Here is a 121,896-nt window from a genome sequence, read left to right as displayed (position 1 = left end):
CTTGTCAAGTGCTTCCTCTCTTGAAGACACCTTGACTGTCCTTGCCCAGCACTCAAGGGATATAAATGGGTTTCTGCATTAACCAAATGAAGTTAAGTATATAGAAGTGTGGACTGAGTAAATATATAGAAGTGTTAAATACACAGTCATTTCAAATGTGCTTTAAGATGAAGGAATATATGAACAGAAATCAATAACAATATATAAAATGATGATGGAGCAGAGCACTACATGTAATTAGTATACACATATTTGTTGATTGAGTGAATTGAATTGACTAATAACCAAATATTGACTAAGAAACCTTGGGGAAAAATAAAGAAAATTTAAGGCAAAATAATTTTGAATAAGTTTCTTGGCTTATCAATTATACAGTATCAGATTGGTACATAGGTTGTTCCATAAGGGTATTCTTTAATAATTAAAATTTTGTCATTAGGTTTAATATGCTTTAGAAAAAAAACATAATGAGGAATGAGAAATGATTTCTATTTGGCTCTCATAGCAACTTCTGTAATGCCTTGCAAGCACTAGAAAAATTTTAATAAATAATTTTATTTATTAAGAATAACAATTAATTATCACCAGTAATTTCATAAATAATGTTGGCAATCACACAGGCTCTTTAATATATCTGGAAGTCAGTTGTGACTGCTTTTTTAAAAAAAATAATTAAAGATCAAGAAAAAGTTTTTCTTAAAATAACTGTTTCTTCCTCTTAACGGCTCAATTCACAGTCCCCTCTCCTCCCTGTTTTCATTGCAATCAAGGAAAGTTTACTGCATTCATACTTTTTAAAGGTATTTTTTTTATCTTTGCAATTGTATTATCCAGTGTTTTATCAGTGGCTATGTGACTTGCTTAGAAAACATGACTGGTAACTTCTAGAAGAACTTTCATTTGCAAAGTATTTCTTATTAGAAAATACATGTCATTATGTAGAGTTTAAATTTTCCTATTTTTTAAGAGAGAAAAGCGTGTTTATTGTATATTTTCATGAGCATACTACTGCCAGTAGAAGGAGAAAATGTTTTAATGGAAATGTTGAGATTAGTTTTTGCTACTACTATTTTCCTTAAGCCAGAAGTCTAAAAATTTTCAACAATTATTACATTTGTTAATATCAAGATATCATATGCATGGTCTCTTGTTACATGGAACAATGAAAATATTTTGTATTTAGAATGATGCTTTAATAAAGGTGAAAAATTGACTGAATTTTAATTTTTAATTGAAAATTTTAAATTAAAATTTTAATTTAAATTAAATTTTAATTTTTAAATTTAACATTTTATTGTTTAGTTTTCAATTAAAATGTTTGTTTAATTTTTAATTTAAAATGCTTTATTTTTAATAAAGGTGAAAATTTTGACTTCCCTGGTGGCTCAGATGGTAAAGTGTCTGCCTACGGTGTAGGAGACCTGGGTTCGATCCCTGGGTCGGAAAGAACCTCTGCAGAAGAAAATGGCACCCCACTCCAGTACTCTTGCCTGGAAAATCCCATGGATGGAGGGGCCTGGTAGGCTGCAGTCCTTGGGATTGCAAAGAGTCGGACACCACTAAGTGACTTCACTTTCACTTTCATTGACTGTGAATAAAATAAAATATGCATTCATTTGGTCTATTGTTTTTTATAAGAAATGAGGCTTTTTTTCTTATACTCATTACTGTTTTTGCAACTGAAATAGTAAAATTGAGAATTTTTCATTTCATAATTTTATAGGCATGTAAAATATGACAAAATTAATACATTTAATATGTGAAACCTTATCAATTCATCAGAAAAACAAACAGGCCAAATAAAAAGTAATAAGGATCCAAGCAATGATTTTGAAAATATAATTGTCAGTAAACACAATAAGATGCTCAACTTTATTAGAAATTAAAAGCAAATTAAAACATGCTTTTCCTTCAGCTTAAAAGTAATAAGAACTATGCTGGTTATTTTTGCCATAAATATAGTAGAATAAGTGTAGTAGGTATGTAAGTGGATATTTTTAAGTGGGAAATCAGCAATATGTACAAAAATTTAGTAACAGCGAGCATACTTCCTTGTCCCAAATAACCTACTTCTTATAAAATCACTTAAAGGGAAAAATTAGATTTTGCAAAGAGGAATGTAAAAAGTAGTTCATTTCAATATTATGTAGGGAATACTTGGGGGGAAGGAGTAAATATTCACTATAAGGGATTTATTAAATATTGCATACTGCATTCATTTAAGGGAATACTATTTAGGTATTAAATATGCTTATATTATTAAAACCAAACCAAACAGTTTACAGAGCAGCGTGTATGCTATGTTTCAACTATTAACTCAAAATATACATTTTTACTGATAAATACTTTCTAAAATTTGTGTAATATAAATAAAAAGTTTCTGTTACCTATGTATATTCTGAGAACACATGCACAGCATTTCTCTTCAGGAAACATCTACAGATGATTTAAACATTGCTAAGTAAGCCTAAATCCAGTTAAAGAAGCCTGCACAATTTCATGTCACTAATACATTTTAGTGATCAGGCTAACAGTAAGGATTCTGCTAGAGTCTTCATGAGGCTACCAGATAAGAGTGTGGTGACAGTGAAGCACCATTTCATTTCATCAATCTGGCCTGTGTTGGTCTTGTTGTCGAACTGAACATTTCACAAGTCATTCCCACACTTACTTTATGTAATGTCCTGCAGGAGTATATTAAAACTGTGGTTGGGATTATTTTAAGTGAGTTTAGTTTGTTTAAAAAAAAAAAAAGGCAAGCTTGGTTCTCAAGCCTCTGAAGAGGAACATATAGGCTAACAACCATAGGTGAATATGGGAAGTAGGAAATAATTGGGATCATATTAATAATGAGGTAAAAATGTGTGTATCAGTTTTGGGAAAAGCTTTGTAGTGTTCGTCCCTCTAAATCCTGCGGGAAAAATCACTCTAACCATGACTCCCTACTATTTTCAGAGAAAGGTACTTTCATGCCATTATAAATTCCTACGGAGCTAGAAAGTTTGACACAGAATTATATGGAAAGGGCATTACGTGAAAACATACCATGGAAAGCCAGGATCCTAGTGGAGAATCAAAACAAGTAAAGTTCTTTTAAATTCTGTCATTTCTGGAATAAATTAAACCTGGTACTATGTGAGAATGTCTTAAATTTCCTTACAGGATTTTAATTCTAGAAGGATGTTGAGTTATTGTCTGGCAAACAGGTGCCTCTTTTAAGATAATACAAAAATATCCTAAAAAGACTGTGTTTTCCTAATTAAAATTAATCTAGCTTGCGTGCTTACCTATCAGTGTGTCGTTATTTTGCTAAAGTGTTCGAGCATCTTATATGGTGGACTGTGGATAAAAATGATGCCCCCTTTTGGTCAGCCAGCGGCCTATCCTGCCTGGTGATTCTTAATGTTCTCGGTAGCCAAATTTCATTACATCATTTTAGAACAGCTCACAACTCTCTAATAAAGGCATGGTCCACAATACAAATGCTTCACATTTCCTAAATGTCATATCAGTGCAGAATTACTTTTTCCTACTTCATTTATCATGCTAAATTGTCATTTCTATTTGGCCATAGTCCTTAACTCTCCTTTTAGCTACTCCTATGCTGTACTTTCCTCTTATTTCTGGAAATTATTTTCCTGCTGAAATGAATTATTCTCCACTTTGTCCCTATAAAACTCAATTTAATTTTTATCTTTCCAGTTCTCCAATTTGTCGAGATGCTTTGAATTTAAATCCTACAAAAAGAAAGTCAGTCCCCCCAAGTAGATGTCATCGGTACAAATGTAATGTGTACTCATAAGTAATTGATAGAAGAGTGTCTGTTTTCTGCCTGGAAGATATTAATCTGAGCCCTGCCCTCTCCAGTTAATTTAGAAATATTGTTAACTGCTATGATAAAATTTATTATGCAAAGGGAAAAATGTGATATAAACAATCAAGTCATTTTATTTCTTGAATGCTCTGTATATATCATACTAGACTAAGCAAATTAAAATCAACCAAATCTATTTTTTATCAGTCTCACATTTCTAAAGCAAATGAAATCAAATAATAAGGTTTTGGGAAATTTCTACAGATTAGTGTTCTTTATTTTTATTTCTAATTGATCAAGGGGTAGGAGGAACTGCTGGATATTTCCATATATTTGTGGTTAAAATATGGGACACATGAAGAACAGTGCCATAAAGTTATTAAGTAGAATGTATGTATCCAATGTATGCACAATCTGCATGATACCAAGCACATTAAGTCAGTATAGTCTTGGTCTTCTTATACCGGTAATTTCCTCTAGGGCTGAGAATTCGGATTAGCTTATGGAGTTTATTTTCACATGAAAAACTCTGGATATGTTTGTGTAAAAACAATCATTGGATGAAACATGACTATTATACATAAGCTTAAAAATGTATGACTGGTTTCTCTCATTGTGGTGAATAATATTACTTTTCTCCTTTTATTTCATAAAACACAATGAAATCTATTTCACATATTCTTCAATTCAGGGAAATGGTTTACCATATGCCTATTCTCAGATGCTTTTTTATTACACAATGATTTTTTTCATAATAAAAAATTTCAGAAATAAAAATGTAGATGATTCACTAATTATGATCATCTGCTTTTACACAAGTACACACGAATTGGGGAGTTTCTTAAGTATTTACATTAAAGCTTGTAAACATATAGGAAATCACAGTAGGAAGACCAAAATTATTTACAAAGGATCATTTATTTAACACTTTTTTTACAAAATACAAAAATTTTTGTTCTGCATGAATACATCATATATGAAAAAAATGTGTTTTCACTGAACTTAATTTGAAGACATTCAGAATTTTACCTTCTACCAACTTGAGGAATCAATTTTGTTTTGCAAGTTGTCTATTACCATCACCAATCGGGGGGAAACACTTTTTCTTGTTAATTAAATCATATTCACAACAGCTAACATTTTATAGAAATAAAATCAGACAGTGTTTGTCATACAAAAAGCCCTTTTTTGCAAGTAACTGATTTGCCTATGATCCTAAATTTTTTTTCCAAGCTATAGATAGGAAGCATTGAGGAGCTAGGTAAGTTTTATAATAATGTATTAGCAGCAGTTGATAGAAAATGCAACATAAGATTTGTTTTGTCTGTGGTACAAGAATATTCCCTATCAGACTCTAATGTATTTTTCTCTACTTGAACACAAGTAAGCACGTGCTGATTGTTTCTGGGATGACAAAATATATAAAAATACAAGAAGCTGGTTCTGTTTGTCATCGTGAGTGGCTATTTTCATCAGCTAATATGAATGCATTGCTAAACGTAGTGAAGACAGGAAAATGACTTAAGGGTAATATATACAGAGTTAAAATACATTTTTTTTTAACCCACTTAAGAATGATTTCAGGCACTGTGGCTGTTCGGGATAAAAACGTTTCATGGTTTATTCTTGAATAGTAATGTAATTGTCAGTGCAAGCGAGAGCAAATACCTGCCCACTGTCACACACATGACCTCGGACATCTGCAATGTTCAAAGCCAATTCATCTTCTGCATCTTCACTCTGGAGGCACCTTCAATACAAATGCTTCATAGTTTGCTCTTGATAGCAATTTAATTTTCAGTGCAAGCAAAAGCAAACACAAAGGCTGCTCACTGTCATACACACGACCAACACCTCTGGAATATTCAAAGCAAGTTCACCTCCATCTTCTCTGTGGAAGCATCTTTCATAAGTGGCACTTAGTGTAAACCCTCTATAAATCATGAAAAACAGACTCGGGATGCCTGAAGTTAATAATATTAAAAATCAAGGTCATAGTCCTCTCTCTGTGTAAACGATGGTTGAGTAAGGCTTGCCATCACATCTCTTTCCTGAGAATATAGCTGATCCCCTCTGTCTCTATCATAAGTGTGCGTGCTCAGAGCTGTGGTCACTGTCGTGGCTGTCTTCGTTTGCTAGCGAGTCCCCTGTTTGCTGGAGGGTGGCTGCACCGATTCCGGAGAGCTCGGAAGGGAGGAGTGTTCCCTTTTTCACATTCACCAGTTCCTTTTCTCGAGCGGCAGCGCCTTGCTGCCCTCCTTTTACCCTCTTCCACTTCATTCGCCTGTTCTGGAACCACACTTTCACCTTCAACAAAGAAAGGGAACAAGTGAAAGAAAGAAAGAAAGTGAAATGGACAAATTTTTTTTCTTTCATTCTGGTCATCAATGGAAAAAATGGCTTTTCAAAAGCTTTTACAAATACACTGTGAATGAATGATTATGAAAATAAGTCACCATTGAATTTAATCAGGACCCATGTTCATAATAATTTTAAAATATTCAGAAGGTACCAAGTCCTGTATTTTGTATTTTATGACATGTGCTAAGTCGCTTCAAAAGACCCTGATGCTGGGAAAGACTGAAGGCAGAAGGAGAAGGGGACAACAGAGGACCAGATGGTTGGATGGCATCACTGATTCAATTGACATGAGTTTCAGCAAGCTCCGGGAGATGGTGAAGGACAGGGAAGCCTGGCGTGCTGCAGTCTACGGGGTAGCAAAGAGTCAGACACGACTGGGCGACTGAACAATAACAAAGCTGCTTCAGTCGTGTCCCACTCTGTGTGACCCAAGGGACCGTAGCCTTGCAGGCTCCTCTGTCCATGGGATCCTCCAGGCAAGAATACTGGAGGGTGTTGCCATTTCCTCCTCCAGGAGATCTTCCCGACTCAGGGAGCAAAGCCCCGTCATTTACATCTCCTGCACTGGCAGGCAGGTTCTTTACCACCAGCCCACCTGGGAAGCCCATTTTAGGACACACCATGTAAAAAAATAGGTGGGAAAGTACTGTATCATTTTAGGTTGTTCAAAGGTATTTAGTTTATAAAGAGTTTCTGTGAATTAGAACGACCATTCAGTAACTGTCTTGGTCAAACAACACCCACTTTGCCCCCTTCCCCTGCAATCAATTTCTGGACCAACCTAAAATATACTCGGAGCTACTGATGAAGCTCCGTCTGGAAGGTCATTCTGTGCCCCCACAGTCCACTGCTGCACTCACAGAGCTTTATTTGGCCATTTTACCCCAGAGTGAGTCCATCTTCTTTTGAACTATGCTTTTTCTCTGCCCTTAATACTTTGATTTTACATTACAAATATGTGATTCCGATTTTCTCAAAACAAGATCAAAAATTTTCCCTGGTATTGTTGTTCAGTTGCTCAGTCCTGTTTGACTCTGAGTTTGCTCAAACTCATGTCCATTGAGTCAATGATGCCACCCAACCATCTCATCCTCTGTTGCCCCCTTCTCCTCCTGCCCTCAATCGTGCCCAGCATCAGGGTCTTTTTCCAATGAGTCAATTCTTTGCATGAGGTGGCCAAAGTATTAGAGTTTCAGCTTCAGCATCCGTCCTGCCAATGAATATTCAGGGTTGAATTCCTTTAGGATTGACTGGTTTGATCTCCTTGCCGTCCAAAATTTTCACTAACACTTGTTAAATGCTAATACTGAGTTTGTATATTATGTTAATCACATCAGCTTTGTAGAAATATATTTTCCTTCTAAAATCTTAATTGAAGTTACCTAATATATGACAGAAGTGATTTAGCATGCATGCACATAATAAAACAAAAATTGTACGTATGCATTAAATGACCATCCATGGCCACAACCATAATAATGGCATCATTTCATTTTCTTGTTTAGGAGGAAATTAGTTCCTTTCCTATTGCACTTCTCATCTTCGTATATTCTTATCAAGCTAAGTAAGCTAAGTGTTCCTTTTACATTGCATTTCTCTGCCTACTCCACTCAAAGTTACCACAAGCCTGAATTTTGTGTTGATCAGCCCTAAGCCTTTACTTGGGCTTCCTTGATGGCTCAGTGGGTATAGAATCTGCCTGCAATGCAGGAGATACAGAAATGTGGGTTTGATCCCTGGGTCAGCAAGATCCCCTGGAGGAGGAAATGGCAACCCACTCCAGGATCCCTGACTGGGAAATCCCAGGAACAGAGGAACCTGGCGGGCTACAGTGAAAAGGGCTGTAAACAGTCTGACACAACTGAGCACGCTGACCACAAGCCTGTATTTGAAACAAATAAACAGAGACAACAGCTTTTTTCACCACGTGGCCCTAAAAAGTACTGTTTAATTCTTCTTGTCTTTTAGGTTTATCAAAACAGAATGCTTTTAACTATAAGACATGTTTTTATCTTTTTTTTAATATTGTCCCATTTTATTTGGTTTCTCTTTCTTTATTGAAGTACAGCTGTTTTACAATGTTGTGTTTTTACTGCTATATAGCAAAGTGACTCACACATTCTTTTTCATATTCTTTTCCATTATAGTTTACCACATGATGTTGAATGTAGTTCCCTGTGCTATACAGTAGGACCTCCTGGTTTATCTATTCTACACATACCATTAAATCTAGGTTTCTAATCCATGTTGATTCAAGTCATGGCATTCTCTTTTTATGACTGTACGATTCCACTCTGTGAATATATCACTGTGTACCCACCCATTCCCCTGTTCAGACTCTTGAATGATTTTGTTTTTTCTTTTATAATTGATGCTGTTATAAATATTCTTGCAGTTGTGCTGTGATAAACGTGTGATAGAACTTCTCTGAGTATACATCCAGGAGTTGCCTTCAGTGGCCCACAGGGTGTATGAACGTTGAATTTAATGTGATAATACAGAAAAATTACTTTCTAAAGTTTCAGCAATTTTCACAGTCCAGAGGGTAAGAGTTCTTATTGATCCACATCTTAGTGTCATTATTTGGATTTATAAGTAATTTTTTTCCAATATAATGACCATAAATGTTATCTCACCATGTTCTAATTTTCCATTTCCTGATTACTAATAAGGTAAAGCATCTTTAAGTGTTTATGATCCATTTGTATCTCTTCTTTTGTGAAATGCCTCCACATCTTTGGGTTGCAGTGAATGTTTTTTGATTTAATTTCATTCCTTATTTTGTTGTTCAGTTGCATTCCTTATGGACTCATAAAATATGTTCCAGATGCTAATTTAATGCTTTGGGGTTATATGGCTGTTATTACAATCTATCAGTTTATTGTGTGTCCTTTTCCTTTCCTTGGGTATCTTTTGATATCTTTTGGGTATCTTTTGATGATCAGAAATTCTAAAACTTATTATATTCAAATTTATCAGTATTTCTGTTATGACTATCTTTTTCGTGTCTTCATTAAAAACTTTTCTTCTGTGACCATTAAGATACTCTTCTATGTCTTCTTTTAAAAAGGTTTAAGGTTTGTATTTCAAATCGAAGTAAGTGCTTAACTCAGACTACAGATTTTAGTATATACTGCAAAGAAAATTTCTAAATTTACTTTATTCCAGTTGTGTAATAAGTTGTTCCAAGAGCATTTAACAAATAGTCCACCCTTTTCCCAGAAATTATTGTTTTCAACTCTGTCGTATGTCGTTTCCATGCATGCATAGCTTTACTGATGCACTCAGTTGTTCTCTCCTTTTGACAAAAACATCATCTTAATTATTATAATTTCATAGGAAGTCTTCATATTTGACACAGATAGCTATGTTTTATTCTACTTCAGGAATATTTTGAATATTTTCCATTTTCATTTTATAAACAATCTCAATTTCTGTAAATTCAAAATACTAAAAGAAGCTAAAGAGAAAGATACTATATTTCTAAAGATGTATTTATTTCAGTGGTCTTCAAATCACAATAAATCACAATACTCCATCAAAATCAGTACAGTTTTCTCAGTTGCTGGCACAAAAAAAATCTTTAAACTATGTCATTTCTCAGCTCTGCATTTTCATTGTTCTATCAGACTATAATTGAAATCTTGTATTATACATTCAGTTCAGTTCAGTTCAGTCGCTCAGTTGTGTCCGACTCTTTGCGACCCCATGAATTGCAGCACGCCAGGCCTCTCTGTCCATCACCAACTCCCAGAGTTCACCCAAACTCATGTCCATCGAGTCGGTGATGCCATCCAGCCATCTCATCCTCTGTCATCCCCTTCTCCTCCTGCTCCCAATCCCTCCCAGCATCAGGGTCTTTTCCAATGAGTCAACTCTTCGCATGAGGTGGCCAAAGTACTGGAGTTTCAGCTTCAGCATCAGTCCTTCCAATGAACAACCAGGACGGATCTCCTTTAGGATGGACTAGATGGATCTCCTTGCAGTCCAAGGGACTCTCAAGAGTCTTCTCCAACAACACAGTTCAAAAGCATCAATTCTTCAGCATTCAACTTTCCTCACAGTCCAACTCTCACATCCATATATGACCACTGGAAAAACCATAGCCTTGACTAGACAGACCTTTGTTGGCAAAGTAATGTCTCTGCTTTTTAATATGCTATCTATCAATCCACTTAATTATAAAAAAAATAAGAAAATGTAGAAAGTCACAATTTGTACTAAAATAGATTGATTAAAAACTAGTGGCTTGGTATTCTTGTATTATTGTTACTTAATAACCAAATGATAAATTGTGATTTTTAGTCACATATTTACTTAAGGCTAAGCAACTACACCGATAGGTGCTACGTATGCATTTTCCACACACGAATTTTTATAGATGAGGACGCTGAGACTTAAAGGTTAAATGACTTGCCTAAGAACACAAAGATAGGTAAATGTGGTGCCAGAATTTAAACCTGGGGTTGGTTTGGCTTCAAATTGATTTTATTTTGTTTTGTTCCTGTTATGTTTCAAATTCATACATTTTAAGCCTTCAGGTTACAAAAGTAAAGCATATAAAGTATGTGAATGCCATCCATATGATTAGTATCATCCAGGTAATTCTCCTACTCAATATAAGTAGGTTTGTAAATATGACACTATCTTCCTGTACTGTAATTTAGGTAATTATACTACTCAATTTAATTACCACTGTAAGCTTGACATTGCATGTTTCATTAGATCTTTTCCACATGAATTGGGCGCTACTTCTGGCTTCACTTCTGCGTGAATTTGAGAAAATTATACTTCTCTCTGCCTCAATTTTCGTATTTGTACTGTTGGAATAATGAGCCTTTCAAGATTCTCCATAGAGACATTTTCTCCATGGACAAATCCAGATGGAAGAAACACATCATCATCATTGTCACTGAAGAGTGAAACATCCAGCCAAAATAATCTTGGCAGAAAATGGGAGGAATAGACTTTGTTAAATCTACACTTATTTCCTTTTTTAGAAGGGATGCAGTAATTCTGTAATACCAGTATAAAGCCTGTTATGTGCAATTCTACATGAGAAAAATGAAAGAAGATGGTATGGATTTTAGAAACAGTATAGGCTATTTTGTGTTGTTTCCTGTTCTCTACAATGTGAAATTTTGCCATTTCGTTTTCTTAAACAGACTAACAAAAGACTTCATTAGTAGCTTCAATAGTAGTCATGTAACCAATCATAAAGGGCTTCGAAGTGGCTCAGTGGTAAAGAATTCTGCCAGTGTGAGAGATGCAAGAATCATGGGCTCAATCTCTGGATTGGAAGATCCCCTGGAGGAGGAAATGGCTATCCACTCCAGTACTTTTGCCTGGAGAGTCCCATGTATAGAGGAGTCTGGTGGGCTACAATCCATGGGGTCACAAAAGAGTTGAACAAGACTAACTGAGCACATACACACATCCATACATATATGTGGTTTATAGATATATACATATAGGTGAAAGCATTTGAGGATATATAATAAATCTAATAATTCTGACACCTATACATATTTTCTCAAGGGATCAGGCTACATATTTCATATGGGAACTCCATGAATTTAGTAATGGAACAAAACAGCAATACATGCAATGATGAGTACACCTTATAAATTGTGAAGAAAAAGTACAGAAATTCAATAGTCAGTGTGTCCAGATGTATTTTCAAATATACTATGAAATATTGGGACAAACTAAAATAAGGAGAGGAAGATCTGGGGGGAAAGCATACATTTTTCCACAACCATCACAGTATTAAAAACAAATCTATAAAAGTAATTTCAAATTATGTCATTATTGCCATTAGAATAATAACACCATGGTTTTATAAATAAAGAAGCTTTATAGTTTAATTTATTATCACGTAAGAATCCAGCTTTGTTGGCTGGATTGAAAAAATACTTTTGTAAGACTGCTAAAGAATAATCATTCAACTGCTTTGACAATTTTTAAAGTAAGAAAATTATTTTGATTAAAGTTTACAAGTTTGTTTCATATAAAAATCTGTATTTATAAACTAAGTACAGTTAAACTAATCTCATTCTTTCTTTGTGACTTGGAATCTCTATTCACTCATTCATACACTCAGTATTACTGCATGCTTAGTAATAGGTAAGAGGGGTTAGACCAAGGAATGCATACAAATAAATAAGAAATAATTCCAGCCCTCAAGGGCAGTTTACTGACTGCATGTGAGGCCTTTGGCATATACTGAGATGCACAGAGATTAGTTTCATCTTTTACAGAATATCCTTAAATTGCTTGCAGTTGTAGTTAGCGTCATTGCTAACTCCCTAATAAGAGATTCCCCGAATGGTCCATAAGATGGCATGAACTCTACCCCTACATTCAATTCACACACTGCTTTGTTGCCACACAATTATAGAAAATGATTTCCTTCCTCTGGGAATCTCATGATGTTATTGCTACTGGCATCCTGTGTGCCTCTGCTTTTTCCATCCTAGTAACCTAAGTGGTACCTTAGGAGCTGGGACACTGTATCATCAAATATTTTGCATACAGATAAAACAAATCTGCCCATCTTGGAGGATGATATATAAATTTTGCAAACTTTTATTGCTTTATTTGGGCTTAAAGTCAATTTATCCCATATCTGCAATTTCTCTGGAAATGCTGGTTAATTAATTATTATTTCCTTTTTTAAAGTTTGGCTCTAAGGCAAGATTCCATATAAAGTATATTTTGTTACATAATATGTGGACTGATGCTGAAGCTGAAACTCCAGAACTTTGGCCACCTCATACGAAGAGTTGACTCATTGGAGAAGACCCTGATGCTGGGAGGGATTGAGGACAGGAGGAAAAGGGGATGACAGAGGATGAAACGGTTGGATGGCATCACCAACTCGATGGACATGGGTTTGAGTAAACTCCAGGAGTTGGCGATGGACAGAGAGGCCTGGTGTGCTGTGATTCATGGGGTCGCAAAGAGTCGGACACGACTGAGCGACTGAACTGAACTGATGATGAACAACCCAGATAAAAATTTCTCCCACAAGAATCTGAGTAATGAAAAAATACTATTTTTCATGAAATCAAAGCAATATGAACTAGACTTGTAGACTCTTAATGACTGCATGAAGATTATATTTTTTCAACAAAATCTTCATAATAAAAAATAACAAATGAAATAATAGCCTATAATATTAGTTGTAAACATTTAAGGTGTTCAGTTATAAACCTTACTTTTCAGAATATCTGATTATTATGAAATCTCACTTTTTATCCCTTAGTTAACAAAGTATTTTGCATTCACATTGCCTGCATGATCAAACTACTATATAAATAAATAAATATAAAAACATTTATTCACATATTAGTAAAGAAAGCAGCTCAGAGAATCTTAATTATTGTCACTAATTTGCTTAAATGATGTATTTCAGAATCTAGAAATCTAATTTTTCTCTTTAATAAAAATAATGTAAGTGAGAATCATTCTTGGTTTTGTTAAACATTCATTTTATCTCTTTAATTTATTTAGTCATTCACATATGGCCTTCTATGTATAAGTTCATTTGAGGGTTCACAATACATCAGGAGAACACACATGAAATATGTATCTGGACTGTCATACAATTTCCTAAAATGGCCTGAGGCAAAATGTTGATAGAAAGTAGAATCTACGTGATGCTATAACCCATATTTATAGAATACCATAAATGTCTGTCTTTTGAAGAAACAATCATAACACATAACATCTGGATGAAAATAAATATTTCAGTGACATATCTAGATGTCTCTAAACATCTGGAATTTGTAGATTTAATATTCCAACTGTTTCTATTTGTATATGAACACTTGAAATACTGTAGACACTGTCTAACAAATATTTATTCACATCTTTAACATGTGAAAGCATGCAAAGGAGTAATTGTATAAATACAATTTGGAAATTTCATCACACCTGTGTGATTAAATTGCTCATGGCAGCTGATCTAGTAAACCTAATGTAAACAGACTCTAGTAAGATATATCCAAGTAATTCAGTGGCAAAGTCAGTAGATGAACTGAAGAATTGGAGCTCAGATTGCTCTCTAAGGTAGGGATGAAAAATGGGGGGAAAGAAAGCTTCCTTACTCTTCCTGCCTGAATGGATTTATATCTGATTAAGAGAAGGAATCCCTTGGCTGTTTCCAAGAAGTTCATGGGGGCCGCCAGTTGACTCTGCTGTCTCTACAGCGGTGCAACATGGGGTTGGGAGGTAGCATGCAAGCATGTCTGTGTGTGTTTTGGGCAGGGGGTGGGATTGGAGGGTAGAGGGGGTTAGGACATATTCCATGACTTGAGACTGAATTCCTGCACAGAGGACTGCCTCTCACCTTTCTCCTCTATTTTAGAACAATGTTTATGACCAGGAAATCACTTCCTGGCCTCTATAATTTTCAGTTTCATAGCCTCTTTTTTTTTTTTTTGTCCTTAGAATGCCTGAGAACCAGGCTCACTAATGTAGTCATAAAACATTTACTATTTCACGTGTCTTTGGACAAACTGAATGAATACACATTAGCCATTGGTAGCCATGGGCAAATAACATGTTGAACAAGAAATAAACTCTTTTTTAGGAAACAAATTAAATTCTCCATAATAAACAGTAATGCAATGGGTACTATTACAAGCCAATCGTATGTATTACATTCTCCTTTCCCAAAATGCAGCCAGAGTAATAATTCACATGATGAGCAAAATTCTTAGAGGACTGATTACTTTTATTTTGACCCTTTAGAAATGCCGCAGCAGTGCTAAATGCTAACGATTATGACTCTTTCTGTCAAACATGATGGAATTCAACTCAAATGACCTATTTATGAATAATAATTTACAGTGAAATTTCACTACTCCTAATCCTATTTCTACACAAGATTAAAAAAATGGATATATCTTTTAGTTATTTTAAGTGAAATCCTGTCACCTCAGTAGATCATGAACAAAAGACTTCAGCAAATCTGACTGGAAATATCAAAACTAAGTTAGGCACTCTACTCCATTTCTGTGTTAAAAATTTCCTAAACAGCAGTTCTTGAATACATGGAATTTGTGTATTCCAAATTCCACTGCTGGTATTTACCTTGTTTAAACTACGAAGATCAACTAGAATGATGGCCTTTGTTCTCAACATCTTGTCTAATCTCTGGCTTAAGATTTAACAGTAGCAACATATCACAACCAGTGCATACTATTTTAAGAAATGACCTCTTCCCTAGCCACGGTCTAATTTTATGAAATTTATCAAATATAAATATTTGATTGAAACACAGAAACTCATCATTCTCATAAAAACAGTAGAACACTAGCAATTATTAAGATTCAATCTAATTAAATATCCTGATTATTTCTTGACTAGCAAGTTTAATATCAGAATATATGTGAGCCCTCACTGCACTTTTATTAAATTTAGGGGCTGTCTCTAAAATTATTCTAAGAACTTGTAATGTCAATTGCTACTGTCATAAGAATATATACTGACACAAAAGTATTCAGTAATTTCAATAACTGGAAAATGTTTAAAAATTGAAAAAACTGTCTTGCATAAAAATGATAAGTGCTAGAGAGAAATGAAGTTAAAATCCATCCTAAATTGACTATATTTCTGAGGTTTTCATGAAGAGTCAAAGAAATAGGGAGACTGACTTGTAGAAAGTCTCCTATAGCCAAATTCCCTAGAAATTGTCCTTTATTAGACTTGTGTTTATTCTTTTATAGATGTCATGGAACATATGTAATGCTGTATATACATATTGAGATAACAGAACATCTCTTTAAAGTTGAACATACCAACACAAAATTTCAATCAGCTCCTCAAAATTTTCAGGAACTTCTTAGTAAGACTTTACCATACACTATATGAAAAAAAAAAATTATATGACTGCAAGGATAATGTGAAAAAGGAGTAATCTTTCACAGCAGAAGATGTTTTTCTTTAACATTACACTTTAAATGATGATCTGTGTTGCAACACATGATATGTTTCAAAATACTGTTGATTTGCTGATTAAATATAAATTAATTGTTTCCTTATTGAGGAAATTCCCAAACTTGAAGCTTATTTTATATTCCACCATCAACTCATTCACCTTATTCTCTACCCCCATTTTTCTGGTCAGAGCCCAATCATACTTAATCTCTCAAAATAGCAGTCATACCATGGTGTAAGCAAAAGAAACATCTAACTGTTACTCTAGATGACTGCTAAAAATTAAGGTATGAGGAAATATTTAAAATCACTGACTACACAAGGTTACCTTGAATAGACAATATGTCCGATCTTGCAGACATAACTTAATTAGCTAAGTAACTAAAAGTACTCATATAAATGTATAGAAATTAACCTACAAAGGAGAAGGGTTGTGTAAAATGCTGAGTAAAAGACAAAACCACTATTTACTTGGCCCAGGAAAAATTCTTTTTCATAGTCATCCAAAAAATTGATGTCTATTTGGAAAACACTTGGCAATGAGCCATTTAATGATTTGTGAGTAACAAACAAAACATAATCCCTCTCATTTCCACTAACGGAATGTGATCCAGCTAGGTGGGATTTTTCCATTTATCTTGGCAGTGGAATCATGAATTCAGTCTGTTTATTCCAATCAGTTAGCTTACAAATCTGCAACATCGCACCTTTGATTAGCTTTGTAAAATGATTTTGTGACATGGAAGGCGCTCTCATTCTTTCTATATCTGGCAGTCTTGACTCTATAAATATGTCCATTTTTTGACATTCCTATAGTTTTATGCAATAGCCTTTCCTCTTCATCCCACTGTGAGATATTAAAACTTTGGCATGAGTTTTTTCCAAGTGCGTCTGGATGGATGAAAAAGCCAGAATAAGCTTGTCAAACTTAAAAATACCTTGGGACAGGAGGGTCTTTAGACTGACTGGCTCTTCAAAGTATTCCAAGTGACTCTGCCAATTAAGGATTATTAGCTGTTGATTGAGAACAGTATGGAAGAATATGTTGTACACGTGAAGGTGTAAATTAGAAGCTGGATGGTTACTACAGTAGTAACTGTTACACAAAGCAGCACTGGCCTTTCCTGGTGGCTCAGACATTAAAAGAATCCACCTGCAATGCAGGAGACCTGGGTTCAATCCCTGGATTGGGAAGATCCTCTGGAGGAGGGCATGGAAACCCACTCCAGTATTCTTGCCTGGAGAATCCCCATGGACAGTGGAGTCTGGCAGGCTACAATCCATAGGGTCGCAAAGAGTCAGATACGACTGAGTGACTAAGTACATAATTAAAATATTTAAAGCTTAACTTTGTCCCAGTGTCTCCACTTTTATTGAACATAAAACAATTTTCTTTAATACCTACGTGCTAATACGGAATTACTTTGCAGGATAAGCCTCTTTTCTCTTTACCCTTCTTCTTCCTCTTTGGCCAGATGGAATTCACAGGGATAATAGATGTCCCCTACTGTACAAGCAATGCCATGTGGGAGATACAAACATAAAAGTCCAATTTCTTTGGAGATTTCAGAGCTGTTCCTCCAGATTTGAAAATTTGAGTTCTGAGTGATATTTAAGGATTTAGCATATCTTTTTTTTTTTTCTAAAAGGAAATCTAATCATTATTTCAAATATTTACAATCACATGTATAGCCCATTATAGAATATGTGGCAGGTATATTGATTGGGACATGAGTTTGAGCAAGCTCCGGGAGTTGGTGATGGACAGGGAAGCCTGGCAAGCTGTAGTCCATGGGGTTGCAAAGAGTCAGACACCACTGAATGACTGAACTGATACTGATTGGGTGATATAAACAAAGGAGCAGTATTTACAAATAACATATCAGCTCAGTTCAGTTCAGTCGCTCAGTCATGTCCAACTCTTTGTGACCCCATGAATCGCAGCACGCCAGGCCTCCCTGTCCATCACAAACTCCCGGAGATTACTCAAACCCATGTCCATTGAGTCGGTGATGCCATCCAGCCATCTCATCCTCTGTCATCCCCTTCTCCTCCTGCCCCCAGTCCCTCCCAGCATCAGGGTCTTTTCCAATGAGTCAACTCTTTGCATGAGGTGACCAAAGTATTGGAGTTTCAGCTTCAACATCAGTCCTTCCAATGAACACCCAGGACTGATCTCCTTTAGGAGGGACTGGTTGGATCTCCTTGCAGTCCAAGGGACTCTCAAGAGTCTTCTCCAACACCACAGTTCAAAAGCATCAATTCTTCGGTGTTCAGCTTTCCTCACAGTCCAACTCTCACATCCATATATGACCACTGGAAAAACCATAGCCTTGACTAGACAGACCGGCAAAGTATACATATTCATATTTTATAGGCAACTATGTAAGTTTTCTAAATAAAAGTACATTTAAACCTGCTTCTGTTTATAAATTAAGTTTCATTTAGGAGAAAGTTATTTCTGTGAAATAGTTTTGCTACTAGTGGAAATGATTCAATATTTGTTGCTTTTCCCCTTTACATTATATAGAACATATCTGTTCTTTCTCTGTATTTGAACCTTGAAAGGCTTTAAAAAAACCGAGAAAAAATATTTTAGGAGATTAAACATCCTATTAAAGTTTAGAATAACACTGAACAACATGGGAGGAGATATAATATTCTTTGGTGTATACATTTAAGTTACTTTAATAAATCCCATGCTATTTTAAAGTATGGAAAAAATAAATCTTTCAGTAAAATGGAATTTAAAAATTGCAAATCTATAATTAGAATATTCTATAGGTAGAAACCCTATAAAAGGGATGCTATTTAATATTTTAAATCAAGGCATAGATTACATAGATAAGTATGAATGGCATTAATGCAAAATCAAAGAAATGGAATAGCTGTATCTCAATTAAAAGAAGATGAATGAAAAAGCTTTGACTGATTAGTCTATGTTTATAATTTTAAAAGCCCCACCATGAGAAAATTAACTGAAAATACCTCTCTGGGAAAAGAAGTATTTGTATTACAAAAGAATTAACTCACTATGCCTTTTTAGCAAAGAAGTTTTCCCCCTCTGAGTAATAGATTTGTTTTATAGTTTATGCTAAAAGTTCTTTCACATTCATTATGACATTTAAACCTGAGTAAAAGAAAGAGAAGGTAGTTTTAATTTCCATTTTATGCCTTGGGGAGATTGTTACTTGCCTAAGAATACACAATTCCATCTGGCAAATCCAGGGTTTTTGTTCAGAATTTTTCTCATAACAATTCAATTTTTCTTAGTAACAAAAACTAAAGACATAATTTTGATTTGGAATTTAGATTCCACATATATCCATTATATCTTTTATTAACTTGACAAACTATTAATAGAGATTTATTTATAGGATAAAAAACTTCTGAACAATACCAAATTTGCAATTATCTGAAAACCTAATTATCTCAGGATTTACTTTTGCTGTTGTTGTTTTTCCCTTTATGAGGCTATTGTTGGATTGTTTCCCTAATGACCTCCAAAAATGTTTGCCTTCTTTCCGTGTATCCACTCACGTAGGTGGCGCTCTCGTAAGGAGCTTGGTCATATGATTTGCTTTAGACAATGCGACATTAGGAAACATGATGCGAGCAGAGGCTTTGAACACCCACGCACACTGAGGTTTTTTTCTCTAAAAACTCCTGGGCATACTTCTACCACTATTTGAAGAATGTCAGGGAGCCTAATAGAAGATGAAATCACACACGCAACAGAGACAGAGACAAGCTGTCTAGAGCAAGTTCTTAGTCACCCACCAGCTGACTAGAGTTGCACAAGGGCTCTAGGTAAGGTCAGAAGTAGAACTGTCCAATTGAGCTCCGATAAAAATTTTTGATCCTCAAAACTTTGAGCAAATTAAGTGCTGGTTATTATTTAAAGTCATGAAGACTTTCAAGAGGTTTGTTAAACAGCAAAGTCTAAGTGATACAGAATTTTAAAGGCACTCTTAAAAAATACAAAGATTAAAATTGGGCATGTGTGTGTGCATAGTATGAAAAGTGAAGTGAAAGTTTTAGTCATTCAGTCACGTTCGCCTCTCTGAGACTCCCATGAACTGTAGCCCACCAGGCTCCTCTGCTGATGGAATTCTCCAGGCAAGAATGCTGGAATGGGCAGCCATTCCTATATTCAGGGGATATTCCCCACCCAGGGATCGAACCTGGGTTTCCTGCATTGCAGGCTGATTCTTTAGCATCTGAGTCACCATGGAAGTCCTGTGTATATAGTGTGTTTGTACATATACATATCATATAATTTTTCATATAATTGCTTGTAATTCTTTCCTAAGAATGGCAAGTCAGGAAGAAAGAAGAAATACTCAAAATGCCTTCAAAATTTCCAAACAGAATTTACAGAATTGCTCCTAAAAAGAAATTATTCTTGGCCAAAAGTGAAACCTCTACTCTATGATCAGATAATGACAGAGAACCATAGGACATCTCCAGCAAAGAAAGCACAGATTTTGACTTTTCTCTTGATTAAGAGCATAGTTATACATCCCACATTTCTGTACACTACAAGCAAACTCTAGTTTCTTATTTCCTTTATGTATCATTTTAAATACAGTTACATTTCCTAGAATTCACATTCTCTTTACAAAAACATTAATGTGTAATTCCATCCATCCATCGTATTTTTTCTGTTCCCAGTTGTTTTTTTTTTAAAAAAAAAAGAGCAAAAAAACAGATGTCTGATGATGTAGAGTTTGGATCCTGCTTTCCATCATGCCAAATGTTGTACACTTATGGAGAGAACTCTGTATGTGAAGTTCAAGGGAAGGAAAATGTTGTGCTCCATAACTTAGGTACTAGTCATAATATTTAATAAAATATAAACTGCCAATAAATAGAACCACATAAAAGTGTTCCTCTGTATATTTTCACTACCCAGAATGATCCTACTAAAAGCTGAAATATAGAAATTAACAGAAGGAAAGCAAATGATTTAAGAAGTTGGATAAAATAACTCGCTCTCCTAAGATAGTATTCATTTGTCCACACCCTGTTGATATTTCTTTGGTTCCAATGGGATCCCTGGAGGAGGTGCACACAGGGAAAGAGGAAATGAGACTCTGCTCCTAAGAGTGCCAATCATAACTGCACTGTCCATAAAGATGTTTGCGTTTGCCTTTCAGGAATGTTTTTCTAAAGATTAGCAACCATTAACCATCAGTAGGCTAGATTCTTCTAGGGAAAATCAGAACCCATATATAAAAGAGTGCTCAGGGAACGCTATTCGAGCAAATCATTTGCCATTCAAATAACATCCAAGAAAGGATCTAAAATGTAATTAATTAAAATATTATTTATGTCTTATTAACTGGTATTCACAGATTGCTAATCATTTCAAAGTTTCTCTAAATGAGGGGGTACCTGAATTTTTAATTTCTGAGACAAATACAATTTCAAAAATATTCTGAGCTGTTGGGTAGATATTTACCAATGATCTATGTGCCCTTGCGCCTCCCATGTCTCAGCCCCCTTAAAGTTAAGTGGTACCATTGAATATTTTCAGACATTAGAGTGTAAATGGAAGTGACATGGGTCATTTCCAGGTGAAAACATTTAAAGGTCAATGCATGAACCTTCAGCTTCTTCTTACCTCTTGCCAAGGACACCACATGTCAGGATGCCAGAAGGTCAGACTGGGTCCTGACTAATTATTTGGAATATTGGACTTGCAAAGTTAGTATGGAGAGTGAACAAATAATGAACTTTATTCTTATGTCATTCAGATATGAGGGTTAGTGTATTACTGTGACATAAACCCTATCCTGAGCAATAGAGGAAACTAACATGGGGTTCCCAAATTTCTATTACGTAAAATAACGAGATTTTAAAAATAAACAAACAAGATGAATGGAGCGAGTAAAATGGAAGCATATACACTGACATATGTAAATAAATAGCCAATGGGAATTTGCTGTAGGATGCAGGGAACACAAACTGGGGCACTGTAACAATCCAGACTGTGGGATGGGGTGGGAGGTGGAAGGGAGGTTAAAAAGGGAGGGGACATATCTACACCTATGGTTAATTTATGTTGATGTATAACAGAAATCAAATCAATATTGTTTAGCAATTATCAATCAATTAAAAATAAATGAGTATAAAAAACAAAAGTCCTCTCCATATGCAATCATTATATAAAAGAAATAATACTTTAAAAACAAAAAAAATAAGAAAGATACAATCACAGAACAAATGATGATTCCATAAACTGAATAAACAGTTTTCTTTAAAATATGACTATTTTTATTCTTCAGAGAGTCCTTGGTGGGGCTGCCTGCAGTGCGGGAGACCTGGGTACGATCTCTGTGTTGAGAAGATCCTCTGGAGAAGGAAATGGCAATCCACTCAAATATTCTTGCCTGGAGAATCCCATGGACATGGGATCACAAAGAGTCAGACACAACTGAGCGACTTCACTTCAATTTATTTTATTCTTCCTTAATTCTATCATTATGCTGGGCAAAAGCTTCATCATGAAAGAGAAAATTGATCTTCCCAATGATATTTGAGAATCACAGATCTAGATATCTAGAATTACAGATCATGATATCTACGCCATGGTGTGGTCACTCTTCTAGAGCCCAACATCCTAAAATGGAAGTGAAGTGAGCCTTAGGAAGCATCACTATGAACAAAGCTAGTTGAGGTGATGGAATTTCAGCTGAGCTATTTCACATCCTAAAAGATGATGCTCTTAAAGTGCTATACTCAATATGCCAGCAAGTTTGGAAAACTCAGCAGTGAGTTTTCACTGGACTGGGAAAGATCAATTTTCATTCCAATCCCAAAGAAAGGCAATGCCAAAGAATGTTCAAACTACTACACAACTGCATTCATCTCACACGCTAGCAAGCTAATGCTCAAAATTCTCCAAGCTAGGCTTCAACAGTACATGAACCAAGAACTTCCAGATGTTCAAGATGGATTTAGAAAAGGCAGAGGAACCAGAGATCAAATTGCCAACACCTATTAGATCAAATTCCATGAAAACATCCACTTCTGCTTTATTGACTAAACCAAAGCCTTTGTCTGTGTGGATCACAACAACCGGGAAAATTCTTCAAGAGATGGGACTACCAGACCCTGCCTCCTGAGAAATTTGTATGCAGGTCAAGAAGCAACAGTAAGAACTGGGCATGGAACAACAGACTGCCTCCAAGACGGGAAAGGAGTACATCAAGACTGTATATCCTCACCTTGCTTATTTAATTTCTATGCAGGGTACATCACGAGAAATGCTGGGCTGGATGAAGCACAAGCTGGAATCAAGATGGCCAGGAGAAATATCAAAACCTCAGATATACAGATGACACCACCCTTATGGCAGAAAACGAAAAGGAACTAAAGGACCTCTTGATGGACAGCAAAAAAGCTGACTTAAAACTCAACATTCAAAAATCAAAGATCATGGTATCTGGTCCCATCGCTTCATGGCAAATGGATGGGGAAACAATGGAAACAGTGAGAGACTTTGTCTTCTTGGGCTCCAAAATCACTGCAGATGGTGATTGCAGCCATAGAATTAAAAGATGCTTGCTCCTTGGAAGAAAAGCTATGACCAACCTAGATAGCATATTAAAAAGCAGAGACATTACTTTGCCAACAAAGGTCTGCATAGTCAAAGGTATGGTTTTTCCAGTACTCATGTACGGATGTTAGAGTTGGACCATAAAGAAAGCTGAGTAAGGAAGAACTGCTGCTTTTGAACTGTGGTGTTGGAGAAGACCGGAGAAGGCAATTGCACCCCACTCCAGTAGTCTTGCCTGGAAAATCCCATGGATGGAGGAGCCTGGTGGGCTGCAGTCCATGGGGTCACTAAGAGTCAGACACGACTGAGCGACTTCACTTTCATGCATTTGAGAAGGAAATGGCAACCCACTCCAGTATTCTTGCCTGGAGAATCCCAGGGACCAGGGAGCCTGGTGGGCTGCTGTCTGTGGGGTCGCACAGAGTCAGATACAACTGAAGCAACTTAGCAGCAGCAGCAGTTGGAGAAGACTCTTGAGAGTCCCTTGAACTGCAAGGAGATCAAACTATTCAATCCTAAAGGAAAACAGTCCTGAATATTCATTGGAAGGACTGAGGCTGAAGCTGACATTCCAATACTTTGGCCACCTGATGCGAAGAACTGACCCTTTTGAAAAGACCCTGAAGTTGGGAAAGACTGAAGGCAGGAGCAGGAGGTGGTGACAGAGGATGGGATGGTTGAATGGCATCACTGACTGGATGGACATGAGTTTGAGTAAACTCCAGGAGTTGGTGATGGACAGGGAGGCCTCGCATGCTGCAGTCCATGGGGTCCCGAAGAGTCTTGCATGACTCAGCGACTGAACTGAACTGATCTAGATATTTTTAAATTGGTGAGAGAAGATTGTTGACCCAAAGCAATTAAAAATACATAATGACAATGTCCAACATTACCTGTCGTTCAGTGAGATCCAGATTCACTGCTATCTCATATCGCCTCAGTCTGGTCAGATAATTATGATGGGCAAATTCTGCTTCAAGTTCTCTGATTTGCTCTTTGGTAAAAGCTGTCCTTTCCTTTCTCGGTTTGCTGTTGACTTCTGACTTGTAATTTCCTTCCTGGGAGTCTGGGGGAAAGAAAAGTAAGAGAATTAGATTTAGTTCATTCATTCAAACACATTCAATCATTTCATTTGTAACAGAAACATTTACTGAGTAACTACTTTTCCAGGTACTCTATTAGACACAGTAAAAATAGAAAGAAACCAAAGACAGTAAGATTTATCTCGACAGGGTGAGATAAATTGCATTTTTTTCCAATGTGCCCTGAGGTGACTCACAGCCTAATTGGGGCTGTGTCTAGTTTTCTTCTTTCGGAATATCAATATAAACAAAAATGCTTAACTGTTCTTAATATGCTTCCCTGGTGGCATAGATGGTAAAGAATCTGCCTTCAATGCAGAAAACACTGGTTCAGTCCCGAGGTTGGGAAGATCCACTGGAGAAAGGAATGGCAAACCACTCCAATACTTGCCTAGAGAATTCCAAGGACAGAGGAGCCTGGCAGGCCCCAGTCAATGGAGTCACAAAGAGTCAGACATGACTGAGTGACTAACACTTTCACTTAATATGCTATTATAATATTAATAACAAGAAAAAACAAAGACTTTCTAGTAAACAAGTTTTTATCTAAAACTATTCACATACAAGATTTCTTCTAAGAAGTTTTTCAACATAAATTCTTGAGTTCTAAGTTTAATTGAATAGAGGGATCCTAAAAATAGTGGTGACTCAGTATGTGATTATTTGAGAAATTCAAATATTTGGCAACTAGACCCCAAAGTTAGTTCAAGCTTGGACTAAACATACATAAGTGTGTATACTTAAGTGTGTGTGTGTGTGTGAATTTATTGCCTTTTTAATTTTTATTTAAGTGCAGTCTCCTTAAAGGCAATAACAATGCTCTATTTATTCTTGTATAATTCTTAGGGCAGCGTGGAATCTATAAATAAAATTTTGCTCATTTAACTCAAAATATGAACAGAATTTTAAATGACTTTTCACTATACATGAGATAAACATAGGACGCATAACATCTAACATAGCTAGCCAAACACAACATTTTATAATGTCCTATACAGTATATCATGGCATTTTTTCTTCTAAGAGTTCAAAACATAATTAACATAGACTATTTTTTAAATCAGTCTCCCCCTGTGGCTCAGCAGTAAAGAATCTTCCTGCAGTGCAGAAGATGGTGGTTCAATCCCTGGGTCAGAAAGATCCCCTGGAGAAGGAGCAACCCACTGCGGTATTCTTGCATGGGAAACCCCATGGTCAGAAAAGCCTGGCAGGCTTCAATTCATGGGGTTATAAAAGAGCTGAACATGACCAAGTGACTAAACAACAAAAGCTAATCTTACTTGTCCATATAATATCCCTGAGATGTAGGTTAGAAGACATTCTTAATATTCATGCATATCTATAGTGAAAAAAATTCTACATATACAAGTAATATATAATCATACCAGCTCTAATAATTCATGTCAAATTTATCCTCAGTGAAATATAAACATAATCAAGATAAACTAGCATGTCTGTATACTCTCGAAAATTCAGTTTTCTAGTTGTTTTTGAGCATCTACATATAAATAGTAATGCCATAATCACATAGGGATACAATGAACTCTTCTATGAAGCCAAATGAGATAAATGATATAGAAAAAATAATGGATCAATCAGATTACCATCAGATTACCTAAAGAGGGACATTTTTTTTTAAACTGACAAATGTAGTAAGGTAGTAATGTAGTAAGTAAATGTAGTAAATGTAGTAAGGATTTCCTAAAGGAAATCAGTCCTGAATATTCATTGGAAGGACTGATGCTGAAGCTGAAACTACAATACTTTGGCCACCTAATGCGAAGGACTGACTCACTGGAAAAAACCCTGATGCCGGGAAAGATTGAAAGCAAGAGAAGGGGATGACAGAGGATGAGATGGTTGGATGGCATCACCTACTCAATGGATATGAGTTTGAAACTCATGTCTCCGGGAGCTGGTGATGGACAGGGAGGCCTCGCATGCTGCAGTCCATGGGGTTGCAAAGAGTGGGACAGGACTGAGTGACTGAAATGAACTGAACTGAACAGCTTTATGAAGGGTCTTTTAAAGCAATATTTGTTTCTTCATCTAATGATATTTAAATATGCTATGTGCAAAGATGTTGGGTCTTTTTAGAGCTCTTTTTCTGTCTGGCTGAGGGAAGTCTAACTGAAGTTAAGAGGGGCCTGCATAATGGAAATCCACTAGACAAGGTGCCCTAAGCTAAACAGTTTCGATTTGATTCTTACCAGAATCAAAGCAGGCCAAATGCAAAATTTTCTAGGTCTAAGTAGCAGCCCTGGGTGGGAAAGATCCCCTGGAGAAGGAAATGGCAACCTACTCCAGTATTCTTGCCTGGAAAATTCCATGGACAGAGGAGCCTGGCAGGCTACAGTCCATGGGGTCGCAAAGAGTCTGATATGACTGACCAACTAACACACACACACACACACACACAACAAGTAAGCAGCAGTGGCAATAGGTTCACATCAAAATTTTGGCACGCAGGGCCGTTACTTTTTCTCTGAGGGATCATGGGCGTGTTTCACTGAACGGTACGGTGGCGCTGTCGGAAATTCTTTAGACTCATTGATCGCATTTCCGGGCTTGTCACATAACCCCGTGTTGACTGGCTCCCTACCTTAGCAGGGCAGGCAGGCTTTATCCGGTGTGAAAAGTGGTTTGCGATATGTCAGACACAGTCTGACTGTATTTTACTGTAAGCCACTGGGACCGGATGAGTTACTTATTACATGATGTGCGAACTCTCAGTTCGGCTGTGTTTACACGATGCCAATTTACCTGGCTCTAAGTGGAACCTGCTGACCATTATCCACTCTTTTAGCTACAGATTTGCAAACTTCCACATCTTCGGTGCATTTTGCTATTCTGGTAACGTGTGAACAAAACTTTTCGATGATTGCTTTCTTTTTTTTCCCCTTAACTTTTCCATGGGCTGTTCTGGCAGAGGCAAACTCAGTCACAGCCCAGAATCTTCAGATAGGTCCCTCTCACAAGGATGCATGTTCTCACGTGAATCAAAAGTATTTTTGCTAATTTGGAGCCACATTCAGTTTGAAATCTGTGGCTAATTATTCTTTATGAGGGGACAATGCTTTACTCCCTTCAGTAATATTAAGTCAAAACTGACAGCAAAGCCAGAGCATTTTTTCTCATGAGCAATTCAATTTGAATGATTCATGGTTAACACATTCCCTTACATAAGCATGAATGAACAAACTCACATTGAGGAAAGCCTATTAAGTGGTGTTTATTTTTGAAACCAATTTCTTTTAACTTCCTCAGTATCCAACAGTACTTCAAAAATACCACAGACACACACAAACATACAAAACTTGGGCCAGTGCTTGGAAGAAGGATTACATGCAGTGTATCTATCTATATGCATGCTCTCTGAAACTAGAAATATACAAGAAGATGGTTTATACATCCAATGATTGAATTTGAACAAAAGTCTGGCTATAATTCAACATTTATATCCAAAAGCAACTTAACCAACCGCCTGAATTCCAAACCTAAGTAGCTCACAAAGTGAAATCCAATGACTAAAACCATGTGAATTGTGCACAGTTACATTTACAATGATCACCCAGGAATAATTATATTGTGATTAACATGACAAAGAGTGGGTATGTGCATCTTGACTTCATTACCTAAAAGAGACTGTCAGTGCAATTGAAGTAGAATAGCACCAATGTCAATTAATTCTGTGGGCACTTACACCCTTGGATCTATGATTCTGTTGTGGTTTCCACCCATGATGCTCCCACTTTTTCCTTCCTATTAAAAACATGCTCCTTGGGATTGCATTTCTGGACTTCTATAATCTTGGATTTCAAACATGTTTTTGGACTTTTCTTGCCTGCACTTTCCAAAGTCCATCATTTGCTGACCCTTAAGCTCCTTCTACCTTCACCTGACTAACTCTTCTTTGGTGGAAAATGGGTGGGAGCCTTGGACGAGGCTTTTGGCAAATGGCACATTAGCTTCCATCTGTTTCCCAGCTGTTTCAACCGAGGCAAAACTCCCTCCGTTTTCTTCAGCCTCCCATATCCTATGCCAAATGGTAGGTGTTGAGGGAGGGGAGTCTGGAAACTGCCTTCCTTTCTTCCCTACAGCCACAAACAAAATGTCACCATCTGTACAGTACGTTGCAATGTAAAATATTACAATTGTTATTTCTCGTCTCAGATACTTTAATGCACACGTGGGTGCACTCTCACACTCCCTCGTCGCTTGGAGGAAATGTTGACTTATGTGTTCAGGTAGAGCTGGCAGTCCCAGTTCCCTAACCTTTTGCTCCCTGGGACTATGCTAATGGAAGAAGTCTGCAATACTTCCGTGGAGGATAAAAATTGCCCTCCAAGGATCATTTCTGTCTAGCATTTAGAACTTCTCCACATGTGACTTTTTATTTCCCCTAGTGCAAGAGGATGCCAAAAGATAATAATGTTTTATGGAAGACAAGTAATGTAAGGGCTTGGTCCGTTCACTAGTGGCACAGGATACCTCTTAGCAAAAGAGAAATAATAAAGTCTGATTGAGTATATTTTTGGCTACCCTGAATAAACTTATTAACTCGTTTAAATGAAGAACATAATTTACCAATGTCTGTAAAAATATCAAAATGTAAAGCAATGCTCTTATAACTCAGACTAAAATGAATACTTATTTCATATTCTGAAGAAAGAATGAATGCTAAGCCACAGTCTATTTTAGTTCATTGCAACTTTTTGTATTAATGTTTTGTAGGCTATTAAAAATGAGAGATGCTCTGCTATTAACAAAGAGCCACAAATAGCAGATATTGGAAGCTAATGATTATATTTACAGAGGCATAGGAATTGTGGATACAGGTAGGGAACTTTATAGAATAATCCTATTGTTGCTAGTAATTTTCACATTTAAACGGGAAATCGCCTGTCTTATGAGAAACTTATCCAACTTGCTATTCAAGATTTTTAATGAGTGGGCATTTCAAACTTTCCTGAGTTTTTTTCAGAGTAAACAATCTTCCCCAGGGGTTTTTTAATCCTCTAGCTGATCCACTCTCCAGATCTGAGAACCACAGCCATACTAAGCTTCTATTACTAATGAATGTGTCTCTTATACATTGAGGTGTGTAAGTGAAAAAAAGAAAAGGGGGGGGTGTTGAAAATTACTGTGCCAAATCTAGAATAGAAATTAGCATTGAAACTCTCCACTATTTCTGACAGCATTGATATGAAAAATCTGTAGCCATTATAACAGTTTCTCTTTACTTATAAAGAAGTGAAAGTGAAAGTCACTCAGTCATGTCAGACTCTTTATAACCCCATGAGTCCAAGGAATTCTCCTGGCCAGAATATTGGAGTGGGTAGAGCTTCCCTTCTCCAGGGGATCTTCCCAACCCAGGGATCAAACCCAAGTCTTCTACATTGTAGGTGGCTCTTTACCAAGCCTAATTATCAAAGATTAAAAAAAAAGAAAGAAATTTATATTTTTAATAAGAGTTTAGTATTGATAATAGTAATAGTTGTATTTAACATGCAAAAGTCATCCTATGGGCTGGACCAGTGATTATCAACTGGTGGATGTACTCTTTCATCATCCAATCTCCCTGCTCATTGCTTCCTTGATTATTCATGGGATTGTCTAGTTATGTTTTCAGGAATGAAATAAGTCAGATAAATCTCACATTATGAGACAGAAGATAAATTTATTTTTATAATATTTGTGTTGCCAATTGTATGTTTTGAACAGATAATTTATAAAGAACATCTTATTTATTTCTCTTAAAGGCATTTAGGCTCTTACTTGCTGGGAGATATTGAAAGATTAACCATGTATAGCTGAAAGTTTTATGAAATAGACTAGTTACTATTATATTAGAGTAAATTTTAGTTTACAGATTTGACTTTTTTCCAATACATTTGGGCATGTTTTTTGCAACTAATTCTGAAAGTGAGAATAATCAAAATTCAGTATATATGACCATGTCAATATTTAGCAGTAGCTACCCACATAAGCAAGTATTACTATTAGTAACATTACACAATCATGCAAAATCACATGACGTAATTACTTAAGGGGAAAGAATATGAAGACCTGAGATACTTTATAAAATCTATACACTTTTTGATTACACTTTAGAATGAGAGAAAAAGAGAGACTGGTAATACCACAGAATAATTCTTAAATTGTTACCTATTTAATAACTTGCTGTGAATATGGATATAAATAATATGAAAACAAATATCTCAGAGTTTCCTTAAAAATAGGTTATTTGGGTCTCTAACGTCATCCATACCTTATAGGTAGATGGTTTCTCATAGTAGGTAATAATCTTACCTTGGCATTGCATTGCACTCCTAGGATAAACTGGCAGATACTACAACTAAGTCCTTCTCTTTGCTTCCTTCTTCCTATAATTTTAAGATGACAGCAGCTAAAGGAATTCTAGTCAATTTAAATCAGATATGGGCATTTGAACAGTCTTACTTCTTCTAATCCATGAATACAGAATGCCTTTTCATTTATTTGTGCCTTCTTCAATTTCTCTCATCAATATCTTAAAAATTTTTCACGTACAGGTCTTTCACCTCTTTGACTAAATTTATTCTTAAATATTTTATTCTTTTCGATATGACTGTAAATTAGACTGTTTTCTGGAGTTCTCTGTCTGATAGCGTGTTACTAGTGTGTATCACCGCTCTGTGGGAGCCTAAATGAGCGACATGCTGTGCTAAGTCGCTTCGGTCGTGTCTGACTCTGCGACCTCAGGGACTGTAGCCTATCAGGCTTCCCTGTCCATGGGATTCTCCAGGCAAGACTACTGGAGCAGGTTGTTGCACTCTTCTCCAGGGGACATTCGACCCAGGGACCTAACCCATGCCTCCTGTGGCTTCCGCACTGTAGGCGGATTCTTCATTGCTGAGCCGCTGGGGAAGCCCAACCCAAAGGAGAAGGAAATCTAAAAAAGAGGCGATATATGTATAACTGACTCACACTGCCATAGAGCAGGAACTAACACAACCTTGTAAAGTAACTAGACTCCAACAAAAATTAACTTAGAAATGCAACATTTGCTTTGTATATGAACTTTGTGTCCTGCAACTTCACTGAATTTATTTGCTAGTTCCAACAGTACTTTGGTAGAGTCCTTAGGGGTTTTCAGGTCGTCTGAAATAGTGACAGTTTTTACTTCTTTTGGTCCCATGCAATACTTGGGGTATACTTAAACTAAAATGCTATTCATTGTTTATCTGGATTTTAAATTGAACTGGGAGTCCTGTGCAGTATCTGACAACACTAAAGTGGAGCTGGGGCTTGCTATAGCATCTAGTGAGCAGAAGCCAGGGATGCTGCTAAACATCTTACAATGCCCAGGACAGTCATCACCACCCATTTATCTTGAATGGGTTCATATTTCCCTGTATATAAATGTAGTAAGAATTATCCAGTCCAAAATGTCAGTGGTGCTGAGAGTGGGAATTATGAACTATATGCAATCTGTTCCTTCACTTGGTATACAATTTAACCTCTTGGGTTTTAAATTTTAAAATCCTAACACTGATTTGGTACTTTTTTATCTGAATGTGCATAACCATGACATTATAGAAATAAATTAGTTAATATTACTTCTCTTCATCAATTATGTCAATTACGTAATACATCAATTACGTCAATTACGTGATAGACATATGCTTTGAAAAATTAGTTAATATAAAGCAATATTTAGTGGCACTTTCTCTTTTTTTTAAGCTGAAAGTCATTCAAATTTTTATAACAGATGAAGTCCCCTTAGGGTTATCATGGAAATCACAATCCATGATTTCAGCATGAAAATCAAAGATCCAGAAGAGATTCAAAATTAGGTACTTAGCATTGGGAATATGAAGATGAGTTAAGGCAAATATCTTACTGTTAAATTACCTAGAGTCTAGAATCCAGAGGTGCAAAGCAGACATGAAGATAAATAAAAAGCTCAATAATTTATGAGTTATTGCTATAAAAATATATTAAAGTCACTTGCCAAAAAATATACAGTGAATTGCCAAAAACGGGCTCAGAACAACAGCATAAGTGCAAGCCCTTACACTCTTAGAAGACATAGACTTGTCTTCCATGATGTAAAATAAACTTTATGGAAGTTCTGTTGCTGTGTATGTCCAAGGGATTTATCAAGCTGCTAGCAGAATTGGTACTGAATTTTCTAGGCCCTCATTGCAAAAATTGTATGGTGCTGTCTGATATAGAAAGGGATCTCAGGGCTTTTTCCCCATTGACAGATGTAAATTAGAGACGTCACAATTCTTCTGGCCACTGTCAAGTTACCTAGATTCTCGATTTCTGAAAAGCGTTTCTTTCCTTTCTCAGCCTCTCAGGGGCACAGTAACACCATGTAACTCTAAGTCATTTGTGGACATAAGAGCTGAAGAGGAGGTGAATGGGGAGTGGATCTGGAGATTTGCATCTGCTTCATGCCCTTGACTATTGCTTCCATGTGTATTAAAATGTAAATGTGAATGCCATTTTAATTGCTCACCACCAATTACTAAATAAATGAGAATAATAGTTGACATCAAACATTTATATTCTAGTAGGGGAAATAAGGGTTTCCCTGTTAACTCAGACAGTAAAGAATCAGCCTGCAATGTGGGAAACTTGGGTTCCATCCCTGGGTTGGGAAGATCCCCTGGAGAAGGGAACGGCTACCCACTCCAGTATTCTTGCCTGTAGAAAAGTCCATGGACAGAGGAGTCTGTCAGGCTACAACTGAGCGACTTTCACTTTCCCTTTCAGGGGGAAATAAATAGTGGCAGAATGTGGTAAGCATTGTAAGCAAGAAACAAGACCATTTCATGGGATCCCAGAGGAGCGGTGCACTTTTAAACTAATAAGAGGGGGGAAAAGATAATGGAAAGCTGTATGCCAAAAACTCTTCCCTAAGCCTTCCTACTCCCATTGGAGGTGCAATGTTGACTCTTGTGAAAGCCATTGCTCTCAAGTACAATCCAAGTAGGTGCAAGAGCCAGATTCTGTTGCATTCCCTTGTTCTGGGATGTAGCTAGAGGCACAAAATCAATTCTGGGTTTCTGTAATGAGTTCCTAAGCCTAGAAGTGTACAGCAAAATTGGAGATAGTTACGTTTACCCTCAAGACATGTGCTGATTTTGTTTTTGTGTTAAATACCTGAATTTGGTACATGCTAGGTCACTTCAGTTGTGTCTGACTCTTTGCGACCTCACGGACTGTAGCCTGCCAGGCTCCTCTATCCTTGGAATTCTCCAGACAAGAATACTGGAGTGGGTTGCCATGCCCTCTTCCAGTAGGTATTGAACTGGTGTCTCTTGCATTTTTGCATTTGCAAGTGGGCTCTTTACCACTAGCACCACCTGGAAAGCTCCTGAATTTGGTGTGAGAACTAAATTTATGCTAAATTTGACTCAAGATAAGATGCATTATATTTCCATTTAGTGTGTCTGGATTCTTTTTAAATTTTTAGCAAAAATAGTGTCTTTATTAAATATATTTGGAATTGTACAACATCAATCATGATATTAATTTCATCAGAATTTATTAGTTCTTTGATATTTCACTCTGTATTTATGTCATGAAGGAAGAACCATTTGATTGGCACCTTACTATCAGAAAGGGCTACACAGTAAATAAATAATTTAAAAAGGCAAGGTAGTGAATTTAAAATAAAATCAACTGTTCACATCTCATTACTTAAAAACAAAAGGACTCCATTTAGAAGAAGCTGTAAGGTAAAACTGGATTCATATATTGACAGGCACAAAAAGTAGGGAATTGAAATGAGTTATTGCTGAGATATCTATTTTATTTTTATTACATTTATTTTTACTGAGGAAAATAGATATAATATTATAGCAGTTTCAGATATACAACATAGTGATTCAACATTTACATATATATATATATATATATATATATATATATACTGTGGAATGATTCCTACAATAATTCTGGTTATTTTCTGTAACCACACAATTTTAATACAATATTATTGACTTTATTCCCATGCTATAATTTATATCCCCAGGACTTATTTACTGTATAACCAGAAGTTTGTACTTGTTGACCTCCTTCACCCATTCCATGGCCCCCAGGCCTATAACTTCCCTCTGGCAAACACCAATATGTTCTCTGTATCTGTGAGACAACACATTAATAAATGCAAGTTATGCAACTCTCTCTAAGAATGACCAACTTGAATCAGAACATACTGTAAATGCCTTATGTATAAACAACACCACCTTTATACCACAGCCAAGCCTTATCTCCTCCCAGCCAATGACTAGACTGCTCATTAAGTGTTTTTCTCAATGCCATGTTTCAATGATACATTAAAGCACATAAGAGCTATGATAAATTCATTATTTTAGTAAATATATATCATTAAATTAATGAAGTTGGCTTAATTAATAAACTTTGATTTAAAACACATGAATTTTAGAACTTAGATTCCCACAAATCATCTAGTTCCACTTGCTGTAGTTATGGAGGAGAAATAAAGAGACTCAGAAAGACTAAACATGCTCTTTAGAGATCACATGCTATTATGTGATGTTTTCAGGGCTCAAGTGTCATTCAGCTATAGAAAGATACCTGAAAGCATTCTTTCAGATCCCTAAATATCCTTAGCTATTGCATGGCCTCTTCACAAGAACAAAGATTCAAGAAACATCATTATTTAATTGTGGTATTAAATATAGCTACCCCTTCCCAGGTGGCACTAGTGGTAAAGACTCTGCCTGCCAGTGTAGGAGATGTGAGAGACACGGGTTCGATCCCTGGGTCAGGAAGATCCCCTGGAGGAGGACAAGGCACTCCAGTATTCTTGCTGGGAGGATCCCATGGACAGAGATGCCTGGTGGGCTACAGTCTATAGAGTCACAAAGAGTCAGACACGACTGAACCACTGAGTCCACCCAGCACAAATATGGGTGTGAAAACTACACAGAATATTTATGACCCAAGATGCCAAATGAGCAGATGTTAAGAGCACAGTTTCTGCCATTTGTCTGCTTATTCAACCATGAACTTGCCTTTTCCTCATATTTAACACAGAATTAAAGTGAACAGGATTAAATTAAGTAAATCATTTAGCACGGTAACTGCATACTCTGGGCACTCAGTAATCAACTGCAAGCTCTAGCGATTATTAGTGGGGACTGGGCTCTAAGGACCTCAGCAACTGAAAATGATAGATTCAATAGAATTAGCAGTTAGACATTTTTTTTCAGGCATATGAAAATTTAGTTCTAGAAACAAAAGTCTACCTAAAACCTAGAAGTTTAGATTTTACACAGTAACTAGCAGTGTTTTATTTTACATTGCAAAATGGACAAATCTTTTAAGGGATCTGTGTATTATTTTCGGCTAGTCTACAAATTAAGCTGCAGGTTTAACTGTGATATTTCCAATGAAACTGTTGAGGTGACACTTCACAAGCCCCAGTGGGATCACTGTATGAATTTTTGTCTCCTCTGAAGGTTAAAAACTGGAGTCAAATTGTGTGTGTGTGTCTGTGTATATATAACTGTGTGTGCTTCTTCTCCTGCAAAGAATCCTAGTAGCCAGGTACATAGTTTTAGGTAAAGAAGAGTCATATTCTGCCTTGATATCTGAGTACATAAAATGTTTAACTAATATTCTTTTTTCCCCCCAATTATTTTTATTAGTTGGAGGCTAATTACTTTGCAATATTGTAGTGGTTTTTGCCATACATTGACATGATTCAGCCATGTGTTCCCCATCCTGATCCCCCCTCCCACCTCCCTCCCCATCCCATCCCTCTGGGTCATCCCAGTGCACCAGCCCTGAGCACTTGTCTCATGCATCCAACCTGGACTGGCGATCTGTTTCACACTTGATAATATACATGTTTCGATGCTGTTCTCTCAGATCATCCCACCCTCGCCTTCTCCCATAGAGTCCAAAAGTCTGTTCTATACATCTCTGTCTCTTTTTCTGTCTTGCATATAGGGTTATCGTTACCATCTTTCTAAATTCCATATATATGCATTAGTATACTGTATTGGTGTTTTTCTTTCTGGCTTACTTCGCTCTGTATAATGGGCTCTAGTTTCATCCATCTCATTAGAACTGATTCAAATGAATTTTTTAATGGCTGAGTAATATTCCATGATGTATATGTACCACAGCTTTCTTATCCCTTTGTCTGCTAATGGGCAGCTAGGTTGCTTCCATGTCCTGGCTATTATAAACAGTGCTGTGATGAACATTGGGGTACATGTGTCTCTTTCAGATCTGGTTTCCTTGGTGTGTATGCCCAGGAGTGGGTTTGCTGGGTCATATGGCAGTTCTATTTCCAGGTTTTTAAGAAATCTCCACACTGTTCTCCATAGCGGCTGTACTAGTTTGCATTCCCACCAACAGTGTAAGAGGGTTCCCTTAACTAACATTCTTAAATGGGTTAAAAAATAAGATCATAAGTGTTTACTGAACAACATTATGAACTCATTATATTGTCTACTCACAACTTTCTTCATATAGAGAGTTTGAGAAGTAAATCACATAGGTATTTTTTAACCACAATAGTAATTGTAGAAATAATTATATGGGAATATTAATAGCAAGTGACTTATAAATTGATTTTGATTTAATTTCCAAGTATAAAAAATACATATAAAATATTAAGTAATAGACAACAGTAATCAAATAACAAAGACTGGAAAATCCCAATCTACTCAGGATTCTAGCCCAGGCCCCAGGCAGCAGTTGGTTTCCTTTTGATTACGGCTTGTAGAGTTCAGTGCTTTCAATTTCTCTACTGCAGCTGTCTTGGCGAGAAGGAAAACCATCTCAGGGTGGCCAATCTGTATTAAGTCAATTTGTGACTGCTTTCATAAAGGAATTTTCACAATTGGGAGAAGGCTAAGAATTCAGGACTTACATTCAAGGAACATTACTTATATATTCTCAACAGGCAGAATTCTGTTTACACTAGAGTAGTTCTTGCTTTCTAAAAAAATAAAAATAAAATCAGTGCTCTATGATTAAATCAACTTATGATTTAATAATTTTCCAAAATATAATGAAAAATTCTGATGCAAGTATGTTTGAGCATAATAATATTAAAAAGACAAAGAAGTGCTGCTGATGGTTCCCAATGTATACAAGTCATATATCATCATCTTTCTCCCCATAACTCTTCCTATCATTGTGAAGCAGAATTCACCAAGCGTTGGATTGTTCACCCACTAATAGGGAACGTGAGCTCTAATAGGGAATAGCTAATAGAAATTATTACTAGTATTTACTACCTAATATGTATTTTGAGCTGGGAAAACCTGCAGTGAAATTTACTTTGAAAAAAATCTGAAACATGAGCTCTAACCAAAAAGATGAAATAATTTAAAAGAATGTCTGATGGTAACATGTTAAGAACTACTGGGTTATGCAATAAAGAATATGTACACAAAGCTGGTTGCTGACAGAGACCAGTGAAACCAGAATAGCTGCAATGAATAAGAAAAAAAGATGAGAGTCCATTTACTATATAAATGTTATTCTGAGAGATGAAGGAAGAGATTGACATCAGAGACACTGACTATAGAGTTACACTTTTTGGACAAAAGAAGGTAGGAATGATGGTCAGCTCTGGGATCTGCTGGTTTCTGGAGAAAGGAGTATTAGAAATTAACAATCTAAAAAAGTTTAGAATTAGAAGTCATGACTGCAGTGGCACTTTTTAAAGCATTTTGTTTCATAGTTTATTAATGGTTACTATATTATGCATAGACTGTATGTTATGTGTTTCAAAATGATGGATTCTTTATCAAAAATATAATTCATATCCTTAAATTAGTAAATGCTAAACTTAAAATCAGGGAAAACATATACTTTTAATTCATATGTTTTAGAATAGTTTCAGGTTTACCCCAAGTTGAACAGAAAGTCCAGGAAGTAAAAAAAGAAAGAAAAGAAAGAAAGAAATTAATAATCTTGTTGAACTCTGAGGCTCAATAATAAAGTGCCATTTGCATACCAATTTATGCTATAATCCGTCTCTGAATCAGGCATCCATAGCCAAATACTATATGCTGAGAGTGTGGTTTGTTAGACACAAACATGAATAGTTCACTATGTAATGTGCTAGGACACAGAACAATATGACACAGTGCTTATCCTAAGGCAGATTACAATCAAGTTGGGGATGAAAGCTGCTTAAGATAAGTCCACAGGTAATTAAAAGTAATCATTTGGGTATACCATCATGGCGGTTTGATGTTTGCTGTCAAAAGTTGATATTTTGGGAGGCATAACCTGTGCTTTTGTTTAGAGCAACTTATAAGAAATACCTGGATAATATTATTATTTGTCCATTTCAAGGGGGGGGAGCAATTTTAGAAAAACACATATGTATATTTGTATATTAACTTGTGATAAACATCTACCCATGAAGCCTTCCTTTATTCCCACATGTGGCATAAAACATTTTGTCAAGCCTCAAGAACTGCTAACTATATAAGGAGCTTCTAAAATTTTACTTTGTGTATGTGCGTGTGAGCTTAGTCTCACCTGATTCTTAGTGACCCTTTGGATCGTAGCCTGCTAGGATCCTCTATCCATGGGATTCTTCCAGCAAGAAATACTGGAGTGGGTTGCCATTTCCCCATCCAGGGGATCTTCCTGACACAGGGATCGAACTTGCATCTCCTGTGTCTCCTACATTACAGGCAGATATTTTACCAGTTGAGCCATTGGAGAAGCCCCAAAATACTTTTTAGAAGTCTTAAATGAAATTACATTTATATAGAAACTTAAGAACTTAAATGCAATTATTGTCTATGCATTCAGAATATTTTCAAGACTAACTTGAAGGTAACACAGTTATGAATTTCACTAAGAAATTCACGCTTCACTGGTCTGAAAAATAAAAATGATCATAATTACTTTTTATATTAAATTTGAAAAACCTTCTACACTTATTTTGAATGTCTACCAAGATAGCATATAAATGATATAAAGTCTGTGACAAAGTAAAGCTTTCATCTGGGTCCTGCAGACAATTCATGGATTGTAATTTTACATAGAGTTAAGGCATTCTGTCAAAACTCAGAATTTAATAATTTTTTCACATGTCACAGAGCAGAGCTCATAATTTTTTAAATGATAGTTAGGTATTAAATAGCATTCAGTATTCTCCTACTATGTGGAGGGAAAGGGGCTTGAAGTATAAACATGTTTATTGTACTTAACACTTGTGGGTCAACACCTGTGTTGTACAAGAGGAGTATAAAATTTACTCCTAAAATGTAATTTTCCAACACCCACACACATGTAAAGTGTATCCTCTGCTTTCTTGCAATAATTTTCAATCAGTGGAAAAAAGTCTTAATAGTATACATTTAAAAAATTTTTGCATTGATTAAACAGAACTGTGGTTATAATTAAAGCTACATGCATTTTACGGCTTTACATATTATTTACAAATTTTATATATTTAGAAAGGAAGAATGACCGAGAGAAAGTAGCAGGAGCTTTGAAGCCAAGAAATCCACTATAGCTACTTACAACCTGTGTGGTCTTAAGTCTTTTGAAATTCAGAGTCCCCATTTACAGAATTCACATATGATTGCTGTTTAGAGGAAAATGAGCAAATTTACAGTGTGTATATCTGAGATGTATTATGAATCCAATAATATACGCCTATTATTAATAACATTATTGAACTTAAAATGTATCATGAGTAAGATTTAACTAACTGAAATTTTTACTAAATCACATTTATTAGTCTTCTACTTTTATTTGAATCACTTAGCTGTCACTTCCCACCTAGCTTTTAGTTAAATGCATCTTGATTTGTTTTTAAAAATGATATTGATTTCAAAAGGAGGTAATTATATTTTTTAACTCTTTCAACCAGCACACATTTTAAAAGACCCAGCTGTGCTCATAATTTCTTTGGCCAATCAACAAGGTTTAATTATGTTTCCTTTTTAAAAATAAATGAGTTTTGCAAGTCTGTATGATTTTATTTCTTTCATACTTTTTTTTTTTACAGTTTTGCTACTAAAAACTGTAGTCAAAATTAAAGCATACATTTTTCCTGAGTGTAATTAAATGCCATTGTCTTTTATTTTCAAAGTAAGCCCCCCCAAAATTGTATATATGTTTGTGTGTGTGTGCATGCATATATATTTATACTCTAGATACTTAAATTATTTTGTTTTATTTAGTTATCATTTGCCACATATGCAAATTTTGGCAGATATATAAAGCATGTCTAGATTTTTAAATTTTCAATTACTTATGCAATATTCAAATCCTCTTTTTGAATAACTGCAAATGAATTTTATCCAATTTTCCACTTTCATGTTGTAAATATTCTCACCATAGGGTGATGTCAACTAGCTTTCAAACTTCCTGAAAACTTAACATTACCTTTCTAGAGCTACTACTAACTGGCTCTCTAGCACACTATTGTCACGCCTTAATATTCCATAAAGCTAGATTCTGGTATTTAGAAACTATCATAAGAACATGGATAACTATCTATAGTTAGAAACTTCTAGAAAAGAAAGATTAGGCTAATCTATTCTTAGAATGAGAATAGGCTAAGAATAGATTAGCCTAATCTAACATAATCCTTCTGGCTATGTTGATCTGACATTTCATCAAACCAGGTATATCACAAAGGCTATGCTCATGTCACTGTGACAGAGAAAGAACTAGAAGTTGCTACAAATTTTTCATCCTGTGCAACACACAGTGACCTGTTGCTAATCATAGATTATTGAGGTATGCAGCGATGACCACCACATCTGGTGTTTTGTTGTTTAAATGAAATAATAGCTGTGCCAAATCTAAAGCATAGAATGAAAGATGTCAAGAAGAAAAAGACCACCTTCAACATCTGAGTAATGGAAACTAAAAGCACAGACAACTAAAGTGCTGGAAACTAAAAAACCTCCAAATTTCCCACCATTGCAATAATAGTTTCATTTTAAGATGGATATTGGTATTTTCTCTTGAAGATATTTCCACATTGAAATTACTTAAGCAACTTGTGACTTAAAACAAAGAAAAATATAAACACTTGTATGGAAGACAACAGAGTACCTAAATTGTCAGGACTGTCAAGAAAGAAAAAAAATTTTTTTCTTAACTACTTTCTTGGTTATCATGCTATTTTTAAGTAGCAGAAAATGTAAGTAAACCATACAGTGTACTTAGTTTCTAGAAAGAATTGTCTTACAAATAGCAAACAGAAGGAAAATATATAAGCTTTGCAGTATTCTGAGAAATAGGTATGTGTATTTTTGTGTCATGTGCATTTTGTTTCACATATATTAAGTGTGTGTGCTTATGCGTATGTACTTGCGGCAGTGCTAAGGGAAAATTTTCCTATTTTTCAGTTTATATTTAATTACAACATCAAATTACACTCATTCCATCATGACTGCTTTTTAACAAAATACTGGAAATTAAAAAGAATGTGCTTATAATTAAGCTCCATGTAAGTAGCCACACAATAAATGTCAATTAATCTACACTGAAACACCAAGTTTTCTGGCAATAGCTTTGGAAATGGAAATGGCAGTACATTTGATGTGAAAACCTCAGTGGTGTGAAAGAAACCCTGTTCAGTTACTTAATAGTTGTAATCCTTTTATTTTCAATTTACTGCCAGCCTCATAGATTTATTAAATGAACATATGAGATAATATACATGAAAGTACTTTATAAACATCCCCATAAATAAATAGAATGTTCTACCTGGGAGAAAATTTCTATAGCACTTTGAAAATATATTTTTACAATATAATTGTATTTTTCCCTCCCTGGACACTAAAAGTGATAGTGGTTTTCTATTATTGTCTCATTCAAATACCTATACATTTCCTTCCATCAACTCTGGAATACACTATTTCTCAACTGAAGAAGAGACTATCTTTGCAACACAGAAAAGTTTTCCACTTGAGTTTGAAGTATGTCAAGTAAAACCCATGATACGAAAGATCTAGGCTGTTAGAAATACTGTACTAAAGTGATTATAATTTAATTGCTCATTATATTACAAACAGAGCTCCTAGTGTGCTTAATTAGCTATAAAGCAATGACTTATTAAAAGAAAATACTCCATGGAACCTAAGTTTTTTCTAATGAAAAGAGAATGCTCCATAATTCATAATTACATTTAAACACCAATTAGAGAAAATTAGCATTTTTCACTTAAATAAATCACACTGACCTAAAATTAACAACCAGATTGTCTGTCTGTCTGCTCAGTCATGTTCGACTCTTTGAGACCCCCCTGGACTATAGCTGGCCAGGCTCCTCCGTCCATGGAATTTTCCAGGCAAGAATACTGAGTTGGTTGCTGTTTCCTCTTCCGGGGAACTTCCCCACCCAGGGATCCTCCCCACCCAGGGATCCAACCCACATCTCTTGTGTCTCCTGCACTGGCAGATTCTTTACCACTGTGCCACCTGGGAAGCCCTAATATTCATATTAGTGGCTTTTAGTAAAACATTAGTAAATGTTTTATTGACTCTGTATTGTTCTTCCTTTCTAGGATAATAATTGATTTTAATAAATGTTTTCTCTTTATTAATAGCTCATTATCTTCAAGGAACTGTACTGAATATGATGTGTATATCTCAAAATGTATTTGCCACACTAAATACAACTTACATGCAGTATTAACTACACATTCTCTGTATTTATATAGACAGGTATACACAACCAAGAAACAAATGTAACAAATATATTTATTATGTGAAACAAACACTGCTACTGCTACTGCCAAGTCACTTCAGTCGTGTCCGACTCTGTGCGCCCCCATCCCTGGGATTCTCCAGGCAAGAACACTGGAGTGGGTTGCCATTTCCTTCTCCAATGCATACAAGTGAAAAGTGAAAGTGAAGTCGCTCAGTCATGTCTGACTCTTCGAGATCCCATGGACTGCAGCCTACCAGGCTCCTCCGTCCATGGGATTTTCCAGGCAAGAGTACTAGAGTGGGCTACCATTGCCTTCTCCAGAAACAAACACTAGCTAAAGCTAAAATTGTCTAATTTTCATAAATAAGACTAATCGAAAAAGTTCTTATTTTAGGTATTACAATAGTTCAACAAAGAAGAAAGTTTTTATTAGCTTAAGTAAGGTCTTTTCTGATGGTGTTTATGCTCCAAAAATGTGAATTAAGGTTTCTGTTGAGAAAAAAATAAATCATCATACAATTTCCTCAAACCTATAACTTGAATATACATGAAATGAGTTTTGAAGAATAGTTTCATTGCTCATTTTTACCAATAATTCAGATTTGCCTCATGAATTCATCATAACAGTATCTTGCTGAGGTCTCTGTGCTTTCCACATTAAAGTGGTAAGACATTTCCAGACATATGGCTCAAAGATATGTTTTAGTAAATGCTATCACTAAGTTCAACAAGCACCAAGATTCTGCTTATTATGGAAAAGTCTACTTTGATGGTTCAATTTCTTTGTCTTCTCATGTTACACTATTTCCTTTCCTCAGCAATTGTATGCATTAACATAGCAAAAGCTCAAGGATCATGATCTAGCTTCTAAAATGTAAAGACAGGAAGCTCAATTTTATGGAACATGAAACTAAAGCTGCTGTGAACAGTCATTATATTCTAGTGGCAACTCTACAAGATTTAAACATTATAATTGCTTTTAATAGCTAATAAGAACTACAAACCATGGAAAGTTTATTATTGCTATTTTCCTGAAATGGCTAGAACGTAATTTCTCATTTTAAAAGATGACCATTAACAAAACAAGAAGACTTTTAAATTTTAGTTAACTGAAAAGAACAATCACTTTTTCGAGGATTAGTATGCCTGCATTAGCTCATCTTCTTTCAAAGGCTTGACTTCAGAACTTTCTTTTAGTTTTAAATTCCTCAATTTACAAATCATGTTTTGGAGGGTTCACAAGACAAACTCAAATAATGGAAACATAATAATCTCAGAAGAATTTCCTTTATCCATTCATTGAAGTGGGAAAATATGGCCTTGGAAATGTTGAATGTTAACATGTTGATCCTATCATGCTAGAGATATTCCCAAAGGATTCAAATCCATCCCTATGACATGTGTTTTTTAATTAAGTTAATACATATTTGGAAAAAATATCAAGACTAGGCAAAGCTTTGTCTTTCATATCTAGAAAGCCTTCAAGACTTAATGTAATATTTTTTTCTCTGAATTATCATTAGCAGCATGAATAATAAATGTTTACAAAGTACAGCTTCTTTAAAAGTTGACTTAAATAGCATTATTTAATTAAATAACAAGACAATTATGAACCATACAATGTAGTAGGGGATTTCTTTCTTTTCTTTAAAAATGTAACCAACTACACATTAAAAAAAATAATTTAATGCTTCTGTAAGTGAGGAAAAAAATAAAACTAAGAAAGTGAAGATCACAGAAAATAAATGATAGATTTCCTCTGGAAGGTTTAAGATGGCCCTCATTTGGAGGCTGTGTAATCACGGCTGTACTAGAGCGGGAAGGATAGCGGGCCAGAGAAGGGGATCTGTGTCCTTTATTGTTACCATTAAAGTCATACATAAAACTGTCTCCACATTCCATAAAAATGCCATGGTGCTTCAGGAAAAATACAGACCTGAGACAATAGTTTATTTTGGCTGTAACTAAAGTTCCAGAACTGAAGAGTTACTGCCAGAAATAGGAACCAGCTTTGAGAAAAATTTAGCTGAACTAGGATGCTAAGAAAGTGCTGTAGCCTTAATACCCCAGTGCTTCGGGATCTGAATCAAGGGTCCTTTGTTAAGAAGCTTGCAACATAATTAATCATCCAAAGGAAGTGAAGAGGTTTGAGGTTGCAGTCCAGTTACGCAGGGAATTCCCTTTTCCTCTGGCACCCACTTGCTAGGACAACTATAAAATAGGAGCAGAAATGTCTTACTCTGGGAATGATTAATAAGAGCTGATTTACATGAAATCGAGTTGTTCTCTAGCTAAGCCTCAGCTAAACTGGGTTCTAGAGAGGCCCTCCAACAACTCCCTCAGTAACCAAAGCAAGTCACCCTGTCTGGGCTTTCCTCATCTCTGTTCCCCTGTCTGTCTCCTCCCAAAATGAAGAATTCTCCAAAGGGCTATGTTTAATCTTCTATCTTCCATTGTGAATTTTCATATCTTACAGTTCTCCATCTTCAAGCTGTCAATTACCATATAAATTCCACTCAAACAATATTTATTGAAGATGTACTACCTGGTAAGTAATATATCATGTAACTTCATTAAGTTACTGAGCAGCTAAACACACACATGCACACACAGAGGAAGTATATGTCATATTTCATTTACAAATACCAAAATCAGACACTCAAAATGAATCAGTCACGTGTGTGTGTGTGTGTGTGTGTGTGTGTGTGTGTGTGTGTGTGTTGGGTGAAGATATTAAGAAAAGGGATATTTTTAAAAATTTAAAAACAATTCAAAACATCAAAGAACAGGCTTAGTGCCAGAACAGAGATACAAACATCCATGATCAATCAAAGAAGAAAAAAAAAAATCACATGAAATTGAAGAATCATGCAAGTTTCATGAACAGATTATATTCATGCTAGTATTTTAAAATACAGCAGGGCTTCTACAGTGGGAGATGGCAGAAGACATCTTTCTGGGTACCAGGAAAATTAAGAGTCAAAAGTAAGGTTGGAAACTGACTAGTGAGTACAAACTATAGGAAGTACCCAGAGGACACAGTACATGTGGACTGGATGACAAAATCACCCCCAGAAAACAGGTTGAGGACATGGGGTACCTTGAATGACAGGCTGAGTAAGTAATGTGTTTTTGAAAGAAACAACAACAAAAGTTCTATCACAGTGGGAAAGAAGGGGGGATACAGCAGAAATACAGGTGCCGAGCCCATGGGCTCACAGGACAAGGACGGGTGGAGCAGGACACCATGCTGGTGACGAACCATCTGGAGCCCAGGGCAGGGCTTTAGTTCAGCAGAGAGCCTGCTATGTCGTGGAAAAGTAAAAGAAAAGGCTCTCACATTGAGACAACACCGTAGAGATTGTGGGCTTCCCTGGCAGCTCAGACAGTAAAGAATCCGCCTGGTTTCGATCCGTGGGTTGGGAAGATCCCCTGGAGGAGGGCATGGCAGCCCACTCCAGTGTTCTTGCCTGGAGAATCCCGTGGACAGAGGAGCCTGGCGGGCTACAGTCCACAGGGTCGCAAAGAGTGAGACACAACTGAAGCGACTTAGCAAGCACGCATGAGTCAACAAATTTCCTGTTAAGGTCTTCAGAACTAAACTAGCTATCTTTTCTAACCTGTCAGTGACACAACAGTTTTCTCAATTCCGGGTTCAAAACCCTTAAAGGATTGTGATTCTGTTCTTTCTTCATCCCACACAACCCACTAGTCACATGCTTTGTGTAATTTTCCTCTGAGAAGGCAAATAACACCTGAGTCAGGTTTGGCATTTCACACTGATTACCACAACAACCAATTAGCCTAACACACTAGATAAGTATCTGAATTTGCTTTTACTCTGCCTATAAAACTATGTTCCTGTTTTGTCGAGGTAGGGATCATATGTTCAAATTATACATCATACGTTCAAATGATACTGATCTCAGTACTCTATCCCAAGAACATTTTAAACTAGTTCCATCTCTTGTGGATGCAATTATTCGTAAGACATTTGCTGAATGCTTCCTATGTGCCAGTGATTATGCTGGGCACAGTAGAGGACACGAAGATGAGTAAAAATTCTTCCTGTCCCCGAGAAGCTCACAGCACTGGGGAGGGCTGGGCCGCAGAGGGTGGAGAGAGAGGGAGAGAGAGAAAAAAAAAACCAACATGGATGCCAATATTCTTCTTCATACTTTCTTGTAGTTATAAACTTTGAAATACAAAGTCAATCATTTTGAAAAAAATAATACAGTGAAGGGGGTAGGGCATAGGTATTTCCACAGTGGTTTGAAAAGAGAAGAGAAGCAGTCAGTCTGTTTGATTTTAGTTAAGCGGGAGCCCATAGAAGGCAGAGGTGAGCCAAATTTGGAAATGGAGAAGAGTTTGCCTAAAGAGAAATCGAGCATTACATTAAGATCAGAGTGGACAAAGGACCTAGAGGGAGGACGTTGAATGTGCCAGGAACACCAACTACCTCGAAGTGCTAGAAATGAGTATGTGAGGAAAGGGGATTTGAGGCCAGGGCCTGCGAGAGACTTTAATTTTCATGCTGAGTGTTTTCCCTTAATGAAAGCCATTAATGGTTTTAAAACAATGGGAGTAAAAGATTTGTTTTGAATGTCTAATTTTGGTATTTATAAATGAAATATGACATACACGTCCTCTTTGTGTGTCTATGCATGTGCGCTCAGTCATGCTGATGCTTTGCAACCATATGAACGGTAGCCCACCAGGTTCCTCTGTCCGCAGGATTTTCCAGGTAAGGATACTGGAGTGGATTACTGTTTCCTCCTCCAGGGGACCTTCCTGACCCAGGGATTGAGCCCACATCTGTGAAAATCTTCATGTTCCTGTTCAGAGCAATTAAAATCAGGGATGATTTAATATACCACCATGAACGGTAGTGTGTGGTAGACACTGAACAAAAACCAATCAATTAATTTTAGCATGAATTTGGTGATCAAAGATGGTAAGTTATCGTCTCTGGTAAAATTCCAATACAATACCATTTCTAATCACTAAAAAAGAGAAATTCTTTAAGAATATAATGTAATTTTACATATTCTTGATGTTGATATAATAGTAATGGCTACCCTTAAGTTGTGCTTATTAAGTACCAGGCTGTATTCTAAGCACCTACATTTATTGATTTAATTAATCCTCCTTTTCAAGAACAAAGAAACTGAGGCACAGAGAGCTCCAATAACACATGCAAGGTCACATGGCCAACAAGGCCAAAGCTAGGGTTTAATCCTGATGATTCTTCCTCCAGATTCTGTGCATTTAGCCATTGTAAAAGACAATCATGTCCAAACACTCCATTTTGAACCCATATCAAAGGAGGTCCTACTGAAAGAAATGCAAAATAAGGAGGGGAAAAAAAAACACATGAGCAACATTTAATGATGTAAACCCTTCCCATATAAATCTCCAAAGCCAAACAGTTTCAAAATTCTCAAGGTTTTCAATTACAAAGGACCACATTATTAATAAACTGACATGATTACTAGGTAATTTTGCTGCCCCAACATAAGGCCACTAGACATTAACAAGCATATCTTGGGAAGAAGGAATGATCTAGAATCCATCCACTGATAAACTCAGCAGGTTTTCATCTTAGATTCTGCCAACAAGGGACCTAAACAGGTTGCAAAATACTATGTTTAATAGTGTGATGTTTCAATCCCTGGATCAGGGAGATCCTCTGGAGGTGGAAATGGCAACCCACTCCAGTATCCTTGCCTGGGAAATCCCATGGATAGAAGCCTGGTGGGCTACGGTGCAAAGGGTTGCAAAGAGTCAGACACGACTGAGTGACCAAGTGTGCATGTATGCGTGCATTTACTATTAAGTGTGATGATAGGATATTGGGCTTTCACTTTGAATATAGAGGCATCTCAGCAATTGATTCATTTTCTTTTGACTTTTTCTGAAAATTTGTTTTCAAATCCAGTTATGCTTTTTTTTTTTTTCCTTTTTAACTGCTTAAAAGAAACTATGGTAGGTGAAACTAGTTGTAACAGGGTATTCTTAGGATGGCTCTTTAGAACCTTGTTATTCATTGTAAAACTCCTATGGAATTACTCATGTTCCCAAAATACTCTCACTAAATAATTTACAATATTTCCAACAAAATGTATGTGGCATAAAAGCATGGAACTTCTGTTGTGACATCTTTTGTAAACACCAGTCATGTAAGCAGAACTATTCTCAGCCAAAAGAAGTAGCTCCTATTTGGAAGGCAGGACTGACAACTCCTCTTTGGAAAAGAAAATATATACTGTGAGTATAAACTGTATCATGGCCTGTATAAAAAGTTAAATAAACATATTGTTTAATATAATAAGATATCCTAAAAAACTCCTAAGTCATTGTAGTGTTTTATTAAATTAACTTAAAAATTTTAAGATTACTGATTCACATTCAGGCATAAATAACACTAGGAAATTCCACGTACTCTTTACCCAGTTTTACCAAATGGTGATCTTGCAAAAGTAGAGCACAGAATCACAATCAGGATGTTGGCACTGAAACAATGACGATTCAGAATATTTCCGTCTCGCATATTACTCTTTTGCAACCACACCCAAAGCTCTCTGGGCTCCATCCCCTCTTTATTTCTAGCAAACACAAATCTGGCCACCTGCTGGGAAGAGCTGACTTATTGAAAAAGACCCTGATGAGGAGAAAGACTGATGGCAGGAGGACAAGGGGGAGACAGAGGAGGAGATGGTTAAATGACATCACTAACTCAATGAATATGGGTTTGAGCAAGCTCCAGGAGATGGTGAAAGACAGGGAAGCCTCGTGAGCTGTAATCCATGGGGTTGCAAAGAGCTGGACACGACTTAGTGACTAAACAACAAATCTGCTCTATTTCTATAAATTTGCCTTTCAAGTATATTATATAAATGAAATAATACAACATATAACCTTTGGAATTGACTGTTTCATTCACCATCATTCTCTGTAGACTTATCCAACTAGGTGAAATTGATCAATACCTCCTCTTTAAGCGCCGATCCTTTTAATAGCAGCTTTCATAGAGCAAAAGTTATTCCGCTTGAGTACCCCAGTTGCTGTACTGAAATATTTTGCTCAGGGAGGTTACCTCTTTTATGGACCTTTGCCCAGAAACAACAGACTTTTGTCAGAGCTTTTTTTTCGTTCGCGTTTGCTGGTGTTTTGAGATTGCTGTCTTCTTCAACTCCATACCTGGGACCATAGAAGGCAAATGCCAACTCAGGGACCTGACTACCATCTCATTTCTTGGTGTCAAAGTCTCTTGCCATTCTGCCTTCCTTTCTCTACCTTTCAGAATCTTCTCAGGTTTGTTTTTATCTAGAGTCCAGTGTTTTCAGCTGTACTTAATGGAATGAATTGACAAAAGTACATCCAGTATATCTTTCTGGAAAGAAGCCCCCAAATTTACTTTTAATCTATAAACTTATTTAGAAACTATGTATGCAATGTTATTTTAAAATGTGAGTGGTATAGAAACCATAACATTGCGTCTTTTCTGCCAGCAATTTCCATGTGTTTATTTTCAAGTATAGGGATTAGTAGAAGGAGAAAAGGAAAGGAGCTCTCATTCTCCTGCGTGGAATACAGATTTCATACTTACGTCTGTTAGCTGTCAAAGGATGAATAATGTCTAGACTCAGAATTTTTAATTCAGAGTAAAGCGAATCAAGCTTATTTATTTTGAAAAGTTTTGTGCAGTTTAGATCCTTCATTATCTTTCTACAGTTGATTCAGGTATTTATTTTATTCTTTTATCAAATACTTAAAATAGAAGCTCCGTGTCAGACACTATGCTGGACACTTGGAGCTCATGGCTCCATCTCTGCCAGTAAGGTTAGGAGATATGGGTTAATATATAATTTTAATGCAAATAATTCATTCAAAAATAAAGGGTGCACAATAAGATATGAGACTATTGAGAGGGAGGCAGTAAATTCTGTTTCCAGGCTGAGTTAAGGATGACTTGAAGGAGGAAGTGACTTCTGGGGTGAGTCCTAAAGAATGAGTGGAATTTCTGTAGATGTAGAAATGAGAGTATTTCAGACAAAGAAAACAGCAGGAGCCAAAGTTTACAAACAAAAAGGAGCACAGAATACCCTTCCCTTCGGAAAGCAATGCTCTTCTGGGATTGAAGCCTAGCACATGGAGATTGCTGCAGTGCTGGTGAAAAACATTGGCAAGACAGTGTGGGCTGGAAGTGTATTATATTAATTTGAGGGTTGTAATCAGGGCAGGATTAGGTGGCTGTGCCTTTTGAGCAAGAACCTGACCTTATTCTTGAGATTCTCCTCATCCTTCTGGCCCTACCCTTTTGCCCCAAGGATTTCTCAATTTAGGCACTGGTGACCTTGGGACCAGGTAATTCTTTGTTGTGGGCACTGTCCTATGCATTGGGAGATGTTTAGTAGTATCCTTGGCTGCTAATAGATACCAATAACATTTCACCTTCCTTCAAGTTGTGACAATTATATTTCTCTCTGTATTGCCAACTGACTCCTTGAGGACAAAAATGAGCCTGGTTTGAAAACAACTAATCCTATTTTAAAGTTCTAGCACCGTGCTGGATACATTGTCAGTGCTCACTGAAGAATACTTAAATCAATGTTCATACTTGCCTGTAAAAAATGAGTAAGGAAACACTGGGATAAACTGGAAAGGGATTCTTGTTAGATACAGGTGAAAAAAACAGCATTTTTAAACTAAGAAATGAGGTTAAGGAAAATATAAGCAGTTGCTCGGAATGTAAAATTGATAGCCTTTATTAACTAATACAGGAATCATTTTCTTACTAGTAAGTGGTTTACCTTCTTTCCTCATCAGACTTTCATAATCTCTAGCTGAGATCTTGGAGCTAAGCTATTAGCATGATTTGAGAGAGGAATATTGAAATTATTTCAATTTTACTCTTAATTGATGAGTACATTAACACATTCATTAAATTGACTTGGTCAAATAGGCACCTACATAATATATATGGGACCCGGGGCCCTAGACTTTTCCCTTTGAAATCAACCACATGCTCAGTTGCTCAGCTGTATCCAACTCTTTGTGACCCCGTGGACTGCAGCCCAACAGGCTCCTCTGTCCACAGGATTTCCCAGGCAAGAATACTGGGTTGGGTTGCCACTTCCTTCTCCAGAGGATCTTCCTGATCCAAGGACCAAACCCCTGTCTCTTGAATCCCCTGCACCGGCAGGCGGATTCTTTACCACTGAGCCCCCTTGGAAGCCCCTCCCCCCCTTTTTAAAAGCAGTATAGCACTCTGCCAATGGGAGGCACTCAATATGCACCTTATAAATGACCAAACGACTAAACAACTCAGGGAGATGAATCAATCATCCTAAAAATATGATCACACATTTCAAAGTGGCTTCCTTGAAAGGGTTTTCCATTTACGGCTGAGCAAACACACACGGTTCCCTGTGTAACACAGAATGCATTTACTATATGGCTGCCAATGATGAGGGCAGCGCTCTATAGCCACAAAAGTTGTTCTCTAAAAGAAGCTAATGTCACAAAATCTGAGCTTATGGTTTTGGCATCATTAGCACTCTATCTGCTTGAGCTAATTGACAAATTTTACAGTAACAGATAATGACTGACTGGGGTAGCAGATATAGGTGCTACTACCACCATAATTATATTTAATCATATAATATGAGATGGCACTATGCAATGGAAAGAGTCACATTCAATGAGGCAAAATCAAATAATCTTGTAGTTAGAACTTTGCATAGTTAACCATTCCATATTTATTTTAGGCAAAACAATCCTTACACCCTGGAATTAAAATGGATAGGATGACTGCTCCTCCACACTAAACTTCAGTAGTCTCTTTTTTGGTGTTGACAAAGTAAATCTGGAACGGAAAATCAACACCACTACTGCTATTTGCCTTTTGGATTATTTTTGAAAAGGAAAAATAAAGTCAACCAAAGACTATTATTTAGAAAATTCTATATTTAGCAACTTTGAGGTCTTCAAGGAAGAGTGCCATATTAATACATAATACTTGTTCCTTAAGGAAAGGCTTGACTTTTAGTGTTCTTCAGTTCTCCAGTTTCTTAAATTAAAAGCAATTAAGCAGATATGGAAAGAAATCTTGAATCAACTCTATAATCGGTAAGGATATATTAGATGGTTCCTATAGCATGAGGAGAATATCAGCTGTACAATATTCCAATGAGAGTTTAACTGTCAGCAGAATAGAACTTGAGAATGATACTGGATTCAAAATAAAGGAGTAAAGATAGGATTGGAAATTAAACATATTTTGTAGTTGCCAGGCAATATAATTTTTCAAGCTTGAGTAATGCATTAATTCCCTATAGGAATAAGCAGACTTTTAGTTTCCATAGTTTTATAAGCCAAATTTTGATATTTTTGGCATAGAACAATTGGAGCAAGCCCCCATTCCTTCAACATTTTTCCACATCCTCTTTATTATCCACACAGTGCAGGGACTGAGTAGTTTTGGTAATTTATTTGTATTTCACCCTGAGATTTATAAAGAATGAAATGACTCCAAGAGATTTATGATTTAATGTCCTGCATATGAAAATACACAGTTCCATTAAACTAATCAATGATTCCCATAATTAGAAAGTAATAGCCTAACAGACAATGAATTCTTCACCTTCTGGAGGTCAAAGTCTAAGGTATTATCAATACTGCAGGAGTAGAAGCCCTAGAATTAAAAGGTCTCTATACCTTCTTATCAAATAATTGAGAAATATAAATTACTCATGCCTTGGACATACTCACGCAGTGTTCATTTCCACATTTATAAATAACCAAAGCTAAACCTGTGGATAGAAAATCAACTTTCCTATTGCAATTCCCAATGACTGAGGTTGCACAGAGCATAGTGGTATGGCACTCTTTCATAGCTAGAAACTCTATTTTGTTTAAAAGTATCAGGGATCTCTGAAAACCAATGTAACTTTAAATTTATTGATAATAAGGTAATAAGTAGAAAGATTCAATTTCAAAAACAATGAAATGAAAGAAGAACTCTCATCTTGGGGCCAAATCAGTTTGATGTCAATCAAGAGAAATTTCTACAGTAACCTTAAAAGTACCTGGTTGGCATAGCACTAAATTTATTTCTAAAAGGTAAAATAAATGTGCAAGTTTTCTGGAGGCAGGACCATTATAAATAATTGCACAGAGTGGGCATCCTTAAATTAGTCACAGATTAGTGGAAGGCGGGCAGTGAGAAGAGTGAGAAGCCTGAGCAATGGCAAATTTCAGTCATTGGGCTACTGGCACACACAAAACAACTCAGTGTCTTGATATGCACAGTTACACTATTGGTCCTTTCAACATCATCTATTTGAAATCTATGTATGTATTTATACATATGTATGCATCTACCTATCTATCTATCACCTCAGTTAAGAGGTTTCTCAACCTTGAGATAAAGTTTTTAGTTCTAACAAAAAAATGTAAACTGGATCAAGTGTGTCTTGCTTCTTTTTTTCTTTTTCAGTATTATAATTGCTAAAACAAATATCATCCACAGCAATTTGTGCTCACAGAGCTACATATACATGACACAGGTTAAGAGGAATTTGCTGTTACTGGGGTTTCCCTGGTGGTCCAGTGGTTATGAGTTCACTTTGCCATGCAGAGGATGAGGGTTTGATCCCCAGTTGGGGATCTAATATCCCACATGCCGCCGGCGACTGAGTCCACGTCCTAACTACTAAACCCATGTGCCACAGCTAGAGAGCCCCTGTTGCAGTGAAAGATTTGGCAGCACTCAGCAAAGACCACATGTGATACAACTAAGACCCTATGCAGCCAAATACATAAATACTGTTTTTTAAAAGAGAGAAATTTGCTGTTCCTGAGACAAACAAATTTCTTGATTATAAATAATGAACACAAAATATAAGGAAAATAGCAATGTATAACCCTTTCATCCCAAAGGAGATCAGTCCTGGGTGTTCATTGGAAGGACAGATGCTGAAGCTGAAACTCCAATACTTCGGCCACCTCATGCGAAGAGTTGACTCATTGGAAAAGACCCTGATGCTGGGAAAGATTGAGGGCAGGAGAAGAAGGGGACGACAGAGGATGAGATGGCTGGATGGCATCACTGACTCGATGGGCATGAGTTTGAGTAAACTCCGGGAGTTGGTGATGGACAGGGAGGCCTGGCGTGCTGCAATTCAAGGGGTCGCAAAGAGTCGGACACGACTGAGTGACTGAACTGAACTGAACTGAACCCTTTCAAATTTTATCTGTAAATACACTTGGGTTTTCTTATCTCCTTTGTATTTTATTTTCTTTTTGGTCTCTCTAAGGAGCTCTAAAATTTTGCTTCTTTTGTTCTGCCTCTCATTTGATTTCATATTTTCCTAGTGACTTCCTTGTTAGACTACATGTGCATTTACTTTAAAGAAACCCATTTATTTTGACTGCGATAAACAAGAATAAAATACAGGTCTGGATTTCTCTGAAATTAAATAAGCAAGCAAGCAAACAGAAAAGCCCTCAGTGATTGATGCTTGATGTTTACTCTTTAACCAAGACCCTGACTTTCTAATATACATTCTTACACAAAGAGTAATTGCCATTTGATTTAAAGTAGAAAATGAAATAGTCTAAAGAAAAAATAACAATGGGGCTAATTTAGTTAAGGGTCATGGGCCTCCAGATTCCTCGATTTTCCTCTTCTAATTTCCTAAGTTTCCACAATTCAGGCTTTCAACTTAAGAAGTTTTCAAGTGCCTTACAGAGTTTATTCTTGGCTTCATCTCTGCACTTCTGCTGAACATCAGGTCTGAAGTTTGTTTGAATTCCTGCTCTGTGGAGACCTGCTGGACTTTCTAGCAGGTGTGAAGACCCCATGGCTCCTTCTGTTGCATCTCATTTCCACTTATTAAATACTTTATCTTGAAGGATGAAGCAAAAGTGACTTTCGTGTTTCCTGGCAGTCTTCTGTTTCAAAGAACTTAATAGTGATTTGTTTATTTCAGAGGAAATGGAGACCAGTCAGTGATGACAGATTTATTAGTTAAGTGGACATCACACACAAAAAATCCTTTTCTTACAGTTCAGGCTTTCTTCTAAGTACACTCTGAATGTTGAAGACAATGTCATACATTTTGGCAAATCAAACCCATGTGATTCAATAATAGGCAAATTTGTGAACTGATATGACTTCTTCCACATACATTTCCAGAATAACTTAGAGAAAAGAAAATGAGCAAAGAAAGCTAATATTACCCTAAACTAAAAGGAGAAAAAAGCACCCTGATGAATTGGTAACACTGAATATGTTTTGGAAGATAACTAAAGGAATATTAAAGCAAAATGTGATGAAATAGAAGAATTCAAATAAGATGTCTGGAACTGAGAAAGAATACTTGAAATACTGGGAAACCCTTAAACCCAGATCAGGAAGTCAATTCAAGTATTAATAACACTATAGATTTAATTCTTATATTAACATTGATAAAATATATATTAATGTTTAACTTTTCAGGGTAAATATGAAGAATAGGCATCAACTTCAGAATGGCCCAAATTGTTCCTCTTCCATGAATGACCAATTTTACCAGGAAATAAGTGTCAAGTAAGGCAGATACTGGGATCCCATTGATGGAAATTCTATTCATTCTAGATTCAAGTAAAAGAAATCAGCTAACTAACACATAATATTTATTCAAAACAAAAATAGACAGTGATAATTAAATGATAATATTGCCAGTCTGGGGAAGATTATAGCAATAAGAAAAAGTTACTAAGTTGAAAGTTGTAAGCCCCAGCTCTGCATACATTATTTTAGGGGTGCACTTTCTGAGCCTCAGTTTTCTCATCTTTGCTCACAAAGGTCTGTAGTTAAAACTCTGGCTTTTCCAGTCATCATGAATGGATGTGAGAGTCAGACCATAACGAAGGCCGAAGAATCAATGCTTTCAAACTGTGGTGCCGGAGGAGACCTTGGAGAGTCTCTTGGACAGCAAGGAGATCAAACCAGGAAAGGAAATCAAGCCTAAATATTCACTGAAAGGACTGATGCTGAAACTCCAATACTTTGGCCATCTGATGCAAAGAACTGACTCTTTGGAAAAGATCCCAATGCTGGGAAAGGTTGAGGGCAGAAGAAGGTGACAACAGAGGATGATGAGATGGTTGGATGGCATCACTGACTCAATGGACATGAGTTTGAACAAACTCTGAGTGATGGTGAAGGACAGGGAAGCCTGGTGTGCTGCAGTCCATGGGGTCACAGAGAGTCAGACATGACTAAGAAACCAAAGAGCAAGAAGACTGAAAGGATGACTTTGATAAATTCTATCATCCCTTCCAAGTCTAACATTCTGTGAAGTTACTTGAATACGGTCTGCAGGGAAGTCTTAAGAGCTTTCAAGATGAAGATGGAGAGAAATGCCAAGAAGGCCAAGGAAGGACTAAAAGGCATTTCACATGGTCACAATATTCTATTAAAATGAGGCTTTGAAATATGGGAGAGCTAACAGCATCATAGTCCTACTTAAAAATGTACTCCACAATGTCCTCCCTGGACTTAATCCTTTCTTGCCTTATCAAGGTAACATCAATATCATGCCAAATATGCTCCCAAATATATAGTTAGCCAGCTAGCAAAATCCTTTTGCCTTTCACTGTGATTTTATCAAACAACGTCCTGGGAATAAAATTTTTGAATTATAAAATTCAGCTATCTACAATCAATTACTACCTCTTGGTGCATAAAACAAAGGAATCCTTGAATCATAAAAATTAAGGATTTGGTTAAGAATGCCCTCGGGGCAGATTTTGTGCATGATCCCAGGGTTCCAAAACCTGCTCTGCATTTCACAGCTCATTATTCATATTTTCCTCCCAGGATGATTTGATCCAAGTCACTGTTTAATAGATTTTCATGTGCTCATAACTTCAGAAGGGAGAAGTAAGAAGGGAGAGGAACAAGGCAGGTTCATACATTTTCTGAAAACTTCCTGGACTTCTCCAAATATTTTCATCATCTTTGCTACACTATTATTTCTTCTATCATACTGTTGCATCTGGTTGTTTCCATCTTTGGCTTCCATGCTAGGTTGTGGACCCTTCCAGAAACCTCCAGGTGCTCTATGCATCTGAGTGTACCCACAGCACAGAACTAAGGCCCTGGCACAGAGTACCCATTTAGCAAATTATGGCTGAGTTTGTGAATTATGAGGCTACTGGAATACCTAAGGCATTGTGTGTGTCCTGTATATTTCTGGGGCCAGGGGGAGGATAGGCTGTAATTTGATACTAATTACCATTTATTTTGTGTCTCTGTGGTGCACTCGGTTATCATGTTCAGCTGTTAACTGAAAGATTGGTGGTTTGAGCCCACCCAGGGATGCATCTCACCCTTTTGGGGGTCCCCGGTGGCTCTGCAGTAAAGAATCTGCCTGCCAGTGCAGAAGAACCAGGTTCTATCCCTGGGTCGGGAAGATCCCCTGGAGGTGAAAATAGCAACCCACTCTAGTATTCTTGCCTGGAGAATCCCATGGACAGAGGAACCCAGCAGGCTGCAAGTTCATGGAGTGGCAAAAAAGTAGGACATGACTTAGTGACTAAACAACAACAATACCATTTATTCAGTCGTCCTCTGAGTCATTTTTTTTTAAAGTAATTCAGCTTTATCTAAAATACTAATATGGCTTCCTTAACAGGCAGTCGGAAAAGAATTGTAATTCTAATAGAAAAGTGTGAGAATTTTTTGCATTTTGTTTTATAAGAAGGGTAGAGAAAATATGAAAGTATTTATGTCTGACCTGAGACACATATGAGGCACAGACTGAGGCACAACCACCTCATGAAAAAGTCCCTTTTTCTGCCTGTGACTCTTGTATAAAGCAGGCTCTCTCTCATTCCGCACCTCTTTAGGTCACAGTTAAAATTGTGGAACCTCTTTATTCCACCCACTTTGAATAACATATTTAAATTTTCTATTGGTTTAGTTTGACTTTATCACAACCTGAGTTTTCAAGGTAAAACCATCCAACTTGGAAGTCACCTATTTCTACTGTGTACTAACATCCATTCAACTACCTTATCACATTTAACTAGCATACTTTAATTAGAGATGTTTTATAAAAAAAAATAAAGAGATGCTTTGCCTATGCAGACTACTTATTCTAACTGGTTTTTATAAAAAATATAACCCATCATTACTGTGTCCACGGCAAAAGCACACTGTTTTTCAAACTGGGGAAAAAAGTAAAAAAAAAAAAATTTACTATTAGTAATAGAGATTACCACATCCACACATTTACACACCAATGGCCACCAACATCTTATGAGCAAATTTTCAATATAAAAGCAAACTCATAAATTTCACTCACTGAAAATTACTAAAATGTTTTCCTTACTCGTCTTCTACACTGCCAATAAAACTTTATTACAAATTACATTTGGTCTGGCCTGATTCTGTTCCAAAACCTCTCAAAAAACAATGAGAGCTGCCTGGAAACTTACATATGCTTGGCCCGGCACTGTGATGTTTGTGTTTGTTTTTTTGCGTTCCTAAGATGGTCTGAACACAATTGTTAAATGTTTTTCTATACTTTCCTACATGAGCATACACTCTCAACTCATAAATTCTAACGTGAAAGTACCCCGTGGTATCTTGGCTTAATATGTAGTGTTAATATTGCCTTTTCTCCCACAGATCACTAGCAGTTCAAGTATCAATTAGTTACCAATTAATCTGTTAAAAATGAATTCACTGATGAACAGTCCTGCTTTCCACATATTCAGAACTCTGCGGTTGGCAGCTTCATTGTGTAATGTATGGCTGCAGCCAAGCAGACCCAGATGGTTCACAGGACATCTGCGAGTCTCCCTATACTTCACTTTTCCTTGCATTTGCTCTTTTCAGACGCCAAGTTGAATACTTTATCCTCATTTTCTTCCCCCAAAGTTACAAGTCTTGTCTAATACGCAGTTTGTCAGCTACCTGACTTGAAATTCTGGAATTCATACCAGGGACTGTAAAAGATCAGATCTTGTGAGAGGCTTTGAAAGTCAATAACTCTTTGTCATTAATTGCCACTGTCTGATTCTATTAAGTTTTCATACTTTCCCCCTGGAAAATCTAGCCTAATTCCTGGCATGTTCCCCACCCTTTCCCAGAAAAATGTTCTCCTCCCTATTCCTCAAGAGGCCTTCTGAAGAATCTCCCTAGTTGACCTTACATTTTTGAATATGCTTTCATTGTTTGTCTTCCCACTTCCAAAATTCGATTATTTTTTACATTTACATTCATCATATGTTGTAATTTGCTTATTTAATTCTTCATTTACTTCATTTTAATTTACCACTGAAAAACAGAATTGGTTACTCTTTCAGTAGCTGAACAGAGAAGTAAAGCTGTCTAGGTGCACTGTTCAATTAGACTTTTTAACAGATCAAAATGTTCTGTATCTGCACTGTTCAATACATTAGCCCATGTCCACATATGGCTAGTGAGTATTTGGAATGTGTTTACTGATACAAAGGAACTGGTTTTTAAATTTAATTAATTTTAATTAATCCAAGTTTAAAGAGTCTTATATGGCTAGTACTACCATACTACCCAGCACAGGGGAGTAATATGATTATTGGTGATAAACACAGATATACAAATGGGCATTTCTAGTAATTTTGTAATATCTTACTGAGTGACCATGTCTAACAATGCTCTCCATGTGAAGGAAAGGATAAGGTTTAGAATACAGAGTCTCTGCCTCTCATAAAATTTCAAGCTAGAAACAAGAATGTTCTATTGGTAGTTCTCAGTCTTGGCTATACCTTAGAATCACTTGAGAGCTTTTTAAAAGTATCAATGTTCAGATGAAATAACAAGCCACCTGCTATTTGTTTCAAAGTAATTGGGGACGAGGTAAGGGAGGAATGGAATGGTACAAATGAGTTAAGATGTGCCACGTGTTGACATATATTGAACGTGACGGGCAGCTGAGTGTTCATTATATTGTCATGTCTACTCTTCTATATTATGATTTTCTATTATAAATTTTTTTAAATTCCAGATCTACTCTAGATTAACATAATCATAATCTATGAAGTATTAGAATTTTTTGAGAGTTCCCAGACCACTCCAATGTAACATCAGTTTGGAGAGTTACTAGTCTGAATAAATTAACCTTATGCATGTGTGTGTGCTAAGTTGCTTCAGTCGTGTCCAACTTTTTGCGACCCCAGGGACTGTAGCCCACCAGGCTCCTCTGTCCACGGGATTCTCCAGGCAAGAACACTGGAGCGGGTTGCCACGCCCTCCTGCAGGGGATCTTCCTGAGCCAAGGATCAAACCCGTCTCTTACATCTCCTGCATTGGCAGGTGAATTCTTGACCACTCATGCCACCTGGGAAGCCCTAAATTAACCTTATGATACCAAGTTATCAAAAAGGTCCAGAGCATGTAAATCTGAGAGTTATTTTCTTTATGAGTTGAAGGAATTATTAAAATAGAATCAGTGTCAGAGTCATGGATAATAGATTCTTAAAAAAAAAATCGAAATGTTTTGCAATATGGATTAGTTTTACTTTTTTATAGAAATAAATGCTAATTTACTTGGCCAAGTAGTCTTGTTGCAAACTTTCTCTTCATGAGACAGTTCATGTGATACATGACTAAACTCAAAACAAGTGAGACGATTTTATTTAGCTTGCCCACTCCTCTGTCACCGCTCTTTTCCTTAATAGCCAGGCCACCTCACATGTGGTCACTTGTCAGTGTCTTGGAGCCAAATTCTCTAGTCACATACCATTGTGTGATCTGGTCAACCAGTTTTACTCAAAGCAGAATGATACAGACTGAGGCATCATGGATTGAATCAGCATCACTATATCAGGGTGCTCAGAAAAGGGACCTTACATTTCTTTTTTAAAATTCAGTCTACTTGAAAAACTAGAAAATAATCTATCTTCTTTTTCAAATCACCAACTATCTGTGCCACTATTCAATACTACAATATGGAATAAAACACCATATTTTCCCCAGTCGCTTGATAATTTCAATTTAATTTTTTGGCTTTGTTAAACAGGTATTTTAAGTACTATGATTACTTGGCTGTATGTAATGTGCAAAAGCTCAACAGTTCATAGCATAGCTGCACAGAATATTCAGAGAATCTCACATCTTACCCCCAAATAATGGAATGAAACATTCTTATATATTAGTTAACAGGAAATTGGCTTAATAATCACTGAATTATCAAAAATAAATGCATCTTACCTCTTAAAAGGTGGACGATTTTTGATGATTTATAGTTTCTAACAAATGCATGTTTCTATGCCTGATCAATTCACAAATGGCAAATATATGCCATGTCATCAAAGGTATTTCACTTTAGAAAGCATCCATAAAAATCATTCAGAAACAAATACAGATAATTACTCAAAGTCAATATTCATTCAACTCCCTTATGGATTGGCCAACAATCTTCTGAATTTGCCAACTACTAGAATCCTGGAACTGAGAATTTCAGAAAACCCCTGATACAGACAATTCGTTCAATATTAGTGAAGCATTTTCTATTCCACAAATAGGATTTACCAAGCACTTCTGTGCACCTATCCTAATGCAAAATGCCACATTAAAAGAAAAAGAAGGCAGGCTTTTTCTTTGGGAATACGTAATGCAAATCACAGACTAGAGACATGTAGAATAGCAACAGCAAAGAGAACCATGAGGCAAATTTAACTGTGTTGTTATGTAGTACACAGACATTAATGTGGTAAAAGAAGTGCAATGGTTCACTTAGAGTAGTAGTGACCTGGGAAGGTGTCACAAGCTGTATTTTAATGAAAATAATAAACATATATAGGAAAAAGATGTTATAGGCTACAGGATCAAAGTAAAAAATAAATCTGGCAGGCAGTACAGAACTAAATACACACACACATGCATAAATATACACAGGAGTACAACAGAACTAGTGAAATCCAAGTAAGATTAGCAAATTTTATCAAGATCAATGTCTGGTTATATTATTGTATTATAATATTAACCTTGGGGAAAACTAAGTAAAGCACACTCAGATCCTTCTTTATTATTTCTTACAACTATATGCGATTATACAATTTTCTCAAAATAATAAACTTTTAAAAAGAGGTAGACATAAACAAGTTTATTGAGGAAATACTGGTTTTAAAAAAACAAAAGCAAAATCAGTATCAGACCAACTGGCCCAGCTGGTCAATAAAGCCTTAAATGACTGGGTTGGAAGACTGCAGATGGAATCCAATTAACATATATCCATAAATCTAAGCAACAAAACAAACATTGGATGGTAAGGAATATTAGCATGTTTTGACAAATAGAAGATGCAGAAAATCTTGTGGGAAAGATTCTTGAATGAAACTATGACTATATGTATCTAGTATTCACATTAGGAATTATCAGAAGATAGTCTTAAACTAATATTTCACACTATATTTTGAAGACTAAAAGAATGATGACTTTGACAGAAGAAAACTGATCTAAGTGTATCTATCTGATTATGTATATATTATATGTATGAGATTATGTTATACATTTAATTGTATGTAATATATAATATATATTAGATATATATATTAAACAAAATGTAACCACACAAAAGAAGCAGCATAAGTAAAATCTAATGTTGTATCATTGACAACTATTAGCCACTCCATGCATACTCATCAAAGCCTATAACTAAACATTCGTACTGTAAGTATAGAATACTTTCAATTTAATGCAGAATTTCAAGAAGCGGAATGACAAAGTCCAAATATTATTATATGTTGAATAAAGGATTTCATTAGGGAAGAATGAACAGAAGTAAAGATATTGAGAAGAGAGAGCTGCATCAGAAATCCTGGGGGGAAAACAAAATTAAGTGCAAGAAACATCAAAGTAGGAATATTAAAAACAAATAGAAAATATGGGATGGTAAGCAATTGAATGGATTTGGGCTTAGCTGTGTAGGAAAAAGCAGCATGACTGAGTTTTGAATTTAAGTCTGCTGGAAAAGGAGTGGAAAATCATCAGACTAGGTAGAAGAGTAATTATTTTTTTTTATTTTGGAAATAGAATTGTGTGTAGACAAAGGAGGGTAAAAAAAATTCTTGGAAGAACCAACTGTGTATTTTATGTTTAATTTTGTTTTTGAGGGTCTAGTAAGAACTAAGGATCTGGAATTACCATGAGAGGTCAGTGTTAGAGTGTTCCAGAGGTTATGCGGTTCTCAGCACTGGGGAGGAGCAGATGGGACTGGTGTTTACAGATATTGGGGAAGATGAGTGTCAGCAGAACCAGAGGAGAAACAGGGAAGGTATGCCAGATTAGCAAAGACAAAAAATGGCCAGTTATTAACATTTCTTAGCATATTCTGGGCAAAAAGATTGTATTCAATTAAAAAATAAGATCAATACTTATTTTAAAATAGAGTTAGATTTAAGACTTGAGACAAGGGAAAGTTGTGTGGTGTCTATTTGTAGTTATTTATGACTTTCAATACAAAATGCAAAAATATTATAGGTAAAAGTCCAGCTAAACAAAATCTATCAGTAGCACATTAAACATTTTAAAACCGGAAACAGATTCTTCAGTTCACAAATGGCTACCCAAAATATGACTCCATTTACATAAATACCTATTACTTATAAACATCATATAACAAAGTTCATCGGCACATTACCACGTATTAAACTTTAAAATGCTATGGTTCATTGTATGAGGTATCAAAAATATACAGGGATAATGGTAACCCATAACAAGAACTATGCCATCAGAAAACTAAGAAAGAAGCTAAAAAGGTATAACAGTGTTTATAAAACAGTGAAAAATGACCAAGATAATCATAAATTCAGATTCAGAGAGAGGTAGCTTACATCCAGGTAAAGCATTTTGTCAAATTCACTTTTATTAACTCAAAAGCAGTAGCCAACATTTTAAATGGTGCTGTAATTTACTTTTATTGGGAAAACTAAAAACTTAAGGTTTCAAAATAGGATAGGAGATTTTCCTTTTAAGGGCACTAGGCTGAAGTCAGGATAAGGAAGTTCAGCTGGCACTACTTGGCTGAACTGACAGACATTACTTCACTTCTCTGGGTGCACTCTCTCATCAAAAAATACACTCATTGAACTGGGTGGTGGCTCGGGTCTCTTCCAGTGTCTTGATAATTCTAATCATCTGTTGAAGCATTATAGATTATAAGTCAGTAAGAAAACTAACAAATCAAGCCTACCCTGAAAGTCAAGAGGAATGAAATAGCTGATGCAATCAGCCCTTTCTTGTCACTTCTGTGTATTACAGAACACTTAATGTTTTGTTCTTCTCCATGCACCTGCTCTCTGCCCTTCCATGATCTAGAAGAGAAGTAATCACTAGTCCTTTGAAACTCTCATTTTAGGGATTAAACTGCCATCAGTCTAAGAACTTTGAAAGAGTTCGCTCTTGACATTTAGAATTTTAATACAGTATCTGATTCCACTATTTATTCAAAAGCAACTGCCACAGACCATCATATATTATAATATAAAATTTCTCTGAAATATATTTCTGAATTTCCCCACATTAAACTGCAGGCCTAGGAGAGATGAGTAAACTGCATAGAATGAAACTAGCTAATCCCCCACAACTTAAAACTTGGGTGAGTTTTGCACTCTATTGCCTCAACCTAAGCAATAGTTCTCAACAATTTATTAAATATAAGTAAATTCACAAACAAATAAATATTTGCTTTGAAAAAAGAACTTACCACCAGTATAAAATTGTCCTTATGTATTTAATGTGAGATATAATAGTTTTTTTTTCAAGTATTTGCATATTTGTCATTCATGAGGGTCTCCAAATGGAACCACTCAAAATAACAATGAGCTATAATATGTAAATTCTCTCAGCAGTGAACTTTATAACACAGCAGAAAAATGGTCAGTCCAACTTCCTAGTTAGCAATGGCAACAGACACCTGACATTTCATTATCATATTTAAAAAACCTTTTGGTTTAAGTTCTGTTCCCTCTTAACTAAATACCTCTTTGTACCTTCCTCTTAAAAACAAGTGTTTGATGGAGAAGTGTAGAAGACATTTGAGAAAGGTTAGGAGATATCCAAACAAAAAAGGCAATGGAATGGGAATCTTAGGGATTATTAAGTGAAGGCAACTTGAGTTTCTTATAAAGGTTGGTTTAAAACTCACTCTGCTTTTCAGGAAAATGGCATGTGATGGATGTACAGTTCTAAGGATAGTTGTGGGTTATTTAAAATAATCTTTTAGGCAAGTAAAACATTTCCTACAGCAATATTACTAGTAAAACACAAATAAACAGGCAACATAAGACAGATTGTTTTTTGATGGTGAATACCCACAACAGAACTGTACCTACATTGAGAGAAGACAAAAACAACAATACTTACTGAGCCAGACACTGTTTTAAGTACTTTATGTTTATTGACTCACTGTAATTTTTAGGAAACTACACTACAGAGAAGTTAAATCATAATTAGCAAGAGGCAAAGGCAAAACAAATCTTGACATTTCTCTTCTGTGTTCCTTTAGGTTGACATCTAAGGATTTTATCCACCAAGACCTGAGTGATCTGCTTCTCTATTTTCTGATTGTGGTGGTGGTTTAGTTGCTCAGTTGTGTCCGTCTTTTTGTGACCCCATTGACTGTAGCCTGCCAGGCTCCTCTGTCCATGCAGTCTCCCAGGCAGGAATACTGGAACTGCCTAGAAGAGAATTGCCATTCCCTTCTCCAGGAAGTCTTCCTGACCCAGGGATCAAACCCATGTCTCCTGCACTGGAGGCAGATTCTTTACTGACTGAGCCAACGGGGAAGCCCCATCTTCTGAATACACCTGGCTAAAGGGATGCAACAAATGGGGATTGGAAAGCATGAAGAGAGGCTATTGCAAGATATCTGAGACGGGCTGCAAACTTCCACCTGAGGTCCCCACTTTGCTGGAAGCCTTCTGGTCTGCTGCTCTCACTGGAGTCCAGTGTAAAAGCTCTCTCTCTTCACCCTATCCTGTTTAGAGGTGCTAATATTTTCCAGTTGTGGGCAGACCCTGGGTAGTTATCCATCCTGTTGCTTCCCAACACACTGCCCACCATCAGATAGTCAGCATCAAGCTCTCTTCAATCATCCCTATGAGTGTGCCACCAATTTTCCTAAGAGGATGACAAAGAAATTAGATAAATCCTTTGTGATCTATCAACTACTGACTAAAACTGCAACAACAACAACAACAACAATCTGCTCCTTCTTCTTATTTTTCCAAACATTTGGGTATCCAAGAAAAAAAAGTGGTGCTCTTCTTCTAGGAACAAAGAATAGTTCGGGAAGAAAAGGCATGCAGGATTCCTTGAGTTTTGAAGGTAGACATTCAAAAGATCATAATCTTGGAAATGCATGAAGAAGCAGCCCCTAAATTTAGGTGTCTAACAGCTGGTTTTCATGCCATTTTGGTCTTTCTTAGCAATTTACATCTAGATGCTCTCTAGTTTAATACATCCACACCCATTTATACTACAAATAAGGAGAAAAAAAAGTCCAAAGTAAACATAGCATGTAGTTGGGGAGACTTTCATTGTCGGGCAGAAAAATACCTGAAAATTCATTTTATTTTTGAAAAATATTAAAGAAGATAGATATCTCTTAATGTCAATCTACCCAATTAGGAGTAAATCTCTCTTTGTATAGTTCTTAAAAGGTGAAAGCCATTCAATAAATTACTGGCATCCTAAAAAACCAAAGCTAGTTTTTATCAATTTAGCTCCCACTAAGTTTTTGATGGCTCAATTCTATTTTCCTGAACTGTGTGTTCTCACTACCACAATAAAATCAATCATTTGTAAAATTTACTTGGTATTCATTATTTCTTTGATGAGAGTCACTGCCCATTTTACACTTTTTTTAACTAATAAGAATATACTTCGGTTTACTTTGCTACTTTTTCAGGAGGCTAAGCATCCAAAAGTTTTCTATGCAGTCCAGAAAGTTGTAAGAAGCCGCCTCTACAGACACTGAATATATTTCGCCAGTACACTTGCAAATAACTATCATTTGCAAAAATAAGTTTTTATTTGGGTGTCATTTCTGGCAAAGCATTAAAGCTGTATTTTCAAAGAGCAAAATTCTCGGCCTTTAAAATTCTACTGGCATCCACCAACCGAAGCTGGACCCTCCACTAGGTTTCCACACAGTCTGAGAGAGAGATGACTTCATCTCAATCATTTTCTTGCCCACAGTCATGTAAGATAACTGGGATTTTTTTTTTTTTTTAATTGTAGCATTACGGAAATCTCTTGAAATGTAGGCAGAATAAAGAGCCAGAGGAAGAGAAAGACAAAGGAAAAACTGTGGGGAGTTAGCAGATTTGATTTTATGACTATCATTGATTACCAGCTTCAGTCTTTAGGACTCTCCACATAGCCGTATATGCTTCACGTTACTATTTTATTTTCTAACTGCAACATTTAACATCATATTATAGTCTTTAATGTGGATACTTTAGTTCAGATGATCTGTTATGAAGAAATTAAATTTGAGATTCTATTAGTGTATATACATACATTTATATAAATAGATTATTTTAAAGTGTGCTTTAAGTGTGGCTGCCATGTCCGAGTTCAGCATCTTCCCTGTCTTTTATACCATTAACCTTTCTACTAAAATATAGTAGGGACTAAAAACTATAAAAAATAAACACCTTATATTTACAATTCAACAAATATAGTCTATCCAGCTTCAAGAAACATACCTAAAACATCTTAGAAAGAAGACATACAAAAAACAACAACATCAACACTAGGATGTTTAAAACTATTTGAAATATTCTAATTGAACTGATTCTAAGAAGAGCAATGATTTCTGAATTTAAGTCTTTACACAAAACCCTAATGTTTTTAACTACCACGGGTTATTACCTACTAAACTTATATCTGCCATAAAAGTAAAAACTCCAAGGCTGTAAGAATTAACTCACCAAAAAATACAAATATTCTAGAATTAAAAATGTTTAAGGAAACGCTAACTTTGAAAAGTACCATAACTATAGTATTAGATAAGTTGATGTTCCAATTCATTAATTTTAAAATCTATATAGGATAGATAGCAACTTAATTATTTTTGAAAGCTTTCTTCATATAAACCCCTTCCAAAAATGTATACACATTAATACATATTTTACCTGATTTTTCTTATTCATAGGTGCATGGAAGCAATAAAAAAACATATAATAATTTCAGAGCCCTACAAAATCAATATTCCAATACACAGTATCAAATTTGCAGACAGTAATGTATTACATTCAGAAACATTACATTGCTATGGAAAATGTGACATTATAAAAAGGTTTTCACGAATAAGCGGATTTTAATTGTATATTTCAAATTCCAAATATAGAGGAGTATTAATAATTGACCCATTTAATCCCAAATGAATGTATATTTTTACCAAGTAATTTTTAGTTAATTTAATAAAAAAATATTTTTAAAGATTTTAAAGAGAAACATTTACTCTGAAGTATGAAAACGTCTGAAACATCTGAACAAAAAGCAACATCTGAATTTTATACAGATAGATTAATAGATATATTATTTATTATTTGTATCCTAAAATAGTATCTAACACAATTTCTTAAAGAGAAAACAAATTCCTTAGCCTTCTATAATGTAAGTAGAAAATCATCAGAGAAAAGGAGCTCCAATTTAAATTAATTCTACCTCTACATAGGTAATGCAAATTGAAGTCTGATACCCAAAGTGACCTTTACTGTTTTAAGTTTTATTTCATCAGAGCAATAAAATATTCTAAAAGGTTTTTTGCAATTGGGTTTTGAACTTCACTGATGACTATGATTTAGAAGTAGTGTGGAGAATGAGGCAGTGTTACAATTCATATTTCTTTATTATTGTGTCACTTTATCTCTACACGAGGGTTTCAGTTTGATACAACTATTCTGAGAAAAAAAATCATAAAAGTATCATAACAAAAATAGGAAGTGTTAGTGTTTGATTTTCTTTACAACCTTTACAAAAAGCTTATTATTGATAAGTAAATCATATTAATGACTAAGACACATAAGAGAAGCCGCAATAATAAAATGTGTTTTGCCGTTTAAATAAAAAGATCTTAACACAATTTCTACTTTGTGCACTTTGGTCTTGGTTTGTGTTTTATACCATTTTTTTCTAATGTAACCATTGGAATCAGTCACCAATGCAATAATCCAGGATATGCAATTTAGCTGGTTACTCAATACTTAATCCTTTTTATTTTATGATTATAATCAAGGGGGAAATATTCTACTCCTGATAGTCTTACTTCATGTGCTAATATATTTCCCTCACAAAATTTTTACTATAAAAATCAATATGGCAAAATTACAAGAAAATGAGAAATAAATCATCCACAACTATTAACTCAACAAATATTAGTTAAGGAATTCCTGTGTGTATTTTATTTTGTAATATTTTTCACCCTTATCATTTATCACTCATAAATGTTTGTATTAATCATAGCAATTCTTGGAAAAAAAAAACATGGTCTGAACTTTTAAGAATAAATTACTGAAGTGAACATGGTCTACAACTATAATATATTACTGTATTACATACTTTTTTTATTTGAAATGAAAATCTAAAAAGCCATCACATTTTCTTGCGTTTCTGGCTGCCATTTTTAATCCAGTAAATTAATGAAATTACCCTATATATATATATATATATTATATTTAAATGTAGTAAATGAATAAAACTGGCATCATTACCAGGCCAAATACATAAATAGGTTTACATGTGGAGATTTTTTTTCTTAACAGAAGTCTGTTATTAATCCACCCATAGGTTATTTACTTTTAAAAAAGTAATTTCTTTTACTAAATATAGCAATATTTTGCCAAAGTTTTCTGAATCACAACAAAAGGGGTTGTCCCATTTGTTATCTTATTTTTGTTTAAAATTAATTAGGTCTTACAATAAATAAGTTGTGATAAATTCCAGTGCTGTGATGAAGGATGTTGTGAAACACAGACAAACAAGGTAATGCTTAAAATAAAGTTTTTGGTTTATTAGTGGCGATCAGCTTACAGTGTACCAACATAATGGTTTCCATTGATGATTACCGTAAACAAAGATTAAAACTTAAAATGCTTGATAAAGGGTTTTTAACTCAAATGGAAGTTTTAGGAGTGCCATGCATTATGTTTGATGCTATTCCTTTTCAAATAACTATAAATAACGGTATTTACAGAGACATGGAAACTTTTTCAGTATTTATTTGCATTCTTCCTTCCATCATTGCTGACTTTCTACAATAAAGCACCTTAATTCTGAAGGAATTAATGCTCTTGACTTTTGAGTGTAATCATTTCGCAAACACTCATGTAGGTCAATGGTACTCAGAAGTTTTTTTATGTCAGGTCATCGTTTTAAATGTTCACATCTAAAATTAATCTACCACTCCAAGAAAAAGATTGAAAATGGCTACTTTTTAAATTTCATAGATTTGAGGCACTTAATTTGTTCAATATAAATACTGGCCTATAACCATCCACATCCAATAGACTGCATTTTAAATTCTAAAGCAAGTGCTGAAAAGTCATGATCCAGTCACACAGAAATGGATAATAATGTAACTTCTTTTCTTGCAGAAAACATGATGATAGAAATATCTAGAAAAAGTACAATATAATACTAGAGGTAGGGCAGGTAAGATATTACTCCGTATTTAATTTCCAGCATATTATCCTAATACTTGCCTATCAATCTGCAGAGCCAGACAGACATAACTTGACAACAGATATTTTATGATCTTGTAGCTATAATAAAATATTTACAGTTTTATGAGAATCTAATATGATTCAAAGTCATAAAATTGACACCCCCCAAATCACTCCTTTTTGATATAATTTTGATTTTTTATAAAATATGCACTTATATTCATTCAATAAATTTGAACAGAAGATACTCATACATTTATACTTTATATTACCTGCATTAAAAACTAAGATTAATTTATTTTGATCTACTAACTGGGAGTAGGCAGTTTATATTTATTACTATGTTGCTTGGGGAACAATCAAAGGTAACTGAAGTGAAGTAATTCACAGTATTTATAGACTTTTTTTTCAGAATCACCTGTTTTGTATAGATTGCTTTAAGTACAGTTGTAAAGTTTTGATTTCTAAGAGTTCCTTTGAAGGTGTGGCAGATGTTGGCTTTGATAATAATGCTGGAAAGCATAGCAGGTTCAAAGTTGCAAATATGCTTAACATATATAAAAGACAGTGTGATTTTCTATTAAACACTGTTGTTTTCAATTGTTGATAAAGTGCAGTGGAAGTCTAAAGTCCATAAATATTTGTTTTTAGACCCTTAAGCTTTTTGAGTTTGTGTATGTGTGTGTTCATGTGTTTTTGAGAGGTGAAACGCATACAAATGCAACTGAAAAATGTTAACTATTATAGTTTTAGCATCATTATCATGGATAAAAATTGGGGTTGCTTTTCAATATTTTCCAGTGCTTAAAATTCCATTAGAATTTCACACAGTCAATACACACATACACATATACATACAATCTGTGAGATGCAAGCACACAGAATTTTGGTTCTGATTTTGTCCTGGATTTATGTACTACATTTACTCTCAACTAGAAATACATACCAATTATACATTGTCTGGCAAAATAAAAATGGTCTCTGTAATGCATAGTGTGAGTTTTGTCAAATATAATTTTAAAAAATTTGAAGAGTGTCAACATTATGTTAATTAATTTTTTTTGAAATATTGAAACATTAAAACTGTGCTCTAAGCAATTAGAGATTAAGTGTTAATAATATGTCAGAATTACATTGACTTTCTACTTTGCTTTAGCTTCTGCTAGATCAAGGTGTCCTTATAATAATATGAAATGAAATAGCTGTGAGCATAAATTATAAAACACCAAATACAACATCATTCCAATAAAAATGATACCTTGAATTTAAATTTACTTAAAGAATCTAACAAATGTTATCTAAAATAGTGAAATTGGCTATTTAAACTTTATTTTCAAAGATTGTACATATATTCAACAAGAAATTTAAAATATATTTCCTTTTAGACAGTGAAGAGTTCTTTCAAAATATCCCATTGAAGAAAAAGTTCATTCTAACTCCCCAATGATTCTACCCTTGGTGATGATTAATTGTATTTCCCATTCAAGATGGAATCTATTAATATTTTATGTATATGATGAAAACTTTTATTTTTCCAGGACTGTAATTATCAACTTCAACATGAAAAAATAAACTTATTTTGTTATATGGTTATTTCGCACTAGAGGACGGTAGCACTATTAATTAATATAACCAGTTTTCTTAAGAAAGTCATTATTAAAATAACTGAAGGGAGTCAGTTCTTATATCTCACTTTCCTGATTTCTCCTTGATCAAAATAACACAGGCCTATATGAAAATTCAGTTTGTCCTAAGAAACTTAGGTGCATTTGTTCAGTTGAAGATCATATGAAACAATCCGTCATATAGGTTTCTCACTGCAGAAAGTAAAAGGAACAGTAAGAGCCTCTGGTAAATTGCAAAAGTGTCCCTGGCTAACCTGCACTCAGATCTTATCCCAGAAAAGTTACACTGATATCAAATGCTGATTCTATAAAAGGATGACTGCATTCTAAAAATGACTGGTTTTCTAATGTAGATGGAAGCCTTCTTGCTATAATTAACTTTTTCACTCTGTCTAAAGAGTGTCTCACTTAGGGTTAGTAAAAACCATTAAAAATGAGTGATACTACTGGCAACCTTTTTGGATATAAACTATTTTGTGATGGGGCATCAGAAGTTCACCCTGACCTTGGAATGTAAACGTGAGATTCTAAGTTTGAGATAGAAGAACCCATTCCCCCATTCCGTACTCATACTGAAGAATAATTGATACCATTGCCGCAAAAGAACATGAAACATGCGGCTCAATCACTGTCATTCATGTGAAATCTAATCTAAATTATTATAAAGGATAGACATTATCCAGTCTTTCAAATCAGTACCTGGAATCATCTTCCAGGGCTCTTAAAACCAATGCCGCAAAGAAAGAAAATACGTAAATATTATATTAAATAAACGACAGCTTACAAAAAGATGGGACGCAGGTTGCCTCGTAGCTACTGAAGAAAGCTCATACCCTCCTTATAAAGCATCTTTCAACAATTTCATTAGGACAGAGATAAGTAAGGGCTTTGACAGTTGACTGCAAAGCTTTAGTTTCTCTGGATTGCTGAAGTTTAGTTGGCTGCCCGTGCCTTCAAGCATTCGCGTTTGATTAAGATTCCCCTTTTGCTACGAGGTTCAAGATATCCTCGCTTAGATCAGCGCCTCCTACGCACACCCACTTGTAGCAGCGCTACCCCGGTTGCTGTTAAGTTTCCCAGTCCTAGTTTCGGATAGTACTCAACTGGAGGAGGATTTTACTTTCCAATTCTGAAACTCAGATTTTCTTTTTGGTTAGCATTACATGAATACAACTACAAAAAAGAATCGTCTTTCGTCAAGGGTCTGAGCGTATATTTAATTGCCATTCTCTGACACATTCCTTAAAATCCTCTGAATTCCTAGACAATATCTTCTTCTTCCCCAAGAAAGAGAAATTTTACCATTTGGAATAGGGTGCTATTTAAAGAACTCTGAAATCAGAATTTAAAAAAAAAAAAAAACCTAAAACTTTTTCTCATGTGCTCTGCCAAGTTCCACTGCAAGTTCCAAACGTTGTGCAATAATTTGGAAATCCAGTTAACGATGGGAAAAATCGAGCCATTCAGAGTCGGGAAAAGTCAAGGAAAGGCACCCGCACGCACGCCCAGCGGACGCTGCATCCCAGGGCGCATTCCTCTCCCCATCGCTCAGATGGAAGGTCACGCTTCGCAATCGATTTCACATACTTGTCACTTGTCCTTTTTTTCTCAACCCTCTGGTAAACTAGTTTGAATCTTGGAGAGCTTAACGCAGTTGGCTGCTGTGCTGCCCTCGGAGAAACACGTGCCCGCGAATAAAAGGACCGAAGCAGCCTCGCCGAATTTGGCGGCGAGGAGCCAGCGAGGGAAAGACCTGTCCCGAAAGGCCCGCCGCCTCTCTCTAGCGGGAGAATCTGCCCCGCCATCTCTCCGCCCCCTTTCGCCGAGGGGGCCCGGCTCGCCCTTACCTGAGCTGTCGCTTTTCCTCTTACTGCCACTTCTCTTCTCCGCCTCCGCGGGTGACAGCGCCTGGCGGCCGTAGTCCCCGGGCGGGCACGCGGCCCCGGTCGGGGTGCTGGAGCCCAAGCTGGAGGAGTTGGCGCACAGGACCGGCGGGCTGCTTCCCAGCTCCGGGGGCCCTCCCGAGTCCGGCTGCAGGCAGAGGCTGTGCCGAGCCGCGCTCGGCGGGGAGGACATCTGCGGGAGGTGCCAGTTGGCCTGCAGAGCCTGGTGCTGCTGCTGCTGGTGGTGGTGATGATGGTGGTGATGATGGTGGTGATGCCCCCTGTGATGCTGGCTGGCAAACATGCCCTCCTCGTTGGGGTATCCCGCGATTATGCAAGACGAGGAAGACGTGGAGAGCTCGGGGTAGGACATGTGGTCAGATCTTCCATGGAGGGCGAGAGAGGATTGGGAGAACGGGTGCAAGCCTTGCGCGGTGGCGTGGGGGCTGCGGAGGCAGCCAAAGAGCGGGTGTTCCATAGCATGCAAGTCTCGGGTTCCAGGCAGAAGACTTCACGACGGTTCCAAACGCCACCACCCTCTGTCACTTTTCACTGGAAACCCTGTGACTTGTCCCCCTCCCAAAGCAATAGCCGCCCGCGTTTCTGCAGAGCTCGGATAATCCCGGTCCTGAGCCCTAGCGGCCAGCCTCCTTTACATATAAACACTCGGACCTGGAGAAGCTTCCCTCTGAGCTACTCAGATGTCAAGAGTAGGAGAGGTTGAAGCCAAAAGAAGGTGGTCCCAGAGAACTGCTTTCAGGGGGAAACGGCTCTGAGAGGTTATAAATAGAGTGTAATGTGAGCTGGGGGCTGGCTTAGGAGCCCAGTGCTGACCACATGCAAACTCCCTCCAAAACTCCCGCTCACTCCGCGCAGTGCGCTCCCAGTTCTACTTCCTATCGCCGGCTGGACGCATGCAGCGCGTCCACGCCCGCCCGCCGCTGCCAACAGCCGGGATTGCAAGCGGCGCGCCGGGCGCCTAAACCCGAGCCCCGGCGGTCAGCGGCTACCCTTCCCGCTCCGCCGGCCGGGGCGTGCACTGGCTCCCGCCAGCTCCAGCCCCGCACCCAGTGTCGCATCTGCTCACTTCTCTCGTGAAAGGTGTCTTGTCAGTGCCACTTGGGCAGAGTCACCTGCAGGAAAGCTTAGGGTGTGCCTAACTGTGGAGGAGCACGAAAGCAGTAGAATTAAGGAAAAGAATCAGAGCTAGTTTGGCGCGCAATCAGATTCAGCTTTTCCAACTTCTCATCAACTCGTGTCATGGGTTCAGGGGCGCTTCTCGCTTATTATACAGCTGGTGTCTGTGGGTGGGTTGTTAGAGCGCTGAGACGCCAGATTCGAGGATACAAGAAAAGCTCCCCATGGGCAAGAAAGGGCCGTTCTCTGTGCCGCAAGGAATGAGACTTGGTAGGGTGGAAGAAGGCATGGGGCCGCGACAGTCGCAGATGTTCTGCTTCTGGCATCCTCACCTGCGGTCCCAGGTGGGGTCAAGAGACCCCTGCTTTCCTCAAATGTCCTCCCCAACACCGCCCTCGATTTCCGGGTCCAACTCCATTTCCTAGACACTTGTCCGCCCAGAAGAACTTTTCCTGGATCAGGAGTATTCTAAAGCGATTTCGTCCTAGTCACAAGCAGTGTGTATATTGCATGTACATTTCCAGCCCTCTCCCTCAGGAGCCAGCCCCTGTCACCTCGCCCCCATCCAGAAAGTCTTCTCTCTTCCGCTCAAAAAATCAATCAGCTAATTTCACCCCTTTCACTCCCACCCCGCCACGGTTCCATTTACCAAACAAATATTACACTTCGGTATCCCTTAAAGTTCGGATCTCCCTGGTAACAATTTTGCATCCTAGAAAATGACTTAGAAAACTTGCGGCCGGTGAATTAATGCGAGCGACGGCTGGGCTTTGATACTGCCACAGGCTTGAAGGGCGACACTGTCTGCTGGGGGCCAAGTCGTTTACACAAGGCACGCACGCTGGCCGCGTATAATGAGCTGCGGGAACAGTTGAGCCCTGCCTGGGACTTGTCGCATCAGGAGAATATCGGCGCTCACCTATCCCTCCCGGGACCCCAAATGTGCCACCAGGAGCGTCGCCGTCTTACTTTCATTGTCTCAGGTGTCCAGAGGACGGGGGTCAGGTCTTGGAAGTTGTTAATGGGATTATTGGGGACAGCAAACTGGGCCAGGCATCTGGTTTGAATTAGGAAAATGTATTGATTAATCTTTCAGAAATGTCACCAAGGTAGAACTTTTCCCCTAGCCCTGTCCCTCGGGCTTCAGCCTGACCATCTCCTTTTTCTTTCAAGTGTCCTGGAGAATAGTGGCTTTGCAATAAACCTTTACATCCGTGTGAAAGTTCGAATTGTTTTCCAATGCTCAGAGGTGAGATGGGGTGGGAGTGATCAGGAATTCTGAGATTTGTTAGCACTGCTTTCTTTAACGGAAATTGAGCCCTATTTTGAGGGAAATTAGTTTTGCAGACTTCGTTAAAAAAAAAAAAAAAAGGTTAAAACTTTTGTTCACCAGCTGCTCAACTTTTCAGTCTGGGTTTGAGCTGGAACCTGCCGCAAGCGTTTGACGGTAAGGCTTTCTTTGCCGATATGTTTTGGGAATCTAATATTGTTTTAGACTTCGAAAGGGGGTGTTCTTCACGTTGCACGTTTCTAAGGGTTTTAAGCGCTCGCAGGATGGCGTCCAGGGCTTAGATCTTAAGAATGTTTCTTCCTGCCACTCCCCACGCCCGTGGCTCTTTAAGGATAAAAAAGGAGGGGATGTATTCTAATATCGTCGGAATATTTCTTGAATTTTCATTGTGTTTATGGTTTCAATATGTGCTCTGATATTAAAAGTTAAAGTACAAAGAGCAACGCTAAACTTCCCAAACTCGGGTAGCTCCTCTATGGATTCTGGGTGAAAGCATTAAAGGCTTTATCCAAGAAAAATTTAGGCAAACACCTCCATAGCCTGTGACTAGAAATATTTATATAATACTGTCTACTAAAGGTATTGTGGAAAATGTCAGACAGGACTAATTAAAGATACACTTGATCTGCACACATCAATAAAAAACATCCATAAAGGTCCTTTTGGTTTGCATTACAGTGGTTTAGAGGGAGAGACACAATTGAGAAATGAATGGATTTGAATTTAACCAGTGTATCTGCAGCAACCAGCAAACACACCTAAGTTTGCATCTCCAGGAGCTGCCACTTCTTGAACCTTCCCTTTGACTGTGGGTTATTTTCCTCACTCACTGTGTCAGATGTTAACAACATGTCCAGAAAATTCTCCACAACATGCCTCAGTCAGTCAGCTGAGTGTAGGACTAAAAGTCTGGTAAAGAAAAATTAGAAAAGGTTAGAAATGAGAGGAATCTCTTTGAAAGGCACCCAATTAAAAGAAACCTTAGCAGAAAAGGTCTTCTTAACTGAAGACTCAAAACATCTATCAGTTAACATGAAGTCCTGATGTCTAATAGAAAGTATAAGGAAAATGTTATTTGGACGAGAAAAAGTGTGGTTCAAAGGAAAAAAAAAAAGTGAAAAAGGAGGTCTGGATGCATTCCAGAATCAAATATGACTGGTCTGTTTTATCTGAATTTCTAAACATATGTTAATTATTCCATAAAGCTTTTTTTCCCAAAATTTTCATTCTTAGAACATTTAGAATAACAAAAAATATTAACTTATTTTTTAGGCCATAGAGAATTTTTTAAAATGTAATAATAACACGAAAAATCCCCAGCATTTCCTATAATAGCTATATCAGTGTCTACATCTATAAAAACCAACATTGAAAGATGTTTTTTACCGCTAATGGCTACTTATAGGGGGAATGGTAAAAATCACCAAACTTAGTAGAGAATTTCAATAGCTTTCATTTAAAACTATGTACAGTATAGTGTTTCTCCTATAATTACAATATACTTGAACTTCTCTGAAAAACGTTTAATATTTTATGCAAGATTTTGATATCAAACATTCAACAAGAGGTTGAATATATGAAAAATGTAAGCTGCTCATCTTTTGCAGGAAACATGATCAAAATTATCTTAAACGTGCTATGCTCTTTACATTGCATAAATGTGTATATCTATTATTTCTTCTGCTAAGTGAAATGGTATTCAGTAATAAAGGCAGAGATATTTTTAAATTAAGAATAAGGGGAAAGAACTTGAGCAATCTGAAAATTTTATTTTTATATTTTGAGATTCACGATTCTTTTGAGTTGCCATTTTTGTATGTTTGTGACATGAAGTATGGTGGGAATAAAAAAACTTAAATTAAAAATGATCCTTAGCTACAGATATTACAAAACTTTATTTTGGATTTTACCTGCTGGATAAAATTACCTTGGTAACATATAGTCATGATATATGCATTTAAGTACGGAAAATTACATCGAAACCAGAATTTGTCTCCTGAAAGTTTTGTTGAGAATATAAATATTATTTCTGTTATATTTTTCCAAGAAATAAAGGACTGGTTCTTTTGAAATAAAGAATTTTTAAAATATGCTAAGTACCCAATGGTAATTTATGTGATTTATGATGCACTCCATTTTTAAAAAACTTAAGAACTGCCTTTCTCCAGGAATTATGCACTATAAAATTTAAGGAACAGTTTGGCTACTGCATGTTATTTAGTGATTCTATATATTTTACTGATTTTTAAAATAAGTTACTGTTTTAACACAACAGTAATTAGTGACTTCACAATAAAATCTGTTATGTTTCTACATATACTAGGAGATATGAGTACCTGTTCATTACTCTGAGAGTATAACATTCAATATATTTTGTTTTTCTATTTTCTATCTCTTCCTACATTTAGATTTATGATTTCTTTTAGAAATTGGTGGTTTTCTTCAAGTACCACATAGTAAAAAATGTGCTGAAAAGTAGCATGGAATATAGATCGACTGATAATATTAAATTTATAAGATTTGAGTAAAAATTCAAAATATATGCAATCTTCCCTAATGCCAGTTGCTTTCCATATACACTTCATGACATTCTAATTATCTTATTTGCAGGGGGGACAATGATTGCCTCTCAAGTTTCAAAAACTTCTTTTTTCCCACCTTAAATCAAATATTATTCAACAAAGTTACTTTAAAATGATGCCTATGAGGAATAATTACACCCATTCCTACATTTTCATTTGCAATCAAGTTGTACGTTATTTTTATTGATAAAGTATGCATCTTAGATTTTTATAGTTGAAAACTGCATCCTTTACATATCTAACTACATGATGTAGAGACACAGGAATGCAGACAGTTCCATAATGAAATGCTATATATTACATTATATATTCTATACCATCAAACTCATAAGCATTAAATCTCTATTCATCCACATTTTAAGGAAAATAAACCATTTATTTCTCCCGTGTCATAAAAAGCAATGCTATAGTTTTAAATGGACTGAATTTAGAACAAGTTCATAAATCTTGGGGAACAAAAATTCAAACGAAACTAAAGAGGCAAATTTTAGGTAAACCTTTAGTCTTCTGTTTCAGGTTTTCCAACCTGAAGAGTTTAACATGACTAATATAATTTTGGCGCCATGGTAGGTTATTCTTCTGTGTTTTTGTCTTTCATGCATCAATTTCTAGCATGTTTTATTCTTAAAGTATCACTTTCATTGTGAGCCTGGGTTTATGATTTGCATCACTAAAAAACTCTGTGTTTTAGTTGTTTTGGTATAGCTTCCCTAAAATATTTAACTGCACACTCCAATTTTATATAATTCAGACTTGGCAGAGAAAGACTAGCTGCCTTTGATATCAACATTTTTGTTTATAGGAATAAAGGGAAAATTCTTTGCTTACCAAACGAAATGGAAAGTGAAGGCCAAATACAAGATGTCTTACAACAAAATATTTTTATGGGTTTAATATTAGTACTTTGATTCAGTTTAGATTCATAAAAGATTTTGAGAAACAACCTGGAGTATTTTTATACAATGTAGTGAACATATGAAAATGGATCAAGACAAGAATGAAAATGACTAAATGACGACTATCTGCTTATGCCTTAGTTGACCTAAGAAATTAGAAGGATGATTGGAGGACAAAGTCAAGGGAAAACCAGAGATAGTATTTAGCAGGGAAAAAGAGGGAGAAATAAGATATGCTTAAATATACAGAAAATAATTCTATGTTTGTAATTCATAAGCCACATACACTTACAATAATGGTAAAAGGATCCCAGGTGCATGTTTTAGTTTAACTGGAATTTTAAACATGAGTAATCAGAAAGGTTTACGTTTAAACAAATAGATGCCACTTAGATTTTTGACAAAAGTGATAATAATAAAATATCATTTGAGAAAGAGTTTCAAGTAATTGCACAAGCATAATGTGAAATGTTGGTAGCAATGTAGTCAATGCCTAGAAATGTGCAAGCTACTGAATGTCTGAGGTTCTGAATAATTGGTGCCTTCTCAGCTTACAAATCTGTAACCTGAAATTCATTGTAGTCCATCGTTTGCTAAATTCTATTTATTTTTAAGATGATATTTTTGCTAAGTTGGGGTAATAGTATATTGGAAGGGAATAAGCTGGCTTTCAATGACTTTTAGTGACTGAGGGGGGCCAAAAAAAATATTGGGCTAACTGCATCCTAAAGCATTTCAAAGTACAGGGGAACCTTGTAGAATAAAGCACAAACTACAACTCAGAAGGACTATCATCTCTGAGCCCCAGGGCTCAGGTTAGGACAGTTCCTTCTACCGTCAGCTAACGGTTGATTTACCAGCAAGGAGACCAGTGGTCAAAGTAAAGCTTTTTGCATACTGCATGAGTGTGTTAAGTACCAGTTGAAAACTCTTCAACACAGAGCAGCTATACAAGATAATACTCTCTGCTTGGAATTCATTTTGCATGAACCTTGGCTTATAACCTCAGAATTGCAGGTATTGCTTTGGTCAAATTTCTAAAGGTTAATTCTTGAAGGCATGAGTAATAATGGACAGGAAAATGGTCATGATTGAAAAAGTCAAAACAATCTTGGAAAACTTTCTGATAAAATACAGTAAATGTTACTAGCGATCTTGAAAGTGGGCTGCGTGAGCAGTGGGAAACCTGAACTGTTCTTTTCTTTAATCTAGAGCACCTGTAGCAATCTGAAGCAGCATTTCTGCAATAACTTAAGAGGATTCCATGTGCAGGTTAGAGTAAGTGTCCATGAAGATATAGTCAATTTAAATAAATGTGACCCATTATCAACTACAATAAAACATCTGCTTGCTGCAAACAACTTTATGAAGATTTCCCTGATATAGTAAATATAGAGAAATAAATATAGCTCAACTCTGACTTTCTAGAATAACTGTTGCTTTTTTTTTTTCCAAACAGTTACCATCTGTGGGCCAGTAGTCCCTGTCAGTTGCTTATGAGATGCTTGGTTTCCTCCAAGTTCTGTTCTTAGTCACCTCCTGTATCCTGCATTATGCAGTTAATGATGTGATTTGATCAGAGTAAAAAGCTGAGTTGCTTTGGATTATTAAGATCAGATTTTCTAAAGTACATGGCCTACACATCATCCAGTAGACCCTGCCAAGGCAGATGGCTCAGCCCCAAGTGGCATCACTTGGAATTATTCTTCCAGTTTTGAAGATAAGCACATAACTATGAAACTCCACAAAAATCTCCACTGTTGCTTGTGTGGTGACAAAGTTGAATGAGTATCTTTTAAAAATATATAAGGAAGCACATAGAGGCTTGTACACATTACATGCTATAAATCTGAGGTTGTTGAATTAGCTGTTGGTGTTCTTCTTTGTGTAATAATACTAAAGATTTGTCAATCCATGTAAATAGTTCTGTTATGAAGATATTATTTTTCTTAAATAGTTAGCAATCACTATCATGGGGCATTTGTGACCAAGTAGAACCAAATCTAACCCTTCGACTGCAAGGAATCAAAGCAGTCAATCCTAAAGGAAATCAACTTGAATATTCATTGGAAGGACTGATGCTGAAGCTGAAGCTCCAATGCTTTGACCACCTGATGTGAAGAGCCTACTCATAGGAAAAGTCCCTGATACTGAGAAAGATTGAAGGCAAAAGGAGAAGGGGATGGCAGAGGATGAGATGGTTAAATAACATCACTGACTCAGTGGACATGAATCTGAGCAAACTCTGGGAGATAGCGAAGGACAGGGAAGTCTGGCATACTGCAGTCTACGGGGTCACAAAGAGCTGGACATGACTTAGTGACTAAACAACAACAACATAACCTAATGATGACTAAAACAAACAAACAAAAAAAAGGGTTAGGTTCTTTGCATTGTAGTAGCAATTGCAGTTATCACAATTGCTCAATTTCAACTTCAGGTTAACAAGCCCCGTATCAGTCTTCTTCGAACAGATCATTGCCAATCCAGTTTCTCAAATCAGAAGCAGGAACCCACGCTTGACAGGCTCCTCCGTTTTCACCTGTCTATATGCAATCAGTCATCAGGTAGAGTAGTCTGACTATACTTCTTTAATATTCATTAACTTCACCCTTCTCTCCATCACCAATGCTCTTACCTTATTGGGGGGCTTCACTTTTCTTACTTGGATGACGTGGAGCTCTCCATTGCAATATACTTGCCAAGAGCATTGCCACATCTCCAAAAGCTGGAAGGAGAATGGGTTTGAATCTTAACTCTGTCATTTTCTGACTCTGTCAGTGCATTCATTTGGTAACTCAAAAGAATACTACAATGAATGAATTCAACAGTGTGGTGAGTGTGCCTAATACAATGCCTAACATAAGCTTAATACACATGGAATAAATTTAAGCTAAATCTAGAGCTGTCAGTGTTAAATATAGCTTCCTGTGGTTATTGAGCATTTGAGATGTGTCTAGTCTAAATAAAGATGTGCTTCAACATTAAAATGCACATCAGATTTCAAAGATTTCACGTGAAATGAATAAACTTTCATACTGATTACATGTCAGAATTACATGTTAAAATGATATTTGCTGGATATACTGGTCTAAATAAAGTATATTGTTATAATCAATTCTCTTTTTCCTTTTTTAACGTAGTTACTAGAATAGCTAAAATGACAAATGTGGCTTAAGTAAGATTTTTCTTGGACAGTGCTGATCTAGAGAATGTAATTTAACTTTTTCTTTCTTTTATTCTCTCTCTCACAAATAGGTACCAAATTACATATATATATACATATATCTGTCAAAATGATGTAAGACCTGAAATCTCTCTGTAAGTTGATCCTCTTGACCCCATGATTAGGAGCTTCACAATGTGGTACCACACCTGGAAATCTCCAGAACAAGATCTCAAGGAAACACAGGAAATTCCTGGAGTGGCAAAACATCCTATTTGAAGACATTCAATTATTCCTCTGTGCATCAGGAGCATCGCCATGACTTAACTATTCATATGCTTGAAAGAGTTTGTTTAGAAAGAGCCTTTACAGGAAAATAAAAAGAGCCAGGTATATTATTGATGATGGGCTAGACAATGCCATCATGGTGAGTTAACCTCTACATCTTATTCCCTGGGCAAAAGTTTAGTTCTTATTCCTGCAAATTTTGATGCAAGATGGTTGGCTCTCCAGGCAGATACTGACGCCATGAATTAGACATCTCAACATGTTCCTCCAAAACAAACCACAGCAGGGGAAGATGGAAGTGGAGGGTCACACACCTGGTCTTATATACTTGGATGCAAGGTGATACGTGTCATTTTTACTTACAGCTTGTAGGCCAGAACAAAGCCTAACAGACCTGCAAGGGGCCTGGAAAAAATTCTGGCGCACATGGTGGACTGGTGAACAGTAAATGTTTCTGCCACATAAGGCTTTGGTAGACTTCAAATTTGTTCCTTACAGGCCTAATTCATACCACTAACTGAATATTCCTTGAGACTTTCTGTAATCTTATGGTAATGTTTTTCAAGTACAGTGTCTGACACAAAGTATTCAATAAATATACTCAGCAGAACACTTAGATCTGTAAGTTTCACTTTATCTTTGGACTTCAGTACCCCTGTAGTTGCTATCAAATCAGGAAACTGTTTGCATAACTGTTGCAACTCTAACTGCAAAGAAAATTAACTCATAAAAATGAGCAGCCCAGCTTCAATTGTGTTTTGGTTTTTATAGTTCTTGCTCTGTTTCTTTGTTCCAGAGCAGAAGTGCACCTAAATGTCATGGGAATTAGAACAACAGCTGTGTCCACCACACTCAATGAGAGAGTGGTTCAGATTCTTGGCAGAGTTTGTCTTTAAGTGTCTGCACTTGTGCTGGGACACCAATCTCTACATGTGAATTAGAGTCATTCCCTCTCAGATACTATGTTTTATTTTCAATCAGTACTGTCCAGTCTGTAGTGGTTCATTGCATAGACTTGAAGATGACATTTTGGGCTGTGTCCTGTATTTGTCACTTAGTGGAACTTTGATTGTGGTCAGGTTAATTAACTTCGTGTGTCTAGGTTTTCTCATTTTTAAAGAAAGATGTTTATTTCTATAGTTTCATGTTGGCAAACTAGCAAGTCCATATAAGTCTAGACTTAAATAATACTAAGTCTACTATATCAGTGAAAGATACTGTTATCATAGTGACAATTTTTATTATTGTCTATCCTCGAGATCTTATTCTGTCTAAAAAGAAGTCCCTATAAAAATCTTTAAAAGTATTCATGCACACACACACATATATATATATATATTCATTCATTCCATTTCCCCCTCAATTAACACTCTAATATCTTGAAACATCTTGACCTAGGACAAGATTCCATGCATGTTTGTTGAATGAATAAATGATATACTAACAAAAAATGTAACTTTATTCTCAACATTTTGTACATAAATGATCATACATTTAGTTTGCATGCATTTCACTTGACTTTTCACTTGCTTCAAAATATGATTTTAAAAAACCTCCTGGCATGTAAAACCTAGAAATTGGGGTGAGTGACAAAAACTCATCAGTATGGCCAAAAGAACCATTAAGTTCTAAGGAAGAAGCTATATAACATTGCTTAATTATAGTACTTTGGAATACACTTATAGTAGTACTTGGCACATTTTATTTTAGGTTTTACTGCATCTAGACTTTGCTTTAAAGGTAATGAATTGCTTTTTAATAGCACATGTTTAGTGAAATAATAACAATTGGACAAATCCTACCTCCAAATATGTTGAAATATGCAACCCCTTGAACTCCAAATAAAGAGATTTTAGTGATGAAGCAAAATCCTCCCCCAAACAAATAACATTATAGAACTTAAGATTTAGCATTTATGCATGACATGCTTCATTTTTGTTAAGTGTATATAAAGCATACTAAAAGTAAGCTAATTATTACTCAGGAAATGATCAAGACTCTCTATATTATCTATTCCTGAATAATGTCAGATAGCTATATTAGATATTAAACAAACCGAGTTTTATTATATGACTACAATTTCTATTATTTTTGAATTGAATCTCTTTGTAGTTCCAGAAAGGTTTACTGGTGATTTACAATCAAGCTTGATAATAACAAAATAATTTAACACAAAGAAAGGAAAACTTCCTAGAGCAGTTGTTTCAGAATCCTAAATACCAGAAGGACCCTCTTTTTTTTAACAAAAGAAATTCATTATAGAACCAACTATCTGAAGTGAACAATGAGAAGCAGAGCGGTCATGATGGACTCAGATAAAGGGACTCTGGTAGCACATGCCTATGGTTCTGCCTTCTCCTTACCGACCTACCACAGGTTTATGGGTAGCACCTACAAAGAATGAAAGGAGCTAGGTACACAATCTGAAAACCACTAATCTCTCTCATGTATACAATCCACCTGGGAAGATGACCTCTGAAATGCCATACCTGTGTTTTCCCGATCTGCTGATGTATTTGATAGGCATCCTCCTGGAGTAAATATTTGAGTCATATTATTCTCTTCTATTTTTGTCTTCAAGTGTCTAGTAATCAGTCCTTCATATTTTCTATTAAAAAAATATATAAAGTTAGATTGTCAAACTTTGCAACTGTAGAAATATTTTAGTGAAGAAGATTTTAATGTAATAACCCTATATTTATCGAGAGTCAAAATTAGAAGAGAAAAGCTATATGAGGGATATTTCCATAAGATCTGAACAGCACAATGTTATTTAGAAGAATCCAAAAAGGATCAAATCCGTACAGAATTCAGTGCCAGAAAAACAGATTTCTAGATGGAAAAGGGGGCAAATAACAAAAAATTTTAAATTATCAAAGAAAAAATACATGTGATCAAGAAATAGAAAATATTGCAAGCTACTTTTAATCAAAATACGGGTTAAAGGACATGTTATTTTCCTCCTACCAAATTGACAAAGTTTAAAAAACAAGTTACTGTGACAAAGGATTTAGTAAAATAATGAGTCCTACACTATGGGTAAGAGTATAATTAAAACAGCTTACTGAGACAAAATCAGCATCAAATGTTAACTTTTGATTCAAAAATTTCAGACAAATTTATCTGAAAATTTCAGATAAAATTTCAAAGGAAATAATCACATATATCAAAAAGTTTGTGTGAAATTATCTGAAGTGATAGTCATTATGTCAAAAATGTATATCTAATAATAAAATTGATCAAATGCTTTATGTTAAATCATGAAAAATATAGCTCAATGATTAAAAATCATGTTCTAAAAATAACAAGAAAGATACAGAAAATCAGTTGTAATTCTAAGAAAAAAGGCAGGCTACAAACCTATGACAAAGATGATCCAAAAACAATCACAACATATATTTTTGTATATTATATATATTTGTTATGTATATTATTTTCTTTCACTCACTATGTATAATTCACATATACATGATATCATTTAGTCAGCCATCAGTTCAGTCGGTCAGTCATGTCCGACTCTTTGTGACTCCATGGACTGCAGCACTCAAGGCTTCCCTGTCCAACATCAACTCCTGGAGCTTGTTCAAACTCATGTCCATCGAGTCTGTGATGCTATCCAACCATCTCATCCTCCATCGTTCCATTCTCCTGCCTTCAATCTTTCCCAGCATCAGGGACTATTCCAAGGAGTCAGTTCTTCGCATCAGGTAGCCAAAGTATTGGAGTTTCAGGTTCAGCATCAGTCCTTCCAATGAATACTCAGGACTGATTTCCTACAAGATGGGCAGGTTGGATCTCCTTGCAGTCAGTCCAAGGGACTCTCAAGAGTCTTCTCCAACACCACAGTTCAAAAGCTTCAATTCTTCAGCGCTCAGCCTTCTTTATAGCCCAACTCTCACATCCATACATGACCACTGGAAAAACCATAGCCTTGACTAGACGGACCTTAATTGGCACAGTAATGTCTCTGCTTTTTAATATGCTGTCTAGGTTGGTCATAACTTTCCTTCCAAGGAGTTAGTGTTTTTTAATTTCATGGCTGCAGTCACCATCTGCAGTGATTTTTGGAGCCCCCCAAAATAGTCTGTCACTATTTCCATTGTTTTCCCATCTATTTGCCATGAAGTGATGGGAATGGATGCCATGATCTTCATTTTTTAATGTTGAGTTTTAAGCCAAGTTTTTCACTCTCTTCTTTCACTTTCATTAAGAGGCTCTTTAGTTCTTCACTTCCTGCCATAAGGGTGGTGTCATCTGCATATTTGAGGTTATTGATATTTCTCCTGGCAATCTTAATTCCAGTTTTTGCTTCATCCAGCTTGGCATTTTGCATGTTGTACTCTGCATATACGTTAAATAAGCAGGGTGACAACATACAGCCTTGACATACTCCTTTCCCAATTTGGAACCAGTCTGTTGTTCCATGTCCTGTTCTAACTGTTGCTTCTTGATCTGCATACAGATTTCTCAGGAGGCAGGTAAGGTGGTCTGGTATTCCCATCTCTTAAAGAATTTTCCATAGCTTGTGCTCTACACAGTCAAAAGCTTTGGTGTAATCAATAAAGCAGAAGTAAATATTTTTCTGGAATTCTCTTGCTTTTTCAATGATCCAATGGATGTTGGCAATTTGATCTCTGGCTCCTCTGCCTTTTCTAAACCAAGCTTTAACATCTGGAAGTTCATGGTTCATGTCTGTTGAAGCCTGGCTTGGAGAATTTTGAGCATTACATTGCTAGCGTGTGAGATGAGTGCAATTGTGCAGCAGTTTGAACATTCTTTGGCATTGCCTTTCTTTGGGATTGGAATGAAAACTGACCTTTTCCAGTCCTGTGGCCACTGCTGAGTTTTCCACCTTTGCTGGCATATTGAGTGGAATACTTTAACAGCATTATCTTTTAGGATCTTCAATACCTCAACTGTAATTCCATCACCTCCACTAGCTTTGTTCTTAGTGATGCTTCCTAAGGGCCACTTGACTTCACATTCCAGGATATCTGGCTCTAGATGAGTGAGCACACTATCATGGTTATCTGGGCCATGAAGATAATTTTGTATAGTTCTTATGCACATTCTTGCCACCTCTTCTTAATACCTTCTGCTTCTGTTAGGTCCATACCATTTCTGTCCTTTATTGTGCGCCTTTTTGCATGAAATGTTCCCTTGGTATCTCTAATTTTCTTGGAAATCTATAGTCTTTCCCATTCTGTTGTTTTCCTCTATTTCTTTGCATTCATCACTTAGGAAGTCTTTCCTATCTCTCCTTGTTATTCTTTGAAACTGCATTAAAATGGGTATATCTTTCCTTTTCTCCTTTGCCTTTCACTTCTTTTCTCAGCTATTTGTAAGTCCTCCTCAGACAACCATTTTGCCTTTTGGCATTTCTTTTTCTTGGAGATTGTCTTGATCACTGTTTCCTGTACAGTGTCAAGAACCTCTGTCCATAGTTTTTCAGACACTCTATCAGATCTAATCCCTTGAATCTATTTGTCACTTCCACTGTTTAATTGTAAGGGGTTTGATTTAGGTCATACCTGAGTGGTCTAGAGGTTTTCCCTACTTTCTTCAATTTAAGTCTAAATTTGGCAATAAGGAGTTCATGATCTGAGCCACAGTCAGCTCCCGGTCTTGTTTTTGCTGACTGTATAGAGCTTCTCCATCTTTGGCTGCAAAGAATATAATCAATCTGATTTCGGTATTGACCATCTGGTGATGTTCATGTGTAGTTTCTTCTCTTGTGTTGTTGGAAGAGGGTGTTTGCTATGAACCAGTGCATTTTCTTGGCAAAACTCTATTAGCCTTTGCCCTACTTCATTTTGTACTCCATGGCCAAATCTTTCTGTTACTCCAGGTATCTCTTGACTTCCTACTTTGGTATCAATAGGTATGCTCAAAATGATAGCAGTTTAATGAATGTTATCTTTGGTTGGTGAGATTGGTAGGTATTTGTATTATTTCTTCAGATGTTTCTCAGTTGTTTAGTAATTTTGTGTAAGGAAGGTATGTCACTTTTATAATCAAGAAAACATTCTTATTTCTGTACAATTTGAAGATGTCTGATGAAGTAGAAGAAGTCTCTGTGGTTTGAGAGTGCTGAATCCTAACCACTAGACTACCAGGGATGATGAAAAAGTCTCTGTGGTTTGAATAAACTTTTTTATTCAAGAAATGCATAGAAATAATTATATAATTATTGACTGGCTAGAAGCTTGTGTCAAATACAATGATTATCTTTGCTATATCATTCCTTAGAAACTACTGTTCCTCTTTCTAAATAGCATCCATCACCCTAAAACTGATCTCCAATTTAGAGCTACTAATCTGAATCAACTCAAATGTGAAAAGATTCAGTTGTCTGCTTCTACAGCACAGTGAAGCATATGGAATGCATTACACCGAAGACAGAGAGTTCACACTGGCTGCATGGCCTTGTCTGGAGTATAAGCCAAGGTGTTGTCTTGGACAAATATAGTCCTTAATGGTTTAAGTTATAGTGAATTTGAAACCGATTCTTCTCCAATGTGTGAAAACAGAGATTGAGTTAGGGAATTTTTTTTTCTTTTTTTGGCAATGGCAATGTTTAATCTTTAGTGGGGGTCAGAACAGTAGAAGGTGTTCTCATATTAAGGTATGACGAGGAAAGTTCAGAATATCACATGACGCCTCCCATTGTCTAAGATGCATGAGCTGCCACAGTGCTAAGGCAGAAGTTCACAGAGCTCCAGTGTCCTGAGATTTTCAAACACACCGTAGAGCTCAAACTGCCACCTGTTCTCCAGCTGATATCATTTCGGGAAATATGTTATTTAACTAACTGTGAAAATAGCACATTCAAATTTCTAACATGCACCCAAAGGAGTTTTCTTTCGTTACTTGATAGTGAATGTATGGCACAAGAAAACACAGCTTAATATCCATGTGCAGTGAAGAAACATTCCCTCTCTCCCTTCTCCTCTCCTTCTTCCTCTCCCTACCTGCTCCATCTCTAGCATATGACTTAGATACTGTTATTGGTACCTTTATTATTAAAATAACCTTGGCATCATCAGAGTTTAAGCCAGGCCTGAAATTTAACGCCGGTTTAAACTCTGATGGTTTACATTTCTTTGAAATGTAAAATGAACAACAAAAATTAGGGCTGGAAGAGAATTTAGAACTCATCTAGTTTAATCCTCTTTGTTTAAATAAGAATACAAAAGGTACTGATGACTTGTGAATGACCCATAAGGTCTTAAGTTAAATTAGTTGTAATTTGCTAATGGACCGTGACAAAATTTAAATCCCAGATAGTTAACAAATCTAATACAACATTTTAAAACCACACTGATGTTTGCTATTATTGGATTATTATCAACTTTCAGTTCTCATTATAGGGGTTTACTAGGTGGCTCTGTGATAAAAAAATTCACCCACCAATGCAAGAGACATGGGTTTAATCCCTGGGTCCGGAAGATCCCCTGCAGAAGGGAATGGCAATTTGTTCCAGTATTCTTATCTGGAAAATCCCATGGACAGGGTTGCCTGGCAGGATATGGTCTGTGGGGTCTCAAAGAGTTGGACATGACTAAGCACTCACACATGCAAAGATCTGAAGAGGTCTATCTCATTTTTAGTTATAGTGTGTTTAACTGAGGAGGAATAAATATGAATATACATGATATTAACAAATATATGAATCCTCAAATGCTAGATTAAATTCCTTTACAAATGATTAGCACGCTTTTATATTTTGCAAAAATTTTTATTGACGTATAACATACATAAAGAAAATAACATATTTTGATGAGAAAATTGTTTTAATATCATTCTTTAGCCTTAAATGTACTGATGGAAAAATGAGAAACATCAGTTGCAATGTTCATCACTCATCATGACATTCTCTCCAGAGCCCGTGGGAGCTTCATCCAGTCAGGCCACAAAGGGCAGTCAAAGCAACATGATTCCTCTGGTGGCACTTGTTTTTGCTGAGGACTTAAATGTGACCATGGTCCCCGAAGAACTGTGATATCATGTGCCATTGCCATGGAAGCCAAACTCATTTACAAGGGCATATATACAACAACATGAGCTATATGATGCGTGTATAAAGGAATTTTATCTGGAATAATGAAAGTATATTACTGAAGCAAATGCAACGTATTGCTTAATTACCATTGGTATCAGTTCAGTTCAGTCGTGTCTGACTCTTTGCCAACCCATGGACTGCAGCACACCAGGCTTCCCTGTCCATTACCAGCTCCCGGAGCTTACGAGTCAGCAACGCCATCCAATCATCCATCCTCTGTCGTCCCCTTCTCCTCCAGCCCTCAATCTTTCCCAGCATCAGGGTCTTTTCCAGTGAGTCAACTCTTTGCATCAGGTGGCCAAAGTATTGGAGTTTCAGCTTCAGCATCAGTCCTTCCAATGAATATTCAGGACTGATTTCCTTTAGGATGGACTGGTTGGATCTCCTTGCAGTCCAAGGGACTCTCAAGAGTCTTCTCCAACACCACAGTTCAAAAGCATCAATTCTTCGGCGCTCAGTTTTCTTTATAGCCAAACTCTCACATCCATACATGACTACTGTATGTATAGCTTTGTATGTATAGCTGTATGTATGTATAGCTTTGACTAGGCGGACCTTTGTTGGTAAAGCAATGTCTCTGCTTTTTAATATGCTGTCACAGGGAGGCCTGGCGTGCTGCAGTCCATGGGGTCGCAGAGTCAGACACGACTGAGCGACTGAATTGAACTGAACTAGGTTGGTCATAGCTTTTCTTCCAAGGAGCAAGCAGCTTTTAATTTCATGGCTGCAGTCACCATCTGCAGTGCTCTGGAGCCCCCAAAAATAAAGTCTCTCACTGTTTCCATTGTTTCCCCTATTTGCCATGAAGTGATGGGACCAAATGCCATGATCTTTAATTTTTTAATGTTGAGTTTTAAGCCAGTGTTTTCACTCTCCTCTTTTACTTTCATCAAGAGGTTCTTTAGTTCTTCACTTTCTGCCATAAGGGTGGTGTCATCTGCGTATCTGAGGTTATTGATATTTCTCTTGGCAATCTCGATTCCAGTTTGTGCTTCATCCAACCCGGCATTTCGCATTTAAGCATGCTTAATTGTCTTCTTCCCTAATGCTATTACTGCATATTTTACCTCTAAAATGCTAATTTTTAATGAGCATGCTTTTCAGTTGGAGAAAAATTCAAAACAAAATGTACTTATTTTATGTTTGATTAAATTACAGAGTTAATTTGGCTATTTGTAATGTGACTCATAATTTCTAAGTGGTTTCAGTTAACACATACTTACAATATTGAAAGAACTAATCTGATGATTGAGAAAAATGGACTGCCCTAATTCATATAAAAATATATGTGAGAAATACTGTTATTTTATTTTCCTCTTAAATTTTTACAGATTTTTTTGTCTAACAAATGCTAACTAAAAGCAATTGTTCATAAAATTCTTGCAAAATACATACTACCGAGATACTATTACGATTTACCTTTAGGGAAAATGAATAGCAAATAATTTCTATTGGTGATAAATACATTTTGAATTCATATCATCTACTATAGCATCAACATTATCATACTTTAAAAGAATATCTTCATACTAAAATAAACCATTTTCTCATAAAATAATTTTGCTATGTAAAAGGGAGAGTTTGGCCCACGATTTCTATGTATATTTTACTGTAAAATAGTGAAAAATCCAAGAAGTTTATGGCAAAAATTGCAGTTTTAAGGAAGAAAAGAAGTTCAAGATTCCATTGGTTTAAAAGTATGTTAGAGAAAAACATCATTTTATATTTTTTATCTAATAAATCTCATAGTATATTTCTCTTTTTGACTTTTTTGTTCTAATAAAAAATTTTATTATATTTTATACAATTTCAGCTGCTGGTAATAGGCATATTTTTAAAAATACACCTGACACAAGGATGGGAATATTTGGCTCTAAAATAGTCTATATATTTCACTTTTAATAGGTCAGATATGGCTTGGATCCAAAGGTGAGTGCAATAAATTTACACTATAAAATTTGCCAGCAACTCAGCATTTCCAAATGAGGTGTCAAGAATATGAATATACACCATTTGTTTATTTTTCAAAACTTAAGATTATGTTGCTATCAGATAATAAGTCTTTACTGAAAACTTAAACAAGTAAGACATTTAAGTACATGTTCTACATGGGCTGCAGAATCAGACAAAGCAAGAATTCAATGTCTGCTCCACTGTTTACTATCAAATGACTTTGAAAGTCAACCTCTGAACTTCAGGGTCCTTCCTAAAGAGATCACTTGTATTAGGATTAAAAGAGATTGAGCATAGGAAATATTTGTATAATATTTGGACTTTATTAGTCAGTCATGAAATTTTAGTTCTCCTTTATTTTTATATTATCACTATAAGTTACATTTCGTCATCAAAATAACGACAGTGAAAACAGTGATTTTTACTGATGTGTTACATATATAGTCATGTAATCACTCAGTATTTTCACAGGTGTATCTAATTTAATTACCTAATTTAAAATCTCATTTTTCAAGACTTCTGCTCTTAAAAGTATGTGTGCATACATGCTTATGTGAATGTACCCAAGATTTTCAAAGTGTTTCTTAATAAAAACATTTTCCCCTCTATTTTATGCATGTTAATATGAACATTCATAGAATGAGCTACAAAATTCAGATTAGACGGAAAAGATGCTAGCATTTTTAGAAGTTTATGTTTTTTATGAACACATGCTAAGCTGCGTCAGTCATGTCCGACCCTTTGCGACCCTATGGACTGCAGCCCACCAAGCTCCTCTGTCCTTGGGATTCTTCAGGCAAGAATACTGCAGTGGATTGCCATGCCCTCCTCCAGGGAATCTTCTCAACCCAGGGATCAAACCTGCACCTCTTATGTCTCCTGCGTTGGCAGGCATTTTCTTTACCACTAGTGCCACCTGGGAAGCACATTTTTTTTTTTATAGATGGCTACAAATGTTTTCTTAGCATCATAAACTTTGGTGATGATATAACCAGTAAATAACATTAACCATGTGCTATAAAAGGAAACTATACCTTTAATCAAAACATGTAAATATTAAGCAAGAATGGTTAATCAAAATAAAGTGAAAATCATTTTCTATGTTACAAAGACAAGTACTACTAATTTAACTGAGACAGAATGTACTTATAAAGCACGCAGATTCTATCATTGCGCTATGCTCAATTGTTCAGTCACGGCCGACTCTCTGGGAGTCCATGGACTGTAGCCTGCTAGGCTTCTCTCTTCATGAGATTTTCCTGGTAAGAATACTGCCATATTTCCCTCCAGGGGGTTGTCCTGACCCAGGGATTGAACTGATGTCTCCAGTGTCTCCTGCACTGGCACGCAGATTCTTTACCACTGATTCACCTGGGAAGCCCATACATTCTACCCTTATGTTTAGTGAAAATGGAAACCATCCACTTAATTTTAGTAACTTAATTCTATAGTGGAAAAATACAGATTAAAAAATATACAAATACATAAAAGCTCAACAAATGTTGTTGTTGTTCAGTTGCCCAGTTGTGTCTGATTCTTTGCAACCTGATGGCTGCAGCACGCCAGGCCTCCCTGTGTCTCACCATATCCCAGAGTTTGCCCAGGTTCATGTCTATTGCATTGGTGATGCCATCCAGCCATCTCATGCTCTGACTTGAAATTAAAAATAAATTTCTATCATTTAAAAACAGGAAATAGTGCTTACTTCAGTAGGCACTAAACGATGCAAAGATCCTTACATTTGCCACATTTGGTTGCTTTGATTCTGGACTGAAATACGTGACCATCAGTTAGGGTTAAGTAAAATGTTAGAGATGTTTTTCTTCTGCTTCACCTTTTCCCATTTGATCTCCTTTTTCATTTTAAATATGTTATATGCAAATAACTGCTCATTCTGAACTAAAACACTTCCATTTCAAACACTTCTCTAGCTTTACGAGAAAACTGTTAGCAATTCAATAATTCAGTTAAGCCAGACATGAAAAAAGCCCAAACAGCTCCAAAGAAGTGCTCTTCCATCAGAAAGGTAATATTTTACAAGTATAATCAGATTCTTGTCCTAAGAAATTTGTTGTATTTTTAGTAAGACAAGATTCATACACGGGAGCAAGCTAAATAATAACACAAGAATACATTAAAAACAGATATTCTTCTATAGTTTATGAATGTAAAAAAAAAAGGGCTTTATGTATCAGAACTGCAAAGGTTCTATGGGTTTTCCTAGTGGTTCAGTGGTAAAGAAATCGCATGCCAATGCAGGAGCCACAGGAGATGCAAGTTTGATCCCTGGGTGGCAAGATTCCCTGGAAGAGGAAATGGCAACCCACCCCAGTATTCTTGCCAAGATGATCCCATGGACAGAGGAGCCTGGCGGGCTACAGTTACAAAGAGATGGACACCGCTGAACATACACCTATGCAAAGGTTCTATAGGAAGATAAAACAGCTTAAATTTTAAAGAGGTTTGAAATTTCATTTAAGGGAATGCCTGCTTATGTGTTGTTTGGACAGCAAGTTAGATCAGTAAGAATAGTCAACTGATTACTTTTTAGGGTCAAGAAAGTAGTTATTAATAGTCATGGTGTCCACCCTTTTGGGACTAGGAGAATGTTGTAGTTGACAGAATCAGAAACATCAAAAAAGAATTCCATTTAGAGAGGAAGGTGGTGAGGTTTATATTAAATACAAGGTATTTGAGCTGATTATTGCTTTCTGAATAGATCTCTTTATTAGATGAACTGGAGTATGCATTAAAGAGAAGTATAAAAGTGAAGCTTAGTTGCCAAGTGATCACTGATACTCTGATGATGAATGAGTTTTTGACAGTATAGGAGGTAACAATACAAAAATACCCATTCAGCCTTAATAGTCTCACAGAGAGAAAGAAAAGAACTCAAAACCATGTGGAAGGCTTACCAGATGAAATATTAGAGAGGTTTGTAGCAAACACAGCAGATATTCGGAAAGCCAAGAGAAAAGAAAAATTTTATGAATGGGTGATGTCTAGTTTCAAATAGAGTAGAATTACTGTGGAAGATAATATTTGAGAAAAGACTCAGAGAAGAATATATTAATAGCACAGTGAGTGTTTCTGCAGAATATCTCTGGATCTGGAATGCAAAGCAAAGAAGGGAATGCAGCACTTTTCAAAAATTTGTAAATCACTCAGAAAAAAGAAAAGAGTGCAATTATCTATAAGACAGGCAAAGGTAGTGGCAGTGTTTTTTTCCCTCACAAAGAAGTAATTTTTGAGATGTTAAAGTAGGAGGAGAGAAGCTAATTATGTTGTCATTACTCACTACATGTCAATATTGACTGAGTGGGTAATTGAGCATTAGTTGGAAATGGCAAAATTAAGCAAAAAATAATACTTCTTGGAAGTCAGAGAGGGTGACTACAAGTAAGGAGTTTATTTAAATGAAGAGAGAGATAGAAGTATGCTACTTGTAAAATATATTTTAAAAGTAGTATCTTTTCTAATTTTGGGATGGGATTGTGGAGTTTTAATGAATTAATCCTTTGATATTAAAGAATATTTATTAAAGAATAATACAACTTTATAAATATTAAGAAATATTGCTTGGAGGCCTTGGTTTACCTTTTCCATGTAAATTTTCCTTTCAAACTCACTGCTTAAGGATGCTGAAATTTGATATACAGTATTCTACTTATGGGGCTTCCCATGTTGCCCTAGTGATAAAGAACCTGGCTGCCAATGCAGGAGGCCCAATAGATGTGGATTCAGTCCCTAGGTGGGGAAGATCCCCTGGAAGAGGAAATGGCAACCCACTCCAGTATTCTTGCCTGAAGAATTCCATGGACAGAGGAGCCTGGTAGAGGCTATAGTCCATGGGCTTGCAAAGAGCTGGACACGATTCAGTGACTAAACCACCACGAAAATACATAATAATGTGATCAAAATATGAGTATCAACATTCTGACCAATAAGAACTTGGTAAGGAAAGAGAACTAAGCAACTCTCTCATTAGGACCTCAGAAAGTGTTAAACATGCAATTTTTAGACATTATCAGAAGAAAGTACTTTGGACTTCAGGTCAGAATTCTGAAGACTCACTCTTTCACATAAATTTATAACTTGCTTTGTCAACCTTAAATTACACTTCATCACTGTATGAAGTGATCAAGAATTGACCATTAAGTTCAATAAACTTAAGTTCAACTCTCCTGTTTGCTTAAACTTAAGCTAGCATATTTTCTCAATATTATCTTAGAGGAAACAGGAAGACATATTTTGGATCTTTGAATTCTTGCATAGCACATATAGGTCACTTTCTTTCTTATTTTATTTTGAACTACAAACCACTTTCTTGAAAGACATATTAATCTACAACTTCATTCAACAATAAAGTAAATGATAATAATTTAAATGCTTACAGAAATCACCCAAAAAGTAGGAAAAGATATTTAACACAGATTTAATTTTCTTCTGGGAAATTATCTCAGAATTACAAGTATTAGATATCTAATTAGGTTGCTGTAAAGAAGTCTTTTAAAAATTACTTAAAAGTAGGGAATGATTAAGTCATGAGATCAAGAATATACATTTTTAGGAAAAGTAAAATAATGTCTTAATACTTTGCAAATACTTTTCAGTACATAAAAAGTGAGACAAAATTTCATGAAAAACAATTTTGCAGTTTTTAACAGTTCTATGTCTCAAAAGCATAGAAAGTGAGGATCATGTACTTTTGAAAACTATCTTGAAAGATTTGAAAAGTAATCCTTGTATGTATAAATGTACTGGTATCAAAATGTATATTAAAAGTGCAAAAATATTAATGTAAACGCATTCCTAGGGCTGTTTTAACAAACTACAATAAATTAAGTGACATAAAACAGCAGAAATTTATCCTCCCAGAGTTCTGAAGACTGACTAGTCCTCTGAAATCTACTACTGAAATTAGAGGTCACAGGCCCTCTGAAAGCACTAGGGAAGGATCTCTGTTTCTTCTTCCTACCTTCTGGTAGGAGCCAGCAACTGTTGATGGTCTTTGGTTGCAGATACATCACTCAAGCCTCCATCATTATGTCGCTTTGTTCACTGTGTCTCTTTTTTTCTTATAAGGAGACCAGTCATATTGGATTCAGAGCTCACTCTAATCTAGTATGACCTCTTTTAACCAATAACATCTGTAAATAACCTATTTTCAAATAAGATCATATTCTGAGGTACCAGGTGGATGTGAATTTTGGAAGGATACCAATCAATCTAATGTAGCAAATGAAAGCATTCCATAAAAGTGGAGAGTGGAAAATAGCAATATTTCTAAATTATATTTTATATATGGTTTAACTTAAGGATGTTTTTGAAAGCAGATAGATTGAATAATATAGACAGAAATTCAGTCACATCTTTAGGTTCCACTTCTAATTCAAGTTCTCTTGTTAATCCCACCACACCTGTAGTTACTTCCTCCACGGAAGTCTTAAACTCAAAGTCCTCCATGATGGTTGGAATCAGCTTCTTTTAAACTCCTGTTGATGTTGATATTTTGACCTATTCACATGAACCATGAATGGCCTTACTGACATCTACAATGGTGAATGCTTTCTGGAAGGTTTTCAATTTACTCTGCCAGAATCCATCAGAGGAAAGGAATTATGTATGAAATTCCTTAAAAAAATGCATTTCTTAAATAATAAGACATGAAAGTAAAAATTACTTATTGATCCATGGGCTGCAGAATGGATGTTGTTAACAGGCATAAAAACAACATTAATCTCATTATATATCTCCATTAGAGCTCTTGGATGACCAGGCACACTGACAATACTGACAATATTTTGAAAGATTTTTTTTTTTCCCCCCTGAGCAGTAGGTCTCAAGTGCGGGCTTATAAATATTTAGTAAAGCAAGTTTTAAATACATGTCCTGTCATGCAGGTTTTGTTGTTCCATTTATAGAGCACAGGCAGAGAGAGTAGATATAGTCTAATCCTTAAGAGTCTTAGGACTTTCAGAATGGTTAATGTGTAGTGGCTTCTACTTAAAAGTTACCCACTGCATTAGGCCCTAATAAGAAAGTCAGTTTATTGTTTGACACTTGGAAGTCAGGTGTTGACTTCTCTCTAGCTATGAAAGTCCCAGAGGGCATCTTCTTCTAATAAACGACTGTTTGTTTAGTCTACATGGAAAAATCTGTTGTTTAGTGTAGCTACCTTCATTAGTTATCTTAGCTAGAGCTTCTGGTTAATTTGCTGCAGCGTCTACATCAGCACGTGTTGTTTGACCTTGCACTTTGGGATTATGGAGATGGTTTCTTTCCTTAAATCTCACGAATGAACCTCTGCTAGCTTCACACTTTTCTTCTGAAGCTTACTCTCTGCCCTCATAGAACTGAAGAGAGTTAGAGTCCTTCTCTGAATCAGGCTTTGCCTAAAGGGAATGTTTTAGCTGGTTTTATTTTCTATCCAGTCCACTAAAACTTTCTGTTGTTGTTTAGTCACTAAGTCGTATCCAACTCTTTGTGACCCCATGGATTGTAGACCACCAGGCTTCTCTGTCCATAGGATTTCCCAAGAAAGAATACTGGAGTGGGTAGACATCCAACTCCAGGGGAGCTTCCTAACCTAGGGATTGAACTCGCTTCTAATGCATTGGCAGGCAGATTCTTTACCACTGAACCACCAGAGAAGCCTAAAACTTTCTCTAAACGGGCAATAAGGCTGTTTCACTCTCTTAATCATTCATGTGTTCACTGGAGTAGCGCTCTTCATTTCTTTGAATGACTTTCCCTTTGCATTTGCAACCTGGCTAATTGTTTGGTGCAAGAGGTCTAGCTGCCTATAATGACTTTTGACATATCTTCCTCACTAAGCTTAATCATTTCTGGCTTTTGACTTAATGTGAGAGACATGATTCTTCCTTTCACTTGAACACTTAGAGGCCATTTTCGGGTTACTAGTTGGCCTAATTTCAATACTGTTGTGTCTCAGGGAATATGTAGGCCCAAGGGGAAGGAGAAAGACTGGGAACAGCCAGTTGGTGAAGCAGTCAGACACATATACTTATTAAGTTTGTAGTCATTTGGTCATAGTTCATGGCACTCCCAATTACAACAGCAACATTAAAGATCACTGGTGACAGATCACCATAAGCAATATAATAATGATGAAAAAGCTTGAAATATTATGAGAATTACCAAAATGTGACACAATGACACAAAGTGAGAAAATGCTGTTGAAAGAATGACACCAACAGACTTGCTTGATGCAGGGTTGCCACAAGTCTTCAATTTGTAGAAAACAACAGTATCAGCAAAGTACAATGAAGTAAGGCATAATAAAACAAAATATGCCATATTTATTCTCAAGCAGTTTACCAGAAATGTTAATACTTTGCCCAAGTTTGCAGTTTTTGGAGACAAGAACTATGCTAATGTCCAATACTTTCAAACTGCAATCTGTGTATTTATGATGAAGTCTTTGTTGATTTTCTACTTTCTCTAAGTACTTCCAGCTTTTGTAGATATTATGGGACTCAAACTATTTCACAATAGTTGTTTCAGTTAACCTTATCTCCATAAATTCCTATGGGAAGCAGCAGATTAATACATTTGGGAGCCCAGGGTTTAAGACCCTAGAATTGTAGCCTGGCTTTACTAAATTCTGTTCTATGACCTTGGGCATGGTATTTTATCTCTTTGCACCTCAGAGTCTTCATCTGGAAAATGAAAAAGTATCAGAAGTATTATGGGAGTGAGAATTTAATGAGGTATTCTTCGTCAGGTAAACACAGAAGTACCAGGCAGGCAGAGAGTAAGTGCTCAGTAATTGTCAGCCATTGTTCTGTACCTCCTATTGCCCCTTAAGCATTAAGCATGCAATAAGCATCATTTGCATACTTTCTCCTTTTTAACAGTTCTTTGAAATATCTGATTTGATTTATAAGCTGCCTTAGTGTTGAGTGTATAATTTAATTTGAAAATTAATTGAAATATTATATTCCAAGTGTTATTTTAGCAAATTTGAAGTCCCTGATTAACAGCTCTTGAAGAGATGGAAATACACAGAATTTACAATATTTTTTTTTAAAAAACTTGGCTTTTAGGCACATTCTTTCAGATGTACCAATTTTAGCTCTACTACTCAAACTGTATTAAATTCAAAAGTGTAGTAACATGATAGATACAAGGTCTTAGGCTGGATTTCAAAAATACCATCTAGTTCCACTGTGTTGGTAACATTAAATAAAAGTAAATATTTAATTGTGTGATATATGTGCAATATAAAGATATAGAATATAAAACTATGAAAACTTATATGAGAAGAAATATGCCAATGAAGTAATGCTATCTGTATTTCATTAACTAAAGGTAATGAAAGTTCCTATGAGGGAGAATTCCTATTTAAATGAAAATTGCATGAGAAATAAAGTTGGAGACTGAGGTTATTGAAAAATATACACAATATTTTTACACCCTTTGAAGTAAAAATTTATCTAAGATGAACTATATAATTGGATTCTCTATCAGAGTTCACATACTTATAACAAGTAAAAATAGGTAAAAGGCATTCCACTTCTATTTACCAAACACGCTCAACAGAAAAATTTCAGGGTCTACTCTCCTTGAAATTCCAATGAGCTTTATACAATGCATTTTATTGGCTGCATGATATCTTCTGATTTACAATTTAGAATTGTTGATCCTTATTTTATACACAGGGTAATTAGAAAACTTGAATAACTTTATTCCTGTAGTATTTGCTCTGTCAAAGTTAAGTGCATGATGAAAAGCAGGACCAACCAGGCAGTGTTTCATACTCATCTCAAGCCTTTCTCATTCAGACAGTCAAATATTTCTAAGAAATAGTTTATTCTAGAATCTTCCATTTCTCTTAGCCATAAAACTCTACCAGTTGTCAAGTCTTATCAGTCTTAAATCCTGTCTTCTAAATAGTCCTTTTCCTCCATAATCATCTCTATTACACAGTTTTGTAAAATAACTTCCATGTTCTTTTGATTCTAGTATAGGCATCATCAAACCAACCTACATACTTATAGCCTGAAGAATAAAACCCAGATTTGTTTATAAGATTTTTTTATACATACACAAAGCACACGCAGAATGCCTGACATATAGAAAGATCCCATTTTAAGGCAGAACAGTATTATTTTCTTCTTAAAATCCCCTTCCTAAATTGCCACAATACTTCTCGTCTTCAAAATAAAAAATCTTTTGCCCTGATTGACTGGTACAATGAGTTTGCTGCTAGAAAGCTAGACTCCAAGTGGCTTAACAAGAAGGCTATTTTGAATTTCAAATCACGTGGAATTTAGAGAAAGAGTGGGCTCTGGGCTAGCAGGTACCTCAGAGGTCAAGCCCTGCTTCTCAGGTGTTTTGGCTCTACCTATGTGAGTTAATTATGCTCAATCTGACTCCTTTCATGTTTGCAAGAGAGATTCCAGTGGTACCTATAGAACAGAAGTCTCACCCTGCTTGGAGAAAAAGTGTTTCTCTTTTCCATGAAGCAAGGAAGTTTTTCTTTGATTTCCTGTTTAGACTCATTACTCCTAGGCCAATCATTAGAGAAAGACTGAAATTACTGATAGGTATATCACTATCTGGGCTTCCCAGGTGGCACTAGTGGTAAAGAACCTGCCTGCCAATGCTGTTGACTTAAGAGAAGAGAGTTCGATCCCTGGGTTGGGAAGATCCCCTGGAGGAGGGTATGGCAACCCACTCCAGTATTCTTGCCTGGAGAATCCCATTAACAGAGGAGCCTGGCAGGCTACAGTCCATGGGGTCACAAAGAGCTGGACATGACTGAAGCAACTTAGCCTTCACATATCACCATCTGGAGAATAATGAATATTAAAGAGTCAATCATGTATTCTCTTCATATAACATATCTAACTTTTAGATGCTATAGTCCCAGTTTGCTTATACATAGTCTAAATGCTAATCACAACAAACTACCTCAGGTTTCCTAAATGTTATGCTCTTCCTTCCCATTAGGCATTTTCCCACTTTTGCATTCTTTAAAGGTTAGCTCAAGTCCCAACTTTTCTGGATACATTTCCTAATTCTACCAGGCTGACTTAAGAACACCTTTCTTATGATCCTGATTACCTCAGCACAGTATTTCACAATCTCCTGCACATTGAGATTATCTGGAGAATAATTTCAAAATAGTGATGGCTGGAGACCACGCTCAAATACTCAAACATCCTGATTCAGTTGGTTTGGGAGGGAGCCTGGACATGGGGAATATTTTAAAACTTCTCAGTGATTCTACTGTAAAGTTATGGTTGAGAATCCTGCTCTAACATATCACTTGCCCTCTGTGATTATTATTACAAATTTGTTTTTCTCTTCTTGGCTGTGAGCTTTTGCAGATAGGACTAGTTTTTCACCTTTGCAACTCAAGCACCTGAGAAGTGTCTGATACAAAGTCAGTACTCAAAATCAGTTGATGAAAAAAAGGCTGAGTTTTTAAAGATAGTCATTTCAATTCAATTTAGCAGGGATTAGCTGAACCTTCTACTGTGTGCTGGACTCTATTGGAGATGGAGGTATACACAAGTCAGCAATACAGTGTCAGCCTTCAGGGAAACATAATTCAAAGGGGTGCTCAGAAATGAGCATACTGATAGTTGCCTTTTAAATTACTCCACAAGAATAACCAATAATCTCAAATGACATCAACATGTCATTCTTTTCTTCAATCATACTCATGCTAAAAGTAACTGAATAAATAATATAATAGCCAGGACATGGAAGCAACCTAGATGCCCATCAGCAGATGAATGGATAAGTAAGCTGTGGTACATATACACCATGGAATATTACTCAGTCATTAAAAAGAATTCATTTGAATCAGTTCTAATGAGATGGATGAAACTGGAGCCCATTGTATAGAGTGAAGTAAGCCAGAAAGATAAAGACTAATACAGTACACTAATGCATATATATGGAATTTTAAAAGATGGTAATGATAACCCTATATGCAAAACAGAAAAAGAGACATAGACTTACAGAACAGACTTTTAGACTCTGTGGGAGAAGGCGAGGGTGGGATGTTCTGAGAGAATAGCATTGAAACAAGTATACCATCAAGGGTGAAACAGATCACCAGCCCAGGTTGGATGCATGAGACAAGTGCTCAGGGCTGGTACACTGGGAAGACCCAGAGGGATGGGATGGGGACAGAGGTGGGAGGGGGGATCGGGATGGGGAACACATGTAAATCCATGGCTGACTCATGTCAATGTATGGCAAAAACCACTACAATACTGTAAAGTAATTAGCCTCCAACTAATAAAAATAAATGGAAAATAAATAAATAAAAGTAACTGAATGCAAAATTTTAAGAAATAAGGTCTTACAAGTATATATGACTATGTAAAGACTAACTATAAATAGTTCCCTTTCATTTTTTCTTTATTTAAATATTTAATATATATGTTTCTATTTTTATCTTAGCTCCAAAATAAATATACAAAAAAAAGAAAAAACTCTAATAAGTCTTACTTTGGTTCAATATCCAAGCAAAGGCAGGTGTTCACTAAATAGAATGTGAAAATTAAAAGCAGTCTAACTGCAGAAAACCCTTTGAGCCACAAGTTTAAAGTTTTTAATGGTTTTACAATCTTCTCAAGCTGTCAATGGAAAAAAGTGACTTGACATTGAACACATACCAAGTCAGTAGCATAACTATTTTACAATGTCTGATTGGCCATTGAAAAAATAGTTTAAAATTCAATCCATGTGATGGAAATGCCACTTAGAAAAAGACCATTCATATTGCAGAGCTGCAGGAAAATTGTGGTTGTAACAGTTCCCTTCTCATTCAGCAACAGGATTCTTAAAGAATTACAAATGGAATGGTTCCTAAAATATTACATATTGGGTATTAGTAATATAAATTTTACCATCATAAACTTCATCATTAGTAAGAAGGAAAAAATTATTATTTTTCCATCCTATGGGTTAAAATGATTCCTCACATTAAATGAAGATTCTCAGGTTAATTTATGGGTTACCTTTTGGCAATGTCCATTCATAAATCCACTAGGATATTTGCACAGTAATTTAACTGAAATATACTGAACACAAGTTGTTCCTGTTTCTCACAGTAGATGTGGTTTTCCTAGTCATCCGTCCAACTCCCACGAGTATTAGTCGTAGATTCTGAATTCTATTTGGAAGTCTATGAGTAGATACAGATGCATTAGTGATTATAGGTTGCCGAAACAGAATTGGTTGCTTCATTGGGTTTATAAGCTGAATAACCCTCTATACCCCTTCTGTAAAAACAAGTGAATATAATAAGGAACTAAATCAAATGGTGAATTTTAAAATTCAATATCTGCAAGGAAAATTGTTATGAAAAGCTAAGTAGACTTAACCACATTTAGATCAGATCCATCTCATATATCTCAGTACTAGACAGTTCCAAGGCCTAAACTTTCAACTTTTAAATTTGTGTTAATTTCAGCTACATGTAAATTACCTAGTTTTGAGAAATCCAAACTAACTGATTTTCTTTTATGCCTATTTTCTTATCTACATTTGGGCTTTTTTGTTCTTAATTATTAATAGCAGTTTCCAAAATGAAAAGGGACAAAGAAAGAAAGCATTACAAGTCAAACAGGATTGGCCGTATCTTGGTTATTAGCTCTGAAAATAATTTTAGTAGAAGGTTAAAATTAGTGGATAAAATTAAAAATTTAGATACATTGTGAATTTTTAAGATTTCTTTTATACATTTCCTGACCATTGCTCATATCAGCAATTAGTCCTACCAGATAATTATTTGCTTATATAAAATGAATTTTTATAAAATTCTATAAAATGAAAAATCTATAAAATGAAATTAAACATTAAAATCTACTTTAATAATTGTATGTTGATAACTAATAAAAATTCCTGTGAAGTACTGAGAGATTTTCAAAGACAAAAGAGTTATAAGGTGATGTCCTTAAAGTACTTTGAGACCTGGAAAGGAAGCTAATTTATAGCTACATTCATTTTCTGATATAATTTCAATTTACTTAGTTCCTTAAAGAAAACATACCACTAAGGTTTCATTTTGCTTTTTAAATGGACTTTTTTAGGTTCACAGAAAAATTAAGCAGAAAATTACAGAGCTCCCATTTAACCCTTGCTTTCACACACATGGAGCTTCCCCCACTATCTACATGCCCCACTAGAGTGGTACATTTATTATAACTGGTTAACCTGCATTGACACATCATTATCACCAAAGTTCATAATTTACCCTAGGACTCATTCTTGGTGTTGTACATGCTATGGGCTTTTACAAATGTGTAACGACATCTGTACACCATTACAGCATCACTAGAATAGTTTCACTCTCCTAATTACCTCTGTGCTATGCCTGCCCATCCCTCCCTTCACATAACCCTGGCAATTAACCACTGATCTTTATTCTGTCTTCATAGTCTGTCCTTTCTAGAATGTCATATAGTTGGAGTTATAGAGCACATAATCTTTTCAGATTGGCTTCTTTCACTTACTATGCATTTAAATTTCCTCCATGTCTTTTCATGTTTTGGTAGTTCATTCCTTTTGGGCACTGAAAAATATTCTAATGTCTGGACATACCACAGTTTATGTATCCACTCATCAGTGAAGGACATGTTGGTTACTTCTGAGTTTTGGCAATTATAAATTAAACTGCTATAAACATTTGTGTGCAGTTTTTTGTGTAAACATAATTTTCCAACTCATTTCAGTAAATACCAACTAGTGTGACTGTTGGATCATATGGTACTATGTTTAGTCTTCCAAAATGGCTATACCAGTTTGCAATGGTTGCTTCACATTATTGTCAGTATTTGGTGTTGGCAGTGTTTGGATTTTGCCATTGTTATATAGTTGTAACTCGTTGTTCTAACTTTCAATTTCAAATGATATAATGTGGAGGGTCTTTTCACATGCTTATTTGCCATCTTCTTTACATATAAAATATTAGGGCCTGCTATGCATGCATGCTTAGTTGCTCAGTCGTGTCTGACTCTTAGCAATCCTTTGGGCTACAGCCTGCCAGGCTCCTCTGACCATGGGATTTTCCAGGCAAGAACAGTGGAGTGGGTTGCCATTTCCTTCTCCAGGGCATCTTCTTGACCTAGGGATTGAACCTGGATCTTCTGTGTCTCCTGCATTGTAGGTGGGTTCCTTTACCTGATGAGCCACTGGGAAAACTGCAGGCTTCTTTGGATTTCCCAGGTGGCACTAGTGGTATCTTCTTTGGGGAGATGTTGGCTCAGGTTTCTGACCTATTGTTTAGTTGGCTTGTTTACTTTCTGAGAGTTTTAAGGGTTCTTTGTATATTTCAGATCACACTATTTTATCAGATATTTTATCAGATATTTTCTTAGTTTGTCTTTCTTAGTTTGTCTTATTGTACTCTTTTGACATTTTCATTCACAGAGCAGAAGATTTTTTTTTCTTTAAATTATAATGAAGTCCAACTTCTGAAGTCTTTGTTTCCTGAATCATGCATTTGGTACTGAAACTAAAAAGTCATCAACATATTCAAGGCCATCGAGATATTCTCCTGTTATCTTCCAGGAATTTTATAAATTTACATGTTATACATTTAGTTCTCTAATCAATTTTGAGCTATTTTTTGCAAAGTAGGTAAGGTCTACATCTAGATTCATTTTTCTGCGTGTGGATATTCAGCTGTATTAAGGTTTTAATGTTGGTATTGTGATCTGTGTATTTGTGATAACATCATTTAAAATTTCATTATATTTATTTACAAATATATTGTAAAGTTAACTTTTAGGAGTAGCTATTAAGGCAAAATAATAAATAATTATAAGCACGGCATTTATGAAATGAATATCCCTTATAAAGGCGTGAGACAAATATGTAATACTTCTACAGAAATCAGCAGGAACATTGAAAACATTTCCCTATTATATTTTAAATTAAATCTTACAGAATTATATTTTCCTGAAGAAACAGTGAACAGTGATTTCACTATCCACTTGAGTAGTGATAGAAATCATTTATTGGATTAATTCATAAGCCAAACCTAATTCATAATGTTAAACCTAAGCCAAAAGAAATGCCGTCTGTAAACAGGATTGGTATAGTTCCTATTTTAAAAACCTACGTCATTGCTTTATATAAATAATGGGAGAAAGGAAAAGCAAGGATGATAAACATCTAACATGTTCATTCAACCTCTAATTTCAACAGTTTATATGGCAACCACTATATACCTACTTCAAGCATTACTGCTAAAAAATATTCTAAGTCTAGAAGCTTGCTTTAGAAGTTAATTATTCATCCTTTAACAAATAGTGGAAATGAATGCACAGTTACCACAAAAAGAAGTGTGGCTTAAAGGGATTTTAAAAGTCATTGTCTGTTGCTGTGAAATATCAAATGTCTTTTCCTCAATAGACAAATAATATCCTTTTTACTGTGCACTGTTAAAATCAATTGTTGAAAAGTCAAAAGCAGTGGTGTGTGGGTGTATGCATGTATGTGCATATGCATGCTATTTTTTCATGTATATGATAAAGTAAACAGAGAAATCTTCTTCAAGACTTTGAGAATTACATATTTACACCTCTTCCTAAATCAGGTATAGCAAGATGGTGTTAAAAGTGATGGAAAATACCGAGAAATGAGGGGAACAGAAATCACTGACAAAAAACTTCTGTGATATAGAGAAAAGAGTTAAATATGTGTGTAAAGAAGTTAAATCGATCAAGTTTTTCTTGGATATAGCTCCATGCACACACTATTTCAATAACTTGTTCTTTTGGGGGGTATAAAAACATATTTTGTTTTTTCTCTTAGGTATGTTATTAAAATAAGCAGATTTCCCCTTTCTCTTTCCTCTCAATTTCTGATCCATTTTGCAATCCCCCACTGATTCCATGTCAGCATGGTCTGTTTTTGACTAGACAAATAGTACACAGATTTATTCCTACAGAAACAATCTCTGGTAAAATCATAGAGTGTCTGCTTAAAAAATACCCAAAAGTTAACTGCATGCTTTCCACTAGCCAGAAATAACTCACAGCAAATGGATCCACAAACCAGTCAATGGAATATTATAACCCTCTTAGGGGAGCCGTTGTACTATGAGAGAAATCTGAAGCAGTGAATCAGCCTTTACTACACACACTCACACACACACACACACATACACACACACACACATACACACACACAGTGTATGGTATTAACTGCAGTAACAAAAAGACTGTAGATCTGCAAAAAATTTCCACTTGAAGCCACATAATGCTATCTTAATATTACTTTCATTTACACTGTAACATGGTGATAACTTTTAAAATAATTTTCATTTACTACTGTCGCAACACTGACAAAGATCTGGGTTGCAATGATTTCAAAATAAGAATGGGCTGGTGTTACTTCTTAGATATAAATCGGCATGGATTGAAAAATTGGTAATATGGGATATGTGTTCCTTAAATTCCAGAGCTTATTTCAGGGAGAAAAAAATCTCACACTTGCAGTGCATATAGGGATTCTATATTTCTGAGATTAACTAAGAATTAATTTGACAAATTTTTCACTAAAATCACTTTGGAATTTGGTGGCAAAGCTAGGGTTGCAAGTGTGGAAAAGTAAATATGGAAATAGAAACTTTTAGAAGTAAAACTAAAATGTGCTACATGGGGAAAATCACTGATTTTTCAAGTCACGATGTTTGACCACTGTTATATCATGGATCTGCCAATGCGTAGATTCATTGTGTTATGATGACATGCTGTGTTATAATTTTTGTGTTATTTTTGGAAGCTCATTTTGAAACTCTGTGATCATACTGGGAAAAGACCTAATGTGTCTGAAAACAAAGGAATGCAATTTTTAAGGAAATAAATGTACAATTAAAAGCAGAGACACACTCTCAATTTGCACCAATCCAATTTAAATATGTCCCTTAAATCTAAATGTCATAAAGAATTAAGAGTATTCCTTCCAGCCTAGGGAGTTGGAAAATCTTTTCCCCTTCCGAAATGATATTCCAGGGGATTTCCAGATCTTTCTACCCTATTATACTTGATTGCTTTCTATTTCATCACCTCAAAATCTGATGTTGCCTAGAACATCTATACACTTACACAAAAATACACACGGTAACTACAATAACTATATCGTTTTCTCTTTAGCCCTTGTCATGTTTCTTACTTCATATAAATTCTGGGCTAGGCACATTTCTCACTTCATCTGATTTCTGGGCTGGTTACATTTCTTCACCTCAATTCTGAGTAAGGGCAGGATTTAACATGTCAGGATTGATAGTGAAAAGAGCATGATGGCGAGGAAAGCATACCCTTGCTTTCTACCCCTCCTGAGAATACAGATGTCTTTCTACTTCAGAGGTGATGCTTCCTGCAAGGTTCTTCCTTCAGAGGTGATGCTATAAGGGCTGTAAGGAAGTGATCAGATTCACTCCCATTTGAGTGGCTCTGAGTACGCAAGATCCTCCACAGGAACCTCATCTTAAGTTTTCTGCACATTTTACAACTATTATTCTTCTGTGTTTGTATATCTCTACATTGTTAATGGGGAAGGCAAACAGGAAAAAAGGGAAAAGAATCACAAGGAGATATAAATAGAGAGCCTTTTGTATAGTCTCCTAAGACAGCTTTCCTTCCAAGCCATATTTCCACTTCCTTGGTCCTTCTAGACCCCTTGTCCCAGACATGGAACCACAAATGGTTCATGAAATGCAAAATATTGCAACTATGGCAACCCACTCCAGAATTCTTGCCTGGAGAATTCCATGGACAGAGGAGCCTGGTGGGCTACATCCATGGTGTCACAAAGAGTTGGACATGACTAACACACACACACATTTCAGTTGCATGGCTGGGGTATGACCATGGCATCTCAGGATAGGATTAGGACTGAATTCTCCTTATGTTTAGTATTTTTTGTGATTTGGTACAAAGTTATTCTGCATGTACAATATATAGGCTAAACAAACACTGTGGGTCAGGTTAGAAATGCAACCAGCATTGACAGCATTGGTTTTTATTCATTCACTCAACAAATATCCATTAAGCACTATAAGGATGTATTCAAATTTGCAAGCTAATGAGAATATAGGGATCATAAATTTCTTAAATCGGCAATTATCTGGGATTAAACTGAATGCTTAAGTTATTCCTTTTGTCCTCTTCTTGAAGATGTTAAGGAATAAGTTTTATTACTTAATCACCACTAGACATTTAATATGATTTCTCCAGTTAGATGTCTTAGGGTAAGGTAGGGGAAGGTTTTTTACTTTCAAAACATGGGCAGCTTATACCCTAATTTTTAAAAGAAATGAAAGATTGTCTTCCTCTCTCTGTCTTTCTATCTATCTATATAGATAAATAGATATGTATATCGGTTCAGTTCAGTCCCTCAGTTGTGTCCGACTCTGCGACCCCATAGACAGCAGCACGCCAGGCGTCCCTGTTCATCACCAACTCCCAGAGTTTACTCAAACTCATGTCCATTGAGTCGGTGATGCCATCCAACCATCTCATCCTCTGTCAACCCCTATTCTCCCACCTTCAGTCTTTCCCAGCATCAGGGTCTTTTCCAATGAGTCAGTTCTTCACATCAGGTGGCCAAAGTATTGGAGTTTCAGCTTCAGCATCAGTCCTTCCAATGGATATTCAGGACTGATTTCCTTTAGGATGAACTGGTTGGAACTCCTTGCAGTCCAAGGGACTCTGAAGAGTCTTCTCCAGTGCCACAGTTCAAAAGCATCAATTCTTCAATGCTCAGCTTTATTTATAGTCCAACTCTCAAATCCATACATGACTACTGGAAAAACCGTAGCTTTGACTAAACAAACATTTGTTGGCAAAGTAATGTCTCTGCTTTTTAATATGCTGTCTAGGTTGGTCATAACTTTTCTCCCAAGGAGAAAGCATCTTTTAATTTCATGTATATGTATATACAGAGATCTTTATATATGAGTATATGTATAAACACACTTACATATGCATTTTCTCTATATACAGACAAATGTATATAGTTATAGATATCTATACTTGTATCTAGTATTTATCTAATACCTAATATATGTCATAACTTCCATGTAGAAATATCTATCTAGAGAACCTTTCATTTATTAATAATTAGGATATTTTTAAGTCCAGTTTCAGGTACAGAGAAATAAGAGGCATTTTATTGCTAACCATACAAAGTCAACTTCATACCTATAATAACTACTACATGATATTTAAAAATCTCTATATCATCACAGATAATATCACCTGGGGCTTCCTAGGTGGTGCTAGTGGTAAAGAACTGGTTTGCCAATGCAGGAGACATAAGAGATGAAGTTCGACCCCTGGGTTGGGAACATCCCCTGGAGAAGGGCATGGCAACCCACTCCAGTATTCTTGCCTGGGAATCCTGCGGACAGAGGAGCCTAGCGGGCTACAGTCCATGGGGCTGCAAAGAGTTGGACAAGACTGGAGACTTAGCATGCATGCATGGATAGTATCAATGAATTTACTATTACCTTATTTAATATTTTTTATCAGTATGTATTTTAAGTTAGTTCAGTTCAGTCGCTCAGTCATGTCTGACTCTTTGCGACCCCATGAATCGCAGCATGCCAGGCCTCCCTGTCCATCACCACCTCCTGAGGTTTACTCAAACTCATGTCCATCGAGTTGGTGATGCCATCCAGCCATCTCAGCCTCTGAGGTCCCCTTCTCCTCCTGCCCCCAATCCCTCCCAGCATCAGGGTCTTTTCCAATGAGTCAACTCTTCGGAGGTGGCCAAAGTATTGCAGTTTCAGCTTCAGCATCAGTGCTTCCAATGAACACTCAGGACTGATCTCCTTTAGGATGGACTGGTTGGATCTCCTTGCAGTCCAAGGGACTCTCAAGAGTCTTCTCCAAACACCACAGTTCAAAAGCATCAATTTTTTGGCACTCAGCTTTCTTCACAGTCCAACTCTCACATCCATACATGACCACTGGAAAAACCATAGCCTTGACTAGATGGACCTTTGTTGGCAAAGTAATGTCTCTGCTTCTTAATATGCTATCTAGGTTGGTCACTCCTTCCTTCCAAGGAGTAAGCGTCTTTTAATTTCATTGCTGCAATCACCATCTGCAGTGATTTTAGAGCTCCCAAAAATAAAGTCTGACACTGTTTCCACTGTTTTCCCATCTATTTCCCATGAAGTGATGAGACCAGATGCCATGATGTTAGTTTTCTGAATGTTGAGCTTTAAGCCTACTTTTTCACTCTCCTCTTTCACTTTCATCAAGAGGCTCTTTAGTTCTTCTTCACTTTCTGCCATAAGGGTGGTGTCATCTGCATATCTGAGGTTATTGATATTTCTCCCGGCAATCTTGATTCCAGCCTGTGCTTCCTCCAGCCCAGCGTTTCTCATGATGTACTCTGGATATAAGTTAAAAAAGCAGGATGACAATATACAGCCTTGATGTACTCCTTTTCCTATTTGGAACCAGTCTGTTGTTCCATGTCCAGTTCTAACTGTTGCTTCCTGACCTGCATATAGGTTTCTCAAGAGGCAGGTCAGGTGGTCTGGTATTCCCATCTCTTTCAGAATTTTCCACAGTTTATTGTGATCCACACAGTCGAAGGCTTTGGCATAGTCAATAAAGCAGAAATAGATGTTTTTCTGGAACTATCTTGCTTTTTTGATGATCCAGCGGATGTTGGCAATTTTATCTCCCCAGGTCCATAGGTGCCCAATATGCTACTGTAGATCAGTGGAGAAATAATCCAGAAAAAATGAAGGGATGGAGCCAAAGCAAAAACAATACCCAGTTGTGGATGTGACTGGTGATAGAAGCAAGGTCCGATGCTGTAGAGAGCAATATTGCATAGGAACCTGGAATGTTAGGTCCATGAATCAAGGCAAATTGGAAGTGGTCAAACAGGAGATGGCAAGAGTGAATGTTGACATTCTAGGAATCAGCGAACTAAAATGGACTGGAATGGGTGAATTTAACTCAGATGACCATTATATCTACTACTGTGGGCAGGAATCCCTTAGAAGAAATGGAGTAGCCATCATGGTCACAAGAGTCCCAAATGCAGGACTTGGATGCAATCTCAAAAATGACAGAATGATCTCTGTTTGTTTCCAAGGCAAACCATTCAATATCACGGTAATCCAAGCCTATGCCCCAACCAGTAACACTGAAGAAGCTGAAGTTGAATGGTTCTATGAAGACCTACAAGACCTTTTAGAACTAACGCCCAAAAAATATGTCCTTTTATTATAGGGGACTGGAACGCAAAAGTTTGAAGTCAAGAAACACCTGGAGTAACAGGCAAATTTGGCCTTGGAGTACAGAATGAAGCAGGGCAAAGGCTAATAGAGTTCTGCCAAGAGAACGCACTGGTTATAGCAAACACCCTCTTCCAACAACACAAGCAAAGACCTACACATGGACATCACCAGATGGTCAACACCAAAATCAGACTGATTATATTCTTTGCAGCCAAAGATGGAGAAGCTCTATACAGTCAGCAAAAACAAGACTGGGAGCTGACTGTGGCTCAGATCATGAACTCCTTATTGCTAAATTCAGAGTTAAATTGAAGAAAGTAGGGAAAACCACTAGACCATTCAGGTATGACCTAAATCAAATCCCTTATGACTATACAGTGGAAGTGAGAAATAGATTTAAGAGACTAGATTTGATAGACAGAGTCCCTGATGAACTATGGACGGAGGTTCGTGACATTGTACAGGAGACAGGAATCAAGACCAACCCCACGGAAAAGAAATGCAAAAAGGCAAAATGGTTGTCTGAGGAGGTCTTACAAATAGCTGTGAAAAGAAGAGAAGCAAAAAGCAAAGGAGAAAAGCAAAGATTCCCATTTGAATGCAGAGTTTCAAAGAATAGCAAGGAGAGAAGAAAGACTTCATCAGTGATCAATGCAAAGAAACAGAGGAAAACAACAGAATGGGAAAGAGTAGAGATCTCTTCAAGAAAATTAGAGATACCAAGGGAACATTTCATGCAAAGATGGGCTCAATAAAGGACAGAAATGGTATGGACTTAACAGAAGCAGAAGATATTAAGGAGAGGTGGCAAGAATACACAGAAGAACTGTACAAAAAAGATCTTCACGACCCAGATAATCACGATAGTGTGATCACTCACCTAGAGCCAGACATCCTGGAATGTGAAGTCAAGTGGGCCTTAAAAAGCATCACTATGAACAAAGCTAGTGGAGGTGATGGAATCCCAGTTAAGCTATTTCAAATCCTGAAAGATGATGCTATGAAAGTGCTGCATTCAAGATGCCAGCAAATGTGGAAAACTCAGCAGTAGCCACAGGCCTGGAAAAGGTCAGTTTTCATTCGAAAGACAATGCCAAAGAATGCTCAAACTACTGCACAATTGCACTCATATCACACGCTAGTAAAGTAATGCTGAAAATTTTAAGTTAAGACACTCATAAAGACTGAGTTGATTTTAAGAAGGAATGAATGGATGAGCAAAAACAGGCTTCCCTAGTGGCTCAGTGGTAAAGAATCCATTTGCGATACAGGAGACGTGGGTTTGATTCCTGGGTTGGGAATATCCACTAGAGAAGGAAAGGACATCCCACTCCAGTAGTCTTGCCTGGGAAATCCCATGGACAGAGGAGCTTGGCAGACTATAGTCATGGGCTCGCAAGAGTCAGACACGACTTAGCAACTAAACCACCAATACTACCAATATTGATATAGTTGAAGGTATATAGTCAGGCAGTTAGAAGTACTAAGGAGAATTTCTACTTCTTGTTCAATTCTAACCAACAATATAGATTTTCAATTTTGAATATCTGAATATATAATATCTTAGTATGTAAGTTTGTTTCAAAGACATTTTGGCATTTCTCATAACATTTTAAAAATTTTTATATTTTAATATTGTGTTTCATACACTGAATCACAAAAAAGATTTTCTTGAATCAATTAGGTGAAAATGAAAGCCTTTTATTTTAATAAACCATATGTGCAAGACTATCTTCTAAATTGGAGGTATTTAACACATACCAGCCTATGATTTGCGAAGTAACAATCTAGCTATAACCTAACTGTAACTATACGCATACAGTAGTAACAAGCTCTTTTCTTGACAATGATAGCTACTTGCAGTTTCTAAATGACTGCATTTTTCCCTTTTAATTTTATTTATTCAGTGACATATTTCCATTTATCTTTTCCATAAGTATTTTCCATAATTTTAACTTTCATATGATTCTTAGCAGTGAATATGAACCATTTCACACTGCAAAACATTTCTTTTAATGTAGCAGGTGTTAAGGATGACATATTTAACTAAGTTGCACCTATACATGGAATAATACATTTTGAGCATTTGGGTTAAAGTTGGAAATAAAGGTAATCTACAGAAAGAATGAAAATATTTTAATAACATTATTTAGTTTAGATGATAAAAATACTTTTGCATTGTCCCTTTTTGTATTTTCATATTTCTGGCACGAAATAAATACTTAGAGATCTCCTGGAATTGAATTTTTAACATTAAAAAATTAAAAGATGCTAAACCCTACTTTTAAAATAAAAAATGTTAAAATGTTATATTAAAATTATAGATTTTAATGTCCCAAATTTAGAAGGGTTCTTGAGTGCCCCATTTATACATGGCCTATATTAAATACTATGTGATCCTCACAGAGAAAAGAGAAGTTGTCATCTTGAAGAATAGTCCTTATCTATATAAAATAGGTAACCAGCAAGGACCTACTGCATAGCACAGGGATCTGTACTCAATATTTTATAATAACCTACAAGGGAAAAGCATCTGAAAAAGGATATATATACCATATATATACACACACACACACACACACACACACACACACACACACACACATATATACACCATATATATAACTAAATCACTGTGCTATATACCTGAAACAAACAACATTGTAAATCAACTATACATCAATTTTATTAAAATTCAACCCCCCCCAAAAAAAAAAATCTTTGAAGCCAAAACTTAAAAGAAAGAAAAAAATTCCTTATCTGCTTTTAATATGGAATGCCAAAAACTATATATTTAAGACGGTCTTTATGGGATTTTTTTAGTGTAACTCTTAGGAAATGGACATCCTTAGGTGACAGGAGAGTCCTGGTAACTTTGCAATCCTTTGAACAAAGACATTTTGCCAATTATTATATATGTACATTACTTTAAAATATGTATTTTAAATATAGATATAAAACAACAGTGAATAACTCCTTCAGATAACTACATTTTAATTTCTAGTAACAGTAAATCTAGGAAATAAACTTGTAAGAATGTCTTGTTATTGTTGTTGTTATGAAATAACCCATAATATGTAGATGTGGAAAATCCCTATTTTTCCAGCGGTCAGATGTTTTGAACTTGTGTTGACTGAACCATGAAAATGGCTGATTCTAAAACTCTACTGCTAAGGAAACTGGATCTGAAAGGTGCATTTCCTTGTTTTGTTCTTCTTCCCCCCACCCCAAATTACTTGCTTTTCCTACAAACTTCATAATCCCTTCTCTTATATTCTAAAATTATTCATTGAACTGTCAAACAAGTGAACAAGACCAATTATGTGGCTGAAAGGTGATAAAAACGAATATTGTACATTACATGATTTTAAAGGTTTAGATGTTATGGAATAAAACAGTTGAATTGGAACAGGATACAGCTATAGCTACAGACAAGAAATAAAGACCTTATTTCCTAAAAACCTTCTATGGCCTATATGATCCACTACTGGGATGCAGATGTTGGGGGGGAATACAAAAAGAAAAAAAAAGTTAAAAAAAGAAAAATTGGAAAATATGCCTAAGTGTTGGAGAAGTGGAAGGAAGTCTATCAGAAACATCAGATTTAGACATCCTAATTATCTGCAACAACAGTCAACCAAAAGCACTGCACAAAATAAAATAATGACATTTCTGAGAATTACTTGGAAAACTGATTCTTGATATGTGTAACACTGAATAACCGTCCCTTAACAGATATTGCAAATATGGAACATGCTTTTGAAATTCTGAGCAAAGACAAGAACTTTTTCACCCCAGACAACGAATCACACCCTGTTAGCGCCATCTACCAGTTGCAGTTCAAACTGCAATGGAAGAAAAGATTGTAAAACAAGGCTCTGTCTACAAATAACTCACTTTCTTAAACTATGTAATATACAGCTATGTCTAATATGAAACACTTTATTTTGAACTCATCATTTTATACTTTTTATATGGCCTCATAATAAATGATGTAGGTGGTTTCCAGTTACCCAAAAGTATGTAGTCATATAGTCTATGGATCACTACACACCAGATTTATGGGTCACAGAAAAACACAGCTTTCTAAGCTAATTACTATGGGAAAATTTAATTAATTTTAATCAGGGCCAGTGTTTTCTCCAGGACAATATAGTGTTCACACTTTGTCAACGTCTTTCTAACTGTGATGGTGTGTCATGACAGAGAAACCTTTTATATCTTTCTGTATCACTGGCCTTCTCATGGTATTCCAGGGCACAGAAAAATTCTAATTTTTTTATTCCAGTACAGACTTGAACTTTACATGTAAAGACCTAAAGGTTAGCCTTTATTTTTCTCTTGTGGTACTTGAAAATAATTGAAATGAAACTTATTACTAAATCATTAAAGTATTATCACAAGATATTTTTATATAGACATTTGGTTTAGAGCCTGCAGAATGGGAGGCACACTATTCTAAATTTTGCCTTGGAACACTGCTTTAGTTAAAAGACATTAAAGTCTCTCATGGGCATGTGGTATAGGCTTTTCTTTCCAAAACTAACATTCAATTGGCTTCATTCTCATTTCCTACCCTCCCTTTCTTCCTCTTCCTTTTCTCCTCCTCCTTTTCTGACAGAAGCAGGGAAATTATTTGAACATTTTGAAATAAATGTCCTTTTGGGGCCCAACAAGTCTCTCTTTTCACTACACAATTAGAAAAGCAGAAGAGGCTACGTAAACCCTGAGAACCAGTCCAAACTGTGAGGCTAAAGGGTAAGCAAGTTTCCAAGATGAAACACAAATGCTTCCATGGGTAATTGAATTGGCTTTGGCAATTAAATCTATACTAAAGATTCAAAAAGACAGTTTGCTTATAGCATAAATGTACAAAGTTGTACACATTATTGCCTCAAAGTATTTCTTCTTTCATACATAATCGCCATTATGTATTATAAATGAAATGAATGAAAAGAACATTTGCTGGATCATAAAGTTCTATCTGGTTGACTTTGTTAAAAACTTTATGAAGAATTTTAAAGGACTACAAATAATGTTCTGATTGTTTTCTTTCGGGAAGAAAGAATATTCACTTAGCACTTGTCCAGACCTCAGCAATATAAAGGCCTTTTCCTTTTTGGAAAGGAAGCTTTTTTATACACTTGGTTGACTTCACAAAAAACAATCTGGGACGCAAATGTAGGCAATTTAAACTACTCGTTTGGGTGAAAATCTTTCTGTCTTCATCTCATTCAAACTATTACCTAAATGTAATCTGAACCATTTAAAGTAGGTCTACTTAAATCGTGTTATGTTTTCAGTAGTAAAGACTGATAACTTGATAGTTCCCAAGGGTTTGATTCTTACAGTTTAAGTACAGAGTTGACATTACATGCTGTTTTTCTGAAAATCCCCAGGGCTACAATAGAGATGAGATAAGTAAAGATGTACGGAGCTGTTCAGAAATCTGGAGCTATCTTCAAGCCCAGTACTATTCGCCAACATCTCTATAGATTTATTCATTCTCACATTAATATAATCTTATTAACAGGTAATTAGAAGTAGATAATGAAACCTTGGCCTCATAGTTCTAAATATATATGTATACA

At 36.1% G+C, this 121,896-nt stretch overlaps 1 protein-coding gene and 2 long non-coding RNA genes across 3 annotated transcripts; 1 reads left to right on the top strand and 2 right to left on the bottom strand.

The window, feature by feature from the left end:
- Positions 1-4,713: 4,713 nt before the first annotated feature.
- Positions 4,714-76,507, bottom strand: MEOX2 (mesenchyme homeobox 2). The gene is made up of 3 exons (XM_020904061.2): positions 75,633-76,507; positions 24,578-24,750; positions 4,714-6,121 (listed from the first exon to the last, which is right to left on the bottom strand). Exons 1-3 carry the CDS (start codon positions 76,144-76,146, stop codon positions 5,897-5,899), a joined length of 912 nt encoding a protein of 303 aa, XP_020759720.1. The 5' UTR covers positions 76,147-76,507; the 3' UTR covers positions 4,714-5,896.
- A 246-nt stretch (positions 76,508-76,753) lies between these two features.
- Positions 76,754-85,644, top strand: LOC110144173 (uncharacterized). The gene is made up of 2 exons (XR_002315814.2): positions 76,754-78,252; positions 84,833-85,644. It is a non-coding gene; the product is annotated as an uncharacterized lncRNA (long non-coding RNA).
- Positions 78,883-107,166, bottom strand: LOC110144174 (uncharacterized). The gene is made up of 3 exons (XR_002315815.2): positions 107,049-107,166; positions 87,518-87,636; positions 78,883-79,005 (listed from the first exon to the last, which is right to left on the bottom strand). It is a non-coding gene; the product is annotated as an uncharacterized lncRNA (long non-coding RNA).
- Positions 107,167-121,896: the final 14,730 nt, after the last annotated feature.

The sequence above is a fragment of the Odocoileus virginianus genome, chromosome 1, assembly GCF_023699985.2.
Source record: "Odocoileus virginianus isolate 20LAN1187 ecotype Illinois chromosome 1, Ovbor_1.2, whole genome shotgun sequence".
NCBI classification, from domain to species: Eukaryota; Metazoa; Chordata; class Mammalia; order Artiodactyla; family Cervidae; genus Odocoileus; species Odocoileus virginianus.
This window is presented reverse-complemented; position numbering and strand designations above follow the sequence as displayed.

What these genes read in the sequence shown, in the direction of transcription:
- MEOX2 (XM_020904061.2), bottom strand. Translation starts at nt 76,146, where the DNA reads ATGGAACACCCGCTCTTTGGCTGCCTCCGCAGCCCCCACGCCACCGCG. An exon ending in GAGGAAAAGCGACAGCTCAG is followed by an intron (nt 24,751 to 75,632) that starts GTAAGGGCGAGC and finishes TCTTTCCCCCAG; the next exon opens with ACTCCCAGGAAGGAAATTAC. An exon ending in TGGATCTCACTGAACGACAG is followed by an intron (nt 6,122 to 24,577) that starts GTAATGTTGGAC and finishes TCTTTGTTGAAG; the next exon opens with GTGAAAGTGTGGTTCCAGAA.